The 121,896-nt window shown below is 40.3% G+C and overlaps 1 protein-coding gene across 3 annotated transcripts; it reads left to right on the top strand.

The window, feature by feature from the left end:
• Window positions 1–622: 622 nt before the first annotated feature.
• GPAT3 (glycerol-3-phosphate acyltransferase 3) lies at window positions 623–65,935 on the top strand. Of its 3 annotated transcripts, none has more exons than XM_053217164.1 (13): window positions 623–647; window positions 1,633–1,910; window positions 9,635–9,701; window positions 44,567–44,837; window positions 48,852–48,926; window positions 49,449–49,538; window positions 51,624–51,717; window positions 55,681–55,796; window positions 56,998–57,053; window positions 57,576–57,661; window positions 59,177–59,305; window positions 59,789–59,868; window positions 64,650–65,935. In XM_053217164.1, exons 2-13 carry the CDS (start codon window positions 1,770–1,772, stop codon window positions 64,744–64,746), a joined length of 1,302 nt encoding a protein of 433 aa, XP_053073139.1. In that variant the 5' UTR covers window positions 623–647; window positions 1,633–1,769; the 3' UTR covers window positions 64,747–65,935. The 3 variants fall into 3 exon arrangements, with proteins under 3 accessions (XP_053073139.1, XP_026915717.1, XP_026915711.1); XM_027059916.2 differs by lacking the exon at window positions 623–647 and adding an exon at window positions 1,132–1,334; XM_027059910.2 differs by lacking the exon at window positions 623–647 and adding an exon at window positions 1,132–1,480.
• Window positions 65,936–121,896: the final 55,961 nt, after the last annotated feature.

Below are 121,896 nucleotides of genomic sequence, written 5' to 3'. Positions count from 1 at the left end.
CAGCAAGGACTCTGGACAGATTTTGGCAATTGTGTCTTCCTTGTTTTTGAAAACTGGCAGAACATACAGAGAAGCCAAGCCCCTAAAACTTCATTCATAACTTGGTTCTCATGACCAAATCATAATTTTTTTTTTCTTTCTTAGCTGGGAAGGAGGTTGTGATACACACCTGGCAGAAGGTGCAGAGGGCAAACATTTACATTCTTTGGTTTGGGGCTTCTCTGCATCTTTCTGCACCCCACTTCCTCCACACCCTAGGCAGGGGCAGCTCTCTTTACAGTATTTGCTATCAATACTGCTTCAATTCAGTTCGCTTGCCCTCCCAGTTTTTCCAGCTTGAAATAACACCTGAAAGAGACCCGTCTGTAGGAGAGTTTGGTCTCATTCGGTAATGATCTGGAAGCCCTGGGCAGCCTGATTTTCTGTCTCCTACAGTCTGGGCATCCCGTCTCAGGTTCGTTCTTAAAAACAGAGTAGGTCCCCAAGAGACATGAGCTGCAGTGAAGCAAAGAGCCACATAGGGTTTTGCCCTTCATTGTTCCAGTAAGGGCTAGCAAGGCGGCTGTGCGGAGGGGAACTGAACGCCCAGGAGGCGCGCGTCAGCGTGGTGAAGATTTGAGCCGGCCTGGCATTTTTCTGCAGTTTCTGTGCGCTCAGGGTGTTGGGTGAACGGTTGGGCAAACTGGTTGGAATCTTCCCCCAGGAAGAGAGGGACCCCCAGCCCAAGGATTCCTGTGCCAGGGAGATGGCGGCTGAGTGGAGTAGGAGAGTCGTGGAGAGAGCTTTCCCCTCTCCCGGGGAGCAGGAGAGAGCCGCACAGCCGCTCAGGGGAGAGGGCAGGGAGGCGTGGGAGACCTGCAAAAGCGGCGCAAACCGCGGCTCAGCGGCTCTCTGTGCCTTTCCCTCTTCTTGAAAGCTCTTCTAAAGAGGTTGTTTTACAACCACACAAACGTGACCTTCTCAAGAGTCCCGGGTGCGTCAGTAGTTCATTCTGGAGGTGAAGAAATGCGAACATTTTGCAGAAAACTCTGCTCCCTAAAGGACCTTGGCTAGGCGTGCTGGGGGAGGCGGGGCGCGGGGAAGAAGGGAGGCCTCCCGGGAGGCTGCGGCGCTGGCGGTGCAGATTCTCGCCTGGAAGCTCCCCGTTGGGTGGCGGGGGAGGTGGGGCGCGGGCAGGGCGCAGAAATAGGGCGCAGGGCGCGGAAGCGCAGCCTGCCCCCGGCACGGTGCTCGGCCTGGGACCCGTTCCGCACGGCTGTGGAAGTGGCCGGTGTGCAGTGGTGCGGTGCGCCCGCAGGGATCCGCGCTCGGGGAGGGCCTCCGGGAGGGCCTCTGTGAGTCAGCCGTTGAGTCGTCGTAATCGCCACCCAGAGGAAATTAGGCACAAGGGTGGGGCGCGTTCCCGACTGCTCTGTCCTGCCCGCGCCGCCGTGTCACTTCGCTCACCCCCCAGCTCCCGTCCTCTGGCCGGCACGACCAGGTCTGTGCCCGCTGCTGTGGCTTCGGCGCTGGCCTGGGCCTCCAGCGGAGAAAGAGTTAACCGGCCGGGCCGGGAGGAGCCCGAAAGGGAAGGAAGGAAATTGCCGTCGTTCTGAAAGTTTTTTCCTTCCTTTTTTTTTTCTTTCCCCGCAGAGGTGAGTGCCAGGAGGCGGCGGCTCTGACTCTCCGGAGCCCGGCTCCGCGCCTCCGCTCCCGGAGCTGCTGCCCCACTGCCTGGGGACAGGGACAGCTGTCTCCCGTGGACTCCTTCGGAGAGGGTGCGCCGAGCCATGGAGGGCGCAGAGCTGGCCGGGAAGATCCTTTCCACCTGGCTGACGCTGGTGATCTGCCTCATCCTCCTGCCTTCGGCCTTCGGGGTGTCTTTGGGCATCTCTGAGATGTACATGAAGCTCTTGGTGAAAACTTTAGAGGTGAGTGCCGGGGGGGGGGGGGGGAAGGCGGCGCCCCAGCACCGTTTGAGGGCTTTAGGGAGAGAGAACTTGGGGCAGTGGTGGCCGCTAGTAGAGCTGTTGAGAGCCAAGTTGATGCGAGGGGACCAGTTCCGAAGGTCAGCGGTCCCGAGGGCTGTGCGTTTCAGTTTATCCCCCTCAGTAGCGCCCAGACAGCATCCTGGCTACTCCTTCAGAGTGAAGGGATCCGGGCTGAGACCATGGGACCACCGTATTGTTCCCCCTAGTTGAATGCAGAGCCATCCTCACCCGCTGCTATTGTTGTTGTTGTTGTTGTTATTATTATTATTATTATTACTGATTAGAATAACAGTGCAGCCGTCTTTTATATCATCGATTCTTTTATATCCATGATGTAGTGCCCTTGTCCCTTCACCTTCCTTAGTTTTTACAGCCCCAGGTTTCAGAGGTCCTTTTCGTGTACTAAGGCATGCTGTCCAGAAAGGCATCCTGTTCTAGGTTATGTTCAAGATAAGAAAGCAATTGCGGGGCGGTAGTGAGAAATCTGATTATGTTTTAATGGAGTCATGGAAATTTTATCTAACCAAAAGCACTTGAAATGTCATCGTAAGTTTATATTCTTTGATCTCTGTTCTCTCTACACTCCTGTTTCCAAATTCTGCTAAGAAAGCTGGTAAGTTAGATGGACGTGAGCCTGGTAGGGAACAGCAGCTCACCCTTACACAAAGCTTAATTAAATTACACAGGGCTTTCCCATTTGTTCTTTCATCAGACGCTCCCCAAAGCCTTGGAAGGTAGGGAGGGCCAATGTTATCCCCCTTTTACAGGCAAGGAAACTGAGATTTAGAGCTAAGTTCAGCAATTTGCTTGAGTTAAGTGGAGACAGGAGTCTTTAACTGAGGGGAGGACCTGTGGTCTAGTGATTTAGGAGGACGGACTCTAGATACAGGTTTCCTTAGATTTGGTTCCAAAATCCCAGTTCTGCTTCTCAATATGTGACCTCAGGGAAGTCACCTACTTCTTGTGCTTCCTTTTCCTCATCTGTAAAATAGGAATAACAATTTAACACCTATTTGCATAGGGTTGTTTAACTGACCTAACACGTCAAGCATTTTAGAAAGGTGCCTGTGGGGTGTTAGGTGCTATATCAATGTTTGTTGCTATTAAAAGAATATTATTATTATTTAGACTCTAGCATCCTGGTTTCTCTAACTTCGCTGGTACCTTCTAATATGGGTTCTCATTTTTCTGCCCTTCTTTTCCGTCTACCCCCAGAACTTGGCTTTATTTGCTCTTCTCCCTCAGTGAGTGGGGTGGCTCCCAGATACACATCTGTAAACTGCTAATCTCCCACCTGGAGATTACCTGCTAATCTCTCACCTACTAAACTCCTGAGACTCTCTTCTACCTGCTAATCTCCTGTTTTGCCCCAGATTTTTGTTGCACTTTCTTTCTCTTGGTTATTTTTCTGTCTAGTCTTTGAAGTCATATTTGATTCTTTATCCTCAGCCCTCATGGGTTCAAAGGTGTTTTGTTTTTGCTTGGGAGATATTGCAGTTTTGAACCTTTTGTATTGACTTCACGCTCTGAACTTGGTCACACTGTGCTGTGAACTTCTCAGGCTGCCTCTTACTGCTAGATCTTCTTCAAATACTTTCCCCATAGCAGATGATCCTCTTTGGCTGGTGTTCAGAACTCTTTCTCAGAACTCTGAAATGGTTGAATTGTTCTCCCATACAGCAGTGTCTTTTGGAGTTTATACCCCAAGTGACATTGGAGTGAAGGTAAATTGCACACACTGGTTTTCAGCGGCTGACTCCTGTTGGTCTTGCTTTGATAATTCAATGTATGACTGAAGAGTTGTCAAGGAGAGAGGCCAGCTAGTTGCTGTCAACCTGGCAAATAACTTCTATACTTGGAAGGGATATATCCAGTTTAGAGTCTGACCATCAATTAGGTAGGGCCTCAAGTTTTAACTTTTGTCCATCTAGAGTTGAAGAGACTTTTCAGAGATGCACTGCTTGGTTAGTGGGAGATAGACCACTTAGCTTGGAAACCAGGTAGATGGCAGCATAAGGAACTTCTGTTTTTGCTGAGAGTAAGCTTTTGGGTCAGAGTGATGCTTGGCATATATGTAATTAGAATGGAGATTCATTTTGTGGGCCAGCTCTGACAGTAGTTGCTCGGAGTGCCTGTGGTTGGGAGCCTCTGGGCTCATCAGGAAGGAGCTGTGATCCCATAGTGATGTCTGCTTTAGGCACAGGGGAGGGAAATGGTGACCCAGGGTTTCTCATCCTTCAGCCAGAACAGCCTTAGATGTTTCAAAGACATTTCTGTTAGGCGGTGGGTCGTATAGCGGATTGCTTTTCCTGACTGTAGGGATAATTCCCTCAAAACTTGTGCTGTTTGCTCAGTATTAGGACATCTTTAGGTCTGGACAAATGCTGTCTTTTTGTAGATTCTATGCAAAGCCCAACCCTTCAGTTACTCATTGCACTTTGTTTTCAACGGATTTGGTTGTATCTTTCTCTGAACCAGTGATTTTTCAAGGGGTATATAATCATTTCTAAGGAGTATAGATGGCATTATTACAACTTTATATTGGGAAAATTGTTTTTAGCAATTCAAACTATGAAAAGTAAAACTTTTGGGTGGGGATATGTAGAGGGTAGTCCATCTGGATTGTAGGAGGTGTGTCAGAAATTCTGGAGGGTGCGTGTGTGAAGTTTTCATGTATATTAAAGAGGAGCATGGATTTAATGCTGTTTTCAACCACAGAGTATGGATTAAGTGCTGTTTTCAACCACAGAAATCAATGGGGGTAAGAGGGGGTGAGGATTGCTATTTGTTGGCCTAAGGCTTATGATTAGAGGGAAATAAAGACTGGGAAGAGAGTATAGCATTGGTGGAGAAGAAGGTAGGGCAATGGTATGTAAATTATCTAATCTAACCAGGTAATACAGTCAATGGACAGATAATGAATGTCTACGGGGCTAATTTTTCCCTCAGCTTTTGAGAAATAAGATGGAAGGATAAACAGATTCCTCCAAATTTCTGGCCTTGTGACCTTGGGCAGGTCACTTAACATCTCACCCTTAGTTTCTACCGGGGGGTATAGGAGAATGCCTCCGAGAGTTACTGTACCGTGTGCATGAAATGAGGAGAGGTCAGGGAAAGCACGATACACAGTAGGTGCTCAAATCTCAGTGGAGTTTGAATGGAAACACTCTTTGGTCTTGTTTTTATGTTTTGTTTGTCTTTGCTCCTATGTGGCTTGAGATTTAACCCATCTTCAGATCTTTAATGAGTTAGCATCCATACTCAGAGCAGACTATTCTTGCCTTTTATTTTATTTTATTTTATTTTATTTAAAATATATTTTTTTAAGTAGGCTTTCTGCCTACTCGACCTGAAGATTGAGAGTTGCATGCTCTATACACTGAGCTAGCCAGTCACCCTACCTTTTGTCTTAATTATTTTTCTTCCCCTTTATACTTTCCTCCATCCACCAATTAGCTTTTCATCTTTTCAAAAGACATGTTAATAAATGTCATGTAGGATGGTTTATAACACCTCTGTTAATATGATATTCAGGTGTTATTCCTGGTGTTGGAAATACAATAAATGTGCTAGAAGGCCATGGCTGTTTATGACAGAAAGTAATAATAAAGAAAAGCTACCCAGGCATTGTGCTTAAATGCACAACTCTCTGACATAGTCTATATTACTCCCACTGATAGATTGGGGAATGGAGATTCAGAGAGTTAATTTGTCCAGATAGTGGCACACAGCTGTTCGTAGTAGAATTAGGATTTTAATTTGAATCTAGAGCCTGAGTTCTTGCTCTGCCAAGATGACAGATTTGTCAAGAAAACTGTTTTATTAGGCTACAGACAGTGGCCTGCTGTTATCTGCATAAACCTAATACTTTGAATTTGTATGTAATTGTATATATTTTCATCCTCTCCTTTTCTCTTTTTAGTTAACCTTTAAATGTCTTTTTAGTGTAAAAACTAAAAGTTGTAATTGTCTAGATGACAGTATCATTTTTGCAAGCTTTTGATCTAAGCTTTAAAACTCAGACGTAACCTGTTTTTCTTTTTTTGGTGAATTAGAGACAGCTACCTTTTGCTCCCCAAGAGGAGTTTTAAAACTAAGTAGAGTGAGAACCTGATTTGAAGGCAGTGTCTTTCAACCTTTCTTTGTAGGGAGAAGTGAGATGGGAGTAGCCATGGGGATTAGAAACTACTATCATACTTCAGCATCATCCTGTGGGCAAGAGGCAGATGTGTTTTGAGATAACCACTATAAGAGGTTGGGAACCTCTGAAGAGATATTCCAACCTCTGTCTTCGGGCTTACTTGATCATTTGGCATGGTGGAAGTGGAGTAGCTATTTTGTGGGAAATGCACCGGGTGGTTTGCGAAAAAGTGATCATTTTGGAAGCTAATAAATTTTGGGGCGTGAAGTGGGAGGAGGAAGCCAGTGTTTTCTACTTTGAGGCCTACTGGGTGGTGGTCATTGGAAAGATTATCTTCCTTACTCTTTTATCTTGGTATTGTCCCTGGTTTAGGGATGATGAAATTGGGGTCCCAAGAGGTGACAACCTTTCATCAGAGCCGAATACAGCCAGGAGCACACAACTGCGATTCGTATGCATATGTGTCTGGCTGCAAAGCGTTAGCGCTTTTCACTTTTGCTGGAGAGTAAGCCCAAAGAAGAAAATGGTTTTCTAGTGCAAATTTCCTTTGACATTAAATGACTTCTCCTTCCACCTGAAAATTTGTAACTGCATTTTGTAGGACAGACCTTTGGCGTGACCATTTCAGGAGAGGTTATGCATTCTGATACTTGTGACAGAACATGGAGCTCTTTGTAGTACATCATGCTGTATGAAGCACGCCCCTGTATTTGTTCGCTCTGGCGGCCATAACAAAGTACCACAGACTGGGGGGCTTAAACAACAGAAATTTGTTTTCTCACAGTTCTGGAGGCTTGAAGTTCAAAATGAAACTGTTGTTGGCAGGTTTGGTTTCTTCTGAGGCCTCCCTCTCTCCTTGACTTGCAGATGGCTGTGTTCTGTGTCCTCATATGGCCTTTCCTGTCTGTGTGCAAATCCCTGGTGTCTCTGTGTGTTCAAATTTCCTCTTCTTATGAAGACACCAATCATATTGGAGTACGGCCCACCCTAAAGACCTCATTTTTTAACTCTGTCACCTTTTTTAAAAGGTCCTATCTCCAATACAGCCATATTCTGAGATACCGGGGAGTTAGGGCTTCAACATATGAATTTTGGGAGAGACACAAAATCAGCCCATAACAGCCTCAAAATATCAATATTTCCCATAAAATAAGCATTGTCTTAATTGTCTTTTTGAGAAGACATGTCTATTGAGAAGACATGGGAGGTATATCTAGAGTTTGAGAACTCCTACACCAAATCAGCAAGGAAGGGAAAAGGCTGCAATCAGATTAAGATTGAGTCTGATTATCATTTGTGACTTGCCACTTGAAGCCCAGAAGATTAAGTCTCTATTTATAGTCTGTTCTCTAAGCACAAATAGCATGTTCCTACTTGGCTCTTTGGGATGTTGTGCAGGGGTCCTGACGTAGTCAGATCATGCCCTACTTCATGACCTTCAGGTATAGGTTTTAGGTCATTTAGTCTCTTTCCGTCATTTTCTTATTGATTTGAATTTTTAAAAATTTGTTTAATTCCTTGTGAGCCTAGAAATACCTGTTTTTTGCCACTAGGTTTTTGATAAATTCTTTTTGCTCCTTCAAGGGCACTTAAGTCCTAATTATAGCGATCACAATGCCTTTCACCTCTAATTTCACCCTTCCTCCTCCCACTCCCCTGTCCCCTTTGACAATGTTAGCTTCTGGAATTGTAATCACCATTGTAATCATTTAAATAATATTTTATTTGTTCCCTTTCTAAAGTAGAAAAATAGTCATAGGGATTTTCCAGGATGCTGTCAACAAAAGTTAGTTCATTTGTGGTTTTTGAACTATTGTTAATGGTTGATAATTTTGGAAATGCATAAAAAAGCACATAAAGAAGCAAATAACAAGTCACATCTTGGTGTATTTCTTTATACTTCCATGTACATTCAAAATAAAATGAGAATTGGGATGCCTGGATGGCTCAGTCGGTTGTGTCCAGCTTCGGCTCAGGTTATGATCTCACAGCTTGTGGGTTTAAGCCTCACAATGGGCTCTGTGCTGACAGCTCAGAGCCTGGATCCTGCTTCAGATTCTGTGTCTTTGGCTCTCTCTGCCCCTCCCCCGCTCATACTCTGTGTGTGTGTGTGTGTGTGTGTGTGTGTGTGTGTGTGTCTCAAAAATAAACAAACATTTAAAAAAATTTTTTTTAAATGGGAATTGATTTTCCCCATTCTTAAATTCTCACAGATGTGTGGTTCCTCATATTCATAACATTTTCCCTGTCCATCCCCACAGAAGCAAGTGACAGGTCGGCAGGTGGTTTCCTTTGTTAGTGATTTCACTAATTCCTTTCCGGCTCCCCACGTCTTTTTTTTTTTTTTTTTTTAATATTTATTTACTTAGGGAGAGTGTGCAAGCAGGGGAGGGGCAGAAAGAGAAAGAGAGAGAGAATCCCAAGCAGGCTCCCTGCTGTCAGTGTGGAGCCTAATGTGTGGCTCAAATCCACATACTGTGAGATCGTGACTGGAGCTGAAACCCAGAGCCACCCAGGCACCCTCTCCAGCTCTCCAAGCCTATTTAAAAAAAAAAAATTTTTTTAACGTTTATCTATTTTTGAGACAGAGAGAGACAGAGCATGAACGGGGGAGGGTCAGAGAGAGGGAGGCACAGAATCTGAAACAGGCTCCAGGCTCTGAGCTGTCAGCACAGAGCCCGACGCGGGGCTCGAACTCACGGACCGTGAGATCATGCCCTGAGCCGGAGTCGGCCACTCAACCGACTGAGCCACCCAGGCACCCCAAGCTCTCCAAATCTTAAGCCTATTTCTGACATAGGCAATTAGCTCTGTTTGAATGTGTCTTGCCCCTGAATGCCTAATTTGTTATGAAAATATAGTTATTTTTTGGGCCCCATGTTTCAATTAATCCTCATAGCATCCATATGGGATAGGAACTATTATCCTCATTTTACCGATGAGGAAATGGAGGCCTAGAGGGATTAAGTAACTTTAAACTTAGTCTTTTTAATTTTTTTTAACGTTTATTTATTTTTGAGAGAGAGAGAGAGAGAGAGCACGAGCAGGGGAAGGGCAGAGAGAGAGGGAGACACAGAATCCGAAGCAGCTCCAGGCTCTGAGCTGTCAGCACAGAGCCTGATACGGGGTTCGAACCCGTGAGATCATGACTTGAGCCAAAGTTGGACGCTTAACCGACTGAGTCACCCAGGCACCCCTGAACTCAGTGTTGATGCCATAACCTGAGCTCTTGCCTGACATGCTTCATGACCTTTTCAAGGAGTAGTTTATTGGGGTACCAGGTGTGTGTGAGGGGTTTAAATAGGGTTTATATAGGGTAAATAGGGCACGATCAGTAACTAATATAAAAGAGTATACTTGAGACTTGGAATATTGCTACTTCTGAGATTTACTGAGGTATCTCTTTAATTCAGATAGTCCTGGGCATAATGTTTACTTTCACTTCTGTATAAGCATGGTTTGAGTATTTTACATTGTGTCTATGGAACAGTTTAAATTAACAACACTATTTATTTTTGAACAGTGGGCCACAATACGCATTGAAAAGGGAGTCTCAAAGGAGTCGGTCCTTAAAAACTCAGCTTCTGTTGGTAAGTCTCCTTTTTCAGTTATGATGGCTAACATATCCACACTGTAAAAATTTACATCTACCAAATTTGCACTTGAAATATGCAGAGAGCAGTGCATTCTATAGGCCTAGGATCAGTCATAATTTTGTTCTCTATGCAAAATAGCAGTTGCCTGAGTTTTGAATGAGTTTTCACTGGAAAGGTGGTAATAATGTGCTAGTTCATCTATGTGTTCTTACTTCTAAAGACATACATTTGAAGATGTCTGCCTATAGTTTTCAAGATGCAGTCAACGTTTTGAAAAAATAATGCTAATTGGACTCCTTTGGAGTTAAACCTATTTTTGAGGTTTTTATTAGCACTGTAGTCTAACTTGCAGTTCTCAAAAATGTTCCTCAAAATACCCTTTCCTGCTAACAACTGATTGATAATACATGAAATAAATAATAACTGCCCCATGAAATAAGTTTGGGAATCACCACATGCTATACCTTACTTTTGGAAAGTAATATTATACAGTAACAAAGGCTCAGAAATGTCCTACAGTACAGAAAGCTGTTTAATTTTTGTTAGAAGTGAGCTGACAAGTCAGCCAAGCTCACTTGTGTATCCATTACTGCTTTGCTTTTGTTCCAACAAACTTTTTCACTTTTGGGGTAAGAATTTTAAGAATTGGTTAAGACACGGGGGATCATAGGAGAGTAGAATTCTATGGAAAGGATGACTACGAAATTAGGAACTTGATTTAATTAAAAGACTAAGCCTTTGTGTGTTTTCCAAAAATAATGTGCAGACAATTTTGTGCCTATCTAATTTAGGATAAAAGATGACCAAAGTGTCAAGCCCTTCACTGGAAGGAACTTATCTTCCAGAGGCTTGTCTAGGAGAAATTGTAGAAATGGTATACCACAGTGCATTTTGGAAATAAAGTATTTGAGCGAAAACATTGGCTCATTTTGTGTAAATGGATTGTTATGTTCAAATGATTGAAGCAGCTAATAGACCTTCAAGGTGTATACTTGGACACCAAGTATTATCATCAGTAACATTTTACCAAAATTAGATATTTTCGGTGCTACACAATCCCCTTTTTATTGCCAGGTACCTTTTCTTGGACATAGCAGATCTACTAATATTTTATGTTTCTGGGTACATTTAAAAATGTATGTTATGATTACGTACTCCTTATGATTTAAGGAGACAACAAACTTTATTGCTGGTTTTTCTGTTGTACTTGGTGAGACTTTGGGCTGTCACTGATTTTTTGTTGTTGTTGTCAGTTTATTTATTTTGAGAGAGAGAGAGAGAGAGAGCAGGGGAAGGGCAGAGAGAGAGGGAGAGACAGAATGCCAAGCAGGCTCCAGGCTGCCAGCGTGGAGCCCAATGTGGGGCTTGAACTTAAGAACTGTGAGATCATGACCCGAGCCGAGGTCAAGAATCAGATGCTTAATCGACTGAGCCACCCAGGCGCTCCTGGGCTGTCACTGATCTTGAGTGAAATTCTGTAGAGCCCTAGAGTTTGGGGTATTGGTGGTGCATGTGTTGGGCCATGAATTTAAAAGGGCACAAGGTGTTTCAATTTGGTAGGTTAAGAGGATTAAAATCTCTAGGTGAGGGTTTCCTTAGCACTTTTTAGCCTAAATAGAAGTGAATATTGTCACTTGTTGAATTTTTTTTTGTCACACATCTGTCTTTTCCATGGTACCACCAGGAAAGAATAGAAGCGAACAAGAGGAGAAAACAGAAATCATAATGGTTTAGAGTATGGCTGAAGACTACCAAATTTTCTTCTTTCATTCAGAGTAGCCGTCTTTCCTTTTAGCCATGAAATTGGGAGTGACTGTTGCAGTTACGAGCATTTGATATCTATAAGGTTGGTGGGGAATCCAAAGATGATGAAGATAAGGTTCCTGTGGGGAGACAGGTATCTGACCGGTCACTGTGATAAATGCTAAAGTAGGTGCATAAGCAAAGGACAACGTGGGATCTAATTTAGGCTCTGATATATCCTGCTTTTGTCTCTGTTAATCCCACAAGTGTGCATGGTATGCACCTCCATTCCCATTCTGATTTGCATCCTGCTTGGGTAGCCCTGTTAGAGGGTGTGTGCCCTATTGATACATCCTGCTGTTTGGAGTCAGCAAGAGGTAATATCTTAATCCTAGATAGACTGGCCAAGGGTGATGAAACACACTGAGCACTTGTGTGCCTGGCTGGTGCAATCTTCTGCCTTTGGAGCATCATGTCTCTGTACTGCAGCCAACAGTAGCCCGAGTCAGCGTTGAGTCGGTCAAAGTTGAGGCAAGGGTCACAGGCAGACCAAGGGCCCCAAGAGTGCGGATGTGATGTCTGAATGATATAGTGCTGATGACAGGTTTACGAAACTGAGAGGGAGAGAATTGCTAAACAGGGAAAATAGTTATGTTTATTTTCTGCACCCAAAATTCACTTTGCTGCTCTTTTACTTAATGAAGCACATTAAAAAAAAAAAAAAATTTATTTTTGAGAGAGGGCCGGGGAGAAGGGGGCAGAGAGAGAGGGAAACCGGGGATCTGAAGCAGGCTCTGCACTGTCTGCACAGAGCCCGATGCAACGCTCGAACTCATGAACCATGAGCTCCTGACCTGAGCCAAAGTCGAGGCTTAACCGACTGAGCTGTCCAGGTGCCCCGAAGCACATTTTTGGAAATACTTTTTAAGTCTCTCTTTCCAGTGAGACCCCTTTTTCAGTGTATTTCTCCTGTGCCTTTATTAGTAAGACAGCTAAAATCTGAACCTAGAGAAATATTACCTTTGGGGTTAAATAATCCTCTTCTGTCTTTAGCCCTATTCTGCTGTATCTTCTGGTAAAAATCTGTCTCATTTATTGATGGAGCTTCAGATATGATCATGAGCAAGAGCTCTTTAGGAAGCTCTGTTATTGCACCTTCTTCTTCCAGTTTTAAGGACTTTTCCTCATTGTTAATACAACCATGAAGGTAAATATTTCCCCCCCTCTTCAAGTAACTGTGTTATTCTGAGCATCCTGACTCAGTGGAGAATGTAGAAGTCCCCTCTACCCTAGTTTTTGTTTCCTGAGGGCTCATATGCTGGGGAGGCTAAAACAAGAGACAAGAAGGCTATTGGGTCCTTTGCTTCTCTGCATCAGTTGTGCTTTATCACTCCAGCCTTAGGACAAATGCATCTTCTCAGACCCAGGTACGTGGTCTGATGGAGATAGTATCAACTTTTATTTTACTTTGTTGTAAATAGTGCAAAGGACCATCAACTGTTAATAAGAGCCACCAACCTTGGGTGCCTGGGTGGCTCAGTCATTAAGCATCTGACTTCAGCTCAGGTCATGATCTCATGGTTTGTGAGTTTGAGTCCCACAGTGGGTGAGCTTGAGCCTGGCTTGGGTTGATCATGAGCCCTGCTTTTCTCTTTCTCTCTCTCTCTCTCTCTGCCCCAGGTGAGATTCTCTCTCTCTCTGTCCCCCTCTCACTTGCACATCCCCCCTCTCTCTCAAAACAAACAAACAAAAAAACCCACCCCAAATAAAACAATGAAACTGTAGTTTTATGCTATATTTATTAAAAAAAAAAAAAAAAAAAGCCCCCAACCTCACCCTTGGGTGCCTAACTGATATGGAAGACTTCTTGTGCAATAGATTTCAAATAGTAATTAGGATTGCACTTGTAATCATTGTGATTCATTATGCCATTTTCATGACTCAAGATGAATTCCACTGTACATTGCATTATATTAGTAGGACATTTTGAACAATTATCCACCATAGGTCAACAGGCAGGATGAAAGGCCCGAATATGCCCTTGGCCTGGAGTGTCTCAAACACAACCAATAAATAGAGGCTATGGTTCAGTCATTTTGGCACTGTTTTCTAGAATGTGGCGCTGGCCTGACTTAGCGTTATCTGCATGCCAGATGCATGCCACCTCCTCAGTCCTCCCCTTTGCCCCACTTCAGGAGGCATCACACACAGGGATCTGTGGTCACATGGCCTGTTGTTAGTGAAGCCCTGTGCTGAATTTCTCTCCTGCCCTGTGCGTCTTACCCCCAGAGCCCATCTCTTCCTCCACCCAAACACACACAAAGGACAAAATGCTGTGGAGAAACTTCTCATGTTATACCTATTCAGAGAGAATTCAGGCTGCTTAACATTTCCACTGATTCTACTCTTGGAATTCTTTCTGTGAGACTTGATCAACCATGGTGATGGTACAATATAGGTCACATCAATATTGTGAATTAATAAATTCACAAGATAAAGATATTGTAAATTTAATAAAGATTTTTATTTACTATATTTATCTTTATTGTACTTTACAATAAAGATATTATAAATTCAATACCTTGAATTTATAGAAAATGTGGGATAATATTCTGTGACAGAAATTTGAGTATCGTTTTCTATACTCATTTTTGCTTCGGGCAGGCTGTTTTTGATAGTCTGTTTACATCAACTAATTGTCAACTAGTATTGTCTTGGCATAAACTCCCTGAGTACAAGTCCTCAAGGATATAGAGTATAATGCATTTAAAGGGGTTATCTTGCTGATAAAATATTGGAACTTGTCTAGCTACTTGTAGAGAGAAATATAATCCATTTATGGGATATGGAAGGATTATAGCGTGAGATTTTTCCTTATCACGGCCAAATGCTTTTATTAGTCTGCCTCTATTCATAAATCTTGTGCCTGATGGTGGTGATGAAGATGATGATAATTTTCAAACATACACAAAGGTAGAGAAATAGTATATTGAACCCAATATAGGCAATATTTGTCAAGATTTTGCCACACCTGATTCATCTATGCCTTCTTACTTTCTGCTAAAATATTCAATGCAGTATAAAATTTCATATCCTTTCATGCATTTTTAAATTAAAATTTTTTTAAATGTTTATTTTTGAGAAAGAAAGACAGAGCATGAGCAAGGGAGGGCAGAGAAAGAGGGAGACACAGAATCTGAGCTCTTAGCACAGAGCCTGATGTGGGACTTGTACCCACAAAACACACGATCATGACCTGGGCTGAAGTCCCGTGCTTAACCGACTGAGCCACCCAGGCACCCCTTTTCATGTGTTTTTAAAAAAGGATTAAAAAATAATCAGTGCTATTATCCCTTTAATTCAAACCTAATTTTTTAATATCATCTAATATACAGTCCATATATAAATTCCCCTAACAGTTTCAAAATGTTTTTATAATTGGTTTATTTGAATTGAGGTTCAGTCATGGCCCACGAACTTGTTTGTTTATTTATTTATTGATATGGCTTATTGGACAGATGGAGTATAATTTTTGTTCTTGGAACAAAATAGCAGTTCTTTTTTTTTTTTAATTTTTTTTTTCAACTTTTATTTATTTTTGGGACAGAGAGAGACAGAGCATGAACGGGGGAGGGGCAGAGAGAGAGGGAGACACAGAATCGGAAACAGGCTCCAGGCTCTGAGCCATCAGCCCAGAGCCCGACGCGGGGCTCGAACTCATGGACCGCGACATCGTGACCTGGCTGAAGTCGGACGCTTAACCGACTGCGCCACCCAGGCGCCCCATTTTTTTTTTTTAATTTTTTTTTCAACTTTTATTTATTTTTGGGACAGAGAGAGACAGAGCATGAACGGGGGAGGGACAGAGAGAGAGGGAGACACAGAATCGGAAACAGGCTCCAGGCTCCGAGCCATCAGCCCAGAGCCTGACGCGGGGCTCGAACTCACGGACCACGAGATCGTGACCTGGCTGAAGTCGGACGCTTAACCGACTGTGCCACCCAGACGCCCCCGTGTTCTCTTTTAAAAAGAAATAAACATTAAAAAAATTTACCTTCCTTAAACAAAAAAAAAGAATACCTGAAGCAAATATGACAATAAGTCTCTTTTTTCTTTGTTGAACTCAAAAATTTTTTGTTAAACTTATATTTTAAGCATAAAAATTTAAAAAACCCAACTAATAAGATATTAAGAATATTAAGAATTGCTCAACTAGAGTCTTTAGTCTGATGGGTGGAAGTAGTTTTATAATAGAAAATAAAAATTTGTCTCAGGGGTGTGATTGATGGTTACCTACCTGCTCCAAAGTACATCTTCATTCAGTCTGTCCAATGCTTGGGGTTGACATTTAAACCAATGGGAATTGAAATATATTACCTTTTGGAGCTGGGATTCTCAGCCTCAGCACTACTGACATTTTGGGTTGAATAATCCTTTGTCATGGGAGTAAATGCATTGTAAGATGCTTAGCAGTATCCCTGGTCTCTACCCACTAGATGATAGTAGTGTACCCCCTAATGTGACAACCAGTGTGTCTCCAGACACTGACATATGTCCCCAGGGGGCAAAGTCCTCTCCTGTCTCCTAACCTCTGTCCTCTCCTTTGCAAAGCACTGCTCTTAGAGAATAATGTGTTTTTCTATTGGTGTCCAATATCATTAGCATAATTTATCTTAGTTTTCTAACAAATAGGCCCTTGAGGGAGCAGAACTTGATTTCCAGTTTTTGGTGGTGTGGCTGATGTGGGGAAGGACAGAAAGTGAGGTAAGGCACGTGAACAACAGGGTGAGCAGAGAACACTGGATGGTGGGAGAGGAAGCTTGCTCCTTAAGGAAAGGTAGAAGTGAGACAAGGGACTCTTTCTGCAAACTTTGCCTCATAATCTGATGAAAATATGCTGTTTTGGAGGGAGCTTTATTTTAGAATGGATTGGAGACTTGTGTATAACTATGTACTCTAACCTCCGGAAAGGAGATGACTTAACATTTAATTCTGGCCAACAGTGAGTAAGCAGGAAGAAGTGGTTCTGGCAGGAAAGAAAGTAAAAAGTCAGATCAGACTAATGGCTTTCATTGCATTGTAAAGTGATGGGTGGGAGGAGAGTGATATAAGCCCTAAATCACAGAAAGGAAGGCTCCTAACTTAAGAAAGCAGTTAGGAAGCTCATAAAACATACTCTCTTATTTTGCAGATTGTTTTCTTGTCACGTAGCAGGAACAAAGTAGGTGACGTGCCCTGTGCCCAATCCCTATTTTCTATGAAATGAGTTTTGCTTTTAAACATAAATGATAAAAGCAGGTTTTAAATCTTTCTATCCCCAGCACTGTTTAGCTGTTGGCCATCTTGTTGGTGCTTTGGCTCTCTTAGTCCTAAACTCCTCAGCGGATTGGGAGAGTACCTGCATCTCAGAATTGTGGAGGTTTGAAAAAGTCAGATGAGAATGAGACTCAGGGATTCTTCGAGAATGAGAAGATAGCTGGATCAGGTGACTGGATAGTCAACTTGAGAAGACATTCTCTGTTTAGAGAAGTTCTCTGTGACATTGGGAGGAGCAGACATCTCATCAGGTACCTATTAAATCTAAAATCCAGCTTGTCACTCTAGAAGTGTTCCCCAAACTAATCTCCCCACCTAACACACCCCCCAGAGAAAACCCTAGTCAAAACTACAAAGCTTCTCCATTTTGTTTCTACTTTATAGACAAAATCCTGTCAATAATAATAAGAATCACCACCATTTATTAAACAATGGCTCCATTGTGCAAAATTATTTACATGAGGGAGGTCTTGGTAATTCTCTCTTAACTGATGAGAAAACAATGGGTGAAGGAGGTCAAGTGACTCCTTCAGATCATTTAAGTAGTCAGGGCAGACTGAAAAGAAAGCCCAATTTGTCTTTCCTATTCAGAATCTCTTGCCACAACTCCCTGCCTAAACTATACCTTCCTTACCTGCTCCTCTGGTCAATCCATGCCTTCTCATTCTCCCTTGGAAGGTTGAGGTAACTCTTCCACAAATGGAAACTCCCTGCTGAAAGTTGGCTTCGTCGCATCTTAGGAAACACATAACATTTCAATTTCAAATCATCAACAGAATTTTTAAAGAAATGAAATCTATTAAGAACATTTAGAATTATAATAAAAGATACTATACATAAATGCCAAGCCATAATGTTGACATTATAATTGATTTGATGGCTTATTTGACAATGAAGTTTTATAGATGCTTCTCTGTTGTGGGATTTCTTGTTTAATCAAACGAGTTATGTCCAAATCAACAAAGTTAATGGGGTCCATCAGCCAAGAAGAGATGGGTTAACAGTATACTGAATGGGATGTTAAAATGTTAGTTAAACTGAAACTCTGCCTGTTAATTCTAAATGCCTGTTAGTTTCTCTGCAGTGTTGACAGAGAATTGATTACAACAATGTCCATACATCCCTCCATTTATGCTTCAAAACAGTTGTAAACACGTGGTTAATTTCATGACTAGCATTTATATCTGGGGGTTAAAATCTTCCTCTTTTATCATTAGCATTGGTTATTTTGTAAGTTTCTAGGGAACTACCGGGGTATATAATGGTGAAAAAGGGAGTTGATTTTCTCATCTGCTTTTCTCAGGAGAACAAAAATTTGTCTCCAGTACTTGTAGCTTAGTACTCCTAGTCTTGATTACTTGTAGCTTCGTACTTCTAGTCTTGATAACTGAGAGACACTAACAGGAAAGTACTCTAAATTTAATAAGGGCCAAATTTTTCTATTACAGATATATAAGTCACACAGAAAACAGGAAAATAGAAGGTACCTTTACTTCAGTAAAGCTTTTGATTGTATCCTATTCCAAATAACAGGGTTGACAAATCCACTCTATCTGTTACCCCTCCCACGGCCGTGGAAGACATCTCTGGTTGATGAAGTCTTTGCCAATGAACCACCAGGTAGCCTCCTTAGCACAAACCTGCAGACACGCCCTCACTTCTCACTGATTTGGAGTTGGTCTGTGTAGGCTGATGAAACAGTTGAAACAAGTTGAAACCTTGTTACCACTCGATCTGGAGAATAAATGGAGTTTCTCATACTGTGTAGCAAAGGATCACTAACTAAAAGGAGGAGAACCTCTTGAGTAATTGGGCTTTGGCATAGATTTGGTTGTATTGTTCAAGGGGTTGTATTGAAAGTGCAGTATCATTGACTGAATGCTCTTAGTTGGGTTTTAAATCACCTAGGAAACCGAATAGAATTTGAAGTAATCTTTTTAAAAATTTTATTTATTTAAATTCAAGTTAGTTAAAATACAGTGTAGTATTGGTTTTAGGAGTAAAACCCAGTGATTCATCACTTCCATAGAACACACAGTGCTCATCCCAACAAGTGCCCTCCTTAGTGCCCATCACCCATTTAGCCCATTCCCCCCATCCACAACCCCTCCAGCAACCCTGTTTGTTCTCTGTATTTCAGGGTCTCTTATGGTTTGCCTCCTTCTCTGTCCTTCCCCTATGTTCATCTGTTGTGTTTCTTAAATTCCATATATGGGTGAAATCCTATATTTGTCTTACTCTGACTTATTTTGCTTAGCATAATACACTTTGGTTCTGTCCACATTGTTGCAAATGGCAAGATTTCATTCTTTTTGATACTCAGGTGATATTCCATTATATATACACCACATCTTCTTTATCCATGCATCCGTTGATGGACATTTGGGCTCTTTCCATACTTTGGCTGTTGTTGATAGTGCTGCTATAAACATTGGGGGTGCAGTGCCCCTTAGAACCAGCATTTTTGTATCCTTTGGATAAATACCTAGTAGTGCAATTGCTGGGTTGTAGGGTAGCTCTATTTTTGATTTTTTGAGGAACCTCCACCCTGTTTTCCAGAGTGGCTGCACCAGTTTGCATTCACACCAATAGTGATCTTGATTGTTTGGATTCTTGAGCCATCAAAGAGAAGATTGACATTCAAGATCCTTTATCCAAGGTGGATGCTTGGAAATGGAATAGAAAAGCCAGCCTTGATAGGAAAAGGCTTGCCATTTCAGAAGGACCAGAAGCAGAGTTTTAGACCATCAGGCATGGAAAGCCAGGGAAAGTATAGAACCCAAAATAATGCTGCAGTTCATGGCAGAACCAGCATGTTCAACACACAGTGACAAGCTGCTTTGAATCACTCACCCTGGTCTCTGCATGAACACTTTACCCAGTGTTTTCTGGGTACCTGGGTTATATGCTGAACTATGCCCTCAGGCAACCCTTAGCCTACTTAAGGAGATATCACCAATATCCACATGTCCATGTGGCAAATGGGAACCAGGCAGTGCTGATGGTGTTGAATTTCACAAAAATAAATATAATTACCTCGAGTAAAGAAATGCATAAACGCAGTATGAAAAGAGATCGTTTCAGATGGGGGATGCCAGAGAGAGTGTTTTGGTGAACATGTTAGTGTTGAACCAGTCATGTAGAGGTGGATTGGGATTAACTGAGGTGACAGGGCTTTCTAAACTGGGGGAATGAGGGAATAGCTTGGACAGCAATGGTAGTGAGCTAAGTTCATAGAAGGGAACAGACATAGAAATAAGGTTGGCAAGAAGGTGACATGAGGTTGTGAAGGGCTCAAATGCTAAGGGCTTTTGATGTGATATAAAGGCATAGAAAAGCCTGGGTTTACTGTTTATATTGAGGGTGGTAAAGAAGAAATTCTGAAACCTGCAGAAAGGATTAATATAGTGGCAAACCAGACCAGTGAAAGTTGATTATTGAATTTGGAAAAAAAGAAGAGATGATTCCAATGACAGTTGATTAATTATTAGAAGGTAGAAGCCATCCCTCTTTCCCTCCACATCCATAAAAGATGGAACAAAAGAGGGGCACCTGGCTGGCTCAGTCCATGGAGCATGAAACTCTTGATCTCAGGGTTGTGAGTTCAAGCTCCACATTGGTCATGGATCTTACCTAAAATAAATAAATTTAAAGAAATGTTGGAACAAAAAGAATGTTGTAAAGTAAAAGAATTGTTACATGTAAGACAGAGATTCTTAGCAAAAAATGATCATAAAACTAAACCAAGCTAGTAGGTAGATTATAATACAGAGAAGTTTTACAAATAGAATACATAGTTGGGGCACCTGGGTGGCTCAGTTGGTTATGCGTCTGACTTTGGTTCAGGTCATGATCTCACAGTTCGTGAGTTCGAGCCCCGCATCGGGCCCTGTGCTGACAGCTCAGAGCCTGGAGCCTGCCTTGGATACTATGTCTCCCTCTCTCTCTGCTCCTCCCCTGCTCATGCTCTGTCTGTCTCTCCTTCAAAAATAAATAAAAACATTAAAAGAAATAAAAAAACCCAAATAGAATATGTAGTCGAGAACTTAAGTTTTTCAGTGTGTGTTTGTCTCTATGTATCTGTTTGTGGGTCATTGGCTCCATAGGCAGGGGAATCAAGAAAGCTCTTCATCGGCTCTTTATTCTGCCAATAAGTCATGACAATCAAGCCCTCTTCACCTTTTCTCCTCCCTCTAGGAGGTTTTATAATGGCATTTCCCAGTTTTCTGTTTTCTTACTGAAGCTTTTGGGAAAGCATAAGTTTTTGAATGAATAAGAAGGTGACAGGCTTGAGTGCCAAAGCATGCTTGGTACACAGAAGGCTGGGGAGATGGGGAGCAGATGGTGGTGGTTCCTTTGTTGTTCAGGATTGGCTCTCAGGGCTCAGGGAAAGGAGAAAGCCTGTTAGAATTGTGATTAGACAGAGTCCTTTTCTTGGGTTGGGGTAGGAAGAAGCTGGTGATGTCTGGATGCCTTGGGGATGGGCAAAGCTCTTAGACAGGGACCTTCCCCTTGTATGCCAACCCCAGTGTTTTGAAAGCTCTCTTTCTGTACATCCTCTCCTAACTTTTCTAGGTCAGGTGCCTCGTTTTTCCACTTCTCTTTCTCAGAGTTCTGTTTCCTTCAAAACTTGAGCTGACTAGAGAAGAAGTTTAATTCCCTGGAGTCCTATTTTGTTTTTTTGAAGATTCCTCAGGGAGTAGAACCCGTAGAGCCCTTATGTCTCCTGTAACTTCTGGGGACACCTGGTGAACAAAAAAAAGCTGGGATGTGGTCTGCTTTTCTGTTAGGGTCTTAGAGCCTTCACCCTGTCTTGCCTCAGCATTTCTGGAATTGATGGGCCTTGCCTGTGTGCTTTTCTGGTGTTGTGTGCTGGGTAGCCTGCACTGACTCATTTCATCTGGGAAATGGAGTGGACCTGAAAGCCTGAGGATGTAGGAAATGCCATAGACAAACTTTGTGGGTGGGATAATTTGGCCCTTTTACCTTTAAAAGGGAAAATGCACTGTCTGCGGAGGACAGCAACTTGGAGGAACATTGACTTTGGCCTTTACAAAAAGCTAAAATACTTTGGAGACAGTGCATATACATATGAAGTGACATTCTTCTTCAAGTTATAAGAGAAAACAGCATTATGATTTCTGGTATCACTTTGCAACCAGTGGAATTCTGTTGGCTTACACAAAGAGGAAATTGATAATGAATTCTAGAGACTATCTTTAGAAGAAAGAAAGAAAGAAAGAAAGAAAGAAAGAAAGGAAGGAAGGAGGGAGGAGGGAGGAAGGGAGGGAGGGAGGGAGGGAGGGAGGAAGAAAGGAAGGAGGTGAAAAGGAGATTAAGACTGGACAGAGAGTATAGGTTTTGGCTATGAGTAATTAATAACATTCACCTACTTGGTAGACTATGTGCAGTACTTAAAGCCTTTGCAAGGATTAAGTGTACGTCCCCTTTTCCCCAAGTGTGGTAAGTTTTTTAGGTTGTTATGTTAGAGTATTAGGCATATAGATCACTTCCTTTCCTTGCCTCTGTAATGACATTGGTACAAATCTACACAAATAAATGAGCATCTTCATTTTCAATGGCTCAAATGTTCCCAACAGTCAGTTTATTTGCACCCAGTGGCCAATCCACATGACCTCTCCAGAACAGATTTCAAGTGTGTGAAGCCAGCAGGCATTGTGAAATCCCAACATGTGATGGTGTTCAGCCTTTGATGTTCATCTGACATTCTGCACAACAAGCCTGTCACCAGTCAGTAGAGAAGCGTGTGTCTCAGGGTATATAATCAAGGAGAGAGAAAGACAGGTATTTTGTAATCAACAAAAAGAACTAATGTCCTTTTTTCCTTAAGGAAAGCCATTGCTTTGCCACTCTGTCCTTACCCCCATAGGAAAAGCCACCCATTGTGTCCTTTGGAATAAGCTTGTTTTAGAAACTTAGGAAAGACATTTCATGAGTTTGATGTAACTCGGTCTTTTTTTCTTTTTTATATTAAATATAATTTATTGTCAAGTTGGTTTCCATACAACACCCAGTGCTCATCCCAACAGGTGCCCTCCTCAATGCCTATCACCCACTTTTCCCACTCCCCCAACCCCCATCAACCCTCAGTTTATTCTCAGTATTTAAGAGTCTCTTATGGTTTGCCTCCTTCCCTCTCTGTAACTTTTTTTCCCCCCTTCACCTCCCCCATGGACTTCTGTTAAGTTTCTCAGGTTCCACATATGAGTGAAAACATATGGTATCTATCTTTCTCTGCCTGAGTTATTTCACTTAGCATAATACTCTTCAGTTCCATCCACATTGCTACAAATGGCCATATTTCATTCTTTCTCATTGCCAAGTAGTATTCCATTGTATATGTAAACCGCATCTTCTTTATCCATTCGTCAGTTGATGGACATTTAGGCTCTTTCTGTATTTTGGCTATTGTTGAAAGTGCGTTATAAACATTGGGGTGCAAGTGCCCCTATGCACCAGCACTTCTGTATCTCTTGGATAAATTCCTAGCAGTGCTATTGCTGGGTCATACTTTTAATTTTTTGAGGAACCTCCACACTGCTTTCCAGAGCGGCTGCACCAATTTGCATTCCCACCAACAGTGCAAGAGGGTTCCCGTTTCTCCACATCCTCTCCAGCATCTATAGTCTCCTGATTTGTTCATTTTAGCCACTCTGACTGGCATGAGGTGGTATCTCAGTGTGGTTTTGATTTGTATTACCCTGATGGGGAGCAACGTTGAGCATCTTTTCATGTGCCTGTTGGTCATCTGGATGTCTTCTTTGGAGAAGTGTTTATTCATGTTTTATGCCCATTTCTTCACTGGATTATTTGGTTTTTGGGTGTGGAGTTTGGTGAGTTCTTTATAGATTTTGGATACTAGCCCTTTGTCTCATATATATTTGCAAATACCTTTTCCCGTTCCGTTGGTTGCCCTTTAGTTTTGTTGGTTGTTTCCTTTGCTGTGCAGAAGCTTTTTATCTTCATAAGGTCCCAGTAGTTCATTTTTGTTTTTAATTCCCTTGCCTTTGGGGATGTGTCAAGTAAGAAATTGCTGCAGCTGAGGTCAGAGAGGTTTTTTCCTGCTTTCTCCTCTAGGGTTTTGATGGTTTCCTGTCTCACATTCAGGTTCTTCATCCATTTTGAGTTTATTTTTGTGAGTGGTGTAAGAAAGTGGTCTAGTTTCATTCTTCCGCATGTTGCTGTCCAGTTTTTCCTGCACCATTTGTTAGAGACTATGTTTTTTCCACTAGATATTCTTTCCTGCTTTGTCAAAGATTAGTTGGCCATACTTTTGTGGGTCCAATTCTGGGTTCTCTATTCTATTCCATTGGTCTATTTGTCTGTTTTTGTGCCGATACCACACTGTTTTGATGATTACAGCTTTGTAGTAGAGGCTAAAGTCTGGGATTGTGATGCCTCCCTCTTTGGTCTTCTTCTTCAATATTACTTTGGCTATTCGAGGTCTTTGTGGTTCCATACAAATTTTAGGATTGCTTGTTCTAGCTTTGAGAAGAATGCTGGTGCAATTTTGATTGGGATTGCATTGAATGTGTAGATTGCTTTGGGTAGTATTGACATTTTAGCAATATTTATTCTTCCATCCAGGAGCATGGAATGTTTTTTCATTTCTTTGTATCTTCTTCAATTTCCTTCTTGAGCTTTCTATAGTTTTCAGCATACAGATCTTTTACATCTTTGGTTAGGTTTATTCCTGGGTATTTTATGATTCTTGGTGCAATTGTGAATGGGATCAGTTTTTTTATTTGTCTTTCTGTTGCTTCATTATTGGTGTATAAGAATGCAACTGATTTCTGTACATTAATTTTGTATCCTGTGACTTTGCTGAATTCATGTATCAGTTGTGGCAGACTTTTGGCGGAGTCTATCGGGTTTTCCATGTAGAGTATCATGTCATCTGCAAAAAGTGAAAGCTTGACTTCATCTTTGCCAATTTTGATGCCTTTGATTTCCTTTTGTTGTCTGATTGCTGATGCTAGAACTTCCAACACTATGTGAAACAACATCGGTGAGAGTGGACATCCCTGTCGTATTCCTGATCTCGGGGCAAAGCTCTCAGTTTTTCCCCATTGAGGATGATGTTAGCTGTGGGCTTTTCATAAATGGCTTTTATGATGGTTAAGTATGTTCCTTCTATCCCGACTTTCTCGAGGGCTTTTATTAAGAAAGGATGCTGAATTTTGTCAAATGCTTTTTCTGCATCGATTGACAGGATCATATGGTTCTTATCTTTTCTTTTATTAATATGATGTATCACATTGATTGATTTGTGAATATTGAACCAGCCCTGCAGCCTAGGAATGAATCCCACTTGATCATGCTGAATAATTCTTTCTATATGCTGTTGAATTCGATTTGCTAGTATCTAGTTGAGAATTTTTGCATCCATATTCATCAGGGATATTGGCCTGTAGTTTTCTTTGTTTGCTGTGTCTCTGTCTGGTTTGGGAATCAAAGTAATGCTGGCTTCATAGAATGAGTCTGGAAGTTTTCCTTCCCTTTCTATTTTTTGGAATAGCTTGAGAAGGATAGGTATTATCTCTGCTTTAAATGTCTGGTAGAATTCCCCAGGGAAGCCATCTGGTCCTGGACTCTTATTTGTTGGGAGATTTTTGATAACGGATTCAATTTCTTCGCTGGTAATGGGTCTGTTCAAGTTCTCTATTTCTTCTTGTTTGAGTTTTGGGAGTGTGTGGGTGCTTAGGAATTTGTCCATTTCTTCCAGGTTGTCCAGTTTGTTAGCATATAATTTTTCATAGTATTCCCTGATAATTGCTTGTATTTCTGAGGGATTGGTTGTAATAATTCCATTTTCATTCATGATTTTGTCTATTTGGGTCCTCTCCCTTTTCTTTTTGAGAAGCCTGGCTAGCGGTGTATCAATTTTGTTTATTTTTTCAAAAAAACAACTCTTGGTTTCATTGATCTGCTCTACAGTTTTTTTAGATTCTATATTGTTTATTTCTGCTCTAATCTTTATTATTTCTCTTCTTCTGCTGGGTTTGGGGTGTCTTTGCTGTTCTGCTTCTATTTCCTTTAGGTGTGCTGTTAGATTTTGTAGTTGGGATTTTTCTTGTTTCTTGAGATAGGCCTGAATTGGAATGTATTTTCCTCTGAGGACTGCCTTCACTGCATCCCAAAGCGTTTGGATTGTTGTGTTTTCATTTTCATTTGTTTCCGTATATTTCTTAATTTCTCCTCTAATTGCCTGGTTGACCCATTCATTCTTTAGTAGGATGTGCTTTAACCTCCATGCTTTTGGAAGCTTTCCAGACTTTTTCCTGTGGTTGATTTCAAGTTTCTTGAATGTGTGTGATCTGAAAGTGTGTATGGTATGATCTCAATTCTTTTATACTTATGAAGGATTGTTTTGTGACCCAGTGTGTGATCTATCTTGGAGCAGGTTCCATGCGCACTTGAGAAGAAAGTATATTCTGTTGCTTTGGGATGCAGAGTTCTAAATATATCTGTCAAGTCCATGTGATCCAATGTATCATTCAAGGCCCTTGTTTCTTTATTGTTCTTGTGTCTAGATGATCTATCCATTGTTGTAAGTGGAGTATTAAAGTCCCCTGCAATTACCACATTCTTATAAAGAAGGTTGCTTATGTTTGTGATTGATTGTTTTATATATTTGGGGGCTCCTGTATTTGGCGCATAGACATTTATAATTGTTATCTCTTCCTGATGGATAGACCCTGTAATCATTATATAATGCCCTTCTTCATCTCTTGTTACAGACTTTAATTTAAAGTCTAAGTTTGTCTAAGTATGGCTACTCCAGCTTTCTTTTGACTTCCAGTAGCATGACAGATAGTTCTCCATCCCCTCACTTTCAATCTGAAGGTGTCCTCAGGTCTAAAATGAGTCTCTTGTAGAGAGCAAATAGATGGGTCTTGTTTTTTTGTTGTTGTTTTTTTTTAATCCATTCTGATACCCTATGTCTCTTGGTTGGAGCATTTAGTCCATTTACCTTCAGTGTTATTTTGAAAGACATGGGTTTAGAGTCATTGTGATGTCTGTAGGTTTCATGCTTATAGTGATGTCTCTGGTACTTTGTGGTCCTTGCAACATTTCACTCACAGAATCCCTCTTAGGATCTCTTGTAGGGCTTAGTTTAGTGGTGATGAATTCCTTCAGTTTTTGTTTGTTTGGGAAAACCTTAATCCTTCCTTCCATTCTGAATGACAGACTTGCTGGGTAAAGGATTCTCGGCTGCATATTTTTCCTGTTCATGACATTGAAGATTTCCTGCCATTCCTTTCTGGCCTGCCAAGTTTCAATAGATAGGTCTGCTACTACCCTTATGGGTCTACCTTTGTATGTTAAGGCCTGTTTATCCCTAGCTGCTTTCAGAATTCTCTCTTTATCCTTGTATTTTGCCAGTTTCACTATGATATTCGTGCAGAAGATCGATTCAGGTGACATCTGAAGGGAGTTCTCTGTACCTCTTGGATTTCAATGCCTTTTTCCTTCCCCAGATCAGGGAAGTTCTCAGCTATGATTTGTTCAAGTATACCTTCAGCCCCTTTCTCTCTCTCTTTTTCCTGAATTCCTATGATACGGATATTGTTTCATTTGATTGTATCACTTAGTTCTGTAATTCTCCCCTCATACTCCTGGATTTTTTTACCTCTCTTTTTCTCAGTTTCCTCTTTTTCCATAATTTTATCTTCTACTTCACCTACTCTCCCCTCTGCCTCTTCAATCTGCACTGTGGCTGCTTCCATTTTATTTTGCACCTCATTTATAGCATTTTTAATTCATCATGACTATTTTTTAGTCCCTTGGTCTCTATAGCAATAGATTCTCTGCTGTCCTCTATGCTTTTTTCAAGCCCAGTGATTGATTTTGTGACTATTATTCTAAATTCTTGTTCAGTTATATTGCTTAAATTGGTATTATCAGTTTGTTAGCTGTCACCACTTCCTGGAATTTCTTTTGAGAAGAATTCTTCCATTTAGTCATTTTGGCTAGTTTTCTGTTCCTTATGCATTTTAAAAGCTTGTTGTGTGCTCTGCACCTGTGAGCCCTGCTATATTAAAGGAGGGTCATATACTGTCCAGGGCCTGGCCTTTCAGTAGGCATTTTTTCAGAGATTGTTACTTGCTCTCTGTTGTTGTGACTTTTGTTATTTTATTACCCTACTCGTAGTGCTATTTTGGACTTCCCACCAGGTATGCTTTGATTTGTTCTTTGGAGTACCCCTATCTTTTTTCCAGCTTTCCCATTTTCTTTCTGGTAGATTCAGTCTCTTTTCCTCCCAGGCTCTGGTGTTCAAAGTCTTTTGGCTTATGCACTTCTTTGTTTGAGAGAAGCGGGAAGTGTGGATCCCCCCACTTCTCTGGCATGTTGGCCCCTCCTCCTGAGCTAACTTGGTCTTTTTTTGATCTTTGCTTATAATTGGTTAAGACAATGCCTGCATCATGTAATGAATGGAGTTCGTGGTTCGTGGGCTTGAAAAAAAGGGGGGGGGTGGCATTCTGCTGATGTGAATAATTTTGAATGATTTTAGGACTAGAGTCATCAGGTGGAAGAAATTGTAAGGAAAAGCAAGAGGGTGGGAGAACCCAGGAAGTATTAGGAGCCCAAAGACTGATTTAGTTTGGCTGGAACTAGAATAAGTGAAAATGAGTTGGATATAAGAGTTAAGATTAGATAGATATATAGGTTTAAGTTAAGTCCTAAAAGGCCTCAAATGCCAGGTTAATAAAGTACTTCTTTGCACCAGCATTCTTCTCAAAACTAGAACAAGCAATCCTAAAATTCATATGGAACCACAAAAGGCCCCGAATAGCCAAAGTAATTTTGAAGAAGAAGACCAAAGCAGGAGGCATCACAATCCCAGACTTTAGCCTCTACTACAAAGCTGTAATCGTCAAGACAGCATGGTATTGGCAGAAAAACAGACACATAGACCAATGGAATGGAATAGAAACCCCAGAACTAGACCCACAAACGTATGGCCAACTCATCTTTGACAAAGCAGGAAAGAACATCCAATGGAAAAAAGTCTCTTTAACAAATGGTGCTGGGAGAACTGGACAGCAACATGCAGAAGGTTGAAACTAGACCACTTTCTCACACCATTCACAAAAATAAACTCAAAATGGATAAAGGACCTGAATGTGAGACAGGAAACCATCAAAACCTTAGAGGAGAAACCAGGAAAAGACCTCTCTGACCTCAGCCGTAGCAATCTCTTACTCGACATATCCCCAAAGGCAAGGGAATTAAAAGCAAAAGTGAATTACTGGGACCTTATGAAGATAAAAAGCTTCTGCACAGCAAAGGAAACAACCAACAAAACTAAAAGGCAACCAACAGAATGGGAAAAGATATTTGCAAATGACATATCGGACAAAGGGCTAGTATCCAAAATCTATAAAGAGCTCACCAAACTCCACACCCGAAAAACAAATAACCCAGTGAAGAAATGGGCAGAAAACATGAATAGACACTTCTCTAAAGAAGACATCCGGATGGCCAACAGGCACATGAAAAGATGTTCAGCGTCGCTCCTTATCAGGGAAATACAAATCAAAACCACACTGAGATACCACCTCATGCCAGTCAGAGTGGCTAAAATGAACAAATCAGGAGACTATAGATGCTGGCGAGGATGTGGAGGAACGGGAACCCTCTTGCACTGTTGGTGGGAATGCAAATTGGTGCAGCCGCTCTGGAAAGCAGTGTGGAGGTTCCTCAGAAAATTAAAAATAGACCTTCCCTATGACCCAGCAACAGCACTGCTAGGAATTTATCCAAGGGATACAGGAGTACTGATGCATAGGGGCACTTGTACCCCAATGTTCATAGCAGCACTCTCAACAATAGCCAAATTATGGAAAGAGCCTAAATGTCCATCAACTGATGAACGGATAAAGAAATTGTGGTTTATATACACAATGGAATACTACATGGCAATGAGAAAAAATGAAATATGGCCTTTTGTAGCAACGTGGATGGAACTGGAGAGTGTGATGCTAAGTGAAATAAGCCATAGAGAGAAAGACAGATACCATATGGTTTCACTCTTATGTGGATCCTGAGAAACTTAACAGGAACCCATGGGGAAGGGGAAGGAAAAAAAAAGAGGTTAGAGTGGGAGAGAGCCAAAGCATAAGAGACTGTTAAAAACTGAGAACAAACTGAGGGTTGATGGGGGGTGGCAGGGAGGAGAGGGTGGGTGATGGGTATTGAGGAGGGCACCTTTTGGGATGAGCACTGGGTGTTGTATGGAAACCAATTTGACAATAAATTTCATATTTTATAAAAAAAAATAAAAACAATAAAATTCCCAGTCAAAAGAAAAAAAAAAGTACTTCTTTAGATGAGGGCGTCTCAAAGTTCCATGTATCTTTAGCTTTGCAGAAGTAGGATTAGACAGGAAAAGGGAGGGAGAAGTGGAGAAAGAAGAGATGGTAGATGGCAAGCCATTCTGGAAATAATGGGACCTTGATTTGAAAATATTGATCACTTTTGTATCCCAGGCATAAATCTCCCTTGATCGTGGTGAATGATTTTTTAAATATATTGTTGGATTCGGTTTGCTAATATTTTGTTGAGGATTTTTGCATCTATGTTCATCAGAGATAGTGGCCTGTAGTTCTCTATTTTTGTGGTGTCTTTGGGTTGTTTTGGTATCAGGGTAATGCTGGCCTCATAGAATGATTTGGTAGTTTTCCTTCCTCTTCTATTTTTTTGCAATAATTTGAGAATAATAGGTATTAACTCTTCTTTAAATGTTTGGTAGAATTCACCTTTGAAGCCATCTGGTCCTGGACTTTCGTTTGTTGGGAGATTTTTGATTACTGATTCAATTTCATTCTGGTTATTGGTCTGTTCAAATTTTTTATTTCTTCCTGTTTCAGTTTTGGTACTTTATATGTTTCCAGGAACTTACCCATTTCTTCTAGGTTGTCTGAATTTGTTGACATATCATTCTTCACAATATTCTCTTAGAATCTTTTGTATTTCTGTGGTGTTGGTTATTATTTTTCCTCTTTTATTTGTGATTTTATTTAAATCTTCTCTGTCTCTCTCTGTCTCTCTGTCTCTCTCTCTCTCTCTTTTTTTTTTTTTTAGTAAGTCTGGCTAGACGTTTATCAGTTTTGTTGATCTTTTCAAAGAACCAGCTCCTGGTTTCATTGATCTGTTCTGTTGTTTTTTTAGTTTCTATATCATTTATTTCTGCTCTAATCTTTATTATTTCCTTTCATCTGCTGGCTTTAGGCTTCATTTTTTGTTCTTTTTCTAGCTTCTTGTAGGTGTGAGGTTAGGTTGTTTATTTGAGATTTTTCTTGCTTCTTGATATAGTACTGTATTGCTATATATTTCCCTCTTAGGAATGCCTTTGCTGTACCTCAAAGGTTTTGGACCATTGTGTTTTCATTGTCACTTCTTTCCATGTATTTTCTTCCTTTCTTTAAAAAAATTTTTTTAATTTTTTTTTTTGAGAATATGAGAGAGAGAGAGAGAGAGAAAGAGAGAGAGCAAGCAGGGGAGGGGCAGAGAAGGAGAGAGGGCGACACAGAATCCAAAGCAGGCTCCAGGATCTGAGCTGTCAGCACAGAGCCCGACATAGGGCTCAAACCAGTGAATCATGAGATCATGACCTGAGCTGAAGTCGGATGCACAACCAACTGAGCCACCCAGGCACCCCTCCATGTATTTTCTTTATTTCTAATTTCCTGGTTGACCCATTCATTTTTTTAGTAGCATGTTGTGTAACCTCCATGCATTTATGGTCTTTCCAAATTTTTTCTTGTGGTTGACTTCAAGTTTCATAGTATGGTGGTCAGAAAATATGCATGGCATGATCCCAATCTTTTTGTACTTGTTGAGGCCTGATTTGTGACCAAGTATGTGGTCTATTCTAGAGAACGTTCCATGTGCACTTGAAAAGAATGTGTATTCTTCTGCTTTAGGACGAAAAGTTCCGACTGTATCTGTTAAGTCCATCTGGTCCAATGTGTCACTCAATGCTGGAAAGTGTTTGATTTTAGTAAGGTAGGAGGATATAAAAGTAAGAATTCTCATACTGTAGGTAGGTTTTCAGATTTTCTCTCTGTTTTTTTTTTTTTCAGGTATGCAATTATTTTAACTTAAAATAGTGATGATTTAATCACTTCTTATTGAACTTTAGTTTGTCCTTGATTTCTTTTCCAGTTTCTACTTGATTTCTTTCACTTGTCTAAGTGCACTGGCCGCTACTCTGGTCCATTGCTGAAGGGCAGTGATGCTAGCTGCGGGTCTGGTGGGGACAGGCGGTAGTGCTGTCTATGTCTTCCCAGTAAACATCATACTTGCTTTGCTCTAGCTCTCTATCTCATGTTAAGTACTTGACTCTTGGTATATTAAATGAAGAATGAATGTTGCATTTTTCATACTTTTCTCAGCTTTTTTGGTGATGAATATATATTTTACCCCTTAGACATATTATGGTAAATTTCATTAATAGCTTACTATGTGAGCCACCTTCGCATTTATGCCCTAAACATTGTCTGGTCATAATGTAATGCTGGAAACTGTCTGTCAAATTGGGGTTAGGATTATTGCAATTGATCCTTGAGATTAGTGTATTAGCTACCTCCTTACTTCATCCTTCCCTTTCTCTCTTCCTTCTTAGATTTAAAGGCTTGGTAGAATTTTTTGTAAAGCTATGGGTCTGGTGCTTATGGGGGGGGGCAGTGAAACTTTTTTTTTACTCCCTACACATTATTTTATTTTTACAAACGGTTCTCTTTAGAGCCTTCATCTCTTGGTGTTAGTAATAGCCACATGTTTTTGGTTTTGTTCGTAGAAAACTATCCGTTTGGCCCAGATTTTTATTAAATTTGTGTAGAACTTTGTGCAAAGTTTTTTCTTACGATTTTTATAATTTTGTTTATATTATTTTTCCTTTGTAAATTCTTATTTTGTATTATATATGGGCTTCGTCCATATTTATTTTATCTTCCTTAATTGGATTAATTTGTGGGGTATATAGGTGTTTAAAGTAAACTTTACCCTTTTTTATGTCAAAAAATAAAATTAAACTAAAAAGTTGAATGTCACTCTTAAATGTGCCAACTGGGGAAGCATTGCCAGGGAGAGCATGAGTAGTTTCGTAACTAATGCTTGTTTTAAAATGAGGCAATTGTGATCGAGTACCTCTTAGGAAACCAAAGGAGATGCTAAGCCAGCATTAATTTTGAGCACTTTTCATATTTATGACAGGTCATGATATTTGTGCTGATTTTGCCCTCCTTTTCTTTTTTTGGATCTATTATATGACATACAATAATCTAGTTTTTAAAAACATTTTTACTGTAATAGGGACACATGTGAAACTTATGTAGTGAGCTTTTTTTCATTTTGCTTGTATTCATGTTTTTTGCATGTCTCTTCAATCTCTCCACTTTCAAAATTAGAGAAACTTCAGACCTTAAAACAATAACCAAAAGACAACCTAGGCAACAGCAGTCCTCTAATGAGTATATTGCTGATTTGATCATCAAATAGGTAATATATTATCACTAATATGTGAAATTAAGCAGAAATATGTTAATGTGTGTCTGTGTATTTATTGGTTCTAATGTTCTAATACTTATTGGTAATAACTTGGTTCTCTCATCTTTTTTTTTTTTAATTTTTTTTAACGTTTATTTATTTTTGAGACAGAGAGAGACAGAGCATGAATGGGGGAGGGTCAGAGAGAGGGAGACACAGAATCTGAAACAGGCTCCAGGCTCTGAGCTGTCAGCACAGAGCCCGACGCGGGGCTCGAACTCACAGACCGCGAGATCATGACCTGAGCCAAAGTCGGCCACTCAACCCACTGAGCCACCGAGGCGCCCCGGTTCTCTCATCTTTTAAGTATTTCTCCTTCTAAATCAATTTAATTTGCAAGGTGAATGGTTTATCACAGATCTGGTGCTTGTAGCAACAAAATGATAATGTGATTCAGAGGTAAGGGCAAATGTAATTTTGTGTGTGCCTGAAGCTTATACAACTTGGAGAGCCTAATCTTTAGGTGAGAGAATATAAAAAATTAGGGATGAGACCTTGGAAGGAGCCGTGCAGGTGAAGAGACTGAAGATGAACCTTACTGCCTTCACGGTCAATCTATCTTTGGCTCAGAGAGTTTGAACTCAAACCTAGAGTCATGGGTGAAGGCACAACAGATTGTTGGAACCAAAAGAGATGGAGGCTGTTTCCTAAAAAGGTTGGCTGAGTGACAAGGTTAATGAGGAGGCAGAAGGTGTTAAAAATATTTCTAAGAGCAACAACAATAAAACACCAGGGGTGATTATTCTTTCTAAACCTTGACTAACCTATAAGATGCATGGGGCAGCTGCTTCTGCCACAGCGAGGACTTGAAGAGCAAAGTACCAGAAGGACATCTGTGTGCTGAAGTCATAGAGTCATAAGTCCGACAGAAGAGCTTCCTTGGACAACTCAGACCTGGCTGAACCACAGAACTAGGGAAGCATCAAGCAGGGGCTGCTTATCATGAGAAGGCATTAGAGACCTGATCAATGTGTTCCTGGCTATGAAAGATTGTTCCCCTAGTTTTTTTTGGTTGTTGTTGTTGTTGTTTGTTTTAAGTGACTTGGGTTACAATTATCTGGGAAGGAGTAAGTCTAAGTCAGTTAGTGACAAGTACATATCCAGATTAATGATAGGTGGAGGCCATGTATAGTTTTTCCTGCATCAAAGTTCCATTCCTTCCCTCAAAGATAGGATAGATACTTGTAAGAACTGTTACTCAGGGCTTTCTATTTAGCAAGGTGAACTGGGCATGATGTGGAGTCAATGGGAAAGATTGTACACATTTGGGACTTGTCAAAGGGCAGGTGTTGGAGAGGGTGATGTGGAATTTGAAGCTTGCGGATGTGAGGAAGCATTTCATTTTGGAGTCACAGAGTTGGCTTCAAATCCTGGTTCTCTTCCTTATTGTCTTTGCGGCCCCAGGCAAGTTACTCAACCCTACTGAGTCTTAGTTTCCACATCTGTAAAATGTGGGTAACAGACAATACCTCATAGGGTTATGGGGATTATGGAAGTGCAGGTGTCAAGCGTTTAGCATAGAGTCTGGCATCAGAAAACATTCAATAACTGTCAGTTGTCTTCTAGTTTAGTATGGGAAATTTAAAAATATTCAGGGGAAAAATATGTGTGATTGCCTGGAGCCTCTAATTGGGATTATAGCAAGAAATTGTGGAGACTCTTAAATGTAACATTTTTCTCATTTTTAAGAAATTGAGGCACAATTAACATATATTAAAATGCACAAATATCAAGTGTTCAGCTAGATGAATGTTTGTGTATTTATAGACCTGTCAAAGAACCTGTTACAGTCCCCCTAAAGAACATACCCCAAATCTCAAAAGCTCTTTCAAGCCCCTGACCATATATAGTGCTCATCCCTCGGTCCCTGTGCAACCACTCTTCTGATTTCAGTCATCAATTAGTTTTAACTATTTTTGGAATTCACATAAATGGAATCATACAGTATGTGCTCTGTTGTACCTATTTTTTTCCACAAAGTATAATGTTTATGAGATGTCTCCAGGTTACGTGACTCAGTGAACTTTATTTTAATGTTTATTTATTTTTGAGAGACAGAGACTGAGAGAGACAGCGTGCAAGCAGGGGAGGGGCAGAGAGAGAGGGAGACAGTGAGACAGAAGCAGGCTCCAGGCTCTGAACTGTCAGCACAGAACCCAACACCGGGCTTGAACTCAGGAACCATGCACAAGATCATGACCTGAGCTAAAGTTGGAGGCTTAACCGACTGAGCCACCCAGGTGCCCTTCCACTCATGTATATTTTTAAAAATGTAGTTGATGTTTTAGTTTAGTTGATTTGGGGTTGGGCCCTGACAGCTGTGTTTTTAAAAAAATTTTTTTTTAATGTTTATTAATTTTTGAGAGAGGGAGAGAGACAGAGTGTGAGTGGGGGAAGGGTAGAGAGAGAGGGAGACACAGAATCTGAAGCAGGCTCCAGGCTCCGAGCTATCAACGCAGAGCCCGATGTGGGGCTCAAACTCACAGACTGCGGAATCATGACCTGAGGTGAAGTTGGGCATTTAACCGACTGAGCCACCCAGGCACCCCCCGACAGCTGTATTTTTATAGGTTCCCAGGATGTTTTGATGCAGAACCATGCCTAGTCTAGCTCCTTTTCCCTCTCCTCTGTGTTTAGTGCCTGACATTCTCTCTCTAGAGTGGCTGATGACGGACTAAATGAATGAATGCTTTTGGTTTAGATGAGGAAATTGGCTTTTCAAACGAGTTTCTTAAACAAAATTTTAAAAAATGTAGCATTTATTTTTAAGAAGTATAAAGAATAGTGTCACTAATCTTCTTATACCCATCACCCAAATTCAACAAGAATTTGCATCATCTGTCCTTTTTTCAGTTTTTCCTTTGTGGAAGTATTTTTTAATTAAAATTTAAATTACAGATGCAGTATGTGAGCTAGGTAGAAAATTAGAGAATACAGAGAAGCTATCAGAAACACCATATTCTCACCTTAATGCGTCCTTTTATGGAAGTAGTTTAAAACTAATCCCAGAGAATATGCCATTTCGCCTTTAAGTACTTCAGTATATGCATCTCAAGAAATTGACTTTTTAAAAAACAACCCTGACACCATTGTTAACTAAGTTAGTAACAATACACTGGATTTTGAAAAAGTACTTAGGAAGGACAGCAGGGGTAATCAGGAACACAAAGGATTCACTGTGAAATAAGCATAGTCAATCCCCTACTTATGTAAATTATAGAAATTATAACCTGACTATTGGCCCAGGGAATTTTTTGCACATGGTGTATCTAGCGTTTAGCCTTGCCGTGTTACAGCTAAATTTTTGTCATAAAAGGTGACAAAGGGAGGGCTGGAAATCTGTACAGTTAGGTGGCTATTTAGTTGACGCACCGATGGATATATTCATATGTATGATGACTGATGGAAAAGAACGAGAACAGAAATTGGTGGTCTGAGGATCCGTCCTAGGCCCTTACTTGTGAGAACCATCTAAAGACCTTTCAGTCTTGGGGCGCCTGGGTGGCTCAGTCGGTTAAGCAGCCGACTTCGGCTCAGGTCATGATCTCGCGGTCCATGAGTTCGAGCCCCGTGTCGGGCTCTGTGCTGACAGCTCAGAGCCTGCAGCCTGTTTCGGATTCTGTGTCTCCCTCTCTCTGACTCTGCCCTGTTCATGCTCTGTCTCTCCCTGTCTCAAAAATAAATAAAACGTTAAAAAAAAATACCTTTCAGTCTTTAAATCTAAGCGATCGCTTGAATGTGGGTCTTCTTTCTCTGGAGCTTGACGTTGCATATTTTTGTTCTTTAAAGCCAGCAGCAGTGGTCCATGCCACCCCCGACTCCAACCACATGCAGTTAATCTTTACAACTAGTTTACTTTGGTCTTTTCTTTAATCACATGGGTGAGTCAGGGAGGATATTGGAGTCTGGTGGGGGTAGAATGTACGCCTGGCTTCCTTGCCAAGGACCACAGCCCCTCAGAGGAGCTCCTCACACCAGGAAAGGGACTTCAGTCCCAGTGGTTGGTGCAGAGACAGGTAAACTCCTCCCTGTCCACTTGCTTAGGGGGATATGAATTTATTTATTTATTTATTTTTTGATCATGGAAGTAGGTATTTATGTAATCCTGTAGTGGATAAATCACTGAAACAGGGGATTCACAGATACTGCCTCCTCCAATTCTTTTTTTTTAATTTAATTTTTTTGTTAAATTTCTTTAATGTTTATTTATTTTGGGATAGAGAGAGAGGGCATGCGAGCAGGGGAGGAGCAGAAAGAGAGAATCCCAGGTAGGCCCCACGCTGTCAGTACAGTGTGGCTGGAGGATGGAAAAACTGTGATTTATAAATGAACTGTGAGATCACGACCGGAGATGAAATCAAGAGTCAGATGCTCAACCAACTGAGCCACCCAGGTGCCCCCAATTCTTTTTTTCTTTCTTTCTTTCTTTCTTTCTTTCTTTCTTTCTTTCTTTCTTTCTTTCTTTCTTTCCTGCTTTCTTTCTTTCTTATTTTTATTTTTATTTATTTTTATTTTTATTTTTTAAGTTTATTCATTCTTGAGAAATAGACACTGAGCATGAGCAGGGGAGGGGCAGAGAGAGAGGAGGAGACACAGAATCCGAAGCAGGCTCCAGGCTCTGAGCTGTCAGCACAGAGCCCAACGTGGGGCTCGAATTCACGAACCGTGAGATCGTGACCTGAGCCAAAGCCTGGCGCTTAACCGACTGAGCCACCCACGTACCCCCCGTTTTATTTTTTTTAAACTGTGGTAAGAACACTTAACATGAGATCTATCCTTTTAACATTATTTTTAAGTGTATAATACAATATTGTTAACTATAGGCAATATTGTACAGCAGATTGCAAGTAAAAATTTTTTTTAATTGAAACTTAACATACATAGGCAAGAGTATAAAATTATAAATATACAACTTAATTAATTTCCCAAAGTCAATTTATTCATGTATCTCTCATTTAGATCAAGAAAAAGAACATTATCAGTACCCCTGAAAGTTTCCCAGTGTCCCCTCTAAGTCACTACAGGATAAGGAAGTATATTTTTGTTAATTCCAAACCAGATTTAATTTATTTTCTTAAAAAATTTTTTTTGGAGGGCGCCTGGGTGGCTCAGTTGGTTAAGTGTCCGATTTTGGTCTCACAGCTTGTGGGTTCGAGCCCTGCCTCAGGCTCTGTGCTGACAGCTCCAAGCCTGGAGCCTGCTTCGGATCCTGTGTCTCCTTCTCTGCCTATCCCTTGCTTGCACTCTGTCTCTCTCTCTCTCAAAAATAAATAATTGTTTTTAATGTTTATTTATTTTTGAGAGAGAGAGAGCACGCATGCAAGTGGGGGAAGGGCAGAAAGAGAGAGAGAGACACACAGAATCCCAAGCAAGCTTCAGGCTGGGAGCTGTCAGCACAGAGCCCAACAAGGGGCTTGAACTCAGAAACAGTGAGATCATGACCTGAGCTGAAGTCAGACTCTTAACTGACTGAGCCATCCAGGTGCCCCCAAACCAGGTTTAATTAAAAAACTTCTGGTAGAAACAGTGCTAAAAGAGATTTCTACTTCATGGTATTACTAGTATATGATTACCTATGTTTTGGGGTTAGTTGGGCTTATGATGGGATAGGATTCTAGCTCAAACAGATTAGTTCAATTCAAGTTTCCAGGTAAGAGTGTGTTTTGAACTCTAAGCTTCTCACTTTTGGAATATAGCCCATTCGTAGATTAAAGATCAACTTCTCTGTATAAAGTCCATTGTATACACTTTTGGTCTGTAGTGGGCCCTAATTTTCCCTAACTGCTGACTTAGAAACATGCTTTACAACTAGAGGATTGAAAAACTACTGTGATTTATAAATGGGCAGTCATTCCAAGAGTTCGCTCAGCTAATTTAGAGTTAATTATATTTGAGATGGTTTTAACTTTAGCCTCCATTTAACAGGACTTTCATAGCTGATTATTTATGTACCATGACTTGCTGAGGGCACAGGGCACAGGGCAGCTTGTGCAATTAATCTCTTGCATTAGATAGAGATAGTTTTTTCATTTTATTTTCATTCAAGCATGAACCTTGTTGGGTTGGCCAAAGCATTCGGTATTAGGACAAAGTTCAAATGTTTATGGCCTTACTGTTTTGATTTATGAAACAAAAGGAAATATTTCCTACAATCAGGGTCTCATCAGTTTATGAAGGATCCTGAAGGATCAGGACTAATTTGTTGGTGATAACTAGGTTTCCTTAATGACAATAAAAACTGATATCAAAATTGTGTCTGTGCTAGTTAAATCCAGTATGTGTTTTTAATCTATATTTTGAAGACTTTCAGTCTATTTATAAATGCGTCTTCGTGCCAAAAGAAATATTTCCTCTTTTTCTTTCTAACGTGTACTTTGATGCCTGATGCAGAGTTAAGTATCCCCTATGTGTTGATTGAATTAAATATTTTTTTTTCTCTCAGAAGATATACCTAGGGTAAATTGAATCAGTGTTTCTGACCATCGTAGTCAATATAATTCAGGAAGGAAGTAATATTACATATTTAGTAGTGCTGCTTTTGACATTTAATTTTAAAATAATACCCATTTTCATATTTTGTGTGCCTTATTAAAGAGCTTCTAAGCTGGTACCTGCTTTCTTATAATATATATCTTTATCTTAGGAAAAATCTTCAGTTTCATGTAACTTTTTTTGGGGGGGGTATAGCACATGTGTAGCCACTACTTAGTTTAATAAATAAAACTTTACAGAAACAATAAAATTCTTTGGTGTATCCCTCCCTGATTCCATTCCCCTGTCAACCCCTGAAACTATTACTCTGATTTTAATGTTTATTATTTTTATGTATCTTTTCATATTCCCCTTATACATGCATATATCCTTAAACGATACATAGTATTTATTGTTTTGCATTATTCAAGCTCTATAAAAATATCACCTTCCACATATCATTCTGAGTTGTTTGTTCCTGCTGATGTTTGCAAATTACCTAAGGGAGTAATTGTTCTAGTTAATTTCTTTTAGCTCTTGTGTAGTATGCACTGTATGTATCCATCTCTTTTTTATATGAACTGCCTTTTAGTATTTATTTTTATTGAGGTATAATTAACACAACAGTAGGTTTTAGGTGTACAACATAATGATTTGCTATTTTAATACATTGCTGTCTATCTTATGTACCTTTAGATTGATTCCGCTATTTTGCTATTGCACACAATGTGGCAGATGTTCTTATATATGTCTACTTTGCACAATTTTATAAGAATCGCTCGAGCATGAGGGAAAAGTTCTTCTTTTTTTTTTTTAATTTTTTTTTTTTAACGTTTATTTATTTTTGGGACAGAGAGAGACAGAGCATGAATGGGGGAGGGGCAGAGAGAGAGGGAGACACAGAATCGGAAGCAGGCTCCAGGCTCTGAGCCATCAGCCCAGAGCCTGACACGGGGCTCGAACTCACGGACTGCGAGATCGTGACCTGAGCTGAAGTCGGACGCTTAACCGACTGAGCCACCCAGGCGCCCCGGAAAAGCTCTTCTTTAAGGTGGGATGCCAGATAATACATGGGGAAGGAATGAGAAAATACCATTTTAGAATACACATAGTACCAATTTATTCAGGAAGGACCATTAATAGCTGCTACTATTGGGTGAAGGTTTGAAGAGCAGGATATTTGCATGGTCTCAAATATTTCCATAGTCTCAATATTTCCATAGTCTCTCCTTTATACATACTTAGAGATAATAATTCTCCACTTACTAATCAAAAAGACAAAAATAGTAACTTTATAGTAGAGAAACCTAGTAATAACTATCTTAAACCAAGTGGTCAAAGGAACAGGTCATTAATCGTGGGACAGATGTCACATGTTTCCAGTGTGACGCATGGAGGATACATCGTTCATATAGTATTTCTGCCTAAAGTGTACAACATGCCTCTCACCATGAGGAGACATCAGATTAACCAGATTGAGACCGTCTACAAAATAAATGGTTTGTAGTCCTAAAAACGTCAATATCTTGAAAAACAAAGAAAGGCTGAGGAACTTTTTCATATAATTAGGACACTACAGAGATGACATGTAAATATCATGTATGATCCTTGGTTGAATCTTGGGCCAGAAAAAATGATATGAAGGATATTACTGGGACCATTGTCAAAATTTGAAAAGGGCTGTACATTTGTACTAGTATTGTAGTAACGTCCACTTTCCTGATTTCGACAGTTGTACTGTGGTTAAATAAGTAAAACTTCATGTGTTGAGGATATCAATGCTGAAATATTAGGCGTAAAGGGCATGATGCCTGCAATTTGTTCTCAAGTGGTCCAGAAAAAAGTATCATTTTATATATACCTAGAGATAGAACAATAAAGCAAATGCGACAAAATGTTAGCAATTTATGAATGTGGGTAAAGTGAACTATTGTTGCAACTTTTCTGTAGATTTGAAATTATTAAACAAAAGTCTTCCTGAGGTATACCTGGAAGGAGAGTTGCTGGGTCTTGGGCTACGAATTCCTTTAAATTTACTAGGTGGTACCAAATTGTTTTCCAGATTTTCACCAACACTGGATACTATTCAGTTTAAAATTTGTATTAATCTTTATGGGTATGAAATAGCATTTCATTGTGGTTTTTGTTTGTGTTTCTCTGCTTATAGTGGAGTTGAACATCTTTTAAAATGTGTAGTCATTAAGGCTTACTCTTTTTATGAATTGCTTGCCATATATTTTTAAAACTTTCACTTATTTTTTTGTATGTCTTTTCTTTTTTAAGTTTGTATACTTATTTTGAGAGACAAAGTGCACGAGTCGGGGAGGGGCAGAGAGGTAGAGAGAGAGAATCCCAAGCAGGCTCTGCGGTGTCAGCTCTTACCCCGATGTAGGGCTCGAACTCACAAACTGTGAGATCGTGATCTGAGCCCAAACCAAGAGTCTGACGCTTAACTGACTGAGCCACTCAGGCACCCCTTGTATGTCTTCATATATTCTGGAAATTAATCCTTAGTCAATTAGATGCATTGTAGTCACCCACATACTTTTGAAAGAGGCTTAACAAGGAATGCCTGGGTGGCTTAGTCGGTTAAGCATCTGACTTTGGCTCAGGTCATGATCTTACAGTTCGGTTCATGGGTTTGAGCCCCACTTTGGGCTCTGAGCTGACAGCTTGGAGCCTGGAGTCTGCTTCAGATTCTGTGCCTCCCTCTCTCTGTCCCTCCTCCACCTGTGCTCGCTCTCTCTTGAAAATAAATGAATAAACTTAAAAAGAAAGGCTTAACAAAAATATAAAATTGAGTTATATTTTATTTGAGCTCCACAAAATTAAGTAGGTCAGGGGGCAGAGAGAATATTGCACATCAAGTGGATAAGCGCTGGGGGCTGGCTCCTCTTTACAGATCTCTCTCCTCACTCAGTTAAATAATGAGGCAACTCAAACTTGAAATTTTATCTCTGGCCCCTCCAAAAAACATTATGTTTAGAAGGGCTGTCCACTTGTCTCCAGTGTGTTTCATTCTGAGATTTGCTGAATAGCTTGTTCTCCCTACCCTTCTAGAGGTATTTTTTTTTTAATTAAAAAAAAAAAAAGAAACCCACAAAAACCCTATATATTGCTAAATAATGAAATTCTTGCCCCGCTAAATATTGGTCAGTACTTGGATTGAGTAAGCTGCTCTGAGTGGTATTGCAGTGTTCACAGAGCAAGAGGGTAATTCACCAGTGACACTGTCTTGGGTCATCCTCTAATAGGAATCAAATCCTTTTCAGAGGTGGTGAAGAAAGGTTAAACCACTTAGACTTGATGGCTGGAAAAGGTAATCTGATCATCTCAGAACTTACTTTATTGCTCGAATTTAAGGTGATTAGTTTGCATGTTGGCAAAAACCAAAACCAAAACAAACAAACCAAAAAAAAACAAAAACAAAGAAACACCACCCCAAAAACCCAAAAGGAAAATCGTGTAACTTGAGTCCCGTAAGGAAGCTAAAACTTTTCCCACCCTCTATTTTGTAAAGGAGGGCACCAACTTAGGTGACTTGTCTGTTTATACAGTCACAGAGCCGTTTTTGTCCTAAACAGAACTTGACCTTGGACTCCAGGTCCTCTTTACTTTCTACTCCAGTGCCTTATGCTTCCATTCCTTCAAAAAACTGATATATCACCTCTTCATCTATGGATGCATGCACTTGTTCTCCAGCGGTTAGGTAATATAGCACTCTTCACTCTCCTCACTGGTTTCCCAGTAAACTGGAAAGTGAGACAATCAAAAGGGATCTTCTTTCAAAAGAAAAGACTTTTCTACTTTGGGAGATAAATTCCTTTGCGACACACCCCGGAGGGGCAATCAGATGGTCTTGTCACTGTGTGTGTAACTACTCTTTATTCAAAGATCTCATCTATGACTCTCACTTAATAGTTAGAACTGGGTGACAGAAGTCATTTTTTCAACTTACAAAATTTATGGTACTTTAAAAATCTTTGAATTATTTTCCTTATGGGAAATACAATTACTGTTTAAGGAGGAAAATCTAATCGTATTGCCCAGAGACAACTGTTAAATGTGGCCTTCTTGACATTTTTTCTATGCATATATATTTCATAGAGTTAGATCGAACTATAGTTTTAGATCTTGCCTTTTTTCACTTAACATTAGAGTATTTATTAACTAGGGTATTTATTAGATGCATTATATCTCATTGTCTGGATCGATTATAATGGAAAATGCTACAGTGAACACTCTTGCCTACATTTCTGATTATCTTAACTATTAATGTTTCCATGAATTCAGTTCATGAACTTTGCTCACTTTTTCTCAGGAGACTAATTTTCTTATTAAATAATTTTTGCATATTAAAGACAGCAGCCTTTTGCCAATTGTGGTAAAGACCTTTTGCCACTTTGCTTGCGTTTTGGTTTTATGGTTTTTATCAGGGGTAAACAGAAGGTTTTATTTTCACACAGTCTAGTTCTATACTGGAGAGTTTGTTCGCTAGCGGTGTGGAGGGAGGAAATGCAACAAGAAAAAGGCTACTGAGGACCAGTAGTGAATTGAAGTCATTCGGTAGAGGCCATTTCATGCAGACTCAGTGATTTCACCTCTTTTCCCACTGTGGTTGCTTGTCTTTTATTTTTGAAATCTGCTTCGTGTTACCCATTAAATCTGTTTACTTGTCTTCTGTACAAAGTTGCCTCATTGGTCAGTTCTTGTGTCCTATGGCATTTTCTCATGTTCTGATGCTTTCTTTTAAGGTATTATCCAAAGAGATGAGTCACCCATGGAAAAAGGGCTCTCTGGTCTGCGAGGAAGGGACTTTGAGCTGTCTGACGTGTTTTATTTCTCCAAGAAGGGCTTGGAAGCCATTGTGGAAGATGAAGTGACCCAGAGGTTCTCCTCAGAGGAGCTAGTGTCGTGGAATCTCCTCACAAGGACCAATGTAAATTTCCATTACATCAGTCTGCGGCTCACCATGGTGTGGGTACTGGGCGTCATAGTACGCTACTGTGTCCTACTACCCCTGAGGTATGTCTCCTGCCCAGTAATTTGATGGTATAATTGGTTCGGCTTTCTTTTTAAATCATGTATATAATGGTCCCATGAGAGTAGTATGGTACTAATCCCACCCCTTCACACCTGCAAAACACCACCAAATGTGACCTCCACAGGAACATGTTAAGTATCCATTCTCCTTTCACATTTTTTCCCAAATGGAAGTGTTCTTCAGAATCTACTATATATCAGTCTGGATCCATGTTGTTCTTTCGGTCATAAATAATTTGAGGATGGATAGAAAAGGGAAGTAGAAAAAAGAAGAGAGAAGATTTATAGTTTTGAATTCACCAGAGTGTCAACCAAACTATAACTGCCTTTCTTTGCTAGTCTTTAGCAGTTCACAGTTGCCCAGGAGAAAAAAAAATTTCTGAGAGTGGTTACCACATGGGAGAGAGCCATTCAGAAGACTGAATTTGTTCCATCCAGTCCCATTATGATTACTCACTTTTCTCTTTCTTTCTTTCTTTCTTTCTTTCTTTCTTTCTTTCTTTCTTTCTTTTTTTCTTTCTTTCTGTCTTTTCTTTTTTCCCCTTCCCTTCCTTACCCTTCCCTACCTTTCCCTTCCCTTTGCGGGGAGCAGAGAGAGAGGGAAAGAGAGAATCCCAAGCAAGCTCCATGCTGTCAGCACAGAGCTTGAACCCATGAACTGTGAGATCATGATCCGAGCCAAACTCAAGAGTCGGGCACTTAGCCAACTGGGCCACCCAGCTGCCCCTCACTTTTCTTACTGAAAGTTCCCCCACCTGTGTCCCCTTCTGGTTCTAAGTTTGAATGCTGACTGAGGAAGGAGGTACCTTCAGGTCCAGTTTACTGGAACCACAGTGTGGAACATAAGATTAGCAGAAGTGACACTGCACAGTGGGAAGAAGCACGAGTGGCCAAGGTGTATTCAGCACGGTGATGGGAGGTAGTAGGCACGTGTACCAGTCACAATATTGCTATTGATCGTCTTGTTTGCTTTCCCTCGACACAGCCTTGGCATCCTCTCAATAGAGTTTTCCAGATAGTTGCTATCAGCCACCTTAAATGGGCACATGAGTTGAAACCTTTTTACCATCCCTCGGGTGGCCTATATTTGCCTCATTTAGGTCTATTACAAGAGTACAAAGAGTACAAAGAGTACAAAGGTACATTGTGTGTGTGTGTGTGTGTGTGTGTGTGTGTGTGTGTGTGTACGTGCCCATGTTGCCAGCTGGGGCATGGTTTGTCTTTTGGGAATCATTTCAGCTGTGATAACAAAGTGACATTCAGGGTTTCACATCTACTTTTCCTTCAACCTTAAACCGGTGTTCCCAAACTGGGGTTCATGTACTCTGAGCATGCACAAGACTATCCACTGGTATACATGCATGAACTTTTATTTATTAGAGATTTCTAGTCTCTAGAATTTCCATTTATTCTGTTTTTTATTCTTTTTCTTTTAAAATTGTTAACACATTTATTTTTGAGAGACAGAGTGAGACAGAGCACGAGCAGGGGATGGGCAGAGAGATAGGGAGGGGGACACAGAATCCAAAGCAGGCTCCAGGTTCTGAGCTGTCAGCACAGAGCCCGATGTGGGGCTCAAACTCACCGACTGCAAGATCATGACCTGAGCCGAAGTTGGACGTTTAACTGACTGAGCCACCCAGGCACCCCTATACTGTTCTTATTCTTAAAAAGGAATGAAACTTCAATAAAGTAGAGTATATAGATTAGCTCTTATATCTCCACTTGTCCCATGAGTCATTCACTGTATCTAAGGCAACGTGATAAAAAAAGTGAGGATTTTGCCACACAGAGTATTTGAGATGCCCTCATTTGTTGGTTAGCTTTTAGCTGCTGTGGCTGCCAGCAAATGGTATTATGATTCTGTTATCTAGTTACATTTAAGTAACACTCACAAACTAAAGAAATAACATAAAAGATTCTTGCGAAGAAAGCAGGTGTAGGATAATCCAGTAATGTAAGCACCCAAGAACAAGAAGAAATGGCAGAATTGAGACTCCTACTTAGTACATACTCTTCAGTGTGAAAGAATTGCTCTGTAAATGCTTTATAAGATGAGCTGTTGCTACAAAGTGAACACTCAAAAAGCAGATTGTGCTAAAATTGATTATGTTGATGGTTGCACAACTCTGTGAATATGCCCCAAACCATTGAACCCTTTAAAGGGGTAAATTGTATGATATGTAAATTGTATCTCAGTAGAACTCTTATAAAAAACAGGTTGTGGGGGCGCCTGGGTGGCACAGTCGGTTAAGCGTCCGACTTCAGCCAGGTCACGATCTCGCAGTCCGTGAGTTCGAGCCCTGCGTCAGGCTCTGGGCTGATGGCTCAGAGCCTGGAGCCTGTTTCCGATTCTGTGTCTCCCTCTCTCTCTGCCCCTCCCCCGTTCATGCTCTGTCTCTCTCTGTCCCCAAAAATAAATAAACGTTGAAAAAAAAATTAAAACAAAAAAAAACAAAAACAAAAACAAAAAACAGGTTGTGGCTGAAAAGTAGTGTCATCTATGAGAACTCTCATGTTGGCTCTCTTAAATTGGAAAACAGAATTTTTTGGCCCGTTCATCAAGCAAATAAAAGCTTTCAATAGTTTTGAACCCAATTATGAAACATGTTAAAATGTAAGGCCCTTCTGACTTAATGTGTAGGAACAAATGATTGCCATTACGGCAGGATAGCAAAACGTTCTTTTAAAACTTTTGCATAATTGGTGAATGAGATTAAGCAGTGATTTAGTTATTGCATCAGTGCTGGCATGAAAATGTGGCATCGAAAGAAAATGGAATCTGAACTTCAAATTGTTCTCTCAAAAGGTCTTAAAATAAGACTTCAACAAGGTTTCATACCTTAAGAAGGTGTTTATAAGGAAGTCCCCCTTATTTGGAAAGATTTTAAATCTCAATTTTTTCTTTTTGGGTTAATTCTACTTACATTTCTAAAGGTGACTATTTTCTTTCTGAAGTGATTAGAATGTATATTAAAAGCACTTTTCAAAACTGAGAAAGTGTCTTTGTGGAGATTAGATGTGAGTTACCACAAACATGCAAAGGGACAAAGGTCTGCATTAAAGGATTTCTACATGGTGATATAATTTGGTGTTCTTAATATGAAAGAGCTTTTCTTGCGATTTGCTATAAATTTTAAATTCCCTTGAGAAAAATTTGAATTGTACCTCCCTCCATCATGAAAAAACACAGAAAAACAAGTTACTTTCATACCTTTGGAAAATATTTTCTTTTACACCCACACTATGCCCACCAATGTATCCTGAACAGAATTAGATAACTCCTTTCAACCTGATGTGACTCCTTTCTACAACATAAAACTTTTTGTTATATAAGATGTTAGTTAATATGAATATATTTTTGAAAATTAACATAATTCTGAAAAGCAAAAGGGGCAAGCCTTTAAATTTATTCTTGTCACTAACCCACTTAACCCTTTGGTGATTACATAGATTGAATTTGATAGCTTTATAAATAAATTTCCAAGCCTTCTCTATGCATCTATCAACTAGTTATATGCTTGCTGTCGTTTTGAAAATGGTTATCATACTCTACATATTATTTTGAAATTAATTTTGCTTTTCTTCTCTCAAAAGTACCAAGGACCATTCTCCCATGTCAGGATCTATAGATTTACCTGATTCTTTTTTTTTTTTTTTAATTTTTTAATGTTCATTTATTTTTCAGAGAGAGAGACAGAGACAGCATGAGTTGGGGGTGGGGAGGGGCAGAGAGAGAGGGAGACAGAATTTGAAGCAGGCTCCAGGCTCTGAGCTGTCAGCACAGAGCCTGATGCAGGGCTCGAACTCACGAGCCGATGTCAGACGCTTAACTGATGGAGCCACCTAGGCGCCCCTACCTGATTCTTTTTAATGGCACTGCCATACATGTTTGGCAACTTATTTACAATGTAATTATATATGAATTTTCAGGTTATTTCCCTCTACTGCTGCTATTCAACTAACTTTCACATTACCTTTTCTTTTCTTTTTCAGGGTTACCTTGGCTTTCATTGGGATCAGTTTGTTGGTATTGGGAACTACACTGGTTGGGCAGCTTCCAGATGGCAGGTGAAATGTTTGCCTCCACCCAGCCATAAATAGGATCGTCCCTTTTCTTGGCCTTATCCTCAAAAAAGAATATTTGATTCCTATGTATTGCATCAAATTTATGGCCCCATCACACTTATTAAAATTTTGCTTACTTCGTATTCATAGTCTTCATCTGGTTTGCCACCACACTTTCATATAAATCCTAAGAAATTGTTTTTCAAAGGGGAAATGAAGAAAAGAAAATAGAGTGAGGGACTCAAGGAAACCACGAGAGCGTTATCATCCGGTCAGGCTCATCAGGCTGAGACCAGAGAAGCTTCAGCTAATCTTGGTCAGGCATTTATCATGATAGTCTAGTAGGGCGGGAGCTATTTTCCATTAGAATTTTGTCCTAATGCGTCAATGAGACTTTAAGAATTGAACTGTGCTTGTGTTTCAGAACACAGTATGCTGCTGTGAAGGAGCACATTGAAGTTTTTATTCTGTTGTCTCTTAGCAGTGCCCAGAACTGCACCATAAAATGTTTCCTCTTTTTTTCAGCCTCAAAAACTGGCTGAGTGAACTGGTTCACCTGACTTGCTGCCGGATCTGTGTGCGAGCCCTCTCTGGTACCATTCATTACCATAACAAGTGAGTGTGTGCCTGCTTCCTTCTGCCTTTCTGTTCAGGAAGTCCAGCCCACGACTGACAGTAGCGGGTGGAGGAAGCAGATGAAATGAAAGTCCTTCCAGTGTGTTCATTCTTGCTGCTTAGAATGTCACAGACATAACAATTTTGCCCGAAAACCTTTTAAAAAGCCATCCATTTGCAGAAGGAACATAATAATAGACATGTGATGACACTTAAAAATTGGGCAGGGGTGCCTGGGTGGCTCAGCCCATTAAGCGTCTGACTTTGGCTCAGGTCATGATCTCATGGTTTGTGAGCTTGAGCCCCACTTAAGGCTCTTTGTCCCTCCTCCCCCACCTCTCAAAAATAATGAAAAAACATAAAAACAAAAAAACCAAAATTGGGCATTTATGGTGTGCAGCCAGGCCCGAGCTTCTCATAGGCCATCCTATGAGAGAGACACTGGTGTCCTGTTTTACAGGTGAAGAGCTGGGAGCCCTGGGATTGGTTGTCTAGGGTCACATGCCTGGCACGTGGCAGAGTCAGGTTGTGAACTGGGTCTGTCGATATAAAAAGCCATGAAGTTGACAGGCCTGTGGTGTGGAGGAAGGAGGACTGGTCTTTGAGTCTTGAGGCCTGGTTTCCAGTCTCAGTCCCGCTGCTTCTGAAATTCTGTAACTGAGCCTTGAGACAGAACACCCACACTTTGCTTCCCTCACCCCTAACTATAGAGGGTAGGGGTAGTGGTAGCTAACTTGTTAGCTGATTGAAGTAATTTTGGTTGTTTTAATTACTTTTCTGTTAACTCAGTTTTATTTTTTTACGTTTAATCTCATTGTTTTAAAAGTTCTCTCTCTCTTTTTTTTTTTTTCTGACTGGGTCTTTCTGTCTCATTTGTAGAAGGGAAACATTTTCTCATTTGGCTTTACCATGTGTTACCAACATTGAGAGGCCCCTTAAGATTCTAAAATTACATGATTTTTTCATTGAGCTGTGTGTTTTGGGGTGAAAAGTAGAAGAAAATGCTTTGATAGAACTGTGATCAGAAGAAATACTATCTACAGAAAAGGTGCTTTAATTACATAGAGAGTTCGTAACTTATTATATATAGAATTACTTCTAATTTATTTATTATTTTTTTTTAACGTTTATTTATTTTTGAGACAGAGAGAGCATGAACGGGGGAGGGTCAGAGAGAGAGGGAGACACAGAATCCGAAGCAGGCTCCAGGCTCTGAGCCATCAGCCCAGAGCCCGACGCGAGGCTCGAACTCGCGGACCGTGAGATCGTGACCTGAGCTGAAGTTGGACGCTTAACTGACTGAGCCACCCAGGCGCCCCGAATTACTTCTAATTTTAAAGAAAACATGCTAAAGTTGTTATGCATTTGGTTGCCTTTCTTCTTTGTATACGGCCAACAAAAACTACTTTGCTTCATTAATATCAAATACTGGTTGAACTTTAAGATAAAGGTCGGCAAACTATGGGGCTGGAGGCCAAATGTGGCCTGCCATCTGTTTTCTGTAAATAAAGTTTTATTGAAACTTACTCTGTGACTGCCTTTGTGCCCAAATAGCAGACTGTGGTAGTTTTGACAGGGATTGGCTGGCTTGCAAAACCTAAAATATTTATTATGGCCCTCAGTAGGAGAAGTTACCAGCCTCTGCTTTAGGGGGATAAGAGGGAGGAAACTACAGTAAATTTACTTTTTGGGTCTTGTGAAACTACTAAAAGTGATGCATTTAAAGAGTGGAATAATATGAAAATACTTAGATGTGAAACTTACATATCACAATATTAAAGTTGTGGAATCTTTGTAATTCAATCTAATATTTTTAAATTACTTTTTCATTATAAAAGGAAAATATGATCATTACAAAAAAAAATGTAAATATATATAAAGGGAAAGTCATGGGCCCCTTCTTCTCTATCTACTCTTACCCCACTCCCATCTTACTGCCCAGAAATAACCTTTTAAGATGAGCCCATATACTTTGAAACTGTACTTTTAATGTACTTTTTAAAGTAAAATAGGATGAATCTCTACATGCTGCAAAATAGTGGCTCTTTTCCAGGGTACAGTATTTACCACTGTTTGTAATTGCAGACAGTACAGACCCCAGAAGGGAGGCATTTGTGTTGCCAACCATACTTCTCCAATAGATGTTTTGATCTTGACAACAGACGGATGCTATGCTATGGTAAGAGCAGCTCATTGATAGTTCAAGTAATTACATGATTTGTGGATTGTTCAAACTTTTAATTTATTTTGGCACAAATTAGAAAGTTTTATATTGGAAAGTGACACGGTTATACTACTATAGCTGTATGAATTATATAACACATTAAATGAGGACTATATGGGGCAAGAAAAAGAAAAGAAAATAGCCATTATATTTAAGGTAATAGAAAATTGGGGACACTTGGCTGGAGTATGAGACTCGGTGGAGTGTGAGACTCTTGATCTCAGGGTTGTGAGTTCCAGCCCCACCTTGAGTGGAAAGATTACTAAAAAGAAAAAAAAAACCTTTAAAAAATAAAAATGAATAAATGGATCAATCTCTTTTTTAAAAAAAAGATGGTAAAAAATTTAGCTTAGTGAAATATAGACATACATGAACTTGATAGGAATTTACAAAGTTGACTTCATCTTGCTTCTAAAATCCCTGCAATGTTCAATAACACTTCAAGACATTAAAGTCTTTCTCCTTAGAGCTGTGCAAATCCCTTACCAGCCAATTAGTTCTGTCTTCATTCAGGGAGTCATATACAATTAAACAAGCAAACAAAAAAAATCAGACTTTTTAATGAAGATCAGATGAGAAAGACAAATATATATATAACACATTGCCTTTCTCTGTCAATAAGTTCAGATATACAACACTTGTGCAAACTGCATTTTTTTTATTTATTTAAAAAAAATTTTTTTAATGTTTATTTATTATTGAGAGACAGAGCATGAGCATAGGAGGGGTAGAGAGAGAGGGAGACAGAATCTGAAGCAGGCTCCAGGCTCCAGCTGTTACCACAGAGAGCCCCATGTAGGGCTCAAACTAAGGAACTAAGACATCATGGCCTGAGCCAAAGCCCAATGCTTAACCAACTGAGCCACCCAGGTGCCCCATGCAACCACATTTAATCTTTAAGTTGTGGAGCTTTTTCTAAATCCAAGGAAGCTTTAACTACTTCTAGGAAAAGACTTATGGGAATTGGTGGTTCTTAACCTTTTTTAGGTTAGGAATCAGTTAATAGTTATGTACCCTTTCTTGAGAAAAACAATGACATACATGTGCATCATACAAGCACAATTTTGTGCATAATTTCAAGATGTTTATGGCTTCTTAGAAAGCCCATGCAAGGACCCTTATGTTAACAATCCTTGGTAGACCCCAGTACAGTTCTGGGTGTATGACAGTTCCTTGCGTTTATGTGGACAAGCATATTCACATGCATTGTATGTGACCTTCCCTGTAATGCAGTGGGATTAAGGCTAGATTTTGTTATAGATGAGAAAGCAGAGGCTCAGGCATTTTAACCAACTTACTTAATTATGATTTTGTGTTCTGGGTCCATATTTGTTCTCTGTCCCTGTCAACAAAAAGTTGAATAAAACTCATTTGTGACTGAGGGCCTCAGAATTTTGTTGGCTTTTTTATTGTTGTAACTGCAGTTATAACATTAGCCAAAGTTTAGAAAAGCGTAGAGACTGCTAACTTTCCATTGGGTTGAGTGATAGAAACCTAAAGCCAATGAGATTTAGATCAGAGGCAATAAAGGGCAGAAGTGGGAGGAAACTGTATCGTTGACCTCCAGAGGTCACTTCTGGCCTCTTTCGGCTACAAGTAAACTATATATCTGAAGAAGATTTTTAAAGCCCTCTTTCCTCCTAAACAAAAACTTCTTAATTTTTAAAAAAATTTAGAAAGATTTTCTAAGGTACAGAGAAATTGTAATAATAAAATGGTATGCAGAACATTCATATACCCTTTATTCACATTTACCTATTGGTACTGTTTTGTCCTATTTGCTTTATCATGCACTGGTTTTCCCGCTGTCTCTCTACATAAAAATGTATGTAAATTATTTATATTTTTATATATTGGTATTAATATTATTTCTAATATTAATATACTATTGGAAATTTGAGTCTGTGCCAATTCATGCAATTCATAGGGTTCTTTCTTGCTTTCCCTCCCATCCATATTTGTATCTCCTTTTTTTTCATAGTGAATACCCTGGCGCCCAACATTCAACATATTTACCTCTTTTCTCAATCCTCCAATACATCTAGAATTGTTTCAGAATTGCTTCACCTGTTTCACTACAAAAACAAATGTAAAAAAAAAATAAATCAGGATATTTTGTAGTTTTCCCCGAGATGGAGGGTGTGTGGTCAAATACTCGTCTTTGTACATTTCTTAGATTTTTTTTCTCCTTCTTTCAGTGTTGTTCTTTTATTCATTTGAAATACAGTTGGATTTATTTGTTTCAGTTTTCTTTCAGTTTACTAGTCCCATTGTTGTTGTTTATTGTTGGCGTGCTTCTAAATGTTAAACAGCAAAGGCATGCTCAGAGTTGTGTTGCTTCCTCCCCTCCCGCTGTCCATTCAGCCCGGTTCCCTCTGACCCTTGTAAGTTTCCAGCTTCGCTGCTTTGGATTTTTTTTCTTTTTGTAGAAATGTATATAATATAATATAATATAATATAATATAATATAATATAATATAATATAACATATATAATTATATAACATATATTTTTCCTTCTGTCTTACACAAAAGGTAGCATACTATATTTGCTTTTTTTGCAATTTGCTTTTTTCACTTAACAATATTGCCTGACTGGTGAGCATAGCATGACGTATAGAGATGGTGAATCACTATGTTGTACAACTGAAACTAGGGTGCCATTGTGTGTCAACTATACTCAAATTAAAAAAAAAATTAAATTAGAAAAAAACAAAACCAGAACCCCAACCAGTATCTCCTGGAAATCACATCACGCCTTATCAGTCATAGAGATCAACCTTCTCTTTTCCCAGCTGCATGATACTCTATTGCATATATATATCATAGTTTATTCATCTGATTTCCTAAAGTTTGAATATTTAGGTTGTTTCCAGTATCTTGAAATTACAAATAATTTTACAATTAAAGCCTCGTGCATATGTACTTTCATCTTGTTGGAGGTATATCTTCAGAGTAAATTCCCAGAAGTGGGATTACTGAGTTGAAGGATAAATGTGTATGTAGTTTTGATAGATACTGCCAAGTTTTCTTCTATGGGTGTTATAATCTCCCCCAGCCCAGGCAATGTACGATTGCCATTTTCTGTAGTCTTGGCTCTGAGTGCATTGTTAAGCTTTTGAGTCCTTGTCAGTCTGATGATTGAAAAATGGTATTTCAGTGTAGTTTTAATTTGCATTTCCCTTATCTTGACTGAGTTGAAAGACCTTTACTTTTTAAAGCTAGATTATACCTAGTGTAGGAACACAGTTTAAATTCAAAGGTGCTACTAACGAACACTTTTTGCTTACATCTGGCCATTCATATCTTTTGATTAGACTAAGAACTTCAGTCAGTAGAAGAAGGCCAATCTTTTCTCTTGGTGGGGAATAGGAACTTATTGGCACTTAAAAAAAAAAAGCTTTCTTTGCATATCTGTGCCTTTACATTTTTCTCTCTTTTTTTTTTTTGAGATCTTTATTTTTTATTGCAGTGTATTTGACATAGAACATTTTATTAGTTTAAGGTATGCAACATAAAGACTCAATATTTGTGTATATTCTGAAATGATCACCAAAATCAATGTAGTTAACATCATCACCATACATAGTTGCAAATGTTTTTCTTATTATGAGAACTTCTTGTTTTTTTAATTTTTATTTATTTTTTTTCATTTTTCAATATATGAAATTTATTGTCAAATTGGTTTCCATACAACACCCAGTGCTCATCCCAAAAGGTGCCCTCCTCAATACGCATCACCCACCCTCCCCTCCCTCCTACCCCCCATCAACCCTCAGTTTGTTCTTAGTTTTTAAGAGTCTCTTATGCTTTGGCTCTCTCCCACTCTAACCTCTTTTTTTTTTTCCCCTTCCCCTCCCCCATGGGTTTCTGTTAAGTTTCTCAGGACATTTTTCTTTTTTTCTAATGGTACTTATAGGTTGGCCAGGTTCACGGTGGATTGATGGGAATTATTCAGAGAGCCATGGTGAAGGCTTGTCCGCATGTCTGGTTTGAACGATCGGAAATGAAAGATCGACACCTGGTCACTAAGCGGTAAGCAGAGACATTGCTCGGTGTTCTTTGGGGTAGCATAAAATCTGATAAATCTTGGCCTTCCTGCAAAGACAGCAGAGCAGTACTAAGGATTAAACCTAAAATATATGGGGTTTTCTTTGTGGTTGACTTTTCTTTGCTGAATCACCTGTCTGAGCTACATTCCTAAAAATTTGAATTCTGTAGTCATAGTGGGTTATAGGATGAGATTAGAAGTCCCATACATTTTGTATTGCTGTGGTTTAGGTATAGTCCAGTCACTGAATTTTCAGAATTAAAACTTACTACCACGAAAGTTAAATAATTGGTAACTGTTTGCTGAGTAAATAGATGGCTGATTGTTTGCTGAATGTCTCTTATCATTTAAATCCATCAAGAGACTGGCAGAGCTAATGCTCTTTATGGAACAGAAGAAATCTCTGGGGCTTGGGATTGAGAGGAGCTACCAGAAGCCTTTGTTGGGAAACAACAGCTTTTTGCCTGAGGCCTTTAAGTGAAGGCCGTCTGGTTATTGCTTCTAGAAACTTGAAGGTAGGGCATGCTTTTAAGAGTAAGATGAAAAGTACTTGTTGAAATCTGTTGAAGGTTAGTGAAACCATTCCCCAGTTTGAGATTATTTAACATGGGACACGGGTAGCTGTAATTTCTCTCTCTCAGTCTTACCAGTTTCTGGTGAGCAGTTGGGAATATAAAGCTGGCTGCAGGGGAGACAGGACCTAAGCCTGGAAGAACTTCCATGTTCTCAGCTTTCTGGCATCTCTATTACATATCACAGGAAAGCTGAGCCTGACTCATTTAAGGAATTTCTTTACACTCAATGGCCATGAGCCTGACAGGTTCCAGTGATCAGTATTCTCATTTTTCAGATGAGGAAATATAAGTACATGGAGAAGGGTACAAACTATATGACACAGGGGGCTCCAGAGCTCATGTCACATGACTGCCTAGCGTTCTATTTTAAGATTAGGCAGAAGGCACTGAAAACTGCTCACTTTGAAATGAGAGAAATTAAAATAGTACAGATAGCATTATGCTTTTTAGAAAGGGACCAACTTGAGTTTATCCCTTTACTTATGTCTTATTTTTCCCCCTCCTTATTGCTATACAATTATATTTGTGCTAGTGGAGTGTAAACACCAAAGTGGATTCCCACCTCTATTTTTATAAAGGTAGCATTCTGATCCTTTATTTTTCTTCACAGACTAAAAGAACACATTGCTGATAAGAAAAAACTACCCATATTAATCTTTCCTGAAGGTAAGAAGGGTAACTGCCTACCAAGCTATAGTTGATAACAACCAGCACCAAAAGTATGTGAGGCATCAGATTGTTCTAAAGTTCACTCTTAGTCCAGATCTCTGCTGTCCTATAGGAATGGGATGGCCTTCTCTGAGCCAATAATCCCTTGCTTTCTTTTGACATTTGATGGAAGGCATGGTGCCTCTTTGATCTTAAAAGTTATTTCTGGGTAATGAACTTGGATAGGTAGTGTTCCTAATTTTTTAAAGTATTTTTTAAAGTATTAAAATTATCACCTGTTGTGCAAAACTTTTATCTCCGGAGTATTTAATAACAAAGCAAAAGTTTGTTTTTAAACTTGCTTAGAACTGTTGAGTTACTTAATTAAGCAGGGATTGATTTGTGAAATAAGAGTAAACTCCAATTTTGCTAGGATTTGAATATTTTATTTTGTGTCAAAATAATTCCTTTTAAAAGTTTGTTGAAAAGAGAAAAACTGCCTTTAAAAATAGTCACCATACCCTTTTCTCCCTTCTGCAGGGACTTGCATCAACAATACTTCAGTCATGATGTTTAAAAAGGGAAGCTTTGAAATTGGAGGAACCATACATCCAGTTGCAATTAAGGTAAAACAGATATACCCCCCCACCCCCGCCCCGAGGCTCCCCAAAGGGGAGTGACTTGGTAACTTTATTTTGATATAACTTCAGTGTTCAAATCTGTAAGAATAGCAAGTGCTTGTACACTCTTCCCCCTGCCCCAGCTTTATTGGGATATAGTTGACATATAACATTGTGTAAATTTAAGGTGTACAATATACAGTGTTATTAACTATATTCACCATGCTGTGTATTAGGTCCCCAGGACTTGTTTATCTTAATAACTGTAAGTCTGTTGTCTTTGACCAATATCTCCCCAGTTCCTCCACTGTGCCGTCTCTCCTCCTCAGGCCCTGGTAACCACCTTTCTAATCTTTGTTTCTATCAGTCCAGCTTTTTTAGATTCCACATATAAATGAGGCTATACAGTACTTACCTTTCTCTGTCTGACTTATTTTACTCCTCATGATGCTTTCAGGGTCCATCTGTGTTGTCACAAATGTCATCTGTATACACACACACACACACACACACACACACACACACACACCACATCTTTATTCATCTGTTGACCTACACTTAGGTTGTTTCCATATCTTGGCTATTGTGAAAAATATGCTGCAGTGAACATAGGAGGGCAGATATCTCTTCAAGATCTTGTTTTCACTTTCATTGGATACATACCCAAAAGTGAGGTTGCTGGATCATATGGTAGTTCTAATTTTTGACTTTTTGAGGATGCTCTCATACTGTTTTCGATAGTGGCTGTACTGATTTACGTCCCCACCAGCAGTGCACCAACGATCTCTTTTCTCCACATCTGTTTTTCCTTTTTGCAAATCTGTTTTATATCCTGGGATTCTGCATGAGATGTAATTGAAGAAAAGGATTGGTAATTTGCTGCTAACCCAGAATGTTTAGAAACCACAACTTTAGTTAAACTTTCTCAGTTTGTAAATTGAGTCTCAGAGATGTCATGTAATTTGTCTCACAGTTATACCGTTACTTGGTGGAAATATTGTGTTGCCATTATGTTAGAGATATTTAGCCAACCAACATATTCTAAAGACCTGTTGTGTATAAGGTCTTCCTTAAGGCATTTGTATACTCTTTATTCAGATTCACCAACTGTTTACATTTTGCCCTGTTTGCTCAATCATTCTGTCTCTATTGGTACATATACAGACGGGTTCCAGGGGACTGTGTACCAGGCATTTTATTAAGTACTGAGGACACGGTAATAAGCAAAAGAGGTACTGTGCCTACTTTCACTCAATTTCAGTGAAGTGGGAGACAGATATTGAAGACTCATGTGGATAACTCTCTTATTGCAGCACTCTGGGTCTCTGGTCAGAGGAGTTAGCTGGCCTGGTTTACTTTTTTGATCATTTCTATCAAGCAAAGTAGCTTCTCTTTCTCTTGGGGTTCAGTAGAGATGTTTGGCCTGTCGCCTTGGAAACACTAACGTGGATAAGCCATCACTTAGTTCATGACTGCAATGTTTTTTCTTTCTTTTACTTCTTTTTTTTTTTCCCCCCCCAGTATAACCCTCAGTTTGGGGATGCATTTTGGAACAGTAGTAAATACAACATGGTGAGCTACCTGCTTCGAATGATGACCAGCTGGGCCATCGTCTGTGACGTGTGGTACATGCCCCCCATGACCAGAGAGGTATCCATAGATAACAACTGGTCTTTGGTGCTTTATCCAGTCAGATCTAGGGGAGAACACTTTTCCCTGAAAACCTGGGTGCCTGCCTTCTTCACAGTAGCAAGAGCTGGGCTTCCTTTCTGCTTTCTCAGCAAACGAGTCATTTAAAACGAAATGTATTTGGCTTTCTTCAAGTCAGGCTCTTTTATATCCAGAAACTCTTTTCCATAATGGTTTTTATACTTGCTGTTGGTTTAGCGAACCTACAAATATTATGGAATGTTACATATTGGTAAGGCTAATAATATATGTACACGATAAAAATTAAACATTACAGCACTGCATTTTCTTGGCAGACCAAATGATATTTGCTATGATTGAGAACAGAACTGAGCTAAAAGGTGAATCTTACATTTTAAAACAAATCTAAATGATTGTGAGATATTTTAAGAATTGTTTGAAAACTCTATTCCCAGGATGTACTTGTAATTTTCTTTTCCCCAGGAAGGAGAAGATGCTGTCCAGTTTGCTAACAGGGTTAAGTCTGCTATTGCTGTGCAAGGAGGATTGACTGAGCTTCCCTGGTAAGAAATTTTTTAGACGTACTATCATTTCTTTTTCATTAAAAAAACACTTTTGTTTTGCATTATTCATCTATTTATTTTTAGAAGTGTGTTTATTTTGAGAGAAAGAAATAGTGAGCCAGCGGGGGAGAGGGAGAGAGGAAGAGAGAATGTCGGACACAGGCTCCACGCTCAGTGCAGAACCCGACATGGGACTTAATCTCATGACCCTGGGATCATGACCTGGGCTGAAATCAAGAGTTGGACACTCAACCACCCAGGCACCCCCCCAAAAAAATCGTGTTAATAATGTCATTTATTGTGCTAGCTAGCCAGAAGTTTAGCTGAAAGAGCGGTTTACTTAAATACCAATGGCTTAAATAAGGTAGAAGTTTATCCCTCTTGCTTAAACACAGGCTGCACAGGCTCGTATAACAGCTCATTCTGTATCCCATCCTCAATGTGCTTCCACTTTCGGGTCCAGGCTGATGGCTTCAGGGCTACTCCATGTGTCCAGAAAATGGCCAGTAGGGAAGACTTAAAACAAGGACACCCCTCTCATTATTACCATTATAAGTTGGACCAGCCACTTCCATTTGTATCCATTGGCTAGAACTCAAGTTATATGATGGCAACCGCAAAGAAGGCTGGAGAATGCCGTCTTTGTTCTGGAAGGCCATGTGTCTAGCTGAAATTTAGCGTTCTTTTACTGAAGAAGAATGTGAGAATGGATTTGGGGTTGGAGAATGGACCCTGGGAGCAAGGGGCAACTTATAGGCTTGTTCATATTTAATGCTAGCTATAACTAAATTAGAGAAAACTTAAAAACTTGAAAGGAAATAAGTGAAATATTTTAGTTATGGAAACTTTGGATTTAATTTTTTCTTTGTTTGAGGAAGGTTGAATGTAGGGGAGTGTAGTAGTCTGCTTGGGCTGCCATAACAAACTACCATATATGGGGTTGACTTAAAAAACAAACTATTTCTCACAGTTCTGAATGCTGGAAATCTGAGATTGGGGTGCCAGCAAGGTCGGTTTCTGGTGAGAGCTCTCTCTCCCTTTTGGCTGGCAAATGGCCGTCTTCTTGCCTTGTGTTCACACAGTCTTGTCTTTGTATGAGTATGGGGAGAGAGAAGCGAGCAAGCTCACAGGTGTCTCTTCTTATACAGACATTAATCCTATCTTGAAGATTCGTGACCACTCTTCTGACCTCATCTAAACCTCATTACTTCCCAAAGGCCCCTTCCCTAAATACCATCTAAATATTGGAGGTTAGGGCTTCAGTATATGAATGGAGGGGGGCAGGGAAGGCATAAACATTTAGTCTGTATCAGTGAGGGTTAACTATATACCTACATTATAGTGGGAGATTAAATTCTCACACACACAGACATTATGTTAGCAAGCTTGCATAAAGCAGTTCAAACTTTGGGGCACCTGGGTGGCTCGGTTGGTTAATCGTCCACTCTTGATTTTGTTTCAGGTCATGATCTCATGGTTCATAAGTCTGGGCCCTGTGTTGGGCTCTGTGCTGATAGTGCAGAGCTTCCTTGGAATTCTTTCTCTTTATCCCTGCCCCCTCCCCCTGCTCTGCCTCTCTCCCTCTCTCTCCCCTCCCCCTCAAAATAAATAAAAAATAAACTTTAAAAAAACCAGTTCATACTTCAAATCCTGTAAGTTTAATAAAGTCCCTCTGTTTATCATTTTTGGTGTTTTGAAAACACTTTGCATGAAAAGTTCACTTAAGGCAATTATAGTTATGTTCTAGGAGCAAGATTTGACTGAGTCAGGTTGTCAGCCAGTTCAGCCAACTGCAGAGGGACCCGGGACTGCTCAGGAGTTAGCCTCTGGAATAAGGGCTTGCTGGGTTCTTATACTCCTTTATGCAAAGGTGGGGAATGTCTGTAGAATATTTTATCCAGTCATATACCTCGAGTACAACCAATTTCACCCAAGAAACCTGTTTCTGGCGTCTGTTATGCTAATTAGGAAGCCAATCATTTCTGTAGTGAAAACCCATTTCTAAAATTCATTATGTGAATTAACAAAGGTTGGGAAGTTGATGGGAGACAAAGATAGCTGATGCCTTATAGTGACACCTTTGGAGGGTGGCCTTCTAATTAAATGCCTGGCTGATCATCCCCAGAGTATGAGTTCTTGATTTAGGGCAACTTGACTGGCCCTAAGGCCAGGACTAGGGTCAAGATAGTCTAAAACTACTAACATTTGTATCACACTACCTAAGCTGAAATAGGTGAAACTAAATTACAGACATCATAATATCATGAAATGACAGACTTATACATGTCCTAGTTTATCAATGCCCTAGTGAATCCAAGTTCACTCTGGACCTGGCTTCCTCTTTCCTCATTGTTTTCAGTTTTTTACTCTGCTTCCTCTCACCTGACATCAAAGCCCTCCTCCTGCCCTGAAGCCATATGAAAATCTAGGATTTTGGGATCAGTAGCCTCAGACACCAAAGAAAGGAAGAAAGTCTTGCAAGACAACAGCCTAAGGAAGTCAGCCACAGGACAGATCCCAATCAGATTGGCTTAAAGAAAATCTGTCAGATTTTGAGAATTTTTCAATTTCCTTTTATTGGGCCATATGCAAGGTTCACTGCCTTTCCAGGTGTACCTGTCATTCACACACTGAGTATGAATTAACATGTCTACATGGCTTTTTTCCTAGATAAAATGAGAATTCGGTTGTATCATCTTAAACAGGTTTTTACATATGGTTGCTGCTATCCTTAGGAGCTCAGGTCTGCTGCCATTGCAAAGGGGAACTGGGTAAAACTTAAAGTCTCTAGAGGGGGCAGGTCACAGTTGGGGTGCTCAGCTGTGTGTGATACCTGGGTGCTTGGGATAGTTGCATCAAAATAATGTCAGGATGCTCAAGGGCAAATGTTTTTAACTGTTTTGTCAGTTTTGGCTTGGACCTTAGGAAAGAAAGAAAGGCTTTTCTTCTGCCTCTCTCTCCCCCCCCTCCCCCCCCCCCCCCCCCCACTTAGTTCCTACTATTCAGAATTCACATCAGTGCTATGAATAGTTAGAGGCAGCTCTTCTGGATAAAAGAGGCTTTGGGGGACAATTCTGGGGAGCTAATAACAATTTATAACTTTGTTTCATGGAAATTTCCTACATCTGAGCCCCTGGAAGATGTGTGGACTTTAGTCTGTTTTTAAGTTGAGGACTCACTGGCAGGCTGAGTCTTGGTTTTGACTTCAGAGGCCAAAACATTGCAGTGGTTCAGGCGGGCGTCTGTTTGTAGGTCAAGTTCTGTCCTCATGGCAGAGTTTACAGGCTAACCTGTGATCCATTCATCATCATCAGAAGGCACTTGGTAAACATTTGTGTTTAACTGGGTTAAAATTAAACAGGTACAGTATAAGGTAAGCAAGTTCACCATCTATGCGCTTAGGAGTTAAAATCAAAAACATTAGATTAGGAGAGAGATCGTGGTCCCTTATAGTCCAGTTCTCTCAGAGCTTACAGTTTGTTGTTCCTTTGTGTTGACCAAAGAAGGAAAGGCATGCAGAGTCCTTATAACCCAGGCAGCTCTGTGTTTTCACCACCGTGGAGAGAGTTCAAAGATTCACAGACTCTGAATTAAGGAATGCTACTTACATAGGCACTACCTACTGGTTAAATGCAATTTATGATTTTGTTGTTCATTTTTATTCTGAGTCTGTTTTGTAATATGGGAGATCATTAATGCTTGAAATATGTAGTGCTTTGAATGAAAATACAACTTTTCATTGTATTTTCCTGTGTCTTTCCTATATTTTCTATGTATTTTCCATATGTCTTCCTATGTAGACATAGGAAGGAAAGGAAGAAAGGCTTTGGTTTGAATAATGATTAACCCATTTATCTGTAAGGAATTTACCGGTACATACACAGTAGCCTCACCATTATTTGAGTGTACCTTAAATTTTCCATATGGGTTTTCTAGTAAGACATAGGTTTATTGGATGAAAGAAAACAATACTTTGCTTTCCTTGCAGAAAAAGACAGGCAAACAATCCTAGTTTTAATATAAAGTCCAGGGGTGCCTTGGGTGGCTCAGTTGGTTAAGCATCTGACTTCTGCTCAGGTCCTGATCTCTCAGTTTGTGAGTTGGAGCCCTGCGTCTAGCTCTGTGCTGACAGCTCAGAGCCTGGAGTCTGCTTCAGATTCTCTGTCTCTGTCTCTGTCTCTCTCTCTGCTCCTCCCTGCTTGCAATCTGTCTCTCTAAAAAATAAATAAACATTTAGAAAGTTAAAAAAAAACATGTAAATTCCAAATATTGAATATACCAACCCTAACTTCTTAATTTTTTCTTTTCCAGTGGTCATTCATTTTTGAGAGAGAGACAAAGTGCGAGTGGGGGAGGGCAGAGAGAGAGGGAGATATAGAATCCGAAGCAGGCTCCAAGCTCTGAGCTGTCAGCACAGAGCCCAGCGCAGGCCCGAACCCACGGACTGTGAGATCATGACCTGAGCCTAAGTCGGACGCTTAAAAGACTGAGCCACCCAGACGCCCCTAGCAACCCTAACTTCTAAAAGGAAACTGAGTGGAGATATTATTCTATATTTTAATTAAGCATCAGAGAGATCGTTCCTTCCCCAGAGTAACACACATTTAGTCAGTAGAACAGAGACTGAAATCTTGGTCTTTCTGCTTCCAAATCCCATGTGCTTTGCCCCATTGTTGACCAGCCACTTAAAGTGTCATGGCACCACACAGTGTGTGTTAACAGCAAATGCTTTTACATCATTGCTGGGAATATCTTTCATTTATTTGCCTTTCTATTCCCAGGGATGGAGGGCTGAAGAGAGCAAAGGTGAAGGACACCTTTAAGGAAGAGCAGCAGAAGAATTACAGCAAGATGATTGTAGGCAATGGATCTCTTTGAATCAGACTGAATCCCACCCTGGTGATAAAATTTGGCTTACCAGAACTAGCCCCTAGAAATGGAATGTGTTGTTTTTGGTGGGGTGAGAGGGAGAGTGGAGTATTGTTTTGGTTTACTGTTTTTGTTTTTTAATGTTAATCTTTTCTATAGGATGAATTGTCTCTACCTCTTTACGCCAGAGGCAGAACTCATCTGGGGCCCTTTTTGGCTTTTGTTGTCATAGCAATAGTCTCATGAATTATAAGGTAGTTTACTGACTTTAAACAGATTCTGTCTTGTGTAAAATGATGAAGTCATTGTTGATTGAATGAAATATTTGTACAGGAAAAAGTGCTTCTAAAACACTTTTGGAACTCACTGTGTTTGGAACTTGTTGATATGGCAATTCTCAAAAAAAATCCCCCAGGCTCTTTTCATGATTCGTTTTCTCACTCCTTCTCCCCATCCCGCCCCTCCGCCAATCACTTAAACAGCGGGAGTACACATCAGTTCAAGGTTACTGCCACGGTTGTGTTCCACTGCAAGGTTGAAAAGAAAAATGAGGATCGTATTTAGGAGAAAGGACAGATTTGTGGCCACTTGATCTGAAAGTTGAAAGCAAATGTAAATATTTTTTTTACTAGTGTGTTAGAAGAGAAGTATTACTTGGTGAGCTTTACCAAAGAAAGGTGAATGCAGGTTACTGTGTGTGTGCATTTGTATGTAGGCAAGTTTTGAATAAACAACTTTTTAGCGGGCCACTGGTGGTAAAGCTTTAAGGTTTCCTTGTGGTTACAGTAGAGATCTATACGTAGTGCCTCTCCCATTTACGGATTTGTTTCATTTTGTACTGAAGCATATTTTCAAACAGGAGGAGGCTTTAACAACAAAAAAATCACTTTGTCTTCAGGGGAGGTATGAATGAGCCAGGCGTGTATGCTGCTTCTCACCCTCTACCCCTTTGAGGTTTATTTCAGGATGTTCCCAGTTTTTTAAACAGAAGAATGAGTGGTAAAATTACCTTTTGGAAACTGAGCCTTAAATTTTTTTAAGGGGAAGATAAGTGTTTCCCAATTTATTCAGTGTAAACAATGTTTGATAGCAATAAAACACCATGTTAAACTCTGGGAGTGTTCCATCTCTTCTGGTAACTGTGTACCGAATGTGAAACTGTCTTACAGTGAACATAAATAAATTATATATTTCTAAATGTGTGTTGCATTATTTTCCCTCACCTCTACCCTCTTCTGGTCTGAGGAAGGTTAAATTTTTTCTTATTATAAACAAGAATTGTTTGTTTTCCATATCAATTACATAGTTAGATTTTATTGGACTGGAATATCTGAGAAATGAGACCATGAACAGCTAGTTTTGGTTTGTTTTTTCTTTCCTTTTCTTTTCTTTTCTTTCTTTCTTTCTTTCTTTCTTTTTTTTTTTTTTTAGCTTGATGATTTGGACTCTGACCCTGTGGACTCTGCCTCGAGCAAGTCATAAACTTCACTTGATTTGTGGGTGAACTCAGGCAACTATCTCTTTTTTTTTCTTTTTAGTTTTTTTTTAATGGTTATTTATTTATTTTTTTTAATTTTTTTTTTTTTAGTGTTTATTTATTTTTGAGACAGAAAGAGACAGAGCATGAACGGGGGAGGGGCAGAGAGAGAGGGAGACACAGAATCAGAAGCAGGCTTCAGGCTCTGAGCCATCAGCCCAGAGCCCGATGCGGGGCTCGAACTCACCGACCGCAAGATCGTGACCTGAGCTGAAGTCGGACGCTTAACCGACTGAGCCACCCAGGTGCCCCAATGGTTATTTATTTTTGAGAGAGACAGAGCACAAGTGGGGGAGGGTCAGAGAGGGATGAAGATATAGAATCTGAAGCAGCTCCAGCCTCTGAGCCTTCAACACAGGGCCCGAGGCAGGGCTCAAACTCTTGAACTGTGAGATCATGACCTGAGCTGAATTTGGATACTTAGCCTACTGAGCCACCCAGGTAACTATCTTTTAATTGACTATACATATGTCTGGTATAGGGCTATGATTTACAATCTTATCAAACTAGATGGATTTGCTCCCAAAGGAACATGTGCAAACAGGTTACCCAAATGGTGACCTACTCTTCTGTTCTTTGCACCCCCCATCCTTTTTCCCTTTGTTCTTACTCTTTGATTCTTTCCTTTGATCTTTTTTTTTAAAGGTTTTATTTTTAAGTAATTTCTACACCCAACGTGAGGCCTGAACCCACAACCCTGAGATCAAGAGTCACACACTCTACCAACTGAGCCTCCCAGGGGCCCTGATTCTTCCCTTTGATCTTGACTGAAAATCAGCAAGTGACTGATTCAGGGTGACTCTTTGTCTTGAGTTCCTTTTTCCCTTTTACTTTTCATATTCAATATAACTTGAATTAATGAATCCATTGTATTAATTAGCCCAGTTCTCAGAAAAGCTGATAGAACAACTAACAGCTGTTTTGTTTGGATGTCAATAAGATGTATCTTTCCAAGTGCACTGTGGAAGCAATAATGCTATCACATGTTCACTAGAAAGTCTAATGCTATCTCAGTGGGAACCTTTGTAGGTCTTGGACTTATGCAACTAGTTTTCATTGGCATAAGTGAATTGCAACTTATTGTGAATTGCACAATAAGTGAATTGGAGTTGGGGAATTGCCATGCTTCTGTAAACATCTTTTTAGAAAGCAAATATTGCTCAGATTTAGATTATGCTTCCTAGATAGGAATGTTTATGTTACCCTTCCCTAATTTGTTTTTATGTTACCCTTCCCTAATACTGTTTTTTTTATGTTACCCTTGTTTTTATGTTACCCTTCCCTAATATTGTTTTTTTTTTAAATATGAAATTTGTTGTCAAATTGGTTTCCATACAACACCCAGTGCTCATCCCAACAGGTGCCCTCCTCAATGCCCATCACCCACTTTTCCCTCCCTCCCATCCCCCATTAGCCCTCAGATTATTTTCAGTTTTAAGAGTCTCTTATGGTTTGCCTCCCTCCCTCTCTAACTTTTTTCTCCCCCCCTTCTTCTCCCCCATGGTCTTCTGTTAAGTTTCTCAGGATCCACATATGAGTGAAAACATATGGTATCTATCTTTCTCTGTATAACATATTTCACTTAGCCTAATACCCTCCAGTTCCATCCATGTTGCCACAAATGGCCATATTTCATTCTTTCTCATTGCCAAGTAGTATTCCTTTGTGTATGTAAACCACAATTTCTTTGTCCATTCATCAGTTGATGGACATTTAGGCTCTTTTCCATAATTTGGCTATTATTGAAAGTGCTGCTATAAACATTGGGGTGCAAGTGCCCTTATGCACCAGCACTCCTGTGCCCTTGGGTAAATTCCTAGCACTGCTATTGGCTGGGTCATAGGGTAGATCTATTTTTAATTTTTTGAGGAACCTCCACGCTGTCTTCTAGAGCGGCTGCACCAGTTTGCATTCCCACCAGCAGTGCAAGAGGGTTCCCATTTCTCCACATCCTCTCCAGCATCTATAGTCTCCTGATTTGTTCATTTTAGCCACTCTGACTGGCATGAGGTGATATCACAGTGTGGTTTTGATTTGTATTTCCCTGATGAGGAGCACGTTGAGCATCTTTTCATGTGCCTGTTGGCCATCTGGATGTCTTCTTTAGAGAAGTGTCTATTCATGTTTCCTGCCCATTTATTCACTGGATTATTTGGTTTTTGGGTGTGGAGTTTTGTGAGTTCTTTATAGATTTTGGGTATTAGCCCTTTGTCCAATATGTCATTTGCAAATATCTTTTCCCATTCTGTCAGTTGCCTTTAGTTTTGTTGATTGTTTCCTTTGAAGTGCAGAAGCTATTTATCTTCATGAGGTCCCAATAGTTCATTTTTGCTTTTTAATTCCCTTGCCTTTGGGGATGTGTCAAGTAAGAAATTGCTGCGGCTGAGGTCAGAGAGGTTTTTCCTGCTTTCTCCTCTAGGGTTTTGATGGTTTCCTGTCTCACATTCAGGTTCTTCATCCATTTTGAGTTTATTTTTGTGAGTGGTGTAAGAAAGTGGTCTAGTTTCATTCTTCTGCATGTTGCTGTCCAGTTTGTCCTGCACCGTTAAAGAGACTATGTTTTTTCCACTGGATATTCTTTCCTGCTTTGTCAAAGATTAGTTGGCCATACTTTTGTGGGTCCAATTCTGGGTTCTCTATTCTATTCCATTGGTCTATTTGTCTGTTTTTGTGCCGATACCACACTGTTTTGATGATTACAGCTTTGTAGTAGAGGCTAAAGTCTGGGATTGTGATGCCTCCCTCTTTGGTCTTCTTCTTCAATATTACTTTGGCTATTCGAGGTCTTTGTGGTTCCATACAAATTTTAGGATTGCTTGTTCTAGCTTTGAGAAGAATGCTGGTGCAATTTTGATTGGGATTGCATTGAATGTGTAGATTGCTTTGGGTAGTATTGACATTTTAGCAATATTTATTCTTCCATCCAGGAGCATGGAATGTTTTTTCATTTCTTTGTATCTTCTTCAATTTCCTTCTTGAGCTTTCTATAGTTTTCAGCATACAGATCTTTTACATCTTTGGTTAGGTTTATTCCTGGGTATTTTATGATTCTTGGTGCAATTGTGAATGGGATCAGTTTTTTTATTTGTCTTTCTGTTGCTTCATTATTGGTGTATAAGAATGCAACTGATTTCTGTACATTAATTTTGTATCCTGTGACTTTGCTGAATTCATGTATCAGTTGTGGCAAACTTTTGGTGGAGTCTATCGGGTTTTCCATGTAGAGTATCATGTCATCTGCAAAAAGTGAAAGCTTGACTTCATCTTTGCCAATTTTGATGACTTTGATCTCCTTTTGTTGTCTGATTGCTGATGCTAGAATTTCCAACACTATGTGAAACAACATCGGTGAGAGTGGACATCCCTGTCGTATTCCTGATCTCGGGGCAAAGCTCTCAGTTTTTCCCCATTGAGGATGATGTTAGCTGTGGGCTTTTCATAAATGGCTTTTATGATGGTTAAGTATGTTCCTTCTATCCCGACTTTCTCGAGGGCTTTTATTAAGAAAGGATGCTGAATTTTGTCAAATGCTTTTTCTGCATCGATTGACAGGATCATATGGTTCTTATCTTTTCTTTTATTAATGTGATGTATCACATTGATTGATTTGTGAATGAATATTGAACCAGCCCTGCAGCCTAGGAATGAATCCCACTTGATCATGCTGAATAATTCTTTCTATATGCTGTTGAATTCGATTTGCTAGTATCTAGTTGAGAATTTTTGCATCCATAGTCATCAGGGATATTGGCCTGTAGTTTTCTTTGTTTGCTGTGTCTCTGTCTGGTTTGGGAATCAAAGTAATGCTGGCTTCATAGAATGAGTCTGGAAGTTTTCCTTCCTTTTCTATTTTTTTGGAACAGCTTGAGAAGGATAGGTATTATCTCTGCTTTAAATGTCTGGTAGAATTCCCCAGGGAAGCCATCTGGTCATGGACTCTCATTTGTTGGGAGATTTTTGATAACGGATTCAATTTCTTCGCTGGTAATGGGTCTGTTCAAGTTCTCTATTTCTTCTTGTTTGAGTTTTGGGAGTGTGTGGGTGCTTAGGAATTTGTCCATTTCTTCCAGGTTGTCCAGTTTGTTAGCATATAATTTTTCATAGTATTCCCTGATAATTGCTTGTATTTCTGAGGGATTGGTTGTAATAATTCCATTTTCATTCATGATTTTGTCTATTTGGGTCCTCTCCCTTTTCTTTTTGAGAAGCCTAGCTAGCGGTGTATCAATTTTGTTTATTTTTTCAAAAAAACAACTCTTGGTTTCATTGATCTGCTCTACAGTTTTTTTAGATTCTTTATTGTTTATTTCTGCTCTAATCTTTATTATTTCTCTTCTTCTGCTGGGTTTGGGGTGTCTTTGCTGTTCTGCTTCTATTTCCTTTAGGTGTGCTGTTAGATTTTGTATTTGGGATTTTTCTTGTTTTGAGATAGGCCTGGATTGCAATGTATTTTCCTCTGAGGACTGCCTTCACTGCATCCCAAAGCGTTTGGATTGTTGTGTTTTCATTTTGATTTGTTTCCATATATTTCTTAATTTCTTCTCTAATTGCCTGGTTGACCCATTCATTCTTTAGTAGGATGCGCTTTAACCACCATGCTTTTGGAAGCTTTCCAGAGTTTTTCCTGTGGTTGATTTCAAGTTTCATAGCATTGTGATCTGAAAGTGTGCATGGTATGATCTCAATTCTTTTATACTTATGAAGGGCTGTTTTGTGACCCAGTATGTAATCTCTCTTGGAGAATGTTCCATGTGCATTCGAGAAGAAAGTATATTCTGTTGCTTTGGGATGCAGAGTTCTAAATATATCTGTCAAGTCCATGTGATCCAATGTATCATTCAGGGCCCTTGTTTCTTTATTGATTTTGTGTCTAGATGATCTATCCATTGTTGTAAGTGGGGTATTAAAGTCCCCTGCAATTACCACATTCTTGTCAATAAGGTTGCTTATGTTTGTGAGTAATTGTTTTATATATTTGGGGGCTCCCGTATTTGGCGCATAGACATTTATAATTGTTATCTCTTCCTGATGGATAGACCCTGTAATTATTATATAATGCCCTTCTTCAGCTCTTGTTACAGCCTTTAATTTAAGTCTAGTTTGTCTGATATAATTGACTTCCAGGAGCATGATAGATAGTTCTCCATCCCCTCACTTTTAATCTGAAGGTGTCCTCAGGTCTAAAATGAGTCTCTTGTAGAGAGCAAATAGATGGTCTTGTTTTTTTTTTTTTTTTATCCATTCTGATACTCTGTGTCTTTTGGTTGGAGCCTTTAGTCCATTTACATTCAGTGTTATTATTGAAAGATATGGGTTTAGAGTCATTGTGATGTCTGTAGGTTTCATGCTTATAGTGATATCTCTGGTACTTTGTGGTCCTTGCAACATTTCACCCACAAAATCTCCCTTAGGACCTCTTGTAGGGCTTAGTTTAGTGGTGATGAATTCCTTCAGTTTTTGTTTGTTTGGGAAAACCTTTATCTCTCCTTCTATTCTGAATGACAGATTTGCTGGATAAATGATTCTCGGCTGCATATTTTTCCTGTTCATCACATTGAAGATTTCCTGCCCCTCCTTTCTGGCCTGCCAAGTTTCAGTGATAGGTCTGCTAATATACCCTTATGTGTCTACCTTTGTAAGTTAGGGCATGTTTATCCCTGGCTGCTTTCAGAATTCTCTCTTTATCCTTGTATTTTGCCAGTTTCACTATGATATTCGTGCAGAAGATCGATTCAGGTTACATCTGAAGGGAGTTCTCTGTACCTCTTGGATTTCAATGCCTTTTTCCTTCCCCAGATCAGGGAAGTTCTCAGCTATGATTTGTTCAAGTACACCTTCAGCCCCTTTCTCTCTCTTCTTCTTCTGGAATTCCTTTGATAATGATATTATTCTGTTTGATTGCATCACTTAGTTCTCTAATTCTCCCCTCATACTCCTGGATTTTTTTTATCTCTCTTCTCAGCTTCTTCTTGTTCCATAATTTTATCTTCTAATTCACCTATTCTCTCCTCTGCCTCTTCAATCTGTGCTATGGCTGCCTCCATTTTATTTTGCACCTCATTTATAGCATTTTTTAGTTCCTCATGACTATCTTTTAGTCCCTTAATCTCTGTAGCAAGAGATTCTCTGCTGTCCTCTATGCTTTTTTCAAGCCCAGCGATTAATTTTATGACTATTATTCTAAATTCTTGTTCCGTTATATTGCTTAAATCAGTTTTGATCAATGCGTTAGCTGTCACTACTTCCTGGAGTTTCTTTTGAGGAGAATGTTTCCGTTCATCATTTTGGTTAGTCCCCGTGGTAGCTCCAAACTGCAGGGCACTTCCCCTGTGCTGTCAGGAGCAACTTCTGTTGGTGGGCGGGGCTGCAGTCAGACCTGATGTCTGCCCCCAGCCCACCGCTGGGGCCACAGCCAGACTGGTGTGTAGCTTATCTTCCCCTCTCCCAGGGGAAGGACTCACTTTGGAGTGGTGTGGCCCCTGCCTGGGCAGCTTGGACACTGCCAGGCTTGTGGTACTGCTTGGATGGGATCTGGCTAAGGGCGTATTAGAAGGGGTGGATCTGCAAGGTGCACAGGGGCAGGAGGGGCAGGCTTAGCTCTATTTACTGTTGGTGGTCCCCTGTAGGAGGGGCCCGGCAGCACCGGGAGGGAGGCAGACCCGTTGGAGGGATGGATCCACAGAAGCACAGTGTTGGGCGTTTTCGAGGTCCAAGCAAGTTCGGTGACGGGAGCTGGTTCCCTTTGGAATTTAGGCTGCGGGATGGGAGAGGGAAATGGCACTTGCCAGTGCCTTTGTTCCCCCACTGAGCTCTGTCCTTCCGAGGCTCAACAACTCTCCCTCCCGTTGTCCTCTAACCCTCCTGCTCTCCGAGCAGAGCTGTTGACTTATAACATTCCAGATGTTAAGTCCCGCTGGCTGGCAGAACACACTCTGTCCGGCCCCTCCACTTTTGCAAGCCAGACTCGGGGGCTCTGCCTTGCAGGACAGGCTGCCCCTCCACCGCCTCGGCTCCCTCCCGCCAGTCCATGTAGCATGCACCGCCTCTCTGCCCTTCCTACCCTCTTCTGTGGGCCTCTTGTCTATGCTTGGCTCTGGAGAGTCCATTCTGCTAATCTTTTGGCAGTTTTCTGGGTTATTTAGGCAGATGTGGGTGGAATTTAAGTGATCAGCAGGACGAGGTGAGCCCAGCATCCTCCTATGCTGCCATCTTCCCCTATATCCCTAATATTGTTTTGTATCTACTTTAGAAGTACTATGCCCAGAATGTAATCTTCTAAACTTCTGAGTCTTCTCTGATTATAATGTCATATCAAGGGTAGGTAGAATTTGGTAGAAAAATCCCATTGGAAAAGACTTTTCATGTAACCTCTTGCACAGATTCATTTATTGAGCCTCAAGTTTGCCTTTTTAAATTCCAACTTTGCCCTGGTCATATTACAGACACAGGGTTTTAGGAATGTCAAGATGTTCTGAAATATCCTGGTACATTTTAGGATTAGATGAGCAACCATGGTAGGAAACAGTAAACATACTGGAAGCATGGGAAATAGACCTGGATCATAGTCTGTAACAAAGAACTGTCTTGAGGAAATTTTCCTCAAGACTTTCCAAGGCATATTCAGCTTTGCTTTGGTGATTTGCCATCATTCCTTCTGCCTATGTTACACGTTGGGTATTCTGTTGATAATTTAAGGGCTGTTCATTTCTTGTGACTCTAGATAATGTAGTCTATACATAATGAGGACTGCCTTTTGGCCAGAGTTTTCTCAGTCTTTGTTTCTGAGGTGTGGCTTTCTGCTTGGCCAGAGTAGGATGGAATGGGAGATGGGGCGAAATTGGCATTTAAGGTTGGTACTTAAAACTAGGGACCCTAGTAGGGATTTTGACAAAAGCTGTGTGTTTGCTTTTGCTTACTTAACATTGGTTTCTAGTGAATTGATGCTAGTAGTATTTGATGTTATTTTTTGGAATAATGGTTAAAATGATGAGGTAAAGAATCATAAAGACATTTTCTAATTGTGGCTCTGGCACTCGCTGGCTTTGCAGCCTTTGGCAATTCTCTGATTTCTACTTATCTTTTAATGTGTTGTGAAATTATAGAATACAAGTATATATGAAAGTGTGCAGGGCAATGATAAATTGCAAACTTATTTCTCAGTGTTACCCTGGTTAGTTGTTACCCAGGCCAATAAGTAAAACATGAATGACTATATCCTAGGAGGCATTAGAAGTCACAATTTATTATTCCTTTTACTACTGATTGACAGTAGTGCTATTTTTAGCTTTGTTGTAAATGTCTCCTAGTATACATGCACAAGAGCTTTTCTTTAGTTGGTATGTTTAGTAGGAATTAGGATTGCTCCATAGTAGGATAGAAACATGTTTAACTTCAGTGTAGAAACTTCCAAACTGTTTCCAAAAACGTAGCAATTTACATGAACTATCGGCACTGTAGGAGAGCAAAAGTTATATTTAGTGTAGGGGTGCCTGGGTGGCTCAGTCAGTTAAGTGTCCGACTTCAGCTCAGGTCATGATCTCTCAGTTTGTGAGTTCGAGGCCCGCATCGGGCTCTGTGCTGACAGCTCAGAGCCTGGACTCTGCTTCAGATTCTATGACTCCCTCTCTTTCTGCCCCTCCCCTGCTCATGCTCTGTCTCTCAAAAAATAAATAAACATTAAAAAGTTTTTGTATTTACTGTAATAACATAGTTGGATTTATTTTTTATTATTTTATTTTGTACTTTTTCTTCCATTTTTTCTCTTTTCTTGCCTTCTTTTGGACTTACTGCTTTCCTTTTTCCATTTTCTCTACTTAATTGTTGGTTAATGGTCTCATTTCTATTTGTTCTGTGGTTGCCTTATAATTTTTCATTTGCATACTTACCAACGTCTAAAATGGATCACTACCCTTACACTCCTGAATAATTCAAGGACCCTAGAATTTGAGTTCCAATCATTCACCACCACCCCTCCACCAATTTATGGTATACGATATTATGTATTTCAATTACTTACATCGTCTCACAAATTGTCATAATCATTGTCATCAGCAGCAACATGGTTATTCCTTTATACAGGCAATGTTTACCCACACTTTTTCCCAATGTTTTCCCACACTTTTTTTCTTTGTTATTTCTCGCCTCTTATCTCAGTTTTAACATCTGGGATCACAGTTTGATAATGGCTAACTCCTTGTTTTTGTTTTTCTGTAGGTATACACTTTATACCCATTTTTTAAAAAATAATTTATTGTCAAGTTAGCTGACATACAATATAGTCTTGGCTTCAGGAGTAGATTCCCATGGTTCATCACTTACATACAACACCCAGTGCTCATCCCAACAAGTGCCCTCCTCAATGCGCATCACCCATTTTCCCCTCTCCCCTGCCCCCCACCCAACCCTCAGTTTGTTCTCTGTATTTAAGAGTCTCTTATGGTTTGCCTCCCTCTCTATTTGTAACTGATTTTTTTTTTCTCTTCCCCTATGGTCTTCTGTTAAGTTTCTCAAATTCCACATATGAGTGAAAACATATGATATCTGTCTTTCTCTGACTGACTTATTTCACTAGCATAATACCCTCCAGTTCTACCCATGTTTCAAATGGCAAAATTTCACTTTTTTCATTGCCAAGTAGTATTCCACTGTGTGTGTGTGTGTGTGTGTGTGTGTGTGTGTGTGCGTGTATGTACATGCGTGCGTGTGTGTATACCACATCTTCTTTATCCATTAATCAGTTGATAGACATTTGGGCTCTTTCCAGAATTTGGTTATTGTTGATAGGGCTGCTATAAACATTGGGGTACCTGTGCCCCTATGAATCAGCACTCCTGTATCCTTTGGATAAATTCCTAGTAGTGCTATTGCTGGTCACAGGGTAATTCTATTTCTAATTTTTTGAGGAACCTCCACAGTGTTTTCCAGAGCAGCTGCACCAGTTTGCATTCCCACCAACAGTGCAACATGGTTGCCCTCTCTTCACATCCTTGCCAACATCTGTCGTTTCCTGAGTTGTTCATTTTAGCCACTCTGACTGGTGTGAGGTGATATCTCAGTGTGGTTTTGATTTGTATTTCCCTGATGAGTGATGTTGAGCATCTTTTCATGTGTTGGTTAGCCATCTGGATGTCTTCTTTGGAAAAGTGTCTGTTCATGTCTTCTGCCCATTTCTTCACTGGCTTATTTGTTTTTTGGTATCATTTGCAAATATCTTCTCCCATTCTGTAGGTTGCCTTTTAGTTTTGTTGGTTGTTTCCTTTGCTGTGCAGAAGCTTTTTATCTGAATGAGGGCCCAATAGTTTATTTTTGCTTTTATTTTCCTTGCCTTCAGAGACATGTCTGTACTCATTCTTGAAGTTATTGCTGGATGTAGAAGTTTATATTCAGAGTAACTCTTATTTTTCTCTGAGTACATTAAAGATTATTCTGTAGTTGTTGTTGAGAAGTCAGCTACCAGCCTAATTATAACTTTTTTGGAGGATATTTCTTCTGGTGTATTTAAGATCATTTCTCAGTTTTTGTTATTTTAGAAGATCACTCTGCTGTATCTAGGTGTGAATTTCTTGTTAATTGTGACTTCTTGGGTTCTCATCTGTGGAAATGTATTTTTTATCAATTCTCAAAAGTTCTCAGAGATCCTTTAGATATCCTTTGTCTCAGTTTCCCACTCCTATCTTTTTAGAAGTCTGATTAATTAAAACAAATGTTAGATTTTCTCATTGTATCCTACATGTCTCTTAATCTATTTTTTATGTTTTCCATTTCTTTGCCTCTCTAGACTTTTTTCTTGACAGTCTTCAGTTATACAATTTCACTAATGCTCTCTTCAGTTCCATCTAGTCTACTGTTACGTTTTTTTCATTGATTTCTTTTTAATTTTGATTTTTAAATTTCTCATTTCCATGAGTTAAATCTGTTTTTTTCAAAGGTACTTACTCTTGAATAAGTTTTGCAGCATCTTATGCTTATTGATTTTGTATTTTTTCCAATAATTCCAAAATCTTACATCTTTTGTGGGTATGAGTCACCCCCCACCCCCACCCCGTTGCTTGTCATTAATGGAGCCTTATTTCTGTGTGTGTTTAGAGATATTTCACCATGATCTGTCATTTTCTATGGATTTTTTTATCTTCCTTTAAACCTTTAAAGCAGGAATCAGCAAACTATAGCCCATAGACTAAATCCTGCCTTCTGCCTGTTATTGTAAATAAAATCTTATTGTAAAGCAGCCACACCTATTTATTTATACATTGCCTGCGTTTGCTTTTGCTTTATAACAGCAGAGTTAAGTAGTTGCACCAGTAACTGAATGGCCCTCAAAGCCTAAAGTATTTGCTGTCTTGTCCTGCACCCCAAATAGTTTGCCTGCTCCTGCTGTAGAGCATTATCAATCTGGGACCACTTTAAACTAAATTATTGGCTTGATGTTTATTGAACCATGTAAACAGTGAGGATTTAGCCTATAAATCCAAATGAGAACCATCTTGTGGTTTTAAATTCTCTGCATAATGTTTTTGAGACTCATCCATGTTGTTGTGTTTATAAGCAGTTCATTCCCTTTAATTGCCAAGTTGTTGTAAATCCTTTGGGGAAAATTATTTTCCCTTTTCACTTAGCACTAAGGTTTGATAAAGACAGTATCCCTGGCTGGCATCTTGGTGTGAGGGATGGGAAATTTCTACTTTCTTTTTCCTTAAAAGTTGTAGCCCTTTGAGATCCCACCTTTGAAGGGTCTCTGGTTGGAGACTAGAGATTCCCAATTCCAACCTTGAGTCAGCCTTCAATTTTATCTGTTGTTCCTTAGGCCCTCGATGCTCTGGAAACCACTGCTCCAATTTGCTTGGTTTAGCCAATGCCCTCAAAGTGAAAGCCAACAGCTGGCCTCTCTGCCCTGCTTTTCTGTCTGTGGGTTAACCTATCTTCCCTCAGTCTTTGGCCTGAGTAGTCATAACTTTCTTGCTAGTTTAAGAAAGCATTCAAAATAATTTTCTTTTATCATGTAAAAAGATGGTGGGTATATGTTGGTAGAAATAAAAGCTCTAGAAAGCAACAACTCTAAAAAAAATGTTTCTCTGAGCCATTATTTTAATATAAAGAGCAAAAAAGTCTCCTTCAGAATCATAACTGCTAAGTTATAAATTAAATACTCTGATGAAAGTACACAGGAAGATACAGACCAATACAGGAAAAGCTGTTAGATTTTTAGTGAGTGTAGAGAATAAATACCCTAACAGCACAAAAGCAGCTATAGGTTCAGTGATATTTTCTGTCTGCATTGTGTTAAGTGGCAAGTTCTCTTGATGCTCACGTTACACCGTAGGCTGAGGTCCCATCGAGGCCTTTTATGGCACTTCGCAGGGGTCAAAAATCCCTCCGAGGTGTGCCGCATTGCTGTTGTAGGAAGCATGTAGCAGTTCTGGCTGTTTCTTGGGTTCTTGGCTCTATATCTGGAAAAGATGCCCAGGATAGCTTTGCAAACAGAGTATGTATTCTATCTTGGTGAACTAAAATATTTTAGATCCCTGTGAGTCCCAAGCTCAAAGATTAGGGAGCAGGATGTCTGGAAGAGTGGGACCAAAGAGTCAGTCTCCTCTCAAGGTGAAATAGGATACGTATTTTGAAAATAAGTGACTTTAATTTTTTTTTGAAAAGCTTTGAAAACTGTATCCTTGACTTAGTTAAGATACATCCTTGCCAGTAATAAAAATCAATTGGGAATCACAGGTTAGAGTTGGGAAAGCTTTCAAATTACTGTTTCTCTGGCTTTATAAAGTAAAACGCATATATTTTGCACCTGCTGTGTCCACAGCAGTTCTAGGTCTAGAGACACAGCAATGACAAACAAAGACAAATCTCTGAGTTTATGGAAATCTACTGACGAAGATGGAAAGTTAAAAAATCAAGAAGCTTATTGGGACAAAACCATCGCAATGAATTCATAGTGGCCTTTAATTTTTTTCAAATAACCCAGGGATAGTAAATGCCTAAACATTCCTTAGAGAGAATTTACGGAAAAGTATACTCTTACAGTTATACAGTGTCAATGGAATCGAGCTCTGTGATTGGGAGAAGGTAGAGAACCGAAGGTCTGTGGAATGCACATCTGACAATGCTTATTCACTGAGTCTACTGAGGATTTGACCTTGGGTAAGGCCTCTTTATTATAGCAACCATCTTTTGGTGCAGGTAGTCCTGACGTCTATTTGTTACTAAATCAGGTATAAGTGAAAGAGTACCAAATTACCTAACTGGAAGGAATTTTCGGTGCTGGTTGTTTGTAAGGCAGGTTCTGAAAATGTTCCTGAAGAGCCAGAATTTTGCTCAAGATGAGGCAGGGGAATGGCTTTGAAACCGTGTTCTGTCCAGTGGGTTCTACAGTAATTTGGTTAACAAATGAGATACTACAGTTTTACCCAAGAAGTCCCTTGGTTTAATACCTCTTTTTGGAAAATGCTTCTTTTTCTTTTTTTAAGTTAATTTATTTTGAGGAGACAGAGACAGTGTGAGCAGGGGAAGAGCTGAGAGAGAGGGGGGAACAGAGAGAGAATCCCAAGCAGGCTCTGCACTGTCAGCGCAGAGCCTGATGTGGGGCTTGAACTCACTCATGAAACCGTGAGATCATGACCTGAGTTGAACAGAAGAGTCGGATGCCTAACCGACTGAGCCACCCAGGTGAGAAGGAAAGCTGGTAAAAAAGCAGATAAAAAGGTGCAGCCAGATGGTCGAGGCCAGACACTGCCCTTGCAGGCTTTGGCTTCTTCAAATCTTGCCTGCCTTTTGTATCAGCCTGTAGCCAGGAGCCTGAAGCTTGACTGTACTAACTCTGCCCATCCCGGAAGCACATGTGTATAAAAGACCAGTAAAACCAGAGCCGGATGCTCAGCTTTTGGAGGTGACTCCGCTGGGCCAACACTGGTGCAAAATAAATATATTTTTCTGATTCCCCGAGTGCTCATTGCTTGTCTCTTCCTGGGCAACGAGTATTTGCTATAACACAGGTGCCCTGGAAAATGTTTATATTAGTAATATTGTTTAGATATTTGACATATGTTTGATGAAAAGCATATGATGACAGGTTCTGTTAGTCCCGAGGTTCTATGCTGCCCAGGATAGGAATCTGCATTAAAGAAGCTTAGAATTTAGAAGCGGAGACAACACCACTAACCACACAGGAAGTAGCAAGGCCTTGTCTGTCTTTCTTTCTTTCTTTCCTTCTTTTTTGTCCCTGGAGGAAAATGCTGTAGGAGTCTGGAGAAGTGATTAATGCTGGGGCTGGAGCTATGTGTGTAGGAGGGAGGACATTTGAGCAGGCTGCGGTGGATGAATAAGTGCTCTCTGGTGAAATTAGGGAAAATGGTAGTGAATGGATTTCTTGTTCTGTATACATTACCCCTCCTCCCAATAAAACAAAAACAAAAACAAAAACCCGAATAGGAGAGGGCTGTTTATAATCACAGAACTCTTTGCCTCTGAAATGCTCCCCGTTCGTATTTTTGGAGCCATTTACTCTTTTCCTACCTTTCCTGCCTGAGCCCAAGCCAACGTCATCCCTCACCTTGGCTACAGTAAGAATCTTCCAACTGATCTCCCTGCCTCTGCTCTTGGCTTCAAAATTGTCTATTTGGTAAACAGCCGCCGGTTGTAACTGAAGCATGTCACTCCCACATGCAAACCTCTCCGGTGGCTTCCCTCACACTGAGAATCAAATCCCAAATCCTTATCCTGACCTCCAAGGCCTTGCTACCATTCTGGCCACTGGTCACTCCCTCAGCCTGGTTTCTAGCATTCCCTCCCTTGTTCAACCTCTCCCTACACTATGGCCTTTTTGTTCTTTTTCGGAAGCCAAAAGATAGTCTTTCTTCAGGGTCTTGACACTTGTTGCTTCAGGTTAGGATGTTCTTCTGGATATTTGCAAAGCTCCTTTCCAGTTTGATTTGTCTGCTCAAATGTCCCCTCCTTGCTGGCCACCCTCCCTCATGTAGCAGCCCCTGTCACTCCCTATCCCCTTACCCTGCTTTTCTTTCTTCTTTTTTTTCCCCATTAGCACTCATTTCCAGACACGATGTGTTTGTTTTATGCATTCTCCACTACACTGTAAGCTTAATATTTGCTAAATGAATGGGTAAATTTGTGATCATTTCTCAATCTTTCCTCGACTTTTGCGACTTTCACGACCTTGGCAATTTTGAAAATTACAGGCTAGTTATTGTTAGTGTATCCTCTCATTTGGGTGGGTTTTTCATGATGTTTTTCATGACTAGATCCAGGTCATAAACAGGTTGTACAGTGACATGCTGTAGTGTTGGCGTGCCATCCTATCAGGCTGCCCCCACCCCCTATCACCCTGCATCGGGCTGAGCTTGGACCACCTTGGCCTTCCTACTACCAGGGTGATGCCCATCTGACTCTGCTCCACCTTTAGGCCTGAATTACTCAGGAAAGGGTGAAGGAAAAGAGAAAGGGGAAGTGAAAGAGCTGCTCCTGATTTTTTGTTTGTTTGCTTTCACTTATGGTTGCAGAGTGGGTCTTTTTTCAAACTGTGCCCTTTTTAAAAAAGTTTATTTATTTTGAGGGAGACAGCACAAGGGGGGGTAGGGGCAGAAAGAGAGAGGGAGAGGGGCGCCTGGGTGGCTCAGTCGGTTAAGTGGCTGACTTCGGCTCAGGTCATGATCTCGCGGTCTGTGAGTTCGAGCCCCGCGTCGGGCTCTGTGCTGACAGCTCAGAGCCTGGAGCCTGTTTCGGATTCTGTGTCTCCCTCTCTCTGACCCTCTCCCATTCATGCTCTGTCTCTCTCTGTCTCAAAAATAAATACATGTTAAAAAAAAATTAAAAAAGAAAGAGAGAGGGAGAGAGAGAGGATCCTAAGCAGGTCCCGCACTGCCAGTGCAGAGCCTGATGTGGGGCTCCAACTCACGAATTTTGAGATTGATGAAGTTTTGGGGCAATAGAGGGTCAGAGCCAAGGCCAAGAAAGAATTCTTGAAGATGCCTTTGATGCAAAAAGGTGATTTTATGAAAGCATGGGAACAAGACCCCGTGGGTAGAAAGAGCTTCACCGGGGTTGTGCAGAGTGACTGCTTTTGTACTGTGGGTTTGGGGGAGGTAAAGTCAAGAGGAAGTTTATTAAAGGGATTTCTATATGCTAAAGAGTTTTTACAGACTGCTAGAGGCATGGCTATTGTCAAGTTAAGGTTGTTTTTCTCCTTAGGAAAGCATCATCATTAAAATAGTAGGGAGTTCCTGGAGATTAGGCTATTGATAAGATTGCTTTTTTCTTGTAATATGCTAAGATATTTGTAAACTGTTGGAGAATCTATCAGTTTAACCATTTGTTTCCTGTCCTTTCCTTTGTCCTTGGGTAGCCAGGAGTGCCTGAGGAATATCACACATATCCCACCTGTGGGGTGGTCGTGGGGGTAGAGGAGTTGTGCTAGCTTGTGCTTGGCCCACAGCTTGCCTTATGGTCCTTTATCAAGATCATGACCTGAGCAGAAGTCGGGCACTTAACCGACTGAGCCACCCAGGCGCCCCCACCTGTGCTTTCAATCTTAAATGTTTCTTTAAATTACAATTGGACAAGTCCTTGAAACTTATTTAAGACATAGACTTTTTAAATAACTAGGTCACTCTCTTGGATAGATTTTAATTTGGCTTTACAAAACAACGAATACTAAAATGTTTTAAGCCTACACTTTCAAGTTTCATTTTGAAAACTGAGATCTGATATTACTAGGAAACAAGTCTGATATTACTTTGATGCAGTGGGTAAATGTTATCCTTTCTCTTTCCCATATTCTTTCCTTTTATTGCCATGTTATAATGTTGAGAAAACAATTTCTCTGCCACGAAGGTTGGCACGTGTCCCCCAGGCTGGTGAGTTAGAGGATTTCTTCTGGTTTAAGTGTGGACATATGACCTAAGAGTGTCAAGCAGAGTCTTTTGTTTTTTAATTATTATTTAATTTATTTCATTTTTAATTTTTTTAGAGAGAGAGAGAGGGGCTGTGTGCATGCTGTGCGAGTGTGCAAGGGAGGGGCAGAAAGAGAGGGAGACAGAATCTTATTTATTTATTTATTTATTATTTATTTATTTATTTATTTATTTATTTATTTTTGAGAGAGAGACACATAAAGCACAAGCTAGGAGAGGCAGAGAGAGGGAGACACAGAATCCGAAGCAGGATCCAGGCTCTGAGCTGCCGACACAGAGCCCGATGTGGGGCTTGAACTCACAAACTGTGAGATCATGACCCGAGCCGAAGTCAGATGCTCAACCGAGCCACCCAGGCTCCCCGACAGAGAATCTTAAGTAGGCTCCATGCCCAGCACAGAGCCTGATGTGGGGCTTGTCCTACAACCCTGAGATCATGACCTGAGCTGAAATCAAGAGTCAGGTGCTTTATCAACTGAGCCACCCAGGCGCCCCTTAGCAGAGTCTTTTTGAATGAGCAACAGGGACACAGAGGAATAGTTTCTTTTTTTCTGAGATTGCACATGGAAAGAACTACATAGATCTAGAGCTCCTGGGGGTCATCTTTGGTGTCACATGGAAGGTCCCTCCTGAGAATGAAGCCAACAGAAAGGAAGGCAGGGAAGAAAAAAGACCTATCCTGATGATATAGTTTGATATGTTTCATTTCACAATGCCTGAAGCCAGAAACTCTTTGACTTTCCAGATAAAATAGTCGATAGAATCTTTCCCCCTGTTCAAGCTAGAGTAGGTTTGCATTTAGATTCAATTAAGTTTATAGCTATAGTGTGTTGCAAATGAAACAGCCCTAAAACAAATGGTTTTACAAATATACATGTATAATATATATGTATACATACACATGTATATACACACATACACACACAGACACATTTCTTTTTTTAGCTAAGGGATTCTTTTTTCTCCCCCCTCCAAATGAAATGTTCCTTAGAACTCCCAAACACAGTCATTAAACGAAATATAGAATCAGGGATGGGGTTCTAGAAGCCAGAGCCTCATTCACTTGGTCTCCCTTCGCCTCCATCGATGCTTTCCAGGGCAATCTATGAAACCTTAGGGCTCTGCAAGACAAAAATCAAAGCACAGCTTTAAGGCAGCAAACAGGCAATTTTAAGGGATTTTCCTCCCTCAATTGTTGGACCTAATTTTAATGATTTAAATACAAAATATGTACAACACAATTTGTTGAACGTTTATAGAATTTAAATGTCTTGGGGCACCTGGGTGGCTCAGTTGGTTGGGCGTCTGACTCGTGGTTTTGGCTCAGGTCATGATCTCACAGTTCGTGAGTTTGAGCCCCATGCTAGGCTCTGCGCTGACAGTGTGAGCCTGCTTGGGATTCTTTCTCTTTCTCTCTCTCACTCTGGCCGCTTTCAAAAAGTGGATAAACTTAAAAAAAAAAAAAAAGAACCTAAATGTCTTCCTCAGAGTAGTTTTTTGGACAGCCTCCACTACTAAGCTCAATCAAACATAAATGTAATTAAAACTGAGTCTAGCTGAGAGAGGTAATTGTGCCCAGGAGCTTCTGGAATCTTCCTGCCTGGTGCAGAACTGCTGTCTGAGGCAGAGAAGCCAGTGTGGGGTGTTTCCATAGACAGTGCGGCTTGCAGATTTATAATTGATTCTTTCAGCAGCTGTAAAACACAGAATCTCTGGTCAGTGCCAGGGCAAATAGCCAGGCAGTATGAGGTAAGGCCGACTCAATGCAAACTCGTAGGAACTGGAGGAATACTTTCCAGAAGTCTCTGTCTACCATTTTGGGGTGAAATGGGGGAAAAAAATTTAAGGTCTTGAATATTTCTCGTTGTTAATCTATACCTGATTCTACTCTCTGTATGTAGTCTGAGCGAAGTCCCCATAGTCAACCCTAAACACATATTTATGTAAAAAGTTGGAGAGTGGTAAATTTCATCATAGAACACACCATTCTGACAGCTGAACATAAAAGGGATAATTTACCAGACTCTTAAAGGATATATTAATACTGAGAATTAAGGGTTCTATAATGCTGTAGTCCCACGTTTTGGGGGAGCCTGAGAAGGCAGGTCTGTAAACACACTTCTACTGTAGAAGAGAATGCTGCTTTACAGAAAAATACAGAAAAAAACAATGCTCAGAATCTCAGCATGTGTAAACCAGGGCACCATTCAGAAAAACAATGTAAGAAGTAACCCGTTTTCTCTTCGTGGCTGGGAATCTTAGTCTGTATTAAAGAAAAACATTTTGGTTGTTTCTCTGACCTTGTTTTCTCCCAATCTTCTCTTTTCTTCTATTTACAGTGTGACTCCTTTAGCACTTGTCTGGCTTTGTTCACGTCCTATGCTCAGTTCATTGTTGGTTTGCTAGTATTAATAGGTTGTTGAGGTAGTTTTAGATCAAAATCATGTATCTTGGCAGCACAGATCCTTCAGCTAACAAAGGCACAGGAATCACTGAACTGATGACCAAATCAGAATTATTTTTAAATGTGTTCAGTTCTTCTAAGCATTTCCAAGTGGATATGTGAATTCTTATGAGATTTGCTTTGGAGAAAGAAGCATTTAATTTCCTAGTGCTGATCTCTCTTCCTTCTAAAGTGGTCTCATCAAATAATTGCTTACATCATTAGAAGAAAATTCATAGACATAAGCCAAAGTCTGAGGCCAGAAGTTCAACTTCATCTTCTATTATGAAAGTAAATAATGTCATATTAGCATTCTTTTTTTTTTTTTTAATAATGGAAATTGCTATGTGGTCATAGGTTTTAAATTTCTTCTTTTCCCCTACTCTTTCTTTTTTTTCAACGTTTATTTATTTTTGGGACAGAGAGAGACAGAGCATGAACGGGGGAGGGGCAGAGAGAGAGGGAGACACAGAATCGGAAACAGGCTCCAGGCTCTGAGCCATCCGCCCAGAGCCTGACGCGGGGCTCGAACTCGCGGACTGCGAGATCGTGACCCGGCTGAAGTCGGAAGCTTAACCGACTGCGCCACACAGGCGCCCCTCCCCTACTCTTCCTAATAAATTCCAATTCAGAAGATTTTGTTCAGAAGAATTGTCATGTCATATTTACGGATAAAATTCAGAAAGTAGATCTTCTGGCAACAGTTCAGATTACTTGGAGAACAATCACTTGTTCCATAGCCCAACTTTCTGAACAAAAACTTGAGGGACTTTTATTCATTCATTTATTCCATGGTCACTGAAGTAGAATCTTCCCGACAGCCTCTGACTGGGTGGAAATAAATGTTACTTTTCCATGTTGGGCGCCTCACCAGGCTGGGTGTGTAGCTCAGGATGTCTGTTGCTATGGCCCTTGGGGGCAAGAGCTAAGGTTGTCTGCAGATCTTGGGTTAGGTGTCTCCTCCTCTTGAGGTGGGAGGGGCCATGACAGGGAATCAGGCTTTTGAGCCCTGGCTTCTGAGATTGCTACTGGTGTCCTTCTTGGAGGGGCTGCATGTGGCCTCTGCTGTGTGGACAGATTTGTAGCTGGCCGGTAATGGTGGTTGGCATTTTAAGAATCCTGACTTCAAATAAGGGTGAGGGAGACTATGGTTCTCTGCATAACCCCCAGTGTTGGGATTTTTACACATAACTGGATTCTTCCTTTAAAGTGTCTCTCTTAGTTAATTCTTCTTTGTCATCACCATTCAGTCAACGTTCAGACTTTTTCAATTGCTTGCTAGATTACAAAAATTTTAGAACCCAAATTCTCTAAGTCTGAAGCCACCCTTAGAATGCATTTTCCCCAAATCCCCTTTCTTATGTCATAGTTCCTTATTAGATACCAAATGAAGTCCAGCTCCTGAGCCTGGAGTTCTAGGCTCTCCATAATCTGGTTCAAAGCTGCTGAAATTCTTATTTGCCCCCTTTCCTCTAAATATGTGTGTGTACTTGATGTTTCCAAAACACCATGTGGCAGAGACCATTTATTGTCTCCACATTCATTCTCTTCCTCCTTCTTTGTTGTGGAACCCCACTTTTGTTTACAATTTCAGCATATCCGGTGGAAAACTGTATCCTTCAGGCTCTGTTGCAACCATGTTTAGCTATAGGACTAATTTCTTGTCAGAAGACCGTGAATGCAAGTACTTCTGGGTGGTATCCATAAAAAATATCTTTTCCTTCTAGCTCGTTGGTTTGGGATGTGATGGCTGAAGCTCCAGTAGCCATTTTGGACCTTGAGGACAAGGACCACATTCTAGGTAGGACAGACCAGAGATCTGGGTCCCAGTGACTTTGTGGTTCTATCTTATCAGCTCTACTTTCTATGTTATTTGAGTCATCATTTGGTTTTCTTATTACATGAAACTAAACCTAATCCCAACTGACACATATACTTCATGGAGGAGGTTACACTGAGGTGGTCCTTGAGAGAAGAGTAGGATTTAGACAGGCAAGAAAAATCACAAGCAAGGGGATAAAATAACAATAAATGCACATTAATTCACATTGCATTTACAGCTTATAAAGTGCATTCACATCCATTATTTCATTTGTTCATTAGAACAACTGGATATATTATATGAAAATATTCCCCTCATTTTACAGATTAGGACTATGGAGTTGAAAGTTGAACAAATGATTAAATGGAAAGAACATTGTATTCATAATCAGAAAATCTGGGTTTGAGTTTCTTACTGTGACGAACAGACTTTATGATCCTTCTGACGAACAGACCATGATCCTTCTCCTGGTATTCACGTTTTTGTGTATTCCCCTCCTCTTGGGTGTATGTGTACCTGTGACTTGCTTTTAACCAGTAGGATATAACAACAATGACAAGATATTACTTCCATGATTCCTTTCCATTATATATCACTCTGTCTTTCTAGCAGACTCACTCTAGAGTCTTTCTCTCTTCATTGCTGACCTTGAAGTAGGAAGTTGCCATGAATCTTACAGGTTCAAGGAACCAAATGCTGCCAAGAACCATGTGAGAGAGAAAGTGGATCCTTCCCTAGTCTGGCCTCCAGATAAGACCTCAGCCCAGGCTGACACCTTGGCTGCAGCCTGGTGAGACTCTGTAGTAACTTATGAGGCCAGACAACCCATGTCCAGACTCCTGACCCATAGTAGCTGTGAGAAAACAAATGTGTATTGCTTTAAGCCACTGAGTTTATGGTATTGTGTTATGCAGAAATAGATAGCTAATATACTTATCTACTAGTTATATAGCCTTGAAGTAATTACATAACCACTCTGTCATGGCAGAGATAATTAACTGCTCACCATGAAGTTATACTTTCTCTTTCACAGGATAGCACTGTCACTGAGAAGTGGCTGTTCAGCCAAGGACAACATTTCTCAGTCCCCCTTGCAACTAGGTAGAGCTAATAACTGGTTCTCACCAATGCAATGCGAATGGAAGTCATCAGGTCACTGCCAGGCTGAGGTTGCTAGGAAGTGGGCATGCTTTCTCCACTCTTCCTTTGACTGTCTGCCAGCTGGAGGCAGAGGACTCTGAGGTCCTGGGGTCTGGTGGCACCACAGTCAGAATGAGCCCGGGCTCTTCAGTCACCTTAGGAAGGAGAGCTACTCAGTGACCGGGAGCACTTGCGTCACACTGACTGTTACATGAATGCGAATTAGACCTTACTGTGTTAAGCCACTGACTTTTCCCAATTTATTAATTGTAGCATTACCTTTCCCCTAATACAGCTTCAATATCTTATCTGTAAGATGGGGGTAAAGTTGTGGCTGAATGAAACAATCTATTTGAGACACTTACTAAGTTGTAAAATATTATGTTAGCATGAAATGTTAATGGTATCTTCGCAACCCCCCCAAAATGTAAATAGGGAAGGAATGAGCTCTTTGTTTTAGAGTGGATAAAATGAAAATGGCCACAGGACTTGTTTGAGATCACTCTGTGAATTAGTGACAGGGGGCTGGGATGGGGTAGCACTAGAACTTTCGATTTCCTGTCTAATCCTCATTCATAACATCATGTCAAGTGTTCAGAGGCGTGGAGGGTATGCAAAGCAGGAGAGATTGCAGGAAGACACATTTCTTGAAACATGAGCAGATGAACACAGTGATTTCAAGGCTGTCCCTGTGGGGGTGAACCCAATGCATGTCTCGGCAGGGGCTGCATATTTGGTGGCCAGTATATTGAAAAGAAACATAGCTACACATGTTACATATGTTTTAGTTAAATTAAAATATTGATGTGTATGTATTTTGAGGTGATCGTTGAAATACCTTCCTTGTGTGTAATGGAATTTTCTCCTTTTGGCAATGGTGAAGACAGCTCATTTAGCTACATATGTTGTCAGTGAAATTTCCCACATGCTTACATGAAACATTTGTCTTCTCCAGATGGCCTGTGTAAAGCCCAGTTGTTCTTCCAAATAGATTTATAGTTATGACAAATGTGTTATCTCTCTAGAGTAGGTGAGAGTTCTTTCTTGGTAGAGGAAATGATCTCCTACCATCCAAAAGGGAAAAGTGAGCCCTGAATTCTTCTAAGGCTGAAACGTGGTGGGGTATCTGAGTTTAAGGAAATCAGTAGGTCATATGTGTTGCTTTTATCATCTCCCCTGCATCCAGCCATAGAATCTCTGTAGGTTTTCTCCCTGTAAAAGAACCCCAAACACAAAAGTTCCTCTAAAGAGAGTCTACATATCTCTAACTTGTTGCTTTTGAGCTTTTTTCCCCCAGTAAATGCCTTACTTTCTTTGTTTAAAAATTCAAACGTTTATTATTTAGTATTTAATATATAAAAAAGAATGTCCGTACCACATGTATATATGTTAAGAAGCACACTAATAAATGTAACACCCACAGAACCACTGATCGACTTCAGAGCCAGAACATGATTAGGGCATTGATTAAGGCATGATTAAGGAATTGATTTGTGGTTCCTTTCTTTTCCCATCCTTACCCTTCATCTCTGAACTACTGTTGTGCCTTACTTCAAGTTTTCACAAACTGACTATAATCACTTATAAAAATGATCAGACACCTTTGTGGGAGAATATGCAATGTGATTTCAGCTGGTGTTTGCAACAGTTCTTAAGCTTTCCTGAGGGCTTTCAAGTGTTTGATGTTTGAAATTCACAGTCATCCTGTGAGCTAGCCAGGATGGGCATTTTATACCTTTTCAGATAGAAAACAGAGGCCAGCACAGAACTCATACCTGATAAGCAGGCAGCAGAGTGGAGATTGGAACCAAAGTCTTCAGACCCTAAGTCCTTGAACTTTGCACTAAACGACATTGCCTGTGAGTGAGTAGCTGTTATTGAGTAGATTTCAAAGGAGAAATCCTTATTTCTAACTTGACGGAAATGTGGCTACAGCAGTGGACTAACAGTAGCTTGTATTGTCAGCGGACTCAGCAGCTCAGGGCCACGTGTGGTATCTTGTTTACTTACCTTTGTGTTCTCAGCCCTCGGCATGGTGTCTGACACACAGTAGGTCTAGGTTAGGAGCCTGGGCTCTGGCATCCAACATCATGGGACTGAAAACTAAATGCCCTTTGTTTAGTAGCGTTATGACCTTGGGCGAGTAAATTAACCTTCGTAAGCCCCACTTACTCCTTTAAAAATGAGCCCAGTCACACCAATGCTCAGGGGGTGCTGGGAGGAGTAATTGAAACAGTGACAGTGACAGCAGGGTGCTTGGCACAGAGCAAGTGCCCAATAGATAGCAGCTAAAAGTAAAAAGTGTCTTTGGGTGAGTCGTGCAATTTCACCTGTTTGTCCCTTCCCGAGGCTTCAGTGCCTCATCTTTGAAGTGAGAGGGTTAGACAAAAATGAATTCTCCAGGTTTTCCTGACTCTGACTTTCAATAATGCTAGATTTAGTTCTCAAGATTTCTGTTGGCCTAGTTTAGCTCATTATTTGACTCTAAAACACCACATCCAAATGCGTTTATTGTTCATTTCCAAGTCTGCACATAACACATAGACTAGTGTGACAAGATAAAATTGCAAATGCTTTTCTTCCTGCAAATTTCTTGTTGCCCCATAAGGCTTCTGCCTATTGGAAGCATTTGTTGCTTCGGCTCTGAAAAATGTAAAAAGTGAGTTACTGGATTGATTAAAAACACACTGCAACGTTCACTATAATATTGAAAACCTTCCTTTTGGAAGAATCAGATTTTTGAGAGAGCAGAGGAGTCCTTCAGCACTGACTTTATTTTCTTTCTTTTTTCCTTCCTCCCTCCCTCCCTCCCTTCCTCCCTCCCTTCTTCCCTTCCTTCCTTCCTTCCTTCCTTCCTTTCACATTGACTTTATTTTCTAATTGTAGTCTAGAGAAGGATGCACAAAGGCATGGGAGCAGTTCCCCATCCAATAGGCATTAAAACCTAAGTGACTGGTGGGAAGCCAAGATTCAGGGGGGAATATGACTGAGACACTGAGGCTGGTGAATGCCTCAGAGGGGACTCCTACACTGAACCATGTGGTAGAGGTGGACGATCAGAAAGGCGAGACACTTTCTTTCTTTTTTTTTTTTTTAATTTTTTTTTTAATGTTTTATTTACTTTTGAGACAGAGAGAGACAGAGCATGAACAGGGGAGGGGCAGAGAGAGAGCAAGACACAGAATCTGAAGCAGGCTCCAGGCTCCGAGCTGTCAGCACAGAGCCTGACGTGGGGCTCGAACTCACAAACCGCGAGATCATGACCCAAGCCAAAGTCAGACCCTCAACCGACTGAGCCACCCAGGCGCCCCAAGGCGAGACACTTTCAATAAATTTGGAGAATGCCAGAACAGAGACAACCTGGCCCTCATTTCCCAGGTGAAGCTTGGAGGCAGCAGGTCTTGAAAAGAAATCCTTCTGTCCCAACCCTCCTGCTAACATGGACACAGCTAAATAAGAGCAGAAAAGGTGGCATGGAACGTGTGGGGAGAATCCCTTCCCATTCACCCACATGCATGCATGAGGTTGCATAGAACAGAAACCCATAGGGGCACGGGACTGACCGGGAGTCAACTAGGAACTTGCAGAGGCTTTGGTGTGAAGATGAGGAGGGCCCAGGGTGACTTGTAGGGACATGGTGGCCAAAGAGAAGGAGACAGGCACAAGACACTACTGCGTGCAGTGGGTACTGAGGCCCTTGAAGCAAAGAAAAGTAGAATGAATTGTGTAAGCAGCAAAACCAGCATGAGACCAGACAGATCACAAGGGCTGGCAGACTGTATTTCTGCGGATTGTAGGACAACAGATGCTACAGCTTAGTCTGGGAGACAGACGAGGAATGCCATTTGTTATGTGCGGGGCTAACTTATGTCCAAGGTGCTATGGTTATGGGAATATGGCAGAATGTAGCTCCAAAGAGAGGGTGATGTGAACTGGGCTGTGAAGAATGTTAGGTGCACCTGATGTGGGAGAGAGGATGTCAGGCATGCGGAGGAGAGAGAATCACATGTGCAGAGTCCTAGAGAAGTAAAGAGCATGAAATGTATGGGACAGAGTGAGAAGACCAGTTGTCCTGACGGTCAGCTAGCTGTGGGAGAAAGGCAGGACAATAGGCAGGCAAGGGCATTGAATGCCACATTGTAAAGGATTTTGTAGGATGTGTTAATTTCCCCTAACCCTAGATCACTCTGTAAAGATCCTCAGAGTTTATTTGATGAAAGACAAATCTGATCGTGTTGCTGGCTTAAAATCTTATATTGGCTCTCCTTAGAACAGAGATGCTTAACTTTTATTGTGCCATGTAATCATATGCTAGTCTAGTAAAGCTCAGAAAAATACTTTTCAAAGCATAAAATAAGTAGGATCACAAAGGAAACCAATTATATTAAAATATAGTTATTAAACTGGCTTAACATTTATAATATATGTACATCTTCAGTAGGTCTGTAAGTAGGTCTAATAACTACTATAATTTGAAAGTAGTGATGAATTTATGCCATATTTCATGGTATCTGCAACAACTGTAAAATGTGCAAATATTTGTGATAATGATTGGTTAAGTCACAGATACTGTTAATACCACATGGTTTGATGTTTATATTTCTAACTAAATTCAGTTAGAAGTTGAAAATAAAGATGCCAAGTGTGTGACAGACATGCTTCTGGATTGGTGGGAGGTAACCCACTAAAAGTCCCAAGAATGGGGCTTGGTCACTTTGCCCTTCCCTGCTCAGGCAGTGACCTCCAGGCATGTGTCTGCCCACTGCACGAGTCAGCTTTCCCTTAGATGAGTTTCTGAGATCAAGATGAGGCTTAGGAAGGCTGTCTGACTCTGACGATAGGCATTGTTCTCCAGCCCAGCCTTTATGAATACAGTTGGTAATTTGCTTCTCTGTCTCTGACTCATTTATGGCACTTCTGGCTTGGTTCAGGAGTCAGGCAGAGAAGTGTGCTGTTTATTGGACCTCCTTAAAGGTTCCAGCAATAGCAAGGAGACTCCATGAGGGGCTAGTCTCCCAACACCTGAGCAAAGTTTAACATACTAAACTCTTCAGTCTGTAACTTCCTCTTGGGTTCTGGGTTATCAGGCTCTTTGTTCTATTATCCACCTTCCCTGCCTCCCCGCCCCCCAACCCATTAGTCATCAGGCTGCTGGATTTAAGGGAGCAAGGGTGGAAAGAGGGTAGAAGGTCCCTGAAGGGGGTGGGCAGTTCAGAAGTAATACTTTATTAGCAATACACACACTATCTTATCCTTCTATGCATATAACAACTTACTAAACACCTTTACATGTAAATATTAACTGAGTTAGGCTGTTACAAATGAAAAAGAAGGGACTCAGATTTCTAGATTTAAGCTCTTTCCACTATTAAGCAGGAAAAGACAGTGCCTAGAAATGGGTGTGAGTGTGAGTGTGTGTGTGTGTGTGTGTGTGTGTGTGTGTGTACTGGGGTGGGAGGGAGAAAGGCAGATTGCATACAGACAAATAATTGCACTTGTTTTATAGTAACACTCTGTATTCAGGAAATTGGCTTAGAATTGTGATGCTCTCACTCATTTATTTATTCAATAAATATTTATTGAGTGCCAGTCATTGGCATAGGTGCTAAGTACATAGTGGTACAAAACAGTTCTTCCCTCAAGGGGATAGTAACTGTAGAGAAAGGGAGAAAAATATTAAGCAAATAATGAAATGGAGATGTATAATTACACATTGTGCCAAATGCTAAAAAGAAAAATTACGGGCTGTGATCAGTATATAACATGTGATGGTGTTTTACTATGAAAGGAGGGGCAACAGAGAAGGACTCTTCCCCATAAAGAGGGCTCACAAACATTCTGGTGGTAGAACCTTTATATTTTATCTAAGAGGCTTTGCCCTTCCATTTTAATAAACTCACATTCAAGCATAATCCAAAGATACAATCTGTAAGATGTAGTATATTTTTGTGTTGACCTTATGTGTAGTAAGTTGTGATTGAAAACTGAAAGCAAGTTTTAAGAAGACTTTTTGGGCCAGTTGGTAGACACTAAATCTGGTTTATAGACAGGGACATAAGCTGGTGATTCTGAGTTGTCAACAGGGAAAACGGTTTAAAAATAATATAGGGCTGTGTCTGGCCATAAAAAGGACAGATAATCAGGTTCATTTCGTGGGTGTGTAAATAGGGGTTTAGTGATTTCACCTGTCGTACAGCATGCTCATATGACTAAATTTTCTGAACACATCACAGGTAGATCGGTTATCCTGAAAGAAATGACCAACACCTACCTCTTCAAGTTTGTTCACTATTTTGGTGATTTGACAATCTGCTAAAGACAATTAAGTGCAAGATGCTCTGTGAAGCTCACTTAACTACTAGGATGCGTATGGAATCCTCTAGAAGGGAACAATATTGCAACCTAATAGGATCTATGTGGGGCATAAATAAGACGTTTGAATTTGGCAATCATGGAGAGCGTCTGGTTGAGAAGTTTTTGAAAGAATGCTTTAGGTGCCATCTTGTGGTCAGCATTATAAAGATATTGAATTCAGCTCCTCAACTTGCCAGAAAGGTTGTGTTTAAAAAGTTTATGAGGTTTTTTGGGCAATTTGGACTTAGAAATGTCTCCCCATAGAACCAATGTCATAAAGGACGTTTACATTACCTGGCTATGGCAAAGCCTTGGTATAGTAATCAGATTTCTTTCAACTTCAGGGGATAGAAACTTATTTTAAACTAGCTTAGGCAAGAAAAGGGTTCTCACAGAACTGAAGGAGTTGCTGTAGCAGCCAAGGTCTTGGAGGCTAGATCCAGGACCCGGTGTTGCCAGGACCTTCCCTCTCTGTTTCTCATTTCTGTTTGGTGTTTAGTTCCTCTTGCTTCAGAGAAGATTGTTGCCAGATGTCCAGATTTCATATAGTTTCTGCATTATGACTCAGGAACAAATAGAAGGATCTCAAGGAGGATGCTGGCCTGATTTGGGTCACGTAACAAGCATCGCATCAGTCATGCGGTAAGGGGAATGAGGCAGCCTGCCCGAGTCTGGTGATTATCCCCTGTAGTTCCGGGCGGGGTGGGGGGAAGGAGAAGGGACCTTAGTGACATGAACATGTTACCTTAGTGACAAGATATAGGAGGATGCTTCCTGGGAATTTGAGCAAACTGAAGGAGTAACACAACCCAGTGCTACATTCCATAGCCTTTCCCCACGCATACAACTGTGCAAGGGCCAAGATACTTTGTTTCCTGAGAATAAATACAACCACAAAAACTCCCCTCCTCCTCAAGAGGGAAGATACATTGAGTTGAATTCAACACCAAGTTTAGGATTTCTGGATAATGTGTATTCCTTTTAGGTCCAGCTTCTCTTGGTCCAACTATCTTATTTCCATTAAGAAAAACAAAACAAGGGGTGCCTGGCTGGCTCAGTTGGTTAAGTCTCTGACTCTTGATTTCCACTGGGTTCATGAGTTTGAGCCCCACATCAGTCTCTGTGCTGACAGCTGGGAGCCTGGAGCCTGCTTCGGATTTTGTTTCTACCTCTCTCTCTGCCCCTCCCCCACTCATTCTCTCTCTCTCTCTCTCTCTCTCTCTCTCTCTCTCTCTCTCTCATAAGTAAACATTTAAAAAAATTATAGGGTCGCCTGGGTGGCTCAGTTGGTTGGGTATCCTACTCAATTTTGGCTCAGGTCATGGTCTCGCAGTTTGTGAGTTCAAGCCCCACATAGGGCTCCTCACTGACAGCTGGGAGGCTGCTTGGGGTTTTCTCTCTCTGTCTCTTTCTGCCCCTCCCCTGCTTGCTCTCTCTCTCTCTCTCTCTCTCTCAAAATAAATAAACAAAAAACTTTAAAAAAAATAGAAAAACAAAACAAAACAAAAAACTTGACCACAGAGTCACTTCTCTCAAATTGATCTATTTTGGGTCCACTTAATATACCTTTAAAGATTTCATAGGAGGGGCACCTGGGTGGCTCAGTCAGTTAAGTGTTGAACTCTTGGTTTTGGCTCAGGTCATGATCTCACAACTTGTGAGTCGAGCCCTCATTGGGCTCTGTGCTGACAGTGTGGAACCTGCTTGAGATTCTCTGTTTCCCTCTCTCTCTGCCCCTCCACTACTCTCTCTCTGTGCCTCAAAAACAAATAAATAAACTTAAAAAATTTCGAAAGGAGAAAAATCCTGTGAGAAACTTATTTTTTAGTAAGTCAAGCACTTCAGAAACCTCCATTTATTTATTCATTCATTCAAATAAATGCTTATTTGATTCCTAATATTTGTCAGGTATCATTCTGGGTGCTAGGAATATGTTTCTGACTCCTCTGAACTTAAAGGCATGAAAAATAATTATACCAAATAGCAAGAGGCTGCAATCGCAGTATGCAATGTGTATGTGTGTTCTGTGTGCAGCATTTTCCAGAATTGTATATATTTTACAGGTGGTGCCTGTGGACCATCAAAACCACTGAAATGAAAGAATCTCATTGAGATAGAGGATAGGGATAAACAGAACCTCAAAGAGTCAGAGGTATTACAAAGATTATTTCAGATTGGAAGGCATGTGGCAATGGTTTGTCTAAAAAGATAGAAACATCTCCTTCCTCTTTCTAGTTTTGGGAATCTTTTGTTCCAAGCAGAGTTTGGTTTGTGCCCTTGAGTGATAATTAATCATGAAATGATTTTGGAATCAATTTACATTCTTCATTCATTAGTTTCAGACCTCCTTGTCCTCTTGGTGTTTCTAATTTAAAGCAAATTGACTTATTTTAAGACACCCATTTAGCTTAACGATTACAGGGGAACAATAGGGTAGGGCTCCAGGGCATGGGTTTTGGCATGGGACTGACCAAGGTTTGAATCCTGGCTCCACTTCTGTTAGTTGTGTGACTCAGCAAATTTTCTCACCTGTCTGTGTCTCAGGTTCCTGATCTGGGTACAGTGCCACTCCCTGCCCCTTCTGTAGTTTTCACTTTCCACGGTTTCAGTTACCATCAATGGTTCATTACCACCATCCGTGGGGGCTTGGGGGGGAGAAGCAGAGAATTTTGACCAATCATCAGAAAGCCAATAGTAGCCTAACTCTGCATCAGGAAGTTACGTACTTCTCCTCACTTCATCTCATCTCCCAGGCATTTTGTCATCTCACGTCAGCCCAAGAAGGGTGAGTGCAAGACATTTTGAGAGAGAGAACACATTCACATAACTCTTATTATAGTGTACTGTTATAATTGTTCTATATTATTATTATTGTTATTAATCTCTTATGGTGCCTAATTTATAAATTAAACTTTATCATAGGTACTTATACTTAGGAAAAAAAACATAGTATATTTAAGGTTCAGTGCTACCTGTGTTTTTAGCCATCCCCTGGGGACCTTGGAATGTATTCCTTACGGGTAAGGGAGCACTACTATAGTGGGGATAAGACCGGTATTAACCTCAGTAGGTTAGTGAGGGTTAAATAAATATCTAATGGTATTGGCACCTTAAGGGTACAAAATATCAAAAGAAAAATCAGAAAAAAGCAAAGCTTTTCTTAAATGCCTTTTATAGGGGGCCACTACATGGCTAAAATTCATTTATTAATGTCATAGAGACCATTGATTTAATGATTGTTCATATAATTGATTACTTAATTGGGGCCAATATCACTTGGAAAGAGTATTGAGAGTATGGAAATGAAAAGATTTTGTTGCTATTTATTGAGTGGTGTTGGGGAATCATTGGACTAGCAAAATTATGTTAGGGTGTTGCTTACAGGATGGAGTGTTGGTGGTGGTGTTGGGGACACTTCTTTCCATTGAGGATGTTTTATTTTGTGTGAAGGGACATCTGCTAGTGTAGGACTTTTGGCTTTTTTGGGGGGTGGGGTGGGGGGAAGGAGTAACCAAAACTGTGTGGCCCACACTCTCCTCTTTTTCTCTTGGGAGTGAGTCTGCCTGCAGGAAGCTTGCATTCTTTTCTCTCTTTCTTTCTGATGTTTATTTATTTTTGAGAAAGAGAGAGACAGAGTGCAAGTGGGGAAGGGGCAGAGAGAGAGGGAGACACAGAATCCAAGCAGGCTCCAGGTTCTGAGCTGTCAGCACAGAGCCTGACGCGGGGCGGGACGAACCTTGAGATCATGGCCTGGCCTGAGGTAAAGTCGCATGCTTAACTGAGCCACCCAGGCACCCAGGAATCTTGCATTCTACTCGGACCCTCTTTGCCATAAATACACCAGGGACAGGTGCTGTCTTTCTGGGGCTTGCCCATTCCAGTGGTGCTTATCTAGAAGATAAGTTTAATTCTTAGGTTGACTATAGTGGAACTCACTTGTCTAAAGATATGGACCGCATTTTCTAATAGTAACAATGTGATATCCAAGTCTTGTCTGCATTACTCTTTGGTCTTATTTATTAATTATCTGATAACATTTGTGGGGAAGATGGATATTATTTATTGAATCTAGTGAAATCCTAACAGTCCTGTCAAAGTACTGATTGCACATGTTGCACTAAGGACTTCATAGGTGCCCAACTGGAATATACTTCAGGATTGTCTACTGAGGGGCAAGAAAGTGCTTGATGTAGGAAACCATCAGTGTGACTAGAACTATCTGTTGAAGTTACCAGTGACTTTCAGTGTGTGTTGAGGGGATTTGGTTGGAGTACCAACATTACCGGCTATAAAGTTGTCCTTGAATTCTCATTGGCTATGTTAGATGCCCTTGTTCTATGATCCCACAGCCTCCGGTTTCCTCCATTATGAAAATTCTGACATTGTACAGGTCGTCTATTTTTCTTTCTAGGCTATGTGGGCAGGGATAAGATCTGTGTTCTTCACTGTGGTATCCTCAAGTCTGGGTAATCAGTGAATACTTGTTGGATGGATTTTTTGTTTATGAGAAAAGAAAATATTCACAGTGAGAAAACCAACTATGATTATTATTAAAGCTTGTTTTGGTGTTTTGTAAGAAATAAATTTACTACACATGGGATAGTACTGCTAAACTAATTTAACACAAAGGCATGAAATTCTTGGTTTGAATCCATCTGATACTGGTGTCAGACATGAAGGAAATTTTTGTCTTTTACAACTTTATGGTAAAAAAAAAAAGTTAGAGATGAGGTATTTTCCTTAAAACAAACAAACAAACAAACAAACCCCCAAAACCCCAAATACTGTGATCAAGGAGTAGTTCCTATGAAGGTAATATAGGGTAATAAACTCATTCTTTCTGAATTCTTTATAATTGGTTCTGTTTGTGAAGTTGCTTGTCAAAGTTTCCCAAAGGGAGAAAATTCAGCATTTTAGATAGATTTCAGAGCTAAAAAAATGAGGTTGTAATGTGACAATCGTGCCAGTAGGTGGTGCTGTTTCATGTAGCAATTGAGACTTTGGATTTGGACAGTGATAGAGTTCACAATATTAATCTCAAAATGAATTAGGTTATTTTCTGAACAACTGATAGGATTTTTTAGCAACACATAAGCAATAAGGGGAAAAAAACCTGCCCCCCCCCCACCATTCATAAGCAAAAAAATCAGAGAGAAATACAATCTTTGCAAGTCCTACAACTGCAGCCAGTTGAATGGGGGAGAAGAAATACACAAAAACAATGACTAATTCCAAATTGATTATATGCCCTGGTGTGGCCTGGATAATTCCAGTTTTGAAAGACTGTTCTGGATGGGCATATACGCTAGAAAAAATTCTAGTATAGTGGCTGGTTTTTGTTCCAGGGTCAAGGGTTGCTTGAATATATGGCTTTAAGATGAACTGGGAAGTACTGAACTTGGCTTAGTGAATAACCACGTATGAAATACATTTGTGCTTGCAAATTACTACATTTAAAAACAACTCACAAAGTAATTCTTAATACTTTGATACGTATAGCTTGACAAACTGCTGAGCTGTCTTAATATTTCAGTTGAATTTAATAAACACTTATTGGGGGTCTACTATGTACCAGGCAGTCTGCCAAGCACTGGGAATCCACAAATTAATAAAACAGAGCCTGTCCTTCTGTGTTAGCCTTTAGCCCAGCTGTTTTCAGGCCTTATGGAGACCCTGCTTCTGCTCCATCATAGTAAAGGTCTTGGTCCAAGGGCTGTGGTGCAGGGAGGAAAGTCAATACTCCCTAAATACATGGTCCTTTCTTCCCTTTAGGATTCCCTAAATCCAAGGCCCTGTTTCCCTCATACAGAGACCTTTTGTACTATTCTGGAAGCTACAGAGGAATAACTTCTGGCCTTCTGATTATACTTCTTGTGCTAACACCCTTCAAACAGAGGGGAACACTATGGTTATTTTAGATGTTTATTAAAACCCAGCAATAAACTAAAAGAAATCACTCGTCATACCTGCATTTTACAATCATACGCTTTTCCAGGATGCTTGCAGAAAGTTCAAAGACGCGGTAAAATGGTCAATGTTATATTCTAGGGGAAGGTTCTAAAGTGACACGTCTCATGCCAAGACACGAACATGATTGCCCCCAGATTTACCTTCTCATCATCCAGAAAGATTGAAATTTGCCCCATGCAGGTGCAAAAATTTGCCCCATGGTGAAATTTGCCCCATGCAGGGACAGAAATTACTACGTTTAAAAACAACTCGTAAAGTGATTCTTAATAATCTGGTATGTATAACTTGGCAAACTGCTAGGATGCTCAGTTACCTTCTGTAAGAGTCAAAGTTTTAGAAGAAATGAGTAGCAAATATTTTGAAGTGGGATCATAGAAAAAGGACGTCTTTGAAAACACACAGTTCTGGTTTAGATCCCAACTTAAACATGTTATTAGCTCTGTGATTTGGGGCAGTTTATTGAACTACTCTAAGTCTTGGTTTTCTCACTTGAAAGCAGGAATTACAGTTCCTAGCTGATAAGGTTTTGCAGTACTTGAAGTAGGATAACATGGGGAAGCACCGATAGTAATTCCTGGCATACTAGGCATTCTAGTTAGAACTGTTAGAACTGTCCCTTCCCTCTTTGGAGAGGTTATTGGTAGTCAGTCACATGGCCACCAAACCACATATACGGATGTTTAGTATCAAAATTATGTCATCTACATTGACCCGTCATCTCCTCCTGGCTTGCTACTAATGCTCCTTATTTTGATAGCAAAGTCAATAGGCAATTTCATGGTAAAGTTAATGAGCAGATCATCTCCAGGGCTAATTCTGAAAGCTTTCATAGGCAAATCCAGAGTAGAAAGAGGCCATTTATATTTCTCACATGTTTTCTTATAACTGGTGCACTGGAAAGCGGGCATCCTGAAAGAAACTGATTAAATGACAGATTATGTCGGCGCATCCCAGAGCCTTCTCATTTGCTGTGTGATTCTCAGCCTGCCGGCTTACGTGAAGTGAGGAACACTTCCTCTTCCCGTGCCATGGACAATATGGGAGCACGGCTGCTTTTGTTGCTGATGAAAATATTATGGCCTTGGTTCCCTGTAATCAATTTACTGCTTTATGGACCCAAAGTCCTCCAGAGAATTTAATAAATTCACATAATGTTTCTAAGTGCTGCATTGTGCATTTGGAGCGCTGATTTAGCTGACAAATGTGAAAAATTCGTGTAGCTAGACAACTCCCTAGTGATTAGACATGTGTAGAAGCTAAAGAGAGCACGTTGCTCCAGAGAAGGTCAACATTAACATATAGCAGAGAGTCTTCTCTCATGATTGGCTTTGTGACCCCTTTGCTCTGATAGATAATACCATCTGACCAAACATTTGGGGGGTTTTACCTATTTCCGGTGGAGCTGCACTTATGGTTCTCTACCAACTCGCAGCTTCTAACCGGGGGCAGAGCAACGAACAACGAAAATAAAGGCAATGGTGGAACGTCTGTCTAGGATGGCACCCACTGGATTTAGATAATGAAATGGCCACTGACTTCTAGACATTTGACCCAGAGGCTGTCAGAGGTTTCTAAGGGAGCTTTTTTATGGGCTAGTATCACAGGGTCACTTGTTTAAAACTGGCTGCACTTAAGTTGTAGTGAACCTTTCTGCACATCTCTTCTTCCATTCTAACTTTCTTCTAACTGTAAACAGATTTTACCCAAAATAATAAATATTAAACCATTTTATTATTCAAAATAATCTATCTTTACTAATGTCCATATAAGCATTCTGCATAGTTATAATGAGTCAATCTATTACTTTGTCTTAAAAATACCATTTTATATTCCATTTTTCCTCCTTAATGTTATTTCATAAAAACAGTAATGTTATTTTATATCTACCAAGATGGGCCACAGAGCTGTGGTTTCAAATAGGTATTTAGTATTGAATTTCTTAAACTTAGCTTTAAAGTGAACAACTATGCTGCTCAGTGATCACCATTGTTCAGAATTACTGCAGATTTTATTGTCGATTTTAGCTTAATTTTGATTTTCAGTTGGAGGTAAGATTTAGGATTCAGCTTGAGTTCTCAAATTAGGGGAAATCAACAATAGGTATAAGGGCCTGAAGATTTTGTAATAGCTAGTGTGGCAAACAAGCAAACACCTGTCTGTCCCACCTTCCCACCTCAGTGACACGGGGCCCAACTGTTCCCTGTAGTCCGGCAGGCTGAGGGTACTGACTGACTGTTGGCTCTCTCTTGATGGACTCATAAGGTTCCGGGCTGCCTGCATAGCTTTGGCATCTCGGTAGCACCAACACCCAGATGGCTCACTGATTAACAGGGAAGATCACCTCATGTGTCTGGCTGCTGTAAGCAATGTCATTTGACAGGTAAGCTTTCTATGGCTCACAAAGCAGCTGAAGAATCGAGAACCACGATGTGGTCAAGTATTGACAATTAGGGATAGGCTTGGAATGAATAACCCTAATCAGTGAAATTGGGGTTCATAATTGTGGTTCCAGGTGGATATGGTACTTACTTGAGAGATGAATATTGCTAATTGGCTATCTGGGGTCATGGTTTTTAGCAATGGGCAGGAACCTGGATAAATCGTAACTATTTCTTTTGATGGGTACTTTTATGCTTCCCAATGAGCTTGCCTTCATGGTCCTCATTTTTCCGATGCAGAGAAGGTACAGAGTAGACAAATAACTCGTTTAGGCTCCAAAAGCTAGTTAGCGTCTGAGGTAGGATGTAAACCCAGTTTCTGTTCCCACCCATACTTTCCTACTAGACTGACAGTTCCCAACCTTTTTTTTTAGTATGAGGACACTATTTTTGTGTTAAAAAGTTTGAAACCCTTGTATGATGGTAGTTACATGTATTTTTCTTCAATTTTTTATATGTGGTAAAATACACAAAATTTGCCATCTTAACCATTAAAAATTTTTAAAAAATGTTTATTTTTGAGGAAGGGGGCAGAGACAGAGGGAGATACAGAATATGAAGCAGGGTCCAGGCTCTGAGCTGTCAGCATAGAGCCTCACGCACAGCTCGAACTAGTGAACCATGAGATCATGACCTGAGCCACCCAGGCGCCCCAGCCGTCTTAACCATTTTAATTGCACAGTCCAATGGTATAAAATACGTTCATAATGTTGTGTGACTATCACCACCATTCATCTCCAGAACTATTTTCATTTGTAAAACAGAAACTCTATACCCATTAAGCAATAATTCCCATTCCCAGGGCCCCTAGCCTATGAGAATCACCATTCTGCTTCTCATCTTTATGAGTTTGACTACTCTACCTTGTATCAGTGAAATCATACAGTATTTGTCCTTTTGTGATGAGTGTATTTCACTTAGCACAATGCCTTCAGGGTTCATGCATATTATAGCACATCTCAGAATTTCCTTTAAAGACTTAATAATATCTCATTGTATGTATATACCACATTTTGCTTATCTATGCATTTGTCATTGGACACTTGGGTTTCTTCCAGTAACTATAGTTTTAGTATCTATTGCTTGGGAAAATCCAAAATAGAGTCATAGACCCTTTGCAGTGACTTTGTAGCCCCTTAGGGGTGCACAGATTGGAAAATGATTGCAGAAGAGATTTTAATTTTAAAAGACCTTTTAGTGAACTCTGATCTGGATGGCAGTGCGATGCAATGATATTATAAACAAGATGTGTAACTGTGAAGCTTTCTATCACCCAGAAATTAATAGTAGATGATGAGAAATGGAAACGTCGGGGGTTTAGTGAAGGTCCCTTTCAAGAGCAAAGACTTGCTAATGAACATGTTTTCTAGGGGTTCAACTTTCTGCATGGGGAATGGTACCGTGTGCCAAATCTAACCGTATTATACCCCCACCACCCATCCGGAAATAGTAGAAATGAAATGCCTGTCCCAGGCAGACAAGATTCTACATTATTACTCAAATGATAAACCAATGATACCAACCTGTTTGTGAGACTGTGATCTCTTTTTGCCACTATTCTGTTGTTATCATTCCTGATAAGTATATCTCTGTGCTTGTCAGGTTGAATTTACTGTCCATTGGAATACATAAAATGCATATGTCCATATGTATACTTTTTTTTTCATTTTCTAAAATGAACATCATAAAAAAGACAGAAATGTGACCTCAAAAGACAGGATACAGACTCAAAATATTGTACAGCAGCTTCATCTTTTTATTAGATTTTCTGTGTTTTTTTTCCCCCTCTAGTTGCTGGATAAAATCCATACAAATGAAATACTGGCTCACTCAGTAAATAATAATGAAAAGGTAAATTCATTTTACAGAGAAGCCAGTACATGTAAGACATCATCTTGAATGACTGTGATTTTCTTGAACTGATCACCAGGCTATTATAGTCTCTCAAAAATAATATCTGGCTTTTAGGCTCTTCAATTGTGCCTGCGACCTCTCCTTAACCCTTTGGCTCTTAAGAAAAATTGATTTTTTTTTAAACATGTGCACAGTATGCTGCTAAAATCACACAGGTGCAGTTTAGTTCACATTGCACTGGTGTTCTAAGAGATGACGGTACATGTTGAGGGTCTGGCTTCCTTCCATTATCATATTACCCCTCTAATTGCATCCTCAGCAGTTATGATATAACTATGAAGTTCTTTAAAAGAAGTAGAAAAGAAATATCTTTAGGGATAAAATCCTGTATTCTTTTGAAGTTTATCTGGTAGCTAATTACGTCTCTACACCTATGTTGGATTCTATTTTATGTGTCTCAGAAAAGTCCAAATGTGTACATGTGATGATTTTGGTTTTGCCTTGGAGTATTCCCCCAGACTAGTGGGAGGCCCTTTAGGAAGATGTACATATGCGAGAGAGGGTGGTAGGTGACCAGCCATCCAGGTATTCCCAGGACATGCGACATTCAGTGCCAAACCCTATGAAATCTCTGGTAAACCAGGATGAATTGGTCACTCTAGAGGATGGATATTCTCTGGACTTTGTTTATGTATAAGAGAAAGATAAAATTCAGCTCAACAACTTTTTTTGAGCACTTCCTATGTAAAGAGCCTACAAGGACGGACGATTAACAAAACAAATCTGCTCTCAATGAGCTTTCTACCTGGAGTAGGCTGGTGAGTGAAGTCTCCAGATAGCTGCAGAAAAGACAGCATAAGCCAAGTGCTAAAGGAACAGGTACGGAGGCCATGAGAATACAAGGACGGATGTCATTTCAGAGTGAAGATGATCTGCTCCCAGACATTCCTTTTTTAATGAAAATAAAATACCCATAGCTGTGAAATGCCATGCAAATAGCTCCGTGTTTAGGGAGTATCTAAGAAGATAAAAATATACAAGTAAACCTTTGAGTCAGAAGGAGTTTGCCCTCAATTCAAAATGAGATTTGGGCTTGGGGTGCGTGGGTGGCTCAGTCAGTTAAGCACCCAACTCTTGATTTCGGCTCTGGTCATGATCTTGCAGTCTGTGGGTTGGAGCCCCTCATCAGGCTCTGTGCTGACAGCTTGGAGCCTGGAACATGCTTTGGATTCTGTGTCTCCCTGTCTCTCTGCCCCTCCCCCACTCATGCTTTGTCTCTCCCTGTCTCTCAAAAATAATAAATAAACGTTAAAAAAATGTTAAAAAATGAGATTTGGGCTTCATTGAAAATTTCAAAGATGGAGGGCACCTGGGTGGCTCAGTTGGTTAAGCATCTGATTTCAGCTCAGGTCATGATCTCCTGGTCTGTGAGTTGAAGTCCAGCATGGAGCTGTGCTGACAGCTCAGAGCCTGGAGCCTGCTTCAATTCTGTGTCTCCCTCTCTCCCTGCCCCTCCCCTGCGCGCGCGCTCTCTCTCTCTCTCTCTCTCTCTCTCTCAAAATAAATAAATATTTAAAAAAATTAAAAAAAAGAAAATTTCAAAGGTGGAAAATAAGTGGGAACCTCCGATGTATTTGGCTCCAATATTAAGAGGGAATAGCCGATTGATGAAACAGGCCTGGAAGCTCTGAGAGGTGCATCCGGGTTGAAGCGGCCTTGATTTCGAGGGAAGCCTTTGAATTCGAGGGAAGGGATCTGTGAGCGTGGCATCCTCCTGCGGAGAAGCCAGGCTGGTCCCGGGAGGGTCTGCAGACAGGAGGCCTCAGGAATTAAGCGTGTTGTGCTCTGATGGACTCTCAGGATGGGCGGGCCCTGGCACAGATTCTTCTAGAAGAAGAAGAGAGTGGGCTGAGTGTAGCATGCCTCTCCTGGTTTTTGTCAAGAAAGTATGAAAAGTGGTCAATAGCTGATGAATCAAAGTTAAGGGCAAAATGAAAAAAACAAAAAAACCGAAAAAGAACCTCCCCAAGAAAAGAAGAAAAAAAAAGATGTTAAGGACAGAGTCAGATAGTCCTTTATCAGAATCCCTTTTTCCATTGCTTTTTAGCTACACAACCTGGGGCAATCCACGTAATCCCTGCAAACTTCCGTTTCCTTATCTGTCAACAGGGGCACAATTTCTTCACTGTAGTTTGATTCTTAGGGTTAAATGAGCTAATGTAAGCAATTTAGCATAATTCCTGGTACCTAGTTGGTACCCAATAAATACTAACTATGAATATTATCATTATTAATAATAGGAGAGCCATTTCATTCATTTTTGCTATGATGTAGTAAACTTGGTAATTCTTTCTCTGCTCAGTTTATGCGATCATTTTTTCCTCCTGAATTGAAATCATCCTTTTGTTGATATCGTACTATAGTTATGAGAACCATTTTCTAGCTGCTTTACAGATTTAAAGTGTAAAATATCCATTTGATAAATTCTTGAGGATTAAAATCTGATTTATGTTAAAAAATGGCTGAGCCAGGATTTCTTCAGAACTAGTAAGTTTCTTCCTGGGATTCCTCCGGGATATGGTTTATTCTTTCCTCCAAGTGCTATCTGCTCTCCTTGGCTGAGAACCAGGGGTGCTCACTCCACTTTGAAAGAGACACCATGGACAGCTGTCAGCACAGCATAAAAGTGTGACCAGCAGTGGGAACAGCGGAAATGTAAACCAATCTTGTACGCACAAACCCGCCCAATTTGCTCTTCTCTTCTCTTCTCTGACACGTCTACTGACATTCTGCACTAGGGAAAGTAATCCTGGAGTTGAGGATTAACCTGCTTCCAGTGCTGTGGTACAGGTGAGAGCAGGAAGCAGACACAACTAAGGCCAGGTTTAAGCTCAAGGAGAAGAGAGACATGCTCGAAGTACCTGCCCTGGGCAGTGAAGCAAATTTATGGCATGTCCTCCTTACTGGGCAGCTGGAAACTACACAGATCAGCTAATAAATGTGCGGAATTCATCCTCCCAGGGGTAAATTTTGCTGCTAAGCAATTCTTTTGGTTTCAAAGGAACTAGAAATTGTTCATTCTTTTTAAAATTGCAGCTACAAAGTGGGCTGAATTACAATTCTCTGCTCAGAAGGTGAATATTTGGGGCACCTGGGTGGCTCAGTTGGTTTAGCGTCTGACTTTGGCTCAGGTCATGATCTCATGGTTCATGGGTTTGAGCCCCATGTCGGGCTCTGTGCTGACAGCTCAGAGCCTGGAGCCTGCTTCGTGGATTCTGCGTCTCCTTTTCTTTCTGCCCCTCCCCTGCTCGTACTCTGTCTCTCTCTCTCTCTCTCTCTCTCTCAAAAATAAATAAGACATTAAAAAAAAAAAGAAAAAAAATAAGGTGAATATTTATGCTCACCTCCTACCAGAAAACAACATTAAGTAGTTAATGATAAATCCTGTGGACTGAACAAGTCACATGAGCATCAGCTGTGTTGGTAGCTTGAGTTCAGCAGGCCTGACAGAAGGCTATCTGTATAGGTCTATCTGTATAAAGAGGACTCATCCCGAGCGAGGTAGGAACCAGGCTTCATGAGCCCAATCCCTAAATGAGCCCAGAGTAAGTTTTGGGAGGAACATTATTTGAACATGTCTACCTCAGTCCTATGGATGAGTAATGGTGGGGGGAAAAAGCTATTAAGGAGGAAGCTCAGTGTAGAGTCCAATGCAGGGCTCAACCCCATAACTCTGGGATCATGACATCATCCACAATCAAGAGTCAGATGCTTAACTGACTGAGCCACCCAGGTGCCCCGGTACTAAAGTTCTTATACCAGTCTTATTCCAGACTGCTCTGGAAGCCCTTCAACAACAGAGCATCCATAAGAGGGACAGAAACCCTGAGGCATATACAACTCACGGGGAAGTACAGAAGCAGCAGAGGTGCCCTCCGTGTTGAGCTGAGATTGATACCTGCAAAGATAGCAGTTTTGACATGTAGCAAACTTGGAATTTACACTCATAGAATGGATGCTGCAGGTTGGATTCCTGGGAAGTGGATATCTCCGATTAGTACTATGCAAAGAGTTGATTAGAGCAGGCTCTTGGGATTGACACCTGCTGGAGAGGGGTTGGGCCATGATGTGAGTGACCCCATGGAAAGCTTTGCATCTGCAATAGCCCTTTGGAGCTGTTGATATCGTACTGTAGTTATGAGAACCATTTTCTAGCTGCTTTACAGATTTAAAGTGTAAAATATCCAGCATGGATTTTCATGTCTCCACATTGACCCTGGGAAGAGGGTAAGACTTGGTTATGGCAGTTGCATTCAGCCAGCTGAGGGCAATTCGCAAGGGCTGAGAGCTGACAGTTGTTGGAGGGGGTAGCACGGCCAGCAGTTGGGGGAATAAATCTTTCAGTCCTGCAGTTGGGATCCGGGTGGTATAATACAGTCTATTAGAAAGGACTTATCTTTTGAGAGACCAATGGAATGCACTGAAACACTTCTGATTTGGGAAGATAGAAATTGGTGTGGGGGCGATCTCAGGGTCCTGAGATTGAGCCCCATGTAGGGCTCTGTGCTGATAGCACGGGGGCTGCTTGGGATTTTCTCTCTCCCTCATCTTCCCTCCCTTCCTCTCTCTCTCTCAATAATAAATAAACATAAAAAAACAAAAAGAAATAGGTGTGGACTATCAAAACAAACTATAGTAACTCTTGAATTTGGACATCAGGAACTCGCTTGTGTCTGTAAACTAAGCTTTACATCAAGTCAGACTGACGTGAGTGAGTTACAATCTGTTCCTGTGGCCTTCTCACTTTGAGAAGAGCATGCCTGAAGATTTTCTCATACTCTAGTAAATGGTAACAACTCTGTGTACTGGTAATGTCGTGTGGTGCTGCAGGAGGAGTAGCAGGAATGGTAACAACATCCTGTTGTGTTACTACCGGCCATTACTATCTACGTACTCCACTTACCATCTTATATTTAATTTTTATGATGAGCCTTGTGATGTAGGCAATTTTATCATAATCACTTTAGGGATGAGGAAACAGGCTGGGAGAGTTTAAAAAACTTGCCCAAGTTGACATAGCAAATAGATGGCAGTGCTGGATTGCAAAGTCAGGCACGAAAAACAAAATGAAAAAGTCAGAACCAAAGCAGGGTGGTCTTTAAAAGAGATGGTCCCTGATGTCTTGAGAGCTGTTCACATGAGGTTTCCTAAGCAACCGCAGTGAGCATGACCAGCCATCTTGTGTTTCAACAAGCAGTTGGGCTATAGAACTGTGTCCAACCTACTCAAAACTTGATCTCCTGTGTTAGCCCATGGAAGGCATGGCCCCCTGGGAAGGACAGCCTCTTTGAGGTGCTCAAAAGAGATTTATTCGATGATGGATTGAATGAATATACTGGAAGGATTAGTGTTTTTAGAGTTAAACAGAGGTAAAACCCTGGGCAATTTACTTTCTCTGTGCCTCAGTTTTTTCATGTATCATAAGGAACTGTCTCAGGGGTGATGGGAGGTTTGGAAATAATCATCGATGTAGCATACAGTCTTGCACAACATATGCTCTCAACAAGTAGGAGCAATTGTTATGATTATGTTTTTGTTATTGTTATTATTGTTATTATTATTATTATTATTATTATTTTGCTCCATGTTGGAAGGTGGCATTTGATTTAAAAGTTGCAAAGAACTGGGACGCCTGGGTGGCTCAGTCAGTGAAGCATCCGACTCTTGATCTCAACTCAAGTCATGATTTCACGGTTTGTGCGTTCGAGCCCCATGTCAGGCTCTATGCTGACAGCACAAAGCCTTCTTGGAATTCTGTCTCTCCCTCTCTGTACCCCTCCCCTGCTCATGCTCTATCTTTCTCTCTCAAAATAAATAAATAAAAAAACACTTAAGAAATCTTCAAAAATATTGCAAAGAACTAATTGCCTCATTTTCTCAGCTTTGGAAGGTTTGGCTACATTATCTCTGTGTTTTGTCTTAAAATTAAGTATGGAATCCTAAAAAAGTTACAACATAGGGAGTATAGTCAATGGTATTGCAGTCGTATTCTATGGTGACAAATGTTGGCTACACTTACAGTGAGCATAACATAACATACAGACTTGTTGAATCTCTATGTTGTACATCTGAAACGAATGTAACATTGTGTGTCAACCATACTTCAAACAAAACAAAACAAAACAAAACAAAACCAACCTAAGTATGGAATCATAGATTTTGATGTTTCTCAGGTGCAGAGTTTTTAAACAAAATAATTTGTACTGAAGTAAAAATGGAGTCTCTTGATTCCCACCTGTCCTACCCCGCCCCCTTCCAATGTTTTCAGGGCACGTCTTGTATTTATTACCCTTGCATTAACAGATCCACTTCAAGGAGCTTACCATGACCAGGAAATGGATGCTGACTCAAATTGGAGGAGAGAGGACCAGGAGACATAAAAGGGATTTTATGTTCTTTTTCAGGAGTCATTAAAGTAGTATAAAAAGAAAAAAGACCTTAAAATACCACCAAAGTAGTATTTAGATAAGACTCAGAGAATGTTTTCTATAGACAGGTAGAAAAAATGCAGGCTATCCAGTTTTGCCTAAGATAATACCTGGGAACAGTTATGGTTAGGATATCTGTCGGTCAGGACTTGGGTGGATATAGGAGAAACCACTTCAGCTATTTGAAGCAGAAAGAGATGTAACATGGGGGATAAGTGTGCTTACAACATTGTCGGAAGGACTGGAGGAGCAGGTGCTGGCTGGCTCTCCAGGGACCCTTACCAAAATGACAACCCAAACTGGCCTGGCCAAGGAACTATGACTTCAGCACCATCAGGAAGCTGGGGAATCAGGAAGCCTCTCTTGATTCCAGGGTCACGTGACCTTAGCTGTGAGTCTGGGTCTGGAAGCCACTGCCTACACTGTTGGTTCAGAAATGTACCACCTGGGCCAAAATTTAGGGGTCAGGAGGCTGACTCAATCATTGTTGCCTCCAGAGCCAAGGTCTTCTGCTCAATCTGCAGCAGCAAAATGATTATCTCCCTCGTTCCTTAGCTCAGATTTGAACCTGGGTCTTGCCCCAAATGCATGTTCACACCAGTCAGGGAAATGGAGTTATCTTTCTAGCTTCTGCAGTGCAGGAAGGCACTCACCTTATCTTGATCCCATGACTAATTTCGGTGAACTCTAACATAGAAACTGAATTATTTAGAATCCAGCACTTTGCTAATACCAGATATGCCTAGAGAGAAAAGGCAATTTAAATATCATTGGTAAAAGCAGTCCCTGTCCTTGAATTCTATTTAAAAGTCCCACACCCATTGAAATCTCATTAAAATATAATAAGAACTCAAATTCTCACAAGCAGACAAGCATGTTTAGTAACGATGAATTTAAAGGAGCTGTTTATTTTGTAATATACTTGGAAAACCATTGCTTCTCCATGGTCATGGTCAGATAAGTGCCTAGATTGTTTCTTTTCAGACCCTTCGGTCATTCCTGGATGCTTGGATCATAATCAACTCTCTCTCTCTCTCTCTTTTTTTTTAAACATTTATTCATTTTTGAGAGGAAGAGAGAGACAGAGCACAAGTGGGGGAGGGGCAGAGAGAGAGAGGGAGGCACAGAATCTGAAGCAGGCTCCAGGCTCTGAGCTGTCAGCACAGAGCCTGATGGACGCTCCAACTCAGGAACTGTGAGATCATGACCTGAGTCGAAGTTGGATGCTTAACCCACTGAACCACCCAGGCGCCCCATAATCAACTCTCTTTTTAACAAGAGCACCTCAGAGCAATAGTGATTAAAGTCTAATTGACGAACACAATGTAATTTGTTATCTCCATGTGATCTCTGTGAAGTCAGGGAACATGTCTTCCAACCTTCTTTTCATTCCCCCTCCCACTGCCATTAATGCTGTTTCCCTAGTACTACGGACATAGTAAATGTACAAGAATTATTTTTTTACCACTGAATAATGGAATGCATGAATGAATAATTGCCAAATAGATCACATCTTTTTAAAAAAATTTTATTTATTTCCTTTGAGAGAGACGTAGCGCATCTGCATGCACACATGTGCATGAGTGGGGGAGGGGCAGAAAGAGAGAGAAAATACCAAGCAGATTCCATGCTTTCAGTGGGGAGCCTGACATGAGCTGCAACTCACAAACCTGAGATCATGACCTGAGCGGAAATCAAGAGTTGGACGCTTAACCAAATGAGCCGACCAGGTGCCCCCACATCTTGATTTTTAATGGTGGTGAAACACTGGGAAACAACAGGGATTTTGTGATTTAGAAGAAGTATTTTTTATTTACTGTTGGACGCCCCCCATCTTTTTTTTCTTTTTACAAGAATGCTCATGAAAACAGCCCATATCTATCACAGACAATTTCTTTTCCCTCAAGCTTTTATTTAGAACACACCCCATGTTAAAATGAAATTCACAAATGATTTCTAAATTGGAATTTTTCAAATCACTGGAAGATGTGGCTGTGTGCACAAGAGAAGGAACACATTCTCCCAGTACTATCATTACTCTAGCCTTCTTTTTCAGTACTTAACATGCTTTCTTAGATTTCATAATTCAATCCAGAATACCTGTTTCCTCAGCATTTATTACCCCTCCTGAACCTTGATTGATGCTGTCCTTTTTGACCTTTGCAAAGAGTAGTGAGCAAAGTAAAACTTTCTTCTGTAGATAAACTGCAAATTATTTTCCCCAGTGAGCTTGCAATGAATGACTCAGAGTAGTGTTCCGCAACAGACATTTCTAAGCTGCATTATCATTATAAAGTCAAATACTTATCTTCTGTATGAGACTTCCGATAGGAGCAAAGACATGAGTTCCAAGCAATCTATTCTCATCCGGTGTTCATTTGTGTACCTGAAAGAATGTGATCAATTACTAAGTAAAAAGATCAGAGATTATTCCACCATTTAACCATTCTGAAATTCTTTTCGAGTACTTGCTGTATGCCAGGCACTCTTTCAGTTGCTGGAAATACAGCAGAGAACAGAACAGACTAAATCCCTGCCTTCACAGAACTTACATTCTAGTCAGGAGACATATTAAACAAATGTACACATGGATCATAAATGTGATATCAGGTGGTTGTCATTGGAATGAAGAAAAATAAAGCAAGTTAAGGTGAATGTAATGAGGGATGACACTTCAGCAGATAAAGATGTGAAGGGAAAGAGTGCTCTAAACAGTGGGCAACAAGTGCAAAGGCCCTGGGGTCAAATAAGCAGGAAGGAGAGTGGTCAGATGATGGAAGGTCTTGTAGGCCATGATAAGGAAGGAGTCTGATTTTATTTTGGGTATAAAGGGAAGCCAACAGGACATTAAGAGCAAAAGATCGACATGATGCAATTTATATTTTAAAAAGAACATGCTGCTGCTGTATGGAGAATAGACTGTGGAGAGGTAAGGCAGACCGGTAATCAGGGCTACTGCAGTTATTTGGGTGGTTTAGACTAATTAATGTATTGACAATGGGGTGTTGGGAAGTGGTCACAGAATAGTATTGAATACACTTTGGAGTTCTAGTAAGGATACTACTGACCTAGGTTTCATTCTTACTGTGCTCAGGACATTATAGGAGGAAATGGGCCCTGGTGCAAGTAGAGAATTTAGTTTACGAGGAGAAAGAAGAGTGGTAAGGGCAAATTTGGATTGGTTGGATGGAAGCAATGTGGAATACCTTTCTTGAAGATATTTTAGAAAAGGGAAGTATTGAGGATGTAAAGGAAGAAGATACTTCAAGTTAAAGTGACCATGTGACATGTTTTGTTAAGGCACTTTCTCCCCAACTGGGCTCCTTCCTTTCATCTCTGTTTCATCTAATTACTTAAACATGAGATTAGATTTTTTTTTTTATTTTTTAAAAGTTTATTTTGAGAGAGAGAGAGAGAGAGAGAGAGAGGAGAAGAGGCAGAGAGAGAGAGGGGGAGAGAGAATCCCAAGCAGGCTCTGTGCTGACAGAGCAGAGCCCGAAGTGGGCTCAAACCCATGAAACACAGATCATGACCAGAGCTGAAACCAAGAGATGGGCACTTAGCCGACTGAACCACCCAGGCGCCCTGAGATTAGGTTTCTTAAAGTGCACGATCAGAACTTTGTCAAGGGAAAGAGGAAGGATAGGTTCACATACATGCTAAGAAAGTTGGAAAGATAGGAAAAAAGTCTAATTGACTTATAGAAGAATTACATAAGCTTGTGAAATAGAAAAAAAGATTTTAGAGAAAGCTGAACCTTTAAGGACAAATACCTGTACAAAGGTTCATAAAAGTAAGGTCAGAATTACTAAAGCAGGAAATGAGATGCAACTTCTAAAGTTGAAATAGAACAATTTTTTTTTCTTTTTACCCTAGCAGGAGCAAGAAGAGTAAAGCAGAGTGTTGTCCTTTAATTAGATAGGGAAGAAAGAGACTCAGGGATGACATCAAAAGGCCACAGGGCATTTGATATCTTTTTAAAAAAGCCTTTCTGCATGATCAAGTGAATGCGGCTCTGGAAATAGGTAATGCATACTTTAGGAGAATGAAAAGGTTTGAAAAAGAAGACTTGGGGGGAAGATAATTTAAGATCTGTATCTCAATGTGCAGGCACCAGTGATTTGCATCCAAGGGTCCTAAAACAATTGGCTGAAGTGTTGTGGACTGTAAATGAACATGAGTCAGTGATTTGTAATGCTATTATTTAAAGGGGGAACATGACTGAGAGATGTATTAATAGGAGTATGACATGGAAAGGGCAAGCATACACTTGGCATTGATCAACCATTATTTAGAATATAATTACCAATTTTGGTTGCTGTACATTAAAAGAGTTGAGTAGCTTCAAGGAAAGAAGTACAAGATGATAAATGGAATAAAAAATGTGAGAGAGACCAATGGTGGGAGTAAATGGTTAAATTCTCCACTCCTACGTCTCTTGGTTAAAAATACCGGCTTCCAGGGGCGCCTGGGTGGCTCAGTGGGTTAAGCATCTGACTTCCTCTCAGATCATGATCTCATGGTTCATGAGTTCAAGCCCCACATCGGGCTCTGTGCTGACAGCTCGGAGCCTGGAGCCTGGAGCCTGGAGCCTGGAGCCTGGAGCCTGGAGCCTGGAGCCTGGAGCCTGCTTCAGATTTTGTGTCTCCCTCTCTCTCTGCTCCTCACCCGTTCACGTCTTCTGTCTCTCCGTCTCTCCCTCTCAAAGATAAATAAACATTAAAAAAAAAAAAAAGAAGAAGAAGAGTGGCTTCCAGATTACACTGACTTGGAAAACACAGGCTTTGCATCTTAAGTGATCTGTATCTCTCTCAGTAGCTGCATCTCTGGTTAAAGGGAGTGGGTTGTTTGTTCAGAAAAGAGGCAGCTAGAGTAGAAGAAGGATTATTGTGAAGAACCATTTGTTCTTCAAATTTTCCAGAGGAGAGCATGAGGGGGTTGGTATATATTGGTATTAAGAGAATTGGACCAAAATAGAACTAAAATAACAGTGATTAAACACCAGAAGGGAGGGCTTGTTTTCTGAACAAATCATCATAGTAATGCAGGGTATACATTGTTTTCCTGTGTTGTCATAGAACCTTCTGTGCCTTGGTTCAGTGAAGGAGCAATGCTCTGACAACAGTAAATGAAAAACAGTGCCCATTTCAGTGGGAATTCTGATAATGAGGCCAAAATTACTAAATTGGCAAGATTCGTTTCTTATTCCTCCTAATTACTCTTTGTCTCCTTTTTCCATGGGCGCATCCCAGAGTTTCTCTTCCTCAGATGCCCAGACATTTATGTTGCTTCTCTCCGGCAGTTCAGCGCCCCCTAGCCCACTTGGACATTTTCCCTTGGACTGCTTTCTCTGTGACGGCTCTTCTTATCTTGGGACTCCCCCCACCCCCACATATCTGTCTAAACTTACCTTTACTTTGTCAGATTACCTAGGATCTTTTACTTGGCTTTCCAAATTGACAGTTTATTAATTTTTTAAAAATATTTATTTATTTTTGAGAGACGGGGGGAGAGGGAGAGAGGGAGACACAGAATCCAAAGTAGGCTCCAGCTCTGTCAGCACAGAGCCTGATGTGGGGCTCGAATCCACGAATGGTGAGATCATGACCTGAGTACTCAACTGACTGAGCCACCCAGGCGCCCCATCAGTTTATTAATCCTGATAAACTCTTTCTAAAGGAGTTAATGGTGGTTCTTCATTGTCTCTTACCGAGTAGCACCATGCTACGGGTATGAGGGAGAACATTTCAGGTGGCATATGAATGTGGCATCATTACATAACATTGAATCATGTAGACTGAAAATTATTATTCCCTTTTCAACTTCTTTTCAAATCTGATTCAGTCAAGAAGAAAGCTTCATTTTGGTACTAGTGTATTTTTAATCCTTTAACAGCTGTGGATCTTCCTTTTTAACAAAGTAAGTGTAGGATCAAAGTCTTGGGAGCTAGAGGTATTTCCTAGACTTTTCTTATAGAAGTATAATATACACACTAAAAAGGGGCATTAATAAAAATGTACACCTTGATTAACTATACTAGCTAGAATTAATTTTTAAAACTATTCTAATTGCATTTATTTATGCAGTTCCCTTTTATTTATGCCAATGATACGGGTTTTCAAATGCAGTGAAAAAAATATTTTCTTTTAAAAAAGAAATTTATTTAAAATAAGAAGAAAATAAATTTATCAATTAAAAAGTGAATTGATTTGAAGAAAAAACATATTACTCTATCTCATAGATTCTAAAGATGCACATTTTCTCCCAGTATTTTAATGACTCTAAACTCATGGTGCATCAACAATTAGTGTAATCTTATGAAGCCCATGGCCTAGTGGTATAAACTGTCAGTATAACCTTTGGCTGTGGTCAAATCAAGAAAGATAAAGGTCAGGACAATTTGGATTTAATGAAATATGATAAATAAGCTGTAATACTACAGGTAGTACTCTGATATGCAAAAAGTGGAGATATGGTGTGCAAATGCCTGAGGTTTGGGAAACAGTGGTTTTGAGACCTATTCTTTCCATTTGATGCCCTTGTGTTTTAATAGGAGCTCTCTACAGATGCAAAAACAGCCCCAAAGAGTGATAGCAGTAGTAGAAATTTCAGCCCTATGGCTGGGTTGTGGTGGATGTCAGGGATCCTGGGGAGTTTATCAACCCTGAGGCTCACCTGGCCCTTTGTGACATAATGTTACCCTAGCCCAGAAATCTCTAGGTACTACATAATCAGGCTGCAGACTTATGAATGATAAAGAAACCAGCTTTCAGATGCACAATGTTATTATTATACTAGAAAGAGATAACCCTGAACATCAGCTATCTGCCCTTAGACTTATCTCCAGTACCCTGATGATCCAACATGATGCTTTCTGCGTAGAAGCTTTTAAATACGGATTTGTTAAAAGAACAAAGGAAGGAAGCTTAGCCTTGGCCCTCCCACATGCAAACTCTAGGTATGGCCAACTAGTCTTGTTGTCTGAGCAGCTAGGGGCCAGCAGCAGCCCACAGTTGGCTCCCCCAGCCTTCTCTGAGTCTCCTGAGGCAATGACTGAGAATTTGTATGGCACACCATTTGCATACTCTAACGAGATGGGCTATAATTGGCCTTCATTGATTTTGTTTTCATTGAGCTAAAATAGAGTCAGAGCTTCTTAGGCTAGAAGAACTGATTGATTTGTGGTAGAATTCAGGACTATTCAGTTGAAGAAATAATTAATTATGTTCTTATTTAGTAATCATCAGGGTTCAGCCTGTTTTTTAGCAGGAGAATGTGCTCAGTGGAATTGGACTTTGGTACTTTAGCTGGCAAACGGATACTACACATAATAATAATAATTACTATTGTTATTCTTGAAGAAAGCTCTGTGCAGATTGGAGACAAGAGTGTATATACACGTATGTAGAGAACAAGAGACGTGCATCATATCTTACTGTTCCTCATTTTCTTCCTTACACGAGCATACTATCTATTTGTCTCTCTGTCCATCTATCCATGCATTTATCTATTCTTTTTATCTGTTTCTGCATCCTTGAATCCATCCACCCATCTTTCGATGCTTTGTAGGTTCTCCGTGAGTCAATTCAGTCCAAGTGAGGGACGCTTCCACTTTGTCTTCCACCTCTCAGACTTGGGAGTTGGTCCAGATTGGCCCCAACCCTCAAGTAACAGACGATAATTTCAGCCTGTTTGATAACCCTGAAGTTTGGGACACTTAAACAAGTAGAGGTGTTTGATGGGCCATTCTGGATGCGTAGAGTAGCTTAGAAGTTTGAATTGATTATGATTGTAATCTTTCTAAATGGTTGAGTCTCTCCCCTTCAAAAATTTCTTTTGAAATTATTGTGTGCAATTTTTGGGTATTTGTCCTTTTGGGTATTAGTCTCTAAATTGAGACCTTAAGTCCTTTGAAGAACAAGGCATAGATAAAAATAAATAACCACAATCTTCTTTCATTCAATAGACATGTATTGAGAAGCTCGATATGTAAGATATTATGATAAGTATTTTAAGAGATACAAGGATAAATAAAATGCTCTAGCTGTGCTAAGTCATCTTACTAATATAGAAATATTTGTCAGAAATTCTTTTGTAAGTTCCAGTTCTTTGGAACTACGTAGATAATATTATATATGGTCCACAGCCTAGATTACAAAAAAATCTATAAAGTGGTAGGGTGAACCATATGAAATTGCCAATGTTTCACCATTTTTACCCTACAAAAACAGCAACTTCATATGCTTTAACCTAATATAAATGTGAATCAATGTACCTCACTAAAGTATAAAACCAAGAGTGACTGATGGCTATGAGTTATAATGATTATGTGAGGAAAATATGTGAGGAAAATCCCTTCATGAATGTTCCCGTGAATATTTTTGGAAGAATAGTTAAAATAGGGGTTTGTCTTGCTTCTTTCCTTGGGTAAGAATCCTAACAAGGTTGGAGAAATTATGGGAATACAAAAGAGAATAAGGAAGAGGCAAGGAAATTGGTTCTCCTGCAGGTAGAACTGGTGATGAAACCTAGTGATTGGGTTGTCATTACTACAATCTTTTATACTAACCATATTGTGCCTGCTATGATTCACATGGCAAAATGGATGCCCATTCTCATTCTCTGAAGTCCTACAAAGCTAGTAACAAGACCTCTGCTAATGCAGCTATGTAAAAGTCAAATCCAGTAACACCAACTCACAGTAATGCAAATATGGATATAATGTGATTGGTCGCTATCTTCCATCCAGCCTTGTTTGAGAATGAGAGTGGGCTAAAGTCCTCAGTCTGTCTTGGGGCCTTGGGGATGAAGGGAAGGTATGGCCAGGTAGAGAAATCCAGGCAAGCCTATCTTGAGCTAGTGGGAGTGTCCCTGCATCTTTAGTATTCTTCCCAACTCAATCTCTCTGGATGGAGCTGACAAAGATGGGTACAAACTAACTGGGAAATTTCTGGAATTGCTATAATTGTCTTAGAATTATCATTGATATTAAAGATGAAGAAAAAAATTGCCATTGTTGACATCAAGCCTGAGCTAGGACAGAATAAATTTTAGTTGTGCAGCTGGAACTTCAGAACTTCCCAGCTGCCTAGCTGTGTGGGCTTGCTCCAGTCATTACATTAATCTCAGAATAACACCAGCCTGCCTTTTCTGTGATTGAAAATTTTGGACCCGCTTTTCACATTTTGGGGCATTTTGCTGAACCTCCCTGATGTGCTTATCTGCAGAAAGAGTGGGAATGGCAACAGAAAGCAGTAGCATGGCCTCCACCCCTTCCACCCTTCAGATACTGCACAAGTTCATTGGATGGGTCAAACCAAAATCACATCTAGAACTTTAGTTGTTGGTCCGCTGTGCTTTTCGTAGCTTTTAAGGCTTTGAAGTACAGGAAGATGTATCAGGAAGAGGGTGGAATGGATGTTGAGTACCTATCCATTATATCTACCATAGAGCAATTTCAATTTTATAAAGAGTTAATCCCAGCAACAAAGAGAAATAAAGGGAGGGTACCAACCTCTTATCCATGACTCTGACCCTTATCAGTCCTTTCATTGTTCATTTTCAGTAAGAAAAGTCAGCAAATATAGGAGCTGATGAGTTTCAGATACATGAGAAAACTAAAGATTTGCTTATATCTCAGAGAAAAATCCATATTCAGTGGATCTCCTAGGTACTTTGTCCGTCTGAGCAAGACAAGATGGTGACTCTGGGAAGTGGTATGGGAAAGGGTTAAGGACCGGGCATGCAGCCTATAACTCCAGGGCTGGAAAGAGGTGGGGAGAAGTCTTGGTTTAGGTTTTTCCTTTCTCTCTCCTTCCTCTGGCCACATCAGTCTATAGTTGGCTCTGCCATGACATGAGGAGTAGGATTCAGGATAAGTTGAGCCTGAGCTTGATTTCCTATTTGCTATGTAGCACTGGAAAATTTTATAAATTTCTCATGTGGATAAGAATTATAAATTGAATTACTACGTGGTGAGGATGACAGTTCAGCCATGCTGTTTTGGCTCTGCTGGTTTTCTCTTTGCTTCCCCCCTGCCCCCCGCCCCCCATGACTTGTTTGTTCATTGCACAGCTTTGTATCACTTGGCAGACAAAAAATTTAGTCTTCTTTGGTTTTTGATTGTGGCAACTGATTATATAAGGAGAATTAAAAAAATAAAAAGGGCTCCTTTATTTTCCCATA

Source organism: Acinonyx jubatus, chromosome B1 (genome assembly GCF_027475565.1).
Source record: "Acinonyx jubatus isolate Ajub_Pintada_27869175 chromosome B1, VMU_Ajub_asm_v1.0, whole genome shotgun sequence".
NCBI classification, from domain to species: Eukaryota; Metazoa; Chordata; class Mammalia; order Carnivora; family Felidae; genus Acinonyx; species Acinonyx jubatus.
This window is presented reverse-complemented; position numbering and strand designations above follow the sequence as displayed.

Bases quoted from the DNA above. Each gene is read 5' to 3' on its own strand.
- GPAT3 (XM_053217164.1), top strand. From the start codon at position 1,770: ATGGAGGGCGCAGAGCTGGCCGGGAAGATCCTTTCCACCTGGCTGACG. The intron at 48,927-49,448 runs GTGAAATGTTTG...TCTTTTTTTCAG, and splicing joins GGGCAGCTTCCAGATGGCAG to CCTCAAAAACTGGCTGAGTG. The intron at 59,869-64,649 runs GTAAGAAATTTT...TTCTATTCCCAG, and splicing joins GGATTGACTGAGCTTCCCTG to GGATGGAGGGCTGAAGAGAG.